The sequence below is a fragment of the Zalophus californianus genome, chromosome 8 (assembly GCF_009762305.2).
Source record: "Zalophus californianus isolate mZalCal1 chromosome 8, mZalCal1.pri.v2, whole genome shotgun sequence".
Lineage (NCBI taxonomy): Eukaryota > Metazoa > Chordata > Mammalia > Carnivora > Otariidae > Zalophus > Zalophus californianus.
This window is the reverse complement of record NC_045602.1, coordinates 9,265,320-9,404,509: the sequence shown is the minus strand read 5'-3', so window position 1 is coordinate 9,404,509 and position 139,190 is coordinate 9,265,320. Positions and strand designations below refer to the sequence as shown.

At 44.0% G+C, this 139,190-nt stretch overlaps 1 long non-coding RNA gene across 1 annotated transcript; it reads right to left on the bottom strand.

The window, feature by feature from the left end:
* Window positions 1-73,378: 73,378 nt before the first annotated feature.
* On the bottom strand, window positions 73,379-127,750 carry LOC113938108. Its single transcript, XR_003524827.1, has 4 exons — window positions 127,681-127,750; window positions 126,904-127,040; window positions 75,494-75,572; window positions 73,379-73,452 (listed from the first exon to the last, which is right to left on the bottom strand). It is a non-coding gene; the product is annotated as an uncharacterized LOC113938108 (long non-coding RNA).
* Window positions 127,751-139,190: the final 11,440 nt, after the last annotated feature.

Here is a 139,190-nt window from a genome sequence, read left to right as displayed (position 1 = left end):
CATCTCTCTGAGACCACTTCTGTTGACAGTCATGAGGATTGGGGGAGATACTGAACATGTCTAAAGCAAAGGAAACATCTAACAGGTATCAGCTGACTCTTCACCATGACGTAAGTCTTAGATTGTACCCTGAAAGACATGTAATCTAGACGGAGCAGAAATCCCCTATTGAAACCAAATCCAGAGACACTGAGTCTGGACGCTAAAGGAGAACTCCTGCATGAGGAAAGATGACTGCCCCAGCAGCCTGGACTCTGAACCCCGAGTGACATCACACTCAGGGGTCTTTGGCCCTTACATTCCAATGGCCCCATGCAGGCTCCTGGAAATCCCAAACAGGCAGGGTCACTTGGCCCTATAACAAGGAGGAAAAAGGGTCAGAACAAACAGTTCTCATCTTTCAGAATCCTCCTTCACCAGAGAGTTGTCCAGTGTTCCTGTGATGACAGCAAGAATCACAATAAAAATAAATCTAATGTGGAGGAAGCTGGCAGGTTTCAGAGGCCTTCAATTGGACATAGAGACACCCAAACACTCTGAATGACCTAAAACTGCACTTTCTCTGACAATCACTTGGATCAGCTTGGAAGGACCTTTAGGCTGAAGTTAATGAGTCATGGAGAAGAGTTTTAATAAAGAACAGACAGAAACTTCTGTTTCAAACCCACACATACACGTTTGCAAGTGGGTACCTCTGAAATTTGGAGAAAGTAGAAATCAGGACAGGTAGTGTCTAGATGTGGAAAGTGCCCAACTGAGCAAAAGTAGAAGACTATGCAAAACACACTTGTTCTCTTGCACATATGGGATGGTTGCAAAAATTTACCATCTCCTAAGCCGTAAACTACAATTCAACATATTCCAAATGAATTTATTTTGAACATTGGGTGGAAGAGTTCCCACAGAGCAGTTTTCCATCTGCTTCTGATGTGCACCCCCCAAAAGTTTTAAAGGACAGACCCAGTTCTGTGTTATTTTTTTTTTTTTTTTCTAGCTTGGGATTCCCGTAACAGGCAGGTGCTAAGCATTTGGCTGCCACATATGAGCATGCCATGGGGTTCCTCCAAATAAAACTCCTCTATCCCCAACTCAGAACCCTCCTGGAAGAGACGAGCCTCCTAGCATCTCCCCTGGAGCACAATTTATCTTATTCAACACCCTCTCATTCTGCTCCTTCTCTCAGTTTAGCCACATTGATGGGAAATCACATAATTTTCTAAATTCACCTTCTTTCTCTTTAACATGAAGGCATGGGTCAGAGCTATACCTAGATGTGCCAAAAATTTTCTGTCTCCTTCCTTAGACCTGCCTGTCACAGTACATGACCTCACATTTGACAACTTTCCAGGCTTGATTACTTTGCTGCTGGTGAATCCTTCTTGGCTTTTATTAATTTGTTCTTTCATTGGTCATTGAGAGAAAGGGAATATTGCAATCCATCTGCATCCACCACCATGGCCTGAAAGTCCCTGTACCAGAAAAAAATTATTAAGAGGCTTCTCTATCCCCCAGCCTCTGCCAGGCTTGCCGGAGATCAAGAATAATTAAATGAGACCCATCCTCAGGAGTTTTTCAATCTAGTGATTAGTTATAAAAACATGGTCAGGAGCTACGTATAGCTAGTAGATATTTATAGATAACAATAGAAATGAAGAACGGTGTCTTTGGGAAAACAATAAACTCTACCCATCCAGATAGTGTCATACTTACAACCTGCACAGCACCTCATGGATTTCAAAATGCTTTCATGTTCATGATCTTGCCTGAGCTCCACCTAGCCCGGCGCCCTATGGAGGGTAAGAAAAACCGAGAGATTGGCCTGAGGTCAGAGCCAAGGGTCTGGGGGACCTGGAGGTGTGGCAGGGGAGATCTGCAAGGAAATGAGGTTATCACACACATAAAAATCTACTGCTTGAGACATAGTAGATGCTCAGTTTTTAAAAGTATGTACTATTTAAATAAAGGAAAAGATTCGTTTGTGAGGGCTTCCACAAGAAAGGATCACAGATCGAGTGGCTTGAACAACAAAAATTGATTCCTTCCCAGCACCCAGGCCAAAGATCCTCAACCAAAGTACCAGCAGGGCTGGTTTCTGAGGCCTCTCTCCTTGGTTTCCCGATGGCTAAAAACAACACGAAATTTCTCAGAATGAGTGAGTCAACATGAATGAGGAAACAAAAACTGATATAACAGCTTCCTATTACAAACTGAATTGTGCCCCCCCCCCAAAAGAAATTCACATGCTGAAGCCCTAACCTCCAGTGTGACTCTATTTGGGAATAGGGTCTTTACAGAGGTAAGTGAGGTTTAATGAGGTTTTAAGGATGTGACCCTAATCCAATAAAACTGGTGTCCTTTGAAAAAGAGGAGGAGACACTAGGGTTACTCACCAGTGAGAAAAGATGGTGTGAGGACACAGAAGAAGGCAGCTGCCTGCAAACCAAGAAGAGACACCTCAGGGAAAACCAGCTGCTGACACCTTCATCTTGGACTTCCAGCCTCTAGAACTGAGGAAATAAATTTCTGTTGTCTAAGACTCCAAGTCTATGTTTTTTTTTTGTTGTTGTTTTTTTTTATTGCAGTGCAGCCTGAGCTGGCTTCTACACTTCTTTTCTGAGGTAATTTACCAACAAAGGAAACTGAGATTTTTCACCTGTTTCGGGATTTCAAGTTGGGTTCTCTAAGATGTATCAAAAAGTTAAAAATGACAGTAGTCCAACATGTTCGTATTTGGATGTGAGTGGGAATATGTGCTTAAAGCCAGAGGGGTTACTTTTTTTTCCACGGACACCTATTGAGAGAATTAGTCATGTGCCGGACACCATGCTTTTCACGCATCGTGGAATGTAATCTTGCCCTTTCCTCATAAGGCCACTAATGTTAGGAATTGACATTCGCATGTTTACATTTGAGGAAGAAAAGAGACTCTGAGACTTCGTGTGACTTGCCCGAGGTTGGGGAAGTGGCATATGGCAGAACTGGCCTTCTGACGCAGGTCACGTGGATTCCCAAGGATTCACATATACACAGGACCATGGTCTTGTCTTCATAATAGAAGAATCACAAACCCTTAGCTCCTACACTGTGCCTGGGTCTGTTCTGAGAGATTTGTGCATTTAATTTAAATTTATGTATCTAATTAATATTTAAAACTCATTTAATCTGCACACAACTCATTGAGGTAGATACTCTTATCATCCCATTCTACAGATGAAAACAATGTGAGATACAGAGGGGCTGAATAACCCAGCATAGGTCCCATCCTGCATTTCATTATATGAATGAACAACAGGTGACAGAGTTGATATCTATCCCCAGCTTTGGGGCAACATGGCCACAATCTGCACATGTTTTGGCTCCAACAGAAGAGAATGAACCCAATGGTCCCTAATCCTTTCCCTTCCTTGGCTCTTATTGCTCCAATTTCAACTCATCAACAAAACAGACAAGACTCAGTGTTAGGATGTTTTTATCCACATAGAGATTTTTCTCTAATGCAAAGAAAGCTGAATCCTAATTCACTCCTCTTTTAATACAAAATTTGACCTCCATTAACCAAAACCTTTCTTATTTTGCCTTTTTTTTTTTTTTTTACAGAGATCATATTTGTAGTTGAGAAACCCACCAATGGCCAAGTATTTCCAGCCTCAGAAATCCCACTGTGATCTGTGGCTTCTGAGAGTCACGGATCATCACTCTGTTGACTTTTCTCTTGCTGAGAGGTCATGGGACCCAAAAAGAAAGGCTCCGTGCCTCCAAACTTCTGTTACATCATCCTGATGGAATGTGGACACCAGGTTTGTAGGGACTTTCTGCTTAAGCCTTGTTTTATTTAAGTTTATATCATTCTTAGAGACTTAAATCTCATCCACAGTTGCTTGGAATCCAGGCTTCAGTTGGATTATGGAAAAGATGCAACAAACTTATCCTTCTCAAAGCTGAACTCGGCGAATGGTTAAAGCCATCCTGCCCCAAAGCTCAAAACGAATCCTTGAGCTCATTCCATTTTAAAGATTGCCAGCAGTCAGCAGGCTTTAGATTTATGTAACCTAAGTTATATACAGTAAAAGCATGTGCGGTTATACAACAAATGCTCATGCGAATTGGCTAAAATAGGACAGGTAAATCAGATGTTGAAACCCGGAACACAAAGGCTCCCAACAGCTTTAAATATATGTTGTGTTCATTCATAACAAGGGGATCATTTTTTTCCTGTCCTCTTCAATAATAACAGATATGATTGAGGGTCCAGAAAATGCCAGGCACTTCACCATGGCTTAGCGGCAAGAGCAAAGGCTTCAGAGTGAGGTCAGACTACTTGGTATGTGACATTCAGCACATTTCCCCACCAGGGTTCACCCATCCATCAAACCAAGCTGGTCCCGCCTACCTGACCAAGTCAATGGGAGAATTGAAAGGAAAACAGTGCCAAGTGTCTGACACACACAGGGGTTGCTCAACAAAGGCGAGCTTCCTAGCCCTTATCTGATTTTATTTACTCCTCTGGGCAAGCGGGGTTGGGGGGGAGGTGGTACAATCCCCAATTAACAGGAGAGGAGGCTGGAGCCCCTTGCCAGCCTGACAATGTTCTGAAGTGGTGGAGGGACTTTAATGCATCGCTCCTTAGAGGCGTGTCTCTGTTTTACAACACGCAGGTTATCCCATTTGTGGTTTATGCAGGTCTTTTGACTTCTCTGCTTTTCCTTCTGGCTGCCTGCCATTTGGCACTTTCCCTGCTAATTAGCACCTCGACCACAGTACAGCAGGGGAAATCCAAAAGGGTGAGCCTCGGTTAGTAGCTGAATTGTGTGGTTTAAGAGCTTTGAAGGAAAGATTTAAAAAAAAAAAAAAAAAAGTTTGGTAAAGGAAAGGGTGTCACGTCTGGGCAGCGACAGAGTATTTGAAATTTTACTTAGAGTTCAGTTGTCTAATAGCTGGGCCTCCCACTAATAGGTAATTGGGAGTGGATCGTTATATTTAAGAAGTTTTCTGATCCTCGGGGATATTAAAGTTCCTTTGTATACTGAGGCGTTGAGAACGTTGCTCAAAATCATATCAGAATTGCTACTCATCTTAGCCATGACCACCGATTGCACTACTCTATATTTACGACGGCTTTCATTGGCAGAGTTTTATAGGCAATAGTGTTTACTCACTGCTGAGCTGGAAAAACCTACATCTTGTACCCAGCAAAGCAGAGGCTGCAGATGAAGAGATTCGATCAGTCACTGGGAATTCTAGGTTGGACTCCCTGGGTCTCACTCGAGCAAATTCATGTGAGCCCAGACCAGGAATCCACTGGGGACTGAGGTAGCTTCTATTTTTGAAACTGGTTTGCAATGGCGATGAGAGAAATCATTCAGGAGAATCACTTTTCAAAATCCAACTGAGTATCTACATTTACTCCCAACTCAATGCAGTCCACTCTTGCTCTTTGCAGTTAAGTTCACAGATCATCTTGACTAACACAGCTAACTGAATTTGTGGGTGCTGCCGAGCTTGTGAAACCAAATCCTGCAAAGATATGGGGAAGTAGCACTATCCCGTTGGCATTCTAGAATGGGTTTGCCAAACATAACAAAAAGTCTTTAAAGTGCTCATAACCTTTGATGTAATAGTTACACTTCTTGAAGATGATTCTTATGAAACGATGTAAAAAATGCAAGTAAGTATGTTACTTGCCAATATTGACATAGATAATGGACAAAACTGGAAACGGTGAAATGTTGCTGTTATGGAACCTGGACTGGATTGCCAGACAGAAGAACCAAGCGGCACCCAGAGATCTTGGAGGATAGGAGGTTTATTTAACGCCGGTGGGCTCAGAGGAGAGTGGTCTCCAAAAGTCTGAACCCCGAGCACAAAAAAGGGGGCAATTTATACACTTCTACTTCCACATACTGGGCACTTTTGGCACATGTGTGAAGCGGGGCAGGGAGAAGAACCCGGATTGGTGCACACGGAAAGCAGAGCAGAGAGAAGAACCCGGAAGAGCCCCGGGGCAAGGACTGGAACTCTCTGGCTGGCTCAGTCGGCCATCTTAGGACACAGATTTTCCTTATCATTGCAAACACGGACATTGGTTAAATTCATTTATTCGATAAATATTTATTGTGCACCTACTCAGGGCAAACATTATTCTAGACAGTTCTTCCCTGGTAACAGGAGAGAGGGGAGAGAGCGTGGGTACAGATGTCCCAGGGTGGACAAGACTAGGGGACGGAGGAGCTTGGGCAGTGGTTTTCTTCCGGTTGCTGAGGCCATCTGTGATACAGTTCACCTGTAAAATATTCCACTAAAAACCATGCTCACAACAAATTCCAGTGAAAGGGAAAACGGCTTAGACTATAATACCACATGAAAAGGCATCACGTGCATGTGTGATCTCAAGTGTTTGGGGATGAAATGTCTGCTATCTGCACTTTACCAAGATATGCATAAGAAATAAGATAAATTGATAAAGAGATAGGTAGAGGGATGGGTAGATGTGTGCTAAAGCACACAGCGAAATGGTAATTATAGACTCTAGGTGGTGAGTGTACTGTGGTCTTTGTATAATTCTCTCAACTTTGCTGTATGGTTGAAAATTTTTTATGATACAAAATCAAGAGAAGACACATTTTATGCACATGTCCACACAAACAGGTATATCTACCAAAATGCTCACGGTCATTACCTTTCAGTGGTGACAATATGGGTGATTTTTAATTCTGTTTTGTACACTTATACATGCTACCCACACCATGGGGCCCTGGTCCCATTTCATAAGTGAGACTTTCGTATCCCTGAAGCAGTCACCGCTGGCTTCTGGTTGCTGCCCTGACCATGCTGTGGGACAAGTCCCTCTGTTTCTTCTCCCCCACCCTCGTTGGGCGGCCTCTGAGTCAGCGGACCCTGCTCTTCCACCCCCCCCGGACCACCCGCACTGCTTCTGCCACCTCCCTCTGCCCCAGGAGAAGCGTGACACCCAGCCCTCCCAGTTCTGCCACACACTGCCCGAGGCGCAGGCTCAGCCTCTGCTCCCCACAGAGCCTCTGCAATCCCAGGGCTCCTATCTCCACTCCAACACCTCCCAGCCCTGGGACCCTTCCTGGGGCTCGCACGTGCCTCACTTCCCTCATCTGCAAAATTGGGAAAACCCTAGTACCTCATTCATAATGTTGTTGTGGGGACAAAATGAGTTCACATCAAGTATTCAGAATAGTGCCTGGAATGTAACAAGGGCTACAGAAGAGTTTTATTGTTGTCACTATCATTACACCCTATCTACAACTAGCACCCCTAATCCCGTATTGCCGCATGCAATAAGATACGGAGCCTTAGGGACAATGGAGGAGAAATGGTGTGGACAGAATTGTTTGTAACTTCTGTCCCAGGTCCACACCCACCTGAGCATCACTTCCCAGGCCAGATCCCAGGGGCCTGGCTTCCAACCTGACCCTACAGAACAATGGCAGGTCACCCACCCCAAAACCATGCCATGCCTCTCCATGCCTCAGAGACGGGGCTAGACTGACCTCTGACCCCCAGAGTTTAAGAATTAATTTGTAAACCATGAGCAAAGCCTGTCTCCTGGTCCTTTCCTGCTCCAAGATTTACATCATCCCAGGATAATTAAGGATGGGAACATTCACTCAGTGGCAAACCCCTCCCCTGCCCACCAGGGAGGGTATGGCTTGGTCTCAAAGCCCTCAAAAGACAAGCATAAAGTAGTCTGATGTGGCTGTTTTTTTCAAAGTCTCTGCTATGCAGTCTTATCATGGTCATCACGTTAAATATAATTTTCCAAACTTGACGCAATTAATAGGCACCACTTTCACAAGGAAACATAGATGATGGTTGAACGTACTTGGTGTTGCAAGCAAGATGCTGTCGATTGCTACGGGGTGCCCCAGAAATCAGACCGACTTGTGTTCCAAAGTCCGTGAATGGACATTGGTTAACCTGACGGTGTTTGTCTAACTATTTGCAAGGCTGCACTGGGACGTTCCAACTCCTTCTAGGAAATAGTTGTCAGAAGTCATAGATGTTGTTCTTTCTGAGATGTAAAAACAACAGCAATCTGCTATTTTTATCAATTCCATCTTTTCTGGGCCTATCAGAGTCAATAATTTGAACTGAGGCAAAAATAAGAGATGACTTTTGTATTCAGAGTTTACATGCTCAAAATCCCAACCTTTGCCAAAAATAAATTTAAAAAATAGAAAAGAACTCGCTGGTTTACAGTGCAGGAATGTCATTCAAACCCTTAAATCCAAAATAACTTATGCTTTTCCAAGTTCCACTTATTTTTCCAAATAAATAAAGATCTCTTTTTCGACATTGTTTCCACCCAATTTTGAAACACGCCTGCGAAATTTCTCAAATAACATATTTTATGTGTTTCCTGGTGTTGGGAAATGCCAGGAAAACAATACAGGGAGAAAAAAATTCAAAAATTCTTAGATCCGGCTAGTGAGAGAGAATAAATAATGACCTTTCTACCTTCCAGCAGATGTAAAAGTCTCCATAATTCTTCAGGTAACAGCTTAATAGCCATCAAAACTGTCTCACTCATTTATTTCCAGAGTGCAATTCACATGTGTGAGCAAGGGATTGCATTTATCTTAGTGAATATACAAACAGGTGCATGATTTTACTCAAATCAGTGGCTTACCTGTCAGTAGAAAAGACATTTTGGAATAAAACAAAAAGCTCGAACTGTGAAAGCTGGAAGGGCCCCTGAGGGCTGTTTCGTCAAAGCCCAGAGAGGTGACAACTCGCTTTAGTTCACACAGCAAGATGGTCCCTGTAGCCAAGCATGCCCTGTTTCGGATGCTTTGTCCACATACAAAGCTGCACATCCATTAGGTCAACATCTACCAGAGAAGTAGAAACAAGCAAGGTGTCCCCATGACTCTGTCTCAAACAGGCCACTGAACTCTTTCTTGGATCTTAGTGGGGCGGCCCCTAGAAACGTTTCTCAATACATAGATCTGGCTAGTGAGAGAGAATAAATAATGACCTTTCTACCTTCCAGCAGATGTAAAACTGTCCATAATTACATTTTGCCTTTAGACTTTATTTTTAGCAAGAAAAAAAAAAAGGTAGGAGCTTGGGACCAAATGTCGACTCTGTGAAACCACTCTTCCAGGAAAATCGACGACTCTCTGGGACCAGAGGAGACCCCAGAGTTTGGCTGTCCATCTTCTTTCCTAGCAGACATCCCCTCTGGTCAGGTGGGCCTCACGGGCATCAGCCCCACACACAGTCACTCTGGCACACTATGACATTTCCCAAGGCAAACCATTCCATCCATCCCTGGGGCTGCTCTTATTATTAGGAATCTCCCTCCCTCAAAATCCCACCAATGTTTGTTTTTTTTTTGTTTTTCATATTTTACATTTCTTTATTATGTTATCAAATCCCACCAATTTTTATCTTCTGGAATTTCGCAGCCTGAGTATGCTCCCGAATCCAGCTCTTTAAATATTGGGAACACTGCCAAACTCTTCCTAAGACCTTTGTATCCTACAGTTAAACATCTCCAGTTCCTCCAGCCACTCTTCATAGGACGGATCTCAGCTAGAACGAGGACGTCTTGACACGGGATCTGTGTGTCTAATTTGGCGCAGTCACATAAGGAACCTAGGAGAAGCTCAATAAATACTGTCAAACAAATAGATGAATCATTAAATGCTTATGAAACTCTTCTCATTAATCTGTTTATTTGAGAAACAGGTAGAGAGCTCTAATGATATTTCTGTATAGGCAACAGGGATGCAAGGTTAATGAGAAATTGAAAACCACACTCTAGTTAGAGCCCAGACCGCACAAATCACGTAAGAAATGCCATCTCGCTTAAAAAAAAAAAAAAAAAAAAAAAAAAGTCACAATTCCTCTAATAATGCATTTTACTCTTGAGTTTACTTTTCTGGTAGCCACGGCACATGGTTGGTTTACAGAGAATGCCTAGTCGCCTCAAAGCACTGAGACGTTGATTTAAATAGCTACTCTTCGCTAAGCCCCATGTCTGCCCCACTGCACTGGTACAATGGACTAATTTTTCATTCTACTTAAATATAGACGCTGGCCTCTCCCACTGCCACATTCATTTCACCCCCGACTTGTGTTCCAGTCACCACCATTGAGTGTATCCTGGCTTCCCCTCATGAAGAAGGAAGGCAGGAAGGCATGATGACTCTGCACTGCACGATCAGGAAATGTGGGAGGGAATAAAAGGTAGAATTTTGGTGAGACCAGATTTCCAGAAGACACTGTCCTTTCTGACCATTCTGTGCTACCTTGGAATCGAGTTAAAATAATCATTATTTCTGCTGTGGGGAAGAAAGCCACCGAGGTGTGACGGCTGCATCTGCACATTCCTGGAGCAGCCTCAGTTTCTAATATTCTGTCTGCTCCATGGTCTGCAAGAGTCACCAAAATGTCACAGAAGTCACAGTACTCATTGTCTACGTTTACCACGTCTCTCAGGCTGTCTTCACACTACCCACGTCCGCAGGGTCTTCTGTCAGATCATTCAACCCCGTGTCTCCTGCGAAGACTCCAAGGATGTTCCATGAAGAATCACGTGGAATGTCAGTGAGTCCAGAGCCGGAAGTGAGCCAGAAGGCTGGGCGAGCCCCATGCTCTCCAAGAGCACGCAAGGGAGAATGGGCCAGTCCTTTAGCAGCCTTCCTTCCAAAATATGCCGGCAGCTTCTTATTCCATTTCCACATGTGGGTTTTCTTTGACTTTTAGGAGATAATGGGAGGAGGAGAAGGGAAACAATATTTATCTTTTTTCTATATCACAGTATTTTCGATGCGTAAGGATTTTATATACATTTAATGCTTATATTTTTGAAGCAAGCATGATCATCCCTATTTTACAGACAAGAATACTGAGGCTTAATGAATTTTGTCAAAGTCTTAGGGGGCTCAGGTCGGCCGGGCTCTGAAGCCCATATTCTTTAACATCCTATATACTTGATACCTATGGAAAATCTAAATTTGAAAAAAATCTTGGAGGATAGCTCCTCCAAAAGGTTAATTTCCCAGATTAATAAACAGAGGCCCAGAGCAGGCTAGCGATGTTGGCAACAGGCTGGAGCTAATCAGAGGCAGAAACACAAGCAGAACCCAGGTCCCCTGAAGCCCAGCCCCATCCCTTTCTCTTCACCACGTGAGCTCCTCTTCAAGCAGACAACCACCCCTGCAGGAAGGATTGCTTCATGAAGGTTCACCCAGACCACATGGCCAAGAGAAAAAAGGTGCTGCTAATTTGTAGGATAATATTTTGAGAGGGCAGCAAAAATGATGTGACGGTAAAGATTCGAACATCATTGACTGGTGTATATAAGAAGTGAAGAGAGAGACATTGCCAACGTGACAGATAAAAGTGTCAGAATTAGACGATGCACAGAAAGCAAAGATCCGCTAGGTGGGCAAGCCGGAGGGGTCTGTCAGGCAGTCCCTTTCTCTGCATTCGATCAAAATACTCCCTGGACCAGGAAACCAGTATAGAGATTGCCTGGTAAAAAGATTGAATGGACAATTTCGAGTGGAAAAAACGAGGGAATCTTGAAGAATTGCATCTGATGTGCAATATGTGAACCAGAGGTTAATTTCTTGTTTCTGTTTTAATGATTAATCTCTTCCATATGGCAATTAAACAATAAAAAATATAGTCCCTTATATAAAACTATAATGGGGAAACATACTTAATGAAAGAACTATCAAAAAATTTGTTCGAGTAGATGCCTGGGTGGCTTAGTCGGTTAAGCATCTGCCTTCGGCTCAGGTCATGATCCCAGGGTCCTGGGATCGAGTCCCACATCAGGGTCCCTGCTCAGTGGGGAGTCTGCTTCTCCCTCTCCCTCTGCCCCTCCTCCCCACTCGTGCTCTCTCTTTCTCTCTCTCTCTCAAATAAATAAAAATCTTTTAAAAAAATTTTGTTTGAGCAATGATGTGTAAGTGACAAAAGCAAGTTCCTAAAAAACGGTGGAAATATTTGAACATGGAAAAGTTCCAACAAGCATTTTCTTTCTCTAACTGAGCAAAGTGAGAGAATCTGGAAGTGATGCTCTATAGACAAGTATGATTTTTACTTAAATGGATTTTCAAAATTTAGTATGCTGATGGAAATGCTTCTGGTAATTAATTAGCAAATAAGAATCGTCCTTGGAGTCAGTCTACTTTTGCAGCAGGGCGTTTGCCTTGAATGTGATCGTTGGTAGTTCAAGTCACTGAATTAGTTTTGTTCCAGATGAGCCAAGCTGCATTTATAATTCTCTTCTTTCCAAAAGTAAACCACGATCAAAACTAGGTCACAGATGCTGTTTGAAAATAATGACTAACATCTGCATAGCCCAGTTATGGTTTAAAGAGTAAATTCACGTCCATTATCTCATTTGATGCACATGAAAATTTGTGAGGCAGATATTATTGTTCCCCCATCAAGGCTCAGAGTTTGAATGACTTGGCTAAGGATGCACAATGAGTATGTGACAGAATCAGGCTCCTTCCATTCCCCTGCATTCTGCCCATCAAATGTACATCAACTAGAACTATAATGACCCACAAAAGACCTACAAGTTCAAAATCTCCTTGAACCAGGATCTACAATGGTCTGGTTTTGTTTATTTATGTTTTTGGGGGAGGAAGGGGGGGTTTGGGGGAACGCTTTACTTTCAAGATAGAAAAAATAACATTCTAGACATATGGAAATTTCTCTATTTTGTGTACAGGCATTCTGATCTCGTACACTCTTCTAGACAAACTTTGATTGTTCTAATAGGAATCTAAAGTCAGAGTTCTATTAGTGTGTGAATTTTTAAAGATTTATAATTTTTTCCAAAGGTGAAGAAAGATTTTCTGGTTAACCAGAAAAGTAATTTAACAAGAAATGTTGTTCATGAACTACAGTGTCATCACTACACAGAAATGATGTTTGAGTCTATCGACAAATATTGGCACAATTCTCTTTCACCTTTTCACTGCTATTTTTCTTCTTCGAGGCTGATACCTACAGCCAGAAAATGAGATGTCAATTAGGAATTGTCAGTTATTTTTTTCATACGTATGTGTGCTGAAATATTGGAATCTTGGCATATAAAACTCGGAATTGGAAAAAAAAATCCCTCTGTCAAGTGGGATTCTTTAGAGGTTTCTAGGGAGAAGTAGGAAGGGGGGAGAATTTCTTCAAAGGGGACATTCCTTGGTCCCACAATTCTTTTTGGTGGAAGACACTGGTTTTGGATAATTTGGTTCCAGGTAATGTCAGAGTCCTGAAGTCTACAATAAAGATGAAATGTATTAAGAGGAAACTTTCTTGGAATCCAAAGCAGACTTTTCCTTCCAAGAGTTTCTGCACTTAAAATCACAGTGCAATTTTGTTTACGAGGAAAGAAGAATATTCTGACCAAAATGAAACATATTTGATACATGATCCTCAGAAGCAAATATTTCCTCCAGGCTATTAAGGCAATAGACTTGAGAGAAAGAAATTGGGTCTATACAATACCAACTTTGAAATAACAAAATCAGTCAAATAACCAAGAGTTATCTTCTTAATGCCAACAACATGGTGTGGCTAACCCCCCCCACCTCTGCAAATCACCGAACTGATACCAGTAACCATTTTACTGGAAGTCCAAGACCAAGATGTTGGCGGGTTTGGTTTCTCCTGAGGCCGCTCTCCTTGGCTTGCAGATGGCTACCTCCTCTCTGTGTCCTCATGTGGCCCCCGCCTCCGTCTATGTGTCTGTGCTCTGATCTCTTCTTCTTATGAGGATGCTAGTCCTATTGGATTAGGCCAGCCACACAACCTCATTTGACCTTTACTGTCATTTTACCTCATCACCTTTGTAAAGGCCTCACCTCCAAAGGTAGTCACATTCTGAGGTAACTGGGGGTTAGGACTTCAACATCTGAATTTGGGAGGACACAATGCAGCCCATAACATGTCACCCTCTGCTCCCACAGAATGCACACCCTTTTCACAGGCAAAATACACTCTCCCCAACCCCACAGGCCCAAAGTCTTAACCCACTCCAGCATCAAATCTAAGCTCACAGTCTCATCAAAATACCATCTGCATCAGATGTGGGTGAGACTCGAGGTATGATGTGTCCTGAGGCAAAATCCTTCTCCTACTGTGAATCTGTGAAACCAGACAAGTTATCTACCTCCAAAATACAGTGGTGGGGCAGGCACAGAACAGACATTACTATTCAAAAGGGAAAAGTCAAGAAGCAGAAAGGAGTGACAGATACCAAGCAAGTCTGAAACCTAGCAGGGCAAACTGCATGAGGTCTTAAGACTAGAGAATAACCCTCTTTGCCTCCAGTCTCTTGTCCTCTGGTCCACCAGAGAGGCAGCCCTGTCCTGGGGCCCTGGGCAGTCATTCTACCTTATAGAATCAAAAAAGCAGCAGCCCCACCCCCCCACACACACACCCATCCACAAGCCTGTGCCCTCTAGGTCTGTGGTGGCGGTGGCAACACTGTTGACCTCTGAACTGCCGTTAGGGCCATTCTTCCGTTTTCTTGAAGGATAACACATGTTCACAGCCAGATAGCCCTACTGACTCATCCTGCAAAATCTCAGAAGCCCAACAGCACGCCTTCATTCGGTCCCGTCTGTGTCTCCTTCAGTCCAAGTTGGCAGCATTTGTGCTGAGACAGCTAATTGGATCCATGAGTCACACCTGTAATCACTTTAGAGTCAAATGATCATCCAGCCACATGCTTGGTGTTCTCTCCAGACCAAGCAGTCTCATTTTTGGCAATATGGGCAGGCTGAACATTTCCAAATTTTCAACTTCTGACTCCCTTTGACCTAACAATTCCTTCTTCAATGTGTGCCTCCCCTGTCACCTTTTGCTATAAGCAGCAAGGAAAAACCAGGCAGCACCTGCCACACTTTGCTTAGGAATCTCCTCGGCTAAATATCCAAGTTAATCACCTACAAGTTCTACCTTCCACAGAACACTGGACCCGGTTCAGCTAAGTTCTCAGTCCCTTTATAACAAGGACCACCTTTCCTCCAATTTCCAATAATATGTTCCTCATATGAGACCTTATCAGCAGCACCTTTGATATTTTTATGTCCATCAACAGTCTCTTCAAGGTAATCTTGGCTTTTCCTGTCAGTCACCTCAAGAATTCTTCCAGCTCTACCCATTATTCAGTCCTAAAAAGCCACTTGCATAGTTTTAGGTATTTGTTAACAGCCCCCGACTCCGTAGTAGCAAAATCTATATTAGTCAGAGTTCTCCAGAGAAATGGAACCAACAGGATGTGCATAAATATAGAGATTAAGTTTAAGGAATTGGCTCATACGCAGGCTTGGCAAAATCTTGCCAAGCACGGTAGGCTGACCGGCCAGTGACCCCAAAAAAGAGTTGCAGCTTGAGTCTAGAATGTGGTCTGCTGACAGGGCTCCCTCTTCTGAGAAGGAGGTCAGGATTTTTCTATTAAGAACTTCAACTGATTGGATGAGGCCCACCATTTTAGGAAGAGTAATCTGCTTTACTCAAAGTCTATTGATTTATGTGTTAGTCTCATCTAGAAAACAGCTTCACAGGAACCTCCAGAATAATATTTCACCTAATCTAAGTACTGTGGCCTAGCTAAGTTGACACATACAGTTAACCTTCACAGTAGCATATGGTTATTTAATTCCTAATCATGATACTTAACTCATTCTAAGGGCCAGAGGTGAACTCAAGCATACAAACTAGGAAGAAGCATGGAATCCTGCTAATATTCCTGAATTTGAAGTCAACAGAGACATGCACTGTGCCAAATGATTGGCTAAATGATTTATCTGCTGTCAGTTTTTTAATTTATGAAATAGGATTAAAATTAATAACCCCCTCATCAAGGGTCAAATGTGATGATCAAATATAAAACACTTTGAAATGTTAGTTATTAATCAGTAAATCATTGTCTCCCTCTTTAAAGAGACAAATACAGTCTAGAATGCACAGAAAACTTGGGTGTCTATCTTGGCCAATACCAAGATGCCTTGTCTGGGTGACTGGAGCAAGACATCTGTCTTGCTCTTACCCCACACTGAAGCCAAACAAGTTATTACCATGGAGATTGAAGTATGACAGCCATAAAGTCTTTCTTAAAACTACTGTGTGTGCAGAAGGAAATACCAAATTCTCCTTCCTGAGTGATGTTGCTTTTCTGTTCTGATGACATGGTGGCCAACTTTGCTGACAGGTAGTAGGTTTGAGAAAGGTGGTTTCCAGCTCAAAGATTCTATAAAATGTAATAAAAGTCACATATGTGGAAAGATAGACCATCATTATTAGGAAAAATCTTTTTTTTAAGTTTTTAAAGAAAAATTTGCCCCTGCTCCACAGTTTGGGATGAGTGAAAAGTAGAAATAATGATTCAACATTGTCTTCTGAGGTCAGTGAGAGAGATGGAGATTTGGGTATCTGCTTTTGCTCAGTTTTAACCCTCTTGCAAAAAAAAAAAAAAAAAAAAAAAGGAATGGAATTAATGAACCAGCTGCCTCGTGCTGGACTCTTTTCCCATACGTTGTCTAATTTAGCCTTCCCCAAATCCTGCAGCATCGATATTATCTCTGCAAGGGAACAGCTATGGGGGGTTGCCAACAACTTGGAAATTAGAAAAATCAAGTTAATAACAGAGAGTTAATAATAGCACCACAGACACCAGATCTGAGCTGGGATATTAAAATGTAACTGGAAGGAAAAAAAAAAAACCAGAATGGTTTGTAAGCCAAACTATTTTAACTGGAGCCACTGACAAAGTTAAGCAGGGGTTACGTGGTCATTCTAAGAAGTGGAGGAAAGGACAGTCACAGAGCAGTGCCCATACCAGCAATAACCAGGGGGAAAGGGATCCGGGCCTAAGGATTCAACCTGTCAGTCACTGTGGCAAATTTAGCTCTATTATGAAAATGGACGGAAGAAGCTTCCAGAGCCCAAGGCCACAAGACACTTAATTGCGTAACTATTTAATCATACCCTGAATGCATTTTCACCAAGGAACTATCCAATTATAATTTATTTTCCCATGTAACTTACCCACAAAAAGAGAAGGGGCCACTTGGGCCATTGCAACTATTTTGGCCAATGTGGTAACTCTGCCTCCCCTTCTAATTTAATACATTGGCAGTGTATGTGGTTTTTATATCAGCCTTATGAATTCAGTTACTGTGAGTCTGTCCCAAGGGATAGAACACAATCTTGGTGAATTGAAATAAGACTAAAGGTCATACCTTAAACAATAGAAAGTGAGCCTCAATATTCAGCATCTCATGAAACATCTTAGCAGACTGACAATGAGTTTTGCTTTTTCTCTCCATGTACAATCCTACTTGGAAGTTCAATCCTATTACCTACTTACCTTCCTTGAACATAAGTTTCCTTTTCCGTAAAATAAGAACATGCTTGTCAGAAATTAAGCAAGATCATGTAAGTAAAGTAGGTAGCAAAGGCCACCAACATAGGAACTCAACTGTAGGAACTCAGTTAATGTTAATGCCCTGTTCTTCTGGCCCCCAGGAAGACATTTTCCTGGAAGCCAAAATTAGGGAACACACCACACCAGGGCTTTCATTTTTCCTCTGAGTCAGAAGTTCTCCACTTCCTAAGAAGTGCTCATTCATTCAACTACATTTCCTGTTGTCAGGACCTCTCCCTTATCTGGAGTTCCTCAGAACAAACACACAGGACACAGAACCAGGATAACAACCAGTGGTACTTAGCAGTTTAACAAGCGTACAAGAGTCAGAAGTAGCACGGGCCCTGGGACTAACGAGGTTAGCTTAACTACAGGGACACCAAGGCAATTGCCAATGAGCTTGTTGGGTCTAGCAGAAATCCCCTGGTTACTGACAGAAATGCACCAGCTCCGGGAAGGGGACATCACACAGTGACCACACGGAAAGCATGTTCTCTGGGGACCTTGCTAACTGGGAACACCATTGGATCAAAGGATCACCCAGCTCCCAGAGCCACAGAAGGTATTCCTCTCCTCTTGGTCATGGACACAATAATAAAAGGGGTTATTGCTGCTCTGGATAAATTTGGAGGTGGGGACAGGGACAGAGTGAAAAGCAAGGAAAGTTTCCAAGGCCATTTCCTCCCCTAGCATATTCTTTGACATCCAAGTTGGCCAGGTTGACAAAATAGCAAGCCTTGAAGCATGCTGTCTATGACACGAATGAACTCCTTCTTCACTTCTTTGAATGTTTCAAGATGTATCTTTATAGCAACAAACTAAAATGAAGATTAATGGGAGGCGTGAGACGCAGAGCCAAGTCTTCCCCCACCAGGAATCATGGAGCACGAAGCAGCCCAGAGAGTTTGGCTGGGAGGGCTGCCAAGATGGCTGTTAGAGCAACGGTGGAAAGAATCCGTCTCCCCTGGCAAGGACCACTTCCCTCTCACCTCCTGAAGAAAGAGATGTATTTCCTAGAATAGATTCAAATCTCTTTCGGTCCAAGGTCAGAGACACCTCTGTCCAACTAGCTTCTGTTTCCACACAAGGAAATAAGGACACCAATGCAGTCTAACTAAAGTTGAAATGGATATAGTCCATGTATAAGTTTGGGCCAAAAAAGTTCTTTCAAAATCTGGTCTCGGAGTTTTGGGTTTCTCCACTGATTTAGTTTCCGTTCTCAGTGAATAAAAGGCCTGAAGGTAGGAAGGGTGGAGAATTAAGAACGCAGTGTCCAGAGTGCGAGACCACATTCAAGAGAGCCAGCTCTGGGGCCAGACAACACTGGCTTTGGATCCTGATCGCACCATGAAGGACTGTGTGATCTTGGTCAAGGCACTTAACCTCTCCGAGCCTCAGACTCCCATTCTGCAAAAGTAAGCCCGATATCATCTTTGTCACCCAGTTGTGCAGATTAAATGAGATAACATATGCAAGGTGCATAACAGCCCGGATACTTAGTAGATGCCAGCCAAATGTTAGTTTCCTTCCTTTTCAAATTACCTTTTTAGAATTTCTGAATGCATTCACACCGAAAAGGACTGTTGAGAAGAGTGTCTTCAGTTATACTTTGTAGAGAATATGAAACATATGGGAGGAAGATATTGATCCCAAGCTGCCAAAATTATTTTTGTGGAAGGAAAATTCGAATCACTCCAGATCCATACTGCACTCTTTGCTGCAGGTGTGCCTACAAAGTCTTGGGTGCTATTAAGTTGAATATATTCATTATGACATAAATAGAATTCAGGGAGCTACTTCATTCAGGTTAGAGCTTTGAGTGGCACCATCTTCTGTCGAATCACTCCCTTGGGTATGTATCAACACATTTGAAAATGTCAGACTGGGAAGAAGAAGTTTTCTCCCTGGGATCTGAACACCTGGTGTGAGAAAATCTAACAGAAAGGTGATGACAGAGAAAGAAGAGAATAATTCTTATTCTTTCTATATAATCTAGTCAAGCAACACTGAGCAAAGCAATAGCTTTCTCTTCACATTTTTATTTGATACAGATTTCATGGTCTTTTGCAATAACCCGTGGGGCATGTTTGCATTGAAATAGTAAGTTGCTTAGATATGAACAGGTCAAGAGCATTATAAACTTGATATCATGCAGCGCCATCTGCATAGAAGTGAGTGGTTAGTGGGGACAGTCGGGATCTGGGTGTACCGCGGGAAGCAAGGGGTTGGAGGAAAGACATGAGCAAATTATTCATTCTACACTATGAGCCGGGCACAGTGTTTGGCACTCAGAGACATTGTATCACTTGAACTTCACAACATCTTCATGAGGTCAGAATTACCTTTTCCCGTTTTAGAGATGAGGAAATTGAGTCCCGTGAAATCTAATGAGTAAATGACAAGGGTTAGCTTTGAACCCAAATGTGTCTAAATCCAAAGCCTCGCCTTGCCCAGTGTCCCATACTGCCCACCCAAGGACCTCAGATGGGCTCTACTCCACCTTCTCCCTCCTTTTATGGTGGAACCATCCCCAGCCCAGGGAGGTGAAGTGCATCGCTTCAGGTCAAATAGTGAACTCATCTTGAAGTTTGAAGCAGAAGCCAGCTTCTCTGATGACGGCACAGTTCATTTTCCTCCATTTGTCTCTAGTCAGAAAGGCCCGTGGATGTGGGCATTGCAAACCTGCTGCTTGCTCAGTGATCTCCAGCTCAGGAAACAGAACTTGAATTTACCCACATGCTACGGGCAACTGGCGTTCTCCGCAACACCTCCCTGTCTGTTTGTTGCCCCTCCAACTGATACGTCAGCATAACCTATCATCTCTACTTCCAGAAAGCCACCCACACCCTCAGCAATGCCACTGTTACCTCCTGACTCTGGACTTTGATTATGGTAGCCTCTTACCTGCTACTCATCACTCCCGATGCGCTGTCTTCTGTATAGCAGCTTCAGGAGCATTTCCCTTCCCTCACTCATTCATTCATTCATTCATTCATTCAGTCAACAAATATTTCTAAGCACTTATTGCGTGCCGGGCACTGTTTTAAGTGGGAATTCACTGGTGATAAAAATAAGCTAGAAGCCTGACCTTGTGAAGCGCACATTTTAACCAAGGGAAAGTAACCAGGCTAGTAGAAAGATAAATATATACAACATACAAGAAGTTGCATTGCAATCAGATCCAGGAAAAAAAAAGTGGGGAAGGGGGTGACATGTTAGAGAGGGCAGACAATGAGGCCTGAGAAGGTGACATGGCCGTGAGCACCTGCAGGCAGTGAGGAGTTAGCCGTGCACATACCTGGGAGAGGGATGCTCCAGGCTGAGGGAGCACAAGTACAATGTCCTGAGAGAGGACAGCGCACAGGACCAGCACAGTCCAGGAATGGCACTGTGGCCAGAGGGCTAGAACTGAGAGAATGGGGGTGGGGGTGGGGGGGGGTAATGGGAGAAGCCTTTAGAAGGAGCCCTTGGGCCAGAGTTCCCACTGGCAGAGCCCCTCACAGAAACCAAACATTCTCCGGGCAGTTTGCATTTATTGATTCTTCATTTTCACAAACGGACAACCCTCCAAATACCATTTTTTTAAATGCAGAAATTGAGATTTGGAGAAGTTCAATGACATGCTCAAGGTCACACAGAGCTGAACTTGTCTAATTTCATTGTGCTCCAGCTGCTTCTCTATGGATCTGGGTCTGTGCTGTGCTATGAAGTCAGGACACGGCTTCAGTAAAATATTCTTAGCCATAATGTCAATCATGGGTTGAATTATGACCTCAGTTCTCAATTGTAAAGAGCTGCTCAGAGCAAGCTGTGAGCTCAGACTGAAATTTCACCCTGGACCACAGCCAAGGTTGGGTTCTATGCTTCGATTAAGCTGAAAGATCTGCAGCTCAATTTCCAGGGACCTCAGTTTCCCCAGTGGAAAATGAGATTGGACTTCACCAACTGGTCTCTGGGTTAGAGGGACCCTTAGAGGCTATGCAATTCAACACCTGCATTTGGAGTGGGTGAGACTGTCTCAGGGAGGAGGCATGACCTGAACAAGGTCACCTAGTGGGTCAAAAGCAGGGCTGGCACTCCCAGCCTGGTGCCTTCTCCCGGAGCGCATGCCTCCCTCTATGGAATGTATGAATTACTCTGCCTTGGCTTCAAGCCATTAACCTAATGGGAAGACAATGAAAGCTTGGGCAGGGCTTCCAGCTGACTCCTAGAAGGAACCTTCCCTAGCCTGGCATGATGCTGGCCCCTCCTCATACCAGGCAGCGAGCTGAACGGTGAGTCCCAAAATGATGTGCCCACATCCTCACTCCAGGACTGTTGCATCACACATCATATGGGAGAAGTGTGAGTGTTACTTGATATGGCAGAAGATACGATTAAGTTTACCATCTTGAGCAGAGGTGCTCATCCTGTATTATCATGGTGGGTCCTAATTGCAATCACATCTCCTTGGGCGCCTGGGTGGCTCAGTTGGTTGGGCATCTGCCTTTGGCTCAGGTCATGATCCTAAGATCCTGGGATAGAGTCCTGCATCAGGTTCCCTGCTCGGTGGGGAGTCTGCTTCTCTGCCCCTCCCCTAGCTTGTGCTTTCTCTCTCTCTCTCTCTCTCGTTCACTCTCTCTCATAAATAAATACAATCTTAAAAAGAAATTTTTTTTTAATTAAAAAAAAACCATCTCCTTATAAGAGAGAAGCAGAGGGAGTTTTGAGACAGAATTGAGGAGGCCAACAATGGAGGCAGAGATCAGAGTGCCGGGGCCCTAAGCCAAGGAATGCTGGAACCACCAGAAGCTGGAAGTCCTAAGGAGTGGGTCCTGCCCCCCAGAAACCCCAGGGGGAACCTGGCCCTGCATACATACATCTTGACTTCAGTGCTGGCTCAGTGAGACCAATCTCAGACTCCTGGGCTCCGGAACCATGAGAGAACACATTTCTGTCTTACTAAGCCATCAAGTTTGCGGAATTTATCACAGAGCCCCGGGAAACCAATAACCCCTTAACAGCTAACTTTCTTCCATCTTCGCAGCCCCTTGCCCTGCCCCCTGTGCCTTGGCCTGGTGGCCTCAGGGCCCCCGTGTGCAGCCTGCTCCCCTGCCTCAGCCTCAGACCTCCCGGCTGCGTCCACCTCCCGCTCTCGTGCTCGCCACCCCTCCGGTCCCCAGAAACTCCCTTCCCATAAGCCGCTCCCGAGGGCTTCGTCCCATCTGCTGGAGACAACAATGGACCCGGAGCCTCCTCCGGCAGCACCACAAATCTTCATTAGCATCGTAACCATCATCGGCGTGCTGGAACCGCCGTGGTCTGTTAGCACGCCTTGGTGGCAGCGTGATGGATGACAGCCCTGCTGCTGTCCCAGCTGCCGCCGGAGGTGCTGAGTGTCGTGAGTGAAAGCGCGCGTAAGGGAGCTGCTTGCAACGGGGAGGAGGGCGGGGGTTGGCCAGGGTGGGGGTCCGCTGCCCTCTTTTGTGCGGTCAGCCGTGCTATCCCCGGGTCCTGGGATGAGCGGCCCCGGGTTAGCAAAATCCCCTTTGTCCACACAAACCAGGCGGGGGCCGGGGGGGGGGGGGGGGGGGGGCGGGCAGGCTTACCAGGAAAACTTAGGGCACCCAGTGAAACTTGAAACTCAGATAAATGGCAAATAATTACGTCCTGTGCCCTCTCTGGCACATATTTATACTAAAAAGTCTTCATTTTGTATCTGAAATTCAAATGTAACTGGGTGCCCTGTATTTTTATTTGCTAAATCTGATCACCCTCAAACTGGCCTGGGTCCCCAATAGGTAGCACTGGACAGTCCCTCTGTGCGCCACATCACAGCCTGCCTGTGAAAGGGGCATCTGTCCAGGCTGCTGGGAGCTGCCCTTGGACAGAAGCCAAGGAGTCTGTGGCATTTGGAGTCCTTACCGGAATTCCAGGAGCCTCAGGCTGGCACACCCAGCTCCCAAAGCTCAGGCAGAGGGGAAGAGCTAACCTGCTCCAGGAGCGGCCGGGGAAATTGAGAGACCACCAGAGACCACGGAGGTGGCTGGGAGAAGCTGCATGACATGTGTGCAGTTCACTGACTTCCACCAGCATGTGCTGGGCAGGGCGCTGCCCATGCAGAGCTGAGAGGAGCACAGCCTCTGTCCGGAGGGAGGCAGAGGAGGCTACGGAATTTTCCACCCTCATTACCCTGGACTCACGCTCCGCCACTGGCGTGTCTTCTCTGCGCCTCCTCCCAGCCCAGAAATCAGCTGCTAAGTCCTGACCATCCCTCACCTGTGACATCCCCCCACGCCCACAGCACGGCTGCAACTCTACGGTTCTTTGCTTTATGTCCTCACTCGCCCCACCTTGGACCAGTGCCCTCTATAAATTTGCTTGGTTTCAAGTCACATGTCACCACACCACCACCTTTCTGGCTCTGAGACAGCGCAGACTAGCTGCACACTAAAGCTCAAACCCACTGGCGCAGCATTTAGAGACCCCCGAGGTGAGTGTGCCCACCAGCCCACACTGAGACTCCGATGCTGCAGGCACATGGGATGACAAGCTGTTTCTGGAAAGTGACCTGTTTGGATTCCTTCCTTCTGCTCCTCTTTGGAATCTGGGACTCAGAAAACTAAGAAGGGAAAAGCTTTGTCTAAACCTTCATCAACCAACTTGGCATGGCATGGCCAAGGAGGGTTCTCTATGAACCACCAGGGATGTTTCTTGACCCCCTCCCCGATGACTAAGTTTCTATGGCTTTGGTCCTTCCTGGGGAAGCTGGTGTTGGTCAAGGTAGAGCCCCCGGGACACCTGCCCTGTTCAGGGAGCCCTCTCCCCTCAGCCGGAGACACAGATCATTCCGACACTGGCCCAAGATGACATGGTTAGGAAGAGATGGGGCTGAGTTTCAGAGCTAAGCAGTCCAACCTCAGAGCTTCCTCCTTCCTCCTTCATCTTCTCCGCTATACAGAGCCTCTGCTGGTTCTCACCAGGGGACATCTGTGGACAAAGGAGGACCGGGGAGAGGAATTCCCACTTTTCCTTGTGGCTACTGTTATACATCTCCCTCCCTCCCCCACAGTCTCTGTAATTACACCGCAGCTCTGCACACCCCACTTCTTCCCAGCGTTCCTTCAACACCTTCATCTTCCTGCCTCTATTAAGGTAAGCTAACTGCTGTCAGTCACAAGTCCCAAATCTCTGTGGCTTAACACAGCAGAACGTCCCCATCTGCTGGCCCTGCTTTTGTCCTTCCCTTCAGTTGCTCTTTTTTTTTTTTTTTTTTTTCAGTTGCTCTTCATCTCAAGAGGACTCATGGATAAACTTCCCCCACGTTGATCTCTGCATCAGACTCTACTTCCCAGGTCCCCAAACTCCATGCACATATCACTTCTGCTCACACTGCCTAGGCATACACACACAGCCTGGTGACAAAGAGCCTGGAGACTAGGGTCTTGCAGGGTGTACCAGGAGCCAGACAGCACTGTGCTCGTTAGCACTAGGAGTGTCCACAATGGGCATGTTCCCCCTGACCCAACGCTTCGGCCCAAAGTGGAGCACTGGGAGAGTACAAGCCTCTGACAGTGAAGGGGGGATGTGTTTGGGGCACCTGGGTGGCTCAGTGGGTTAAGCTTCTGACTCTTCATTTCAGTTCAGGTCATGATCTCAGGATCATGGGATTGAGCCTGGCATGAGCTGCTTGGGATTCTCTCTCCCTCTCCCTCTACCCTCCCCTGCTCATGCTCTCTCTCTCTCTCTCTCTCTCTCTCTCTCAAAAATAAATAAATAAATTATTAATTAATTAAAGCGGGGAGATTTTTGACCCTGAGACATGGTTCCAAAGTGCTGGACTTGGAATCAGGACATGCAGTGGGAGCCCCAGGCCTTCTACTTTCTATCATCAGTAAAATGTTACTTTTCTTCCTCCTGCAAACTCTATTTCCCAAATCTATAACATGTGTCCCCAAATGTTGCAATATAGAGAGCAGTTTTGAGGATTAACAAGAGAAACGATGCGAGATCGATGACCCCGAGACCTGGAATGGAAAAATCCGTCTCTCGATACTTAGCGGGTCCAAGTCTGCCTGCTGGCCTCGGCTTGATCCATGTAAACACACTCACCACTTTTACGATAAACCTGTGGGAGGGGGCGCTCAGACATCACATCCTATCAAGAGCTGACCAAATAGAAATGAATGAGCAAGCTGGAGAATTCAATATTATCACTGTTTGATTTTCTCTTTAACAAAACTCTGGAGATGTTTTCCTTTGGTATTAAACCACTTGATCTCAACTCGGTCTTCAGTGGCCTCAACCACCCTGGAGTTCTGAGGTTTGCATGAGTTGGACCAGGAACTGTTGCCGGGGTCTGGCATTTAGTCGAGATGGGCCTTTGAAGGCAGGAAAGAGCCTTGGCTGGCTGGAGCTTCAGGCGTGCCCCAGAGCACCACGCTTGTGGAAAGAGGCTCGCTGGGCAGAACAGCTTGGCAGGAGTTAGGGACTGTTTCCTTCTTGCCTCATGACCTGAAACCAAACCAGCATAAACCAACAATGTAATCAGAGCATTGAGAGGCTCTCAGAACTGAATCCAATCTATACAATACTCAGGGAGGAATGCTGGGGTATCAGAGGGGTCAATGTAAACTCTATTAGACACTCAGCAGAGGCCCCTGAGCCCAGACCCAGGACCCAGGACAGGACCCTGGGGGGATGATGCAGCTGTGTACACAGCAGTGAGGATCTCAGGTTCTGGAGAGCACCAGCATTTGCCTTCTGGGGTGCTACTTGTTAGCTGTGTGGATGGGAACACGTGGGCTACCTAACCCCTCTGTGAGTGAGTACTCCCATCTCTAAAGTAGAGAGCAAAATAATACGTGCACCATCATGTTAACATGAAGATTTGATGAAAGAAATCTAGGAAGCTTTTTAAAGGGGCACCTGGGTGGCTCAGTCAGTTAAGCGTCTGCCTTCGGCTCAGGTCATGATCCCAGGGTCCTGAGATTGAGTCCCACATCAGGGTCCTTGCTCAGCAGGGAGCCTGATTCTCCCTCTCCCTCTGCCCCTCTCCCCTGCTCAGGCTCTCTCTCTCAAATAAATGAAATCTTAAAAAAAAAAAAAAAAAATAGTAGCTGGCATTCAGCAACTACCCAATGAAGTTAGTTGTCATTATTATTATTGTTTTTATTACCATTATTATCACAAAAGGTGTCTTTGTTTGCTTACTGATGCTCTCCCTGAAGACTGACCTGCCCCAGGTCTGTGCTAGATCCCAAAGGTGGAGACACATTCCTGCCATGGAGTTGCGCACAGTCTGCTCCGGGAATAGCAGAAGTAGAGAAGATTCTGTTTTGATCCAAGTAGCTCAAGACCATGATGGCACAGATGTGAACCCCTACCCTAACCTGTGGGCATGTGGCTGCAAAGACCCATGGCTGCTGATGGAGGAAACACACAAGCCCCAGAGTACCCGTGTACAAGGGAAGGGACAGGTAGCACGTGAATGGGCTGCTTAGGGGAGGCTCAGTGATGACTGTGAACATGGACATGGATCACGGGTGTCTACTGCCACCCACCCTCTGAAGGTAGACCAAGAATACAACACTCTCAAAACTGGAAGACACTTCCAGGGAGGAAGTGGGCTCCTTGGAGGGCTCCAAAGAAATATCCGTTGTTTTTGAGACCAAGATTTCCCATGCACAAGCTGTACAACTATAGAAAGCCACCTAACCTCTCTGAAAGTCATTGTTTTATACATAAAATGAAAGTAATAATACTTACAGCACAGCCTCTGTGACAATTACATTAGGTGATGTTTGGTTATTTGTTCCACACCACAAAGGGTGTTAAGCATTTATCAACAGACATGGTCCAGCAGGAAAACTAAATCAACAATAAAGGGGGGAAACCAGGGATAAGAAGAGGAAACCAGTCCATATAACTGTGTTCCATCTGATCCTGAACCAGAGGTGAGCGATTTTTGTTCAGTGCTTTCTAGTGGCCAAGGCAAAGAGAGAAACCTGGTCAGTTCCAGGATTAGTGGTGTCCCTAAAGTGAAAACAGGCCTGTCGTTCACAACTGATGCATTTGTTTTAAAACTCTTAGCTTCTACAAAAATGTCCCCAGCTGCTATTCACTACTACTACTACAGGACCATTCCCATCGTCATCATCATCATCGCCCATCACCAACTAACATGGGGGTTTTCAAAGTAAATGTGAACTCAATTTCATGGCCATGGTCAGAAAATTTTTAACAAAACAGTGTAAGATAAAGCATAACTGAACAAAACATAAGTTTAATTTGTGAAACATTTGCTTCAATTGTCACGTAAATCAAGAGAGAGAACTGGATTTGTTGCTACAGACCAAAGGGTGTCCCACCGCACCCCTACCCAGAATTCACACGTGGGAGTCCTAATCCCCAGTGTGGGCTTTATTTGGAGATGTGACCTTTAGGAGATAGTTAAGGTTAAATGAGGTCGTAAGGGCGGTGCCCTGATCTGATGGTATTAGTGTCTGATGAGAAAAGACACCAGAGAGCTTGCTTGGTTTCTCCCGACAGGACACAGCGGGAAGGCAGCTGTCTGCAAGCCAAGAAGAGAGCTCACGCCAGAACCCAACCCTCCTGTCACCTTGATGCTGGACTTCCCAGCCCCCAAAACTGTGAGATCATAAATTTCTGTTATGTAAGTCCCCCCCAGATGTGGCATTTTGTTGTGACGGGCTGAGCAGGCGAAGACGGCTGTGATCTAAAGACACTACTTAGTGGGCTCCATGTTCAAAGAAACGTGGACGCTACAAAGCAGATCAGCCCGTCGCCTGACCATCTTGACTGTTCCAGTCTGTCTAGCAGTCATCCACGTGGACGTCCTCCTTTACGCCAACATCGGAACACTGAAGTTCACTCCTTTCTTGGCATTGAGTCTCTCGTGGTGTGAAAAAATTCTTCCTTTGAGCTGAGATCTCTCACCCTGGGATTTCCATTCACCAAAACAATACCACGCATTGTGAAGCAAGGTTTTTTTTTTTCCATTCATTTATTTTGATGTTTTATTTGAATTCTCTGAAGGCCCTTCTCTGAGCAGACCTCTGGCCTAACCCCTGGAGGTGGAGAAACAGAGCTGCACAGAGCACAAATGTGGGGTCTCAAGAAAGAGCCAGGGATCTGATCTGGGGGCTCCCCAGGTGTGGACTGAGAGAACAAAGCAGAATTACATTTCCAGATAGAAGCACAGCCGCTGGATGTGCAAGGTGGGCGAACATCAGGATGGTCTGCTCGAATGCAGGTCAGAACTCAGCATTGACAGAGGGGCAACTTTATGGTCATGGTAGAAAGTATCCCTGTATCTGGAGAAAAGTGAGAAGCCTTCCAGCAGATATTCTTCGCAATTACTTAGAAGAGGAAAACTCTTAAAAAGCACACAACTAACAACCCACAATTTAGGTTATTTGTTTCTGGGTCTCCTGAATTGAATTCACGTAAGTCGGATTACCACGGATGGTCCATAAGGCCCTGGCAATATAGGGGAGGAAATCACAACTCACTGCCCAACTTGGACCAGGAACCCACATGAACCAATCAGCTGTGACCAGGGGCAGGGTCATGTACAAATATGGCAGCTCCTGTGGGAGCCACGTAGCCAGAGGGGGAATGCAGGACAGACAGACAACAGGTGTCCACAGGAGGGTTAGCTGAGAAGTGAAAACTTTGGATGGAAGTGGGAGTCAGAAGATGCTGGCAGGCATTCCAGCATCTAACAGACTAAACTAAGGAAGAGAGGGGGCAATCTGAAGAGATTCAAAAACCATGAGCTTTGAAACTTGGACCTGAGTTTGAAACCTGCCATCTACTTGCTGTGTGAGCTTGGGTAACTTATGAACCTCTCTGATGCACAATTGTCTTAAAGATTGAAAGGGGAAAATAGTACCTAACTTTAACCTTTTCTGATTCTCAATTTTTTTATCCATAAATAGGCAAAAAATAGTACCTAATTTGAAGGATGCTAATAAGAATTAAAAGGGAAAATACGTAAAGTGCCTGGCACATGGCTGGTCTCATCTAAATAATAGCTATTACTCTTGCTTCTCCAGGTGACACCTAAGGACATAACTAGGGCCAGAGGCTGGAAGCTACAAGGAAAACTCTTTTGGTTTAATGAGCTGTCAACTGGAATGGCTCCAAACCCGAGAAAGCTGCCTTCTACGGAATGAGCTCCCACTTGGAAAAAGGCAGCGTGGCATAGGGAAAAGAACATGGGAATTGATACAAAATTCGTTCAAAGGAATTAATTAATCATTGCAATCAATTAATTGCTCCCACTTACTAGCCGTATCATCTGAAGCAAGTTACTCGACCTCTCTAATGCTGTCTCCTTGTCTACAGAATTGATGCAATGGTCCTCCTTCTGGCTCTGACAGGGGTGCTTGGTAGAGGACAGAGGGACTGAGGGAATAATGTGTTAACTGTAAAAGGTTATGCCAAGTAAGAAGGAATTGGATGTTCAAGTAAAAGCTGAATAAAAAACGACCACCTGTCAGGACTGTGACAGCAGAAAGGCCTGCCCTGTTGGAAAGGAGCTGCAAACCCCCCACAGGTCTTCCATCGCGGGAAGCCATGGACTGTTCAGTTGAGCTCACCTAGACCAGGTCAGCCCATCTCCTCATTTCTTCTGCCAGCAAGATTCCTGAACCATGGCCACTTCGATTTATACACCAATTTAAATTGTTTTTCTTGTGAGCAAGCCCTTATAATGCCCCATATTTACCAACTCAAGCTCACTTTTTAAAAATTACGCGGCCCAGAATTTTGCATTTGTCACCAATCTCAATGACAGGGTTCTCAAAAGGACACTACTAAACAATTTCATGATATAAGTTAAATTCAAATGCCATAAAAAGGTGGGCTGCTGTAGAGTCACTTTTCCAAGATTTGAAAACTCAGCTCTATTATTTATTCATTATGTGATCTTGAGTGTATTTATTATCTGAGCCTCAGTTTCTACATCCATTAAATAGGTATAAAACATACTTTGAAAGTCTGTGAAGATTATCATTGTGAATTTATTAAGTTGTGCAGATTACAGACAACTTATATCACACATCTATTATGGTGTTTAGCTCATAGTAGTGTTCAAAAACTTTCAATTAACTTTTATTAAATTATACTGGGTAGATGAGAAGTGCACACATTTTAAGCATACAGCTCACTGAGAGCAAAATGAACATCTACTCCGTATATCAAAATGAATGTATCTGTGTAACCAGCACCCAGATCAAAAAATAGAATATTACCAGCACCCAGAAGGCTTCTCCATGCCCCTCTGGATGCTACCCACCCCTCAGGGTAGCCAGCATCTTGACTTCTCTCACCATAGATCAGCTTTGCCTGTTTTTGACCTCTATGAGAACGGAATCATACGGTATGGACTCTTTTGTGCCTAGCTTCTTTCACTTGGCATTTAATTTGTGAGATGGTTTTATATGTAGGTGTAGTTTATCCTCAATACATTCTACTATTATTTTTCAGTTCAGTTTGTGGGTTGTCACCATAAAACAAAATGGCTCTCAGGGCAAACTTCCAAACGGCTAAACTATGATTCCACCAAATGACGGCTGCAGTTCAAAAAACCACTAGTTTGATATTTTGAATCACAGGATGATTCACTAAGCTTCCCTAGAGCACAATACATAATATGTGCACATCCTTTATAATAAATGAAATAAACCAAGCTGTCGCAGCCAAAAGCTTAAATAAAAGCAGGCATATATCAAAACCTCCATGGACTCCAAGAAGAAAGATGCATTTAGAATCAGGAGAGTACACATTGCCTACGCAAATAGGTAAGCAAAGAACACTGTCTCTAAAGTCACCAACAGAGTTGTAAGGAATGGGCCGGTGTGAAACACAGTCAGCGGAAGAGAGACAGAACTGGCATGGAGCCCTTAGCATGCTGCCCATTCACGGTGTGATCCTGAACAAGTTATTTCACTTCTCCGAGCCTCAATGTCTTCATCTGCAAAATTAAGATAATAGTACCTACCTCTTTTTTTTTAATTTGTTATTGTTATGTTAATCACCATATATTACATCCTTTGTTTTGGTGTCGTGTTCCATGATTCATTGTTTGTGCATAACACCCAGTGCTCCACGCAGAACGTGCCCTCCTTAATACCCATCACCAGGCTAACCCATCCCCCACCCCCCTCCCCTCTAGAATCCTCAGTTTGTTTCTCAGAGTCCATCGTCTCTCATGCTTCGTCTCCCCCTCCGACTTACTCCCCTTCATTCTTCCTCTCCTGCTATCTTCTTCTTTTTCTTTTTTCTTAACATATGTTGCGTTATTTGTTTCAGAACCTACCTCTTAAGCTTGGTTTGGAGATAAAATTCAATTATATAATTGTGTGAGATATAAAGTAGATGCTTATATAATTAAGTAATGAGGAAAATGCCACCCCCTATCCCCTGCTCCAAACCTGATTTGTAGGTTTCTAAATAAATGGTACTATGAGTCTTTGAGGGCAGAATTTGAAACTTACTTATCTCCAGATCCCAAGGGCCTAACGTCGGGGGGACTAGAAGTTCATGTTGACTTGAACCTCGCTTATCATGAGGTAGATGTGTGGTTGTACTATGTACTTGGAGGGAAGATAGTGACCCCAACTGTTTTGTTGTAATCTTATATGTCAGCCATTGTGCCGGTCACCGTGCAGATGGTAATGGACCTGCATTGTTCTGTCATTCAGTATTGATAATAATTCCATGAAACAGATTTTATAGATGAGGAACCAAAACCTTCTAAGTTAAGGTCATGTATCAGTTACCTTAGGATCAAGACTGGGATCAAATGCTGAGCTCCTTCCACTCACTGTGGTTCCTCACCGTCCCTTGCCATCTTGTCTGCCCACTCATTAGTTCAGTTCTTATTCATTCATTCACGTAATCAATCAATCAAGAAGTATTTATAGAGCATCCCCCATATGCCAGACACTCTACTCATATAAAGATAAGAAAAGACAAATGAAGTGTCTACCCTCATGAAGCCTACAACCCAGCTGAGAGAAGTTAAATAAATAAGATTCAGATGGTGGATCTCTGAAATATATAAATAGAGAAATATAATTCAGGGCAGGGCACCTGGCAGGTCGGACCTTCCTGCAGAGGTGACATCTGAGATGAGACCTGAGGAATGTCCTCTGCAGTGGGTCCAGCTGGCATTTCCTCCTGCCCTGCTTAAACATCCTCTTTCAGTTGTTGCTGAAATTGACCCATGAAATAGTCTAAGCCATCCCCAGGCCCCCTACGGGGAGCAGTTTTGAAAGCTAGATTTACTTACAGATCAGTAGGAACAGATCCCAGTCGGCCTCCCTGCCAAAGTCCCATCAGCGCTTACAGATGGTTTTCACAAATTGCTACTTCCCTATCTGTCTGGTCTGGCCCTCTCCACTCAAGGGAGCAAACAGCTATGTGGTTGGAGGTGGGTGATTGGGAAGAACTTTCCAGGTATCTTTTATGCAGCAACAGGCCCCTTCGGTTTTCACCCCTGCAGGAGCCCTTGACTTATATTTTTTTATCTTCCTGCACCTCTCTGTCTCCATAGGGAGGAGAACTGCCAGTGACAGAGGACCTTCTGTGTTCCAAGCACTGCACTTTACATACTTATCTGAAAATGACTTTAGTTGTGGGACCCTGGACATTACGTTCTTATTTTTGGTGACACAGTCTTATACGTGGTCACAAAGATGGTGATTGATCTTTATAGAAGTATTTATTTGTAAAGAGTGGGAGCATTGGTCCATCACTAAAACATTTGAAGGCAACACTCTCACCACTGAATACGTCATGCAATGCTAGGCTGTCATAAGAGAAATGCTGGGTCCAAGGAAGAAGATGAATGTTAGCTATGAGGGAGAGCCTGAAGGTTGATGTCAGAAAGACCTAAATTCTAAACCTGCTTTACCACAGCAATGTGATTTTTAAGGAATCACTCCGTGTCCCTAAGCTTCTATTTCCCCATCTGAAAAGTGAGGTTGATACCTAGAGAGATTTAAAATAGGAAGGAAGAGTGTTGGTCCTAGCTAGAGCATTTAGTGTAACAAATGTGTTCAAAAGAGAGAGTGACAGACAGGAGGCAATATTGACATTGGAAATTTACTATGATCCAAGGTCTGGCCATCCGTTTTATGACAATAACATGATTTTACAGCCCACACTAAAAGCCCACCTGTTTCTCAGGATGGAATCACACTAACCAAGCTCACTGAAGTGACTGGAATGTCAACTTTAAAAATGATAAGGAGGACTCTAATTGTAGTAGAAACCTCAAGATCACATCAGCATGATCACTGCTTACCCCACACACACACACTGGAAAGCACAGAAGAAGCCAAATTATAATCAAGAGGTCAATGGATGGGCATGGAATCAGAACAAGAATGAGATGAAACACCTGTTTCGGGGCACCTGGGTGGCTCAGATGGTTAAGCATCTGCCTTCAGCTCAGGTTCATGCTCCCCGGGTCCTGGGATCCATCCCTGCATCGGGCTCCCTGTTCAGTGGAAAGTCTGTTTCTCCCTCTCCTTCTACTGCTCCCCCTGCCTGTGCTCTCACTCTCTCTGTCAAATAAATAAATAAAATCTTAAAAAAAAAAAGAAAGAAAGAAAGAAAGAAAGAAAGAAAGAAAGAAAGAAAGAAAGAAAGAAAGAAAGAAAGAAAGACCTGTTTCAAGGCATCAGGGACAATGTGGCCATTGGTACAGAAATACTCATAACTCCTCTCCCTAGACACCACCTCTGTAGGCACTGTGAGGTTTGCCTCTATAGCTCTTCAGCTTCCCAAGTTCCCTTCCAAAGGCTTCATTCTCTTTCTTGGAAATGCTAACATGTTCAACTGAGTTTCTTCAAATCTTTTAGACTAACAAACATTTTTCTGTTGGAGAAGATTTTGCATTGCTTTGTTCTGAGCTCCTGGTGTTGATTTTATAATTTTGCTTGCAGGAGGCAATCTTCGTTCCACCCACACATATTCACAGGGTTGCTAGGAATAGTAAATGACATAGATCTCATGTAGTACCTGGAAAATAGGTGTTTAAGAAGCTCTCTTGACGATGGTAGTGATGATGGTGGTGGTGATTTTGTTCATTGGTCAGAACACACTTGCACTTGTGTTACAGCAGAATATTTCACAAAGGGAACAGCAGCAAATGTAAAGGGCAGGGGAGAGCTAAGTCAGAAATCGTGGTCATTTCTTGATTCTTTCTTCAAATAGCAAATCCTCTCTCTTAACCCTGAAACTGACATGTGACCTAAGCCGTAGCCTTCAAACCCCAGCCCTATAGCAACAGACTGAAAGACAAATGAGGCATGTGACCAAAACCAGCCAAAGGGTATCTTTGCAAGTCCTTGTAGGGATGTTGGGCTCTTGTGTGCTAATGTTTTGGATCTTTTCAGAGTATGGGGAGAGGCCACACCCCTGTGGGTAAGACGGTATCCACTGAAGGAAGAGAAAAATCCCATTTTTCTCTTTCTAGATCACTGAGTAAGAAATAGAGTATGGGAAGATGGAGCTTCTTCTTGTCCTTGAGGCTTGTCCTTGGGTCTATATTAGATGGACCAAACATTCAGTATGAAACAAAGAGTAAAGAATAGACAGCAGCCATGATGCAGCCTTGATTGGTGGTCTTAGCAGCCATAATCAGTGAGGGGTTCCAAGGGAAATGGACATCTTCCCTCCAGTGGTGTAAACTTAAGGGCCCATCTCAGCCTCCAACCCTGAGCCCCCTCTAACCCTCACACATGCAGGCAGAATTACCCTCCACTGTCAACCCCAAAGGATTTGGTTTGATGTTATAAAGCATGTGGCTAATTCTCTTCTCCAGTTGTCTCACATATAATGACATTCAGTACATTTATGCAGATTGATTTATGGCTATGGTTTTGTCTTTCTATAGAGAATTTGGAGGCTGCAGACATGGATATTTCAGCCTAAAAGCGAATAAAACCTATGAGCCTAGAGATGAATCTTAGTATAATCTAACTATACTGTGAAAAGCAAAGTGCCTATTTAGTAAAGAAGGATGTAATAAGGAGTGAAAATACTTTCTTAAAGTGTCCAAAGGGCCCATCATGTGGACAAAAGATCCGTTGTATTATATGGAACCTAAAGGAGGAGAATTAGAACTGACAGATAAAAATTACACCAAGTTGGATTTCTATCTCATCTTAAGGTAAAAATGTGCAGGTCCTTATTCTTGATAATAAAGGACAAAGAATGACTCCCATGTCTTCCCACCTCACCTTTAATTTCTGCAAAAATTCTCTGATGAGCACAGATACAAATCTCAAGAGGTAGACAAGCTGAAAACCGTGTAAGGAGCAGCAAATGCACCAGCATCCCTAAGGGAGGCTCCTATCTCTTGTGCTGTTATCATGGGCAGGTACCCGACAAGAACCTTATAGACCTCTTCTCATTTAATCAGCACAAGGACTCAAGGAGATAGGTACCCTCCTTAGCGCCACTTAAAGATGAGGAAACAGGCTTAGAAAGGGCAACTAACATGACAAATTAACTAATTGAGTAACTAGACAAAACAAGAATTGATATTAGGCCTGTCTTGAGTCCTTAACCAGTAAGTTAGACCTACATACATGTGCTAGGGTTGCATGTAGTTCTGGAAACAAACCTACTGTTTTGTCTTTCTACTTCTGTATTTAATGTCCTCCTGCCCTTTTCTTTAGTTAACTCCTACTTGTTCTTCAAGATGTAGGTCAGTCATATGTGGGCCTCCCTGGATCTTTGCCTATGTGGTCTAGTGTTCCCCTCTGCTCTACCTACTCATAAATATCTTGTTTGTATCTGCATGGGAGCACATAACTCACACTGCCTATTGTCCCCATCACCACCTCCACCACTGCTTCTACCACCATCAGAGTGAGTAGAGGGAAAAACTATCTCTTCACTGACTTTGCAGGCACAGGATTTTAGCATTGAAAATGATTTTAAAATTAATTACTTTAATTTTTAGTTCAGTTCCTAATAAGTTTTTCTGTTCCAGTTCTGAGTCAGGTAGAACAAGCACACAATACTGAAGACAGCCATAAAAAGTAGATAGAACTCATGGAACATCTATGTGAGAGGGAAAAGTAAAGAGTAAGGAGTAACATCCCCTGGACGGGTTATGTGTCAGTAACCCAGAAGTGGGGAACAGGGCACAGACAACAAAAGGTCCAAAAGAACTCCTCTAGTTCTGGCTTGAGGAACACAAAAGGGAGCTCCTAACATTTGAAGAGAGTATTGAAATCCCTGGGTTTCCTGCCCCAGCCTCCAAGCAATCCCATGGCTGCAGGGATAGTAGCAATAACAGTCTCCATGGGTAAAGATATGATTCCAAACAGGTAAGGGAGACCCATTGCTTTTTTTCTTTCCTCTCTGGTTCTCTCATCACTTGATCCTGAATGTGGGCAGAGTTACAGAGTGGTATGGCAGAACAGGATAACTAAAACATAAGCTTTCTACCCAGAAGACAAAACCAGGAGACCCAAAGAAACAGAAAATACCAGAGAGACAAGAGAGAGAAGAACTCAAGAAAGGAACCCCCTTATGTTGTTTCTAAACTCTGTGCCTCACCCCTGAGCTGCATGTGTATAGATCTTATCCTAAACAGCATACCAAGAAATTTGAAAACTGAACTAAAAGAGAGACTACCACCCAGACCCCAGAAAGACCACTGGGTGGGGCACATGCACAGCATAGATCCAAATTCTACTACAAAGGATCTGAAAATTAAGTAGATTGTAACCACAGTCTACAGAAAGTGGTTTGGAACTTGCAGACTAAATCTAACCAGGTTGACAGCCTGCTAAAACAAAAATACAAATATTCTCCACAAGATTTAAACAAGATCCAGTATCTAATAACATGATACTCAAAATGTCTAGGATACAGTTCAAAAATTACTCCGCAAATGAAAAACCAGGAAAATCTCAACTCCCATGAGAAAAGACAATCAACAAAGGCCAAGGTCAATACAGTTGTTGGGATTATCTGTAAAGACTTTAAAGTGGCTTTGGGTGGGGCGGCGGGAATCAAAGGGGGAGATGAACCATGAGAGACTAAGGACTCCGGGAAACAAATTGAGGGTTTTAGAGGGGAGGGGGTTGAGGGGATGGGTTAGCCCGGTGATGGGTATTAAGGAGGGCACATATTACATGGAGCACTGGGTGTTACACACAAACAACGAATCATGGAACACTACATCAAAAACTAATGATGTACTGTATGGTGACTAACATAACATAATAAAAAAAAATGTACCAACAAGCAATCATAATGTTCTTGAAATCAATGGAAAAATAGAAAGTCTCAGCAAAGATATAGAAGTATAAAGAAGAACCGAAAAGTATAGAAAAATAAAATAAGAAAATAGAAACACTCCCTGGATCAGCTGAATAGCAAAATAGAGATAACATAGTAAGGAGTTAATAAACTAGATGAATAAAATTCATCCAATCTGAACAACAGAGAGAAAAAAAGATTTTAAAAATGACTTCATGAATCTTTGAGGTAATAAAACATGTGTTGTTAGAGTCCCAGAAGGAAAGAGTGCATTGCCGAAAAATATTTAAAGCAATATAGCTGAAAAAAAAATCCTAAATCTGACATGCACCTACATGTTTGAGAAGCTAATTGAATCCTAAAGAGGATAAACACAAAGAAATCCAAATCCAGACACATCATAATCAAATTATTGAAAACTAAACCCAAAGAAAGATCTTAAAAGGAGCTGGAAAAAAACAATGTGTTACCTACAGAGAACAAAACTCAAATGATTGTGAATTTTTCATCAGGAACCATGGAAACCAGAAGTAAGTGAAACAACATTTTTAAAGTGCTGAATGAAAAGAATTGTCAATTCAAATCCTATGTCCAGCAAAAGTATCCCTCAGAAATGAAGATTAAATGCAAACATCCTCAGATGATAGAAGACTAAGAGCATTCATTGACAGCAGACCTACTCTAAAAGAATTGTTAACAAAGTTCTTTAGACAGAAGAGAAATGAAAGCCAAAGGAAACATAACATCAGGAATGAAGGAAGAACAACAGAGAAAGTACTATCTGAGTAAGTGTAAGAGATCATTCTTCTCCTCTAGAGTTCTTTAAAAAAAGTTTGGCAGTTGAAAGCAGAAATTATAAGGTTGATAGGTTTGTAAAGTATATTGATATAATATTTAATACTATTAAACATAAAGGGCAAAGTGTTACATATAGTGACAAAATTTCTACATTCTATTTAAATTGATAAAATACTGATTAAGAGTATACTATGAAAAATTAAGTGTGAATCTTATAATACCGAGAGCAAGAGTTGGAAAACTATGGTAAGTGGATGTGGACCTTACATACTGTCTGAGGCAGCTTTCACATTATAATGGCATAGTTGAGTAGTTTACAAAAAAGGCCATACAATATGCAAAGCCTACAATAGTTACTGTCTGGTCCTTTATGAAAAATTTGGCTAACCCCTGCCCTCGAACAAACACTTTAAAAAATTATATAAAGAGATATATTAAAGGTAACTATAGATAAATTAAAATTAAAGAGTAAAAATTGTACAAATAACCCAAAAGAAGGCAGGAAAGGGGGAAATGAGGAACAAAAAATAGGACACACAAAACAAATAGTAAAAGGAAAGTCATACATCCTAATATATGGATAATTACATTAAATATAGAGGGTCTAAGCATACCAATTAAAAGACAGATATTTTCGAGGGGGTGGAAAACAATTTACCATGCTAATGGACACCAAAAGAAAGCTGGGGTGGCAATCCTTATATCAGACAAATTAGATTTTAAAACAAAGACTGTAAGAAGAGATGAGGAAGGACATTATACCCTACTTAAAGGGTCTATCCACCAAGAAGATCTAACAATTGTAAATATCTACGCACCTAACATGGGAGCTGCCAGTTATATAAGGCAATTAATAACAAAAGCAAAGAAACACATTGACAACAAAACAATAATAGTGGGGGACTTTGACACCCCACTCACTGAAATGGACAGATCATCTAAGCAAAAGATCAACAAGGAAATAAAGACTTTAAATGACACACTGGACCAAATGGACTTCACAGACTTATTCAGAACATTCCATCCCAAAGCAACGGAATACACATTCTTCTCTAGTGCCCATGGAACATTCTCCAGAATAGATCACATCCTAGGTCACAAATCAGGTCTCAACCAGTACCAAAAGATTGGGATCATTCCCTGCATATTTTCAGACCACAATGCTTTGAAACTAGAACTCAATCACAAGAGGAAAGTCGGAAAGAACTCAAATACAGGGAGGCTAAAGAGCATCCTAGCATCCTACTAAAGAATGAATGTGGGTCAACCAGGAAATTAAAGAAGAATTAAAAAAATTCATGGAAACCAATGAAAATGAAAACAACTGTTCAAAATCTTTGGGATGCAGCAAAGGCAGTCCTAAGAGGAAAGTATAGAGCAATACAAGCCTTTCTCAAGAAACAAGAAAGGTCTCATATACACAACCTAACCCTACACCTAAAGGAGCTGGAGAAAAAACAGCAAATAAAGCCTAAACCCAGCAGGAGAAGAGAAATACTAAAGATCAGAGTAGAAATCAATGAACTGGAAACCAAAAGAACAGTAGAACAGATCGACGAAACTAGGAGCTGGTTCTTTGAAAGAATTAACAAGACTGATAAACCCCTGGCCAGACTTATCAAAAAAAAAAAAGAGAGAAATGACCCAAATCAACAAAATCATGAATGAAAGAGGAGAGATCACAATCAAGACCAAAGAAATACAAACAACTATAAGAACATATTATGAGCAACTCTATGCCAGCAAATTAGATAACCTGGAAGAAATGGGTGCATTCCTAGAGATGTATCAACTACCAAAATTGAACCAGGAAGAAAGAGAAAACCTGAACAGACCTATAGCCACTAAGGAAATTGAAGCAGTCATCAAAAATCTCCCAACAAACAAAAGCCCAGGGCCAGATGGCTTCCCAGGGGAATTCTACCAAACATTTAAAGAAGAATTAATACCTATTCTCCTGAAACTTTCCAAAAACTAGAAATGGAAGGAAAACTTCCAAACTCGTTTTATGAGGCCACCATTACCTTGATCCCAAAACCAGACAAAGACCCCATCAAAAAGGAGAATTACAGGCCAATATCCTTGATGAACATGGATGCAAAAATTCTCACCAAAATACTAGCCAATAGGATCCAACAGTACATTAAAAGGATTATTCACCACGACGAAGTGGGATGTATCCCTGGGCTGCAAGGTTGGTCCAACATCCGCAGATCAATCAACATGATACAATACATTAACAAAAGAAAGAACAAGAATCATAGGATCCTCTCAATAGATGCAGAAAAAGCATTTGACAAAGTACAGCATCCTTTCTTGATCAAAACTCTTCAGAGTATAGGGATAGAGGGTACATACCTCAATATCATAAAAGCCATCTATGAAAACCCTACAGCGAATATCATTCTCAATGGGGAAAAACTGAGAGCTTTCCCCCTAAGGTCCGGAATGTGGCAGGGATGTCCACTATCACCACTGCTATTCAACATAGTATTAGAAGTCCTAGCCACAGCAATCAGACAACAAAAAGAAATCAAAGGCATCCAAATCAGCAAAGAAGAAGTCAAACTCTCACTCTTTGCAGATGATATGATACTGTATGTGGAAAACCCAAAAGACTCCACCCCAAAACTGCTAGAACTCATACAGGAATTCAGAAAAGTGGCAGGATATAAAATCAATGCACAGAAATCAGTGGCATTCCTATACACCAACAACAAGACAGAAGAGAGAAAAATTAAGGAGTCGATCCCATTTACAATTGCACCCCAAACCATAAGATACCTAGGAATCAATCTAACCAAAGAGGCAAAGGATCTGCACTCAGAAAACTATAAAATACTCATGAAAGAAATTGAGGAAGACACAAAGAAATGGAAAAACGTTCCATGCTCATGGATTGGAAGAACAAATATTGTGAAGATGTCAATGCTACCTAGAGCAATCTACACATTCAAAGCAATCCCCACCAAATACCATCCACTTTTTTCAAAGAAATGGAACAAATAATCCTAAAATTTGTATGGAACCAGAAGAGACCCCGAATAGCCAGAGGAATGTTGAAAAAGAAAAAGCAAAGCTGGCGGCATCACAATTCCGGACTTCCAGCTCTATTACAAAGCTGTCATCTTCAAGACAGTATGGTACTGGCACAAAAACAGACACACAGATCAATGGAACAGAATCGAGAGCCCAGAAATGGACCCTCAACTCTATGGTCAACTCATCTTTGACAAAGCAGGAAAGAATGTCCAATGGAAAAAAGACAGTCTCTTCAACAAATGGTGTTGGGAAAATTGGACAGCCACATGCGAAGAATGAAACTGGACCATTTCTTTACATCACACACAAAAATAGACTCCGTTGAAAGATCTAAATGTGAGACAGGAGTCCATCAAAATCCTAAAGGAGAACACAGGCAGCAACCTCTTCGACCTCAGCCACAGCAACTTCTTCCTAGAAACATCGCCAAAGGCACGGGAAGCAAGGCCAAAAATGAACTATTGGGACTTCATCAAGATAAAAAGCTTTTGCACAGCAAAAGAAACAGTCCACAAAACCAAAAGACAACCGACAGAATGGGAGAAGATATTTGCAAATGACATATCAGATAAAGGGCTAGTATCCAAAATCTATAAAGAACTTATCAAACTCAACACCCAAAGAACAAATAATCCAATCAAGAAATGGGCAGAAGACATGAACAGACGTTTTTCCAAAGAAGACATCCAAATGGCCAACCGACACATGAAAAAGAACTCAACATCACTCGGCATCAAGGAAAGCCAAATCAAAACCTCAATGAGATACCAGCTCACACCAGTCAGAATGGCTAAAATTAACAAGTCAGGAAACGACAGATGTTGGCAGGGATGCGGAGAAAGGGGAACCTTCCTACACTGTTGGTGGGAATGCAAGCTGGTGCAACCCCTCTGGAAAACAGTATGGAGGTTCCTCAAACATTTGAAAATAGAGCTACCATACGATCCAGCAATTGCACTACTGGGTATTTACCACAAAGATACAAATGTAGGGATCCGAAGGGGTACGTGCACCCCAATGTTTATAGCAGCAATGTCCACAATAGCCAAACTGTGGAAAGAGCCAAGATGTCCATCAATGGATGAATGGATAAAGAAGATGTGGTATATATACACAATGGAATATTATGCAGCCATCGAAAGGAATGAGATCTTGCCATTTGCAACGACGTGGCTGGAACTGGAGGGTGTTATGCTGAGTGAAATAAGTCAATCAGAGAAAGACCTGTATCATATGACCTCACTGATATGAGGAATTCTTAATCTCAGGAAACAAACTGGGGGTTGCTGGAGTGGTGGGGGTGTGGGAGGGATGGGGTGGCTGGATGATAGACATTGGGGAGGGTATGTGCTATGGTGAGCACTGTGAATTGTGCAAGACTGTTGAATCACAGATCCGTACCTCTGAAACAAATACATTATATGTTAAAAAAAAAAAAAAAGAAGAAGAAGAAGAAGATAGCAGGAGGGGAAGAATGAAGGGGAGTAAATTGGAGGGGGAGACGAACCATGAGAGACGATGGACTCTGAAAAACAAACTGAGGGTTCTAGAGGGGAGGGGGACGGGGGCATGGGTTGGCCTGGTGATGGATATTAAAGAGGGCACGTTCTGCGTGGAGCACTGGGTGTTATGCACAAACAATGAATCATGGAACACTACCTCAAAACCTAATGATGTAATGTATGGTGATTAACATAACAACAAAAAAAATTTTTTTAAAGTTGAAAATAGAGCTACCATACGATCCAGCAATTGCACTATTGGGTATTTGCCCCAAAGATACAAATGCAGGGATCCGAAGGGGTATGTGCACCCTGATGTTTATAGCAGCAATGTCCACAACAGCCAAATGTGGAAAGAGCCAAGATGTCCATCGACAGATGAATGGATAAAGAAGATGTGGTATATATATACATATATATATATATATATATATATATATATATATATATATATACACAATGGAATATTATGCAGCCATCAAAAGGAATGAGATCTTGCCATTTGCAACGACATGGATGGAACTGGAGGGTGTTATGCTGAGTGAAATAAGTCAATCAGAGAAAGACATGTATCATATGACCTCACTGATATGAGGAATTCTTAATCTCAGGAAACAAACTGAGGGTTGCTGGAGTGGTGAGGGGTGGGAGGGATGGGGTGGCTGGGTGATAGACATTGGGGAGGGTATGTGCTATGGTGAGCGCTGTGAATTGTGCAACACTGTTGAATCACAGATCTGTACCTCTGAAACAAATAATGCAATATATGTTAAGAAATAAAAAAGGAGATAGCAAGAGGGAAAGAATGAAGGGGGTGGAAATCGGAGGGGACATGAACCATGAGAGACGATGGACTCTGAAAAACAAACAGGGTTCTAGAGGGGAGGGGGGTGGAGGATGGGTTAGCCTGGTGATGGGTATTAAAGAGGGCACGTTCTGCGTGGAGCACTGGGTGTTATGCACAAACAACGAATCATGGAACACTACATCAAAAACTAATGATGTAATGTATGGTGATTAAGATAACAATAAAAAATTTTTTAAAAAAGACAGATATTTTCTGAATATATTGAAAAGAAATGATCCAACTGGCAAAAACTGACAGAACTCAGTATAAAAATACACAAATCCATAATTAATCCGTAATTATCATTGACAATTTCAACACTCTTCATTCAATAATAAATGTAACAAGTTGGCAGAAAAATAACAAGGATACAGGAGAACTGAATAACACCTTCAACAAACTGAATCCAACTAAAATTTATAAAGCACTCTACCACACAGTAGTGGAATACACAGTGCTTTCAAATATTCATGGAACATTCACCATGATAGACCCTACCAAGTGTCATCAAACAAACCTCAATAAATTTAACAGCATTGAAATCATATAAAGTATGTTCTCTAACCATAATGAAATTAAGCCAGAAATCAATAACAAAAAGATAACAGAAAAATCTCCAAACATTTGAAAACTAAAAATGCACTTAGAAATATGGGTTAAAGAGGAAGTTCAGAGAAATTAGAAAATATTTTTAACTGCACAAACGTGAAAATACAACATATTATAATGTGTGGGGTGCCGTTAAAACAATGCTTAGAAGGAAAGTTATAGAATTAAATATTTAAATTTAAAAAAGAAGGTCTCAAATCAGTAACTTAAGTTTACGCCTCAAGAAACTAAAATAAAAAGAACAAAATAAACTTAAGCAGAAGGAAGGAAATAAAAAAGACAACATCAGAAATCAGTGAAACTAAAGGCAGAAAATAGGGAAAATCAATAAACCTGGTTCTTTAAACGATTGATAAAAATTATAAACCTGTAGCAACTCTCTCTCACACACACACACAAAAGACACAAATTACTGATACCAGGAATAAAACAGTGAATTTTAATACATAACCCTCCAATCTTTTAAAAGGATAATGACACTATGAAGAGTAATATGAACATAAATTCAACAATTTCTGTGAAATGGACCGATTACTTGGAAACCACAAATTACCCAAAACTTACAAGACAAAATAAAGAAATTAAATAGTCATATAACTATTAAATTAATCAAATTTGTAGTTTAAAACCTTGCATGAAGGAAAAGTCCAGGCCCAGAAGATGTCTCTTATAAATTTCAGAAAACATTTAAAGAAGAAACAACGTCCATTCTACACAATCTCTTACAGAAAATAAAAGAGGGAATACTTCACAACTCATTTTTTGAGACAAGCATTACCCTGATTCCAAAACCGGATAAAGACAGTATTTAAAAAGAAAATTAGTGACCAACAATCCTCTTAAACATAGACTTAAAAATCCTTAACAAAATATTATCAAACCAAACCTTGGAATATATAAAACGAAGACTATACTATGATCAAGTGGAATTTATCTTAGGAATGCAAAGTTTGTTCCATATTCAAAAGTAAATCAATGTGAACAACAACATTAACAGTCTTAAGAAGAAAAATCACATGATTATATCTCAAAAAGGCAAAAATCAGAAAACCATGTAAAGGAGAAATGTTTACCTAGGGAAACGATAAACAAGCAATTACATTGTTACAATGAAATTTTACAGTAGTATTTCCTCCTGGAAATCTTCTTTGAAACTCCTCATGTTAAATATCAATTTAAAACACCCCTGCAGCATTTCTCAACAGGGTATTTCCTTTGAATAGACTTTTGAAAACCTTGGCGGATGGGCTGTCTCTCCTTCAGGCTGAACATATATGTAATGATGATACTTGATCTCTTTCTTACTAAGAGGAAGCAGACTCTTTTACACTAAAGTGGGGGAAAGATGTACGCTTCGGTGTATCATCTTCAAGGTGGCAAGAGAAACCTTAAAGGGCGATGCACACATCATAGGTGATTCTTCCTTCATTGCTGAGCTCAGCTTATATTTACTATGTCAAGCACATTAAATTTCAAAGCTTTAATATAGTCCTTAAGTATTCAGTTTACACATTTCAGAGCTTCTCAACTATCATGTGATCTGGAGCCAAAGGCACAGCTGCCTCTGCTTTGGGCTCCGCTGGACGTAAGTGGCCTCCTCTCAGCTGTTCTTCCTTCCAACCTGATTAGGAAGAAGGAAGGGATAAAGAGGGAGGAGGAGGGGTCTAGTGGAGGAACAAATGATGGTTAAGAAAAGGAGGGAATTGTTAACCCATGTGTATTTTAATTGAACAGTTCTGGAAGGTTTATCCCTATAAAGCTATAAAGAAGGGACATCTGCTCTAGAGGAGTTTTGCGGCAACGGTCATGCGGAGATAAACAAGGACCCACGGTGTTGCCTTCTAATGAACTTTGTATGATTTTCCTCTGGTTGCTAGGTACGTGTGAAGCATGCTTTCCTTGGGTCAGGGATTTTATTACCTCCCCAATGGCCAGCATTTCACTGTAATAACTGATGGAAAACATTTGTGCAATATTCAAAGGGCTGTCTGAATAACCAGCTCATAACAGCAAGCCACATTTCTGGGGAGAAATCAGAGCAGCTGCTCCCTTCCAAATAGCCCAGACGAGAGCACCAGAGCAGCAGGGTAAAGATGCCTGTCCTGGAGGGGCGCCTGGGTGGCTCAGTTGGTTAAGCGACTGCCTTCGGCTCAGGTCATGATCCTGGAGTCCCGGGATGGAGCCCCGCATCGGGGGGGGGGGGGGGGTCCCTGCTCAGCAGGGAGTCTGCTTCTCCCTCGGACCCTACCCCCTCCCATGCTCTCTCTCTCTCTCTCTATCTCATTCTCTCTCTCAAATAAGTAAATAAAATCTTTAAAAAAAAAAAAAAAGATGCCTGAACTAGAGGGGCCAACACAGGACCACCAGCCTCCAAAGCCAAAATGCCCAAGGGACAGAGTTTATCCCAAGATGTGCTTTGCCCATCTATTCACCAGGATCTCCAGCACAAGTGGAGACAGAAGTCTTCTGGATCCTGGGAGAGCCAAAAAATTCTATTTGGCCAAACTTAGGGTGTTGTGGTTAATCTTATTTGTCTTTGCCCAGAGCCAGTAACTGCAGCTCGATAGTGGAATTTATTGGATTTTAAGTTGAGGCCAAGAGATCTAGATGAGCTTTGTCATACTAGCAAAGGGAGGCTTGAAAGAAACAGGAGGGAAAAAGTAAAATGTGTCAGGAAGAAAAAGAGAGGAAAGAAACAAGCTACTGATTGTTTAACGCTTAGTAAATGTTCGCCCGTGTCCTAAGGGCTTTCCTTACGACAGCTCATGGTTGGGGTCAAGATAAGACTGAGTGAATCTTGCTCTCTTGTGACTTCTCTTAGAAGAATAAATCACTCAAACCAGACCTTAGCAACTGGATGCCTTTAACCTTATTTTTCATTAGCAGAAAACTTCGTTCAAGTGAAATCATCAAGAAACTCACTACAAAGGCAGACAAAAGTATGATGGTGATCCAAGAGGACATGGGCTCCCTAAACAAAAGGGAGAGTTGATAATAGACCCAGGCAAGAGCTCGGGTTTCTCTCTGGGTCCACCTTCTTCCTACCCATCACACCATCTCTGTGGAGTTTTAATACACCTTCCCGAATTTATGTCACCTCTCTCCAATAAGGTCATACGCCTTGAAGGCAAGTTTCAAATCATACTACTTTTTGTCACCCACTACATATAGACAGGGACTGACACACACACACCAAGAATCAAAATATATCTGTAGACAAACTCTGGGGATTTTTAGTAGTGCATATAGGTATGGAGCAAATTTAAAGTGTATAAAGTTGTGTGGGGGAGGGGGCGTTTCATGCCTCCATCTGGGTGGGCTTCCTCCTTTGAAGTAGGTGGCTATGTTCTTTCCCTATGGGAGCAGTGTATCCTGAACGGTCCACGGACGTGGCCATGCAAGGAGGAGGGCCTGTGGGGATAACACAGGCAGGGAGATTCTGCCATCCTGTAGAACCCGCTCGTTCCGAGTGATGCGTCCATGGAGGTACGGCCCCCGCATGGATAGAGAAGTTTCAAGATAAAAGAAAATACCTCGTGAGTGTGTGTGAATCTGGGCAAACACAAAGTGGAGGTTGGGCAAAGATTAGCAAGCCAAGAGGTCCAAATAGGTCATGATGCTAATTCGGCTAAAATGGAGGAATTAAACTTTAATATAAAAATTAAAGTATTCTAACGTTATTGTTAATTGTATAAGCATGTCTTGGAAGAGAACGATCAGTTGGCTTCTTAACTCCTCTTCCTCTTCCTTCACTGCTGGGTAACATATTTAGACCAGGCATAGGCTCAGGAGACATGCAAGCCTCAGCTCAGTTCCATAAACACATACTCTACGTCAGACACTCGGCTAAGAGAGAGGATACCAATTTCCCTGACTTCGAGAAACAAATAGATACTCGTTTCCTTCAAGAACAGGAAAAACAAATCCCTGCCTTCAAAAAGCAAATAGTCTCTCCAAAAAAATGCATGGGTAGTTTTAATACAGGGGGCAGCGCTGGTACCTATCAGATGCTCAATGCATATTTGTTGAAGGAATCAGTGCATGATCGAGGTACAGCTTGTGGGGTGTGGGAGTATACAGGAGAAGAAAGGAGCACAACATAAAGTGGGAAATGATGGTCAGAAAAAAAATCATCCGGTACAAATTTAATAAATGCAAAAGGAATCAACATGTTAGAGCACTTTGCATTTTACAAAATTCTTTTGCATGAAACATCATTTATACTCACCACCAAATAAGGAAAGTGTAACTCTCCCTCAATTTCCAGATAAGACGATAGAGAAGAAAGAAGCTGGCCCAGGTCAAGGTCACCCAGCGGGTAAGAGTCAGAGCCAGGACTCAAACCCACTTTTTTCAAACTGTTAAGTTCTTGTGCTTCCCAGAAGCCCAGGCTGCAAGACTCGCCGAGTCTGGTCCTCTTCTAGGAACCTCACATGGAAGATAGACTTGTACTACAGTTTCCAATCAGCTCCTAAGGGGACATTTGAACCTCTAACACAGGAGGGTGGGGATCTTACTTTCAAAATTTGGGGAGCCATCCTCCTGGGTACAGTGGTTTCTTTTTCTTTCCCTGGCCCCATCACATAGAAAAATAAATGGTAAAAAAAGAAAACAGTGTTAGCAGTAAATGATAACTTTAAGAAAACAGCAGACCATGCTCCTTAACAACGACACATGTAATGAACGCAAAATGATTATCGGTCATAAACACAGAAAGGTATTTTTAGCAAAATGATGTCACCATACACACACACAATTTTCAGCTATAGCTTCACCAATTTACCTTCGTGAGACATTAGACTACTTTTTGCAGTTTTCTGTGAGCACTGAGTTGCTGTACTTCCTTGCATGTAAATGAGAAATAGCTCAGGCTGTTAATGAGAACTCTGAACACAAAAGGAGCACCAAAGCATGGTGCTGCATTTATGAAACGGTATTTACATTTGCTTAATTTAATTACCCGGTTAAGTACGGGGTCATAAAATCAGAATGAGCTGGGGAGCTAAAGGAATGGCGGAGAAAATGAAATTGATAATTTTCCATTCCTTATCGAATCAAGATTCACCTATACATAATCACTCCTGGAAGTCTGCTCCCCATCGCGTCTCTTGTCAAATCTAAATGAATCTGCCCAGCCTTCTAAAACCCTCCAAGACTCACTCCTCCTGTGGGGCTGGTAGAGAGAGCGGCAGACAAGAAGCATACAGCCAGCGTCTGACATCACCTCGGAAAAGTCCCAGCCCTTCCTTGCTCTCTTCCCTCCCTTGTCCTACGTGAGTCCTCCCCAGGCACCCCACCCACAGTCTTGCAGCCAGAGACAGAGCAGTCAGCCTAACACACCTCCCTCTCCTGCGCCAGAATGTTCCATCCACGGCCTCATCCAGCCGGCTCCACTTCCTTCCCACCTTCCCATAGCCAACCCATCCCCCTCCTCTCCAGCTCCTAGTCAGGGCTTACTTCTGTCCTGAGCTGTGGACCTCACCTAACCAGCCTCCCTGTCTCCAGCTCCCAACCCCAGGCCTTCCCTGTGCTGCCCCAATAATCCTCGAAGAAATCACAAAGCAGAGCATGGCACTCACGCCGGAAACTCTCTACTGTCTCCCACTGCTCTTGGGTGGCTGTGTAGACAAGGATTCAGGTCCTTCACCCCACAGTGGTACATGTGCAGTATTGACCGTACCTCCTCAATGTGAAAGTACACGGTAAATAACCAAACGACAAGCATAATATTAATAGCAATTTAATATTTTTGAAGTTGGGCTGTCTTATATTCAGTAAGAACAGACAATGGAGTAGAAGGGCTTATTTTTATTTTACCCTGAAAAAAGTCATTATTAAATTGATGACGACTTTCCAACCAAGCAAATGAGGTATGAAGGAAAAATAATAGGAAAATTTTTGCTTCAACTATTGAGGAACAGGGAGGACATTTTCAAAACAGAAACCTCCCCACAATGTTTTTATTATAGTTTTTTTGCAAGAGCATGAATTTGAAGATAGGTTTGAGTTCAGTACCAATTCTGATATTTTGTGGATCTTTGACCCTGGGAAAGTTATTTTCCTTCCCAAACTTGATCTTCTTTCCTGGTGAACCGGATATACTATCTACCTGAGGGTGTCCTTAGAAGGATGGAATTATATAAGGTGAGTTACGTACCTAGCACATTTGCAAAGGGAAGATCTCATAAATATGACTTATTATATAGGGGATTAATATTACCATTGTCATTTCTCCTTCCCACCTAAAAGTGTTGCCTAAATATCACATCACTGTTTTCCTCAGATGGTATTATTTGTGGCCATTGTAGAAAAAAAAAATATGTAATTGAATGAAACATCGTCAGAACTCTGGCTGTTTACCACCCAAAAATACATATTTTATATAGCGATTTTAAAAGAAAATCCCACTAGCCTGTCACCCCCATTTCAAGTAGTTATAGAAATTCCAAATCTGCTCTTGCAAGAAAATTATTTTGATGGTCCAGTAGGGATGAACATGATGGGACTGGATCTGTAGTTGGTATTGCTCAGAATCAGCATGAAGGACATAATTGGGTTGCAAATTAAATTTAATAAGAGTCACCATGGACTTCTACGCTTAAGTCCTTTATTTCCAATCTTGTTGGACACAAGGAGCAGTTGAAACTCTTCCCATGTTTGCCCTATTCCACTTCAATTAATTCAGCAAGACAGAATCGGCTGCTTAAATATCAGTCCATGGCAGAATGGGATACTAGGAGCACACCCCACACCCCCGGGGCCAAATGTGAGCAGGGGCAGCAAAAGGAATGTATGTCCAGTTGATTGGACATTGCATGAACGTGGACTTGGTGATCGAGGTCTGGGCAGTGCCAGGCCACCCATCCTTGGGCCAGCAGGCAGGAGGGTGCAATGAGGAAACTTGATTACAACATGTTCCTGCAGCTCATGGAGACCTAACCGGTATCAACCCAATTACGGGTCTCTACACTCATCTGAAGACAACACACCGTGGCACACACAATGGCCATGTTGTCACCTCATCTCCACAGTGATTTGACATCCTGGATCTCAGCACAGAACTGAATTAGAGGAAGAGAACACATGGAAATTTCCCAGCCTGGTTTTCTAATCCCTCTGTCAGCCACAGAACAAGTCCCAGAGTCATTCTGGCAGACCAGGAACCACACACCACAGCCCAGCCCTGACTCCTCCGTCAACAACCAACAACACCAGGATGGGTTCACATCAGCTCCCTGGCGGCCAACACCCAAGATTCTTAGAAGAAATGCAGACACTGGGAACGGTGGAGTGCTCATCCTAAACACACCATAAGAGCTAGGCTCCCGGGACTCCTTTGCTCTGCCCTCTCACCCCATCTGGTTCTCTGAACCCCTTGACAACAGCCTCTCCTAGCTGGGTGGTGTTGGGGAACTCCCTCGCCCCTCCTGAATCACAACCTCCTCCTCTCACCCAGGGTTAGGAGAAGCAGCTAGGCTAGATAAGAACCACCTAGAACAATTCTTTAACAATCTAGATTCACTTCCAATTACTGAATTGATATCCTCCAGGGATGAAACCCAGGCATGTGTGTTTTTAACAAGTTCCCCAGCTCCTGAGGCCAACAGCTCGGTACCAATCACTAGATTAGAAAGCCAGAAAGGACTAGGTGACCGATAAGGGGTCATTCTCCTTCTGCAGGGCATCAAGCTGTTCTTCTGAGCGTGGGAATACACGTGGGTCACTTAGCATGTACCAGCTGACGCAAGGTATTTATGCGTATTCAATCTCATTGCATCCTCGCCAAAGTCCCTCTGAGGACGGGGTTTTGTAGCATCTCCTTTTGTAGCAGCTCTCACCCCTGCCTTGGGTCTCATCAGAAACACCACTTTGTGCAGGAGGCCCGCTGACCCCAGACCAGAATTCATGCCCCTCTCTCGTGTTCCCCCCACCCCCCTAATCATGGAACCGTCCCACTGTCTGCTCGTCCTCTCGCTGCCCCAGCCCCAGGGCTGACACGTGGTATAGGTGCTTAATAAATCCTGGCTGAACAAACCTATTACAGATGGTGCAACTGATGCCCAGGAAGGTTAAGTAACTAACTCAAGGTCACAGGAATTTGAAACCAGGGCCGTCTAAGTCATGAGCTGGTGCTTTTTATGTTGTTTTCAATATTCTTATCCCAATGGCTGCCCACCCCCCTTTGTAAGAGAATGCAGCAGGCATTTGCTCAAAAATCCACCCCTAGATTTCTTTAAAAGTTAAACTAAAAACAACAACCATCCTAAGAAGGCTAGCACACTCAGACCTTGGGGACAAGTTGACCAACAGGACCAAAGAAATCAAGACCTCAGTCAATCAATCAGACCTCCCAGTCAGGGAGATTGGCCTTTTTTTTTTTTTTTTTTTTAAGAGAGAGAGACAGTGCAAGAGTGCACAAAGTTGGGGGGGGTTGGGGGAGGCAGAGAATCTTAAGCAGGCTCCATGCCCAGTGTGGAGCCCCGCAAGAGGATCCATCTCATGACCCTGAGATCATGATCTGAGCCAAAAACGAGAGTCAGACACTTAACCGACTGAGCCCCCCAGGTGCCCCAAGAGATTGGCTGTCTAACCCAGCCCTAAATAGAGCTCCCTCCCCAACATTTACCAAAAGCCCCCCTTTGCTCTGCCTAATAGCGCACGTGCAGGTGTGTTGTCCGCTTCCTCCCTAGCAATCACAATACTCCCGGGAGATAAAGATGAAAATCCCCATTTTACAGATGAAGATAATGTGGCTTGGAGGCATTCAGTTGCCGACTAGGGTCCCACCACTGGTGGGCAGGGGAGCAAGACCTGGGCTCTCCTCCCCAGGCAAGGAAATAAACAGCCTGCGGTCAAGAGGTGTTTCTTTATTGGCCTGATTTTTAGCTTGCGATTAGGAATTCCGTGTCATTCTTGGGCCCCCTCACCTTAAGCTTCTCCATCAGTATTAACTTCGCTATTGATTTGCTCTGCTTACAAGACCGTTTTCATCTCTTTTCCCCCTTGTGGCTTTGACTAGGCCATTATGGCAAGTTTATTAGAAAATTCTGTCAATGGTATGGTTCCAGCTATGTGTACACACGGGCCAAGATGAGCAACAGCGGCAGAAGGCCTGCTGGTTCTGACAGCGGTACCGTGGAGATCCCTTTCCGCTTTCCAGGCCCTTTGCGTAAATGCTGGCTCTTTCGGCGATCGAGATACTGATGAGAAAATCCTCCGGGGCCTTAGAAATGAGAAGCCCTAAGTAAATCATACTTGCATTTGTTTCTCCCCAGGTGTTAAACATAGACTAAGACCTTCAGTTTTAGCAAAAGATAAGAATGATGCTAGACGTCGGTGCCAAGCAGAGGGGAGGGATCAACAGCAGGGTCACCCAGTGCCCAGGCCTGAGAGTCAGGCGGCTAGACCGCTGGGAAGCTGTGTTACTTGGAGAAGTTGTTCACCCCGTCTGTGAAGGATGACACTGACACCCACCCGGAAGAAGTTAGTGGGTAAGGATTCAATGAAGCCCTATAGGGAAAGCCACCCAGCAAGAGCCAGACTAGGGTAAGCACTCAATAAACAGAGGCCTTTGGTTTTTTCTTTATTTTTGTCACCAGACCTTGTCTCCAGCCTTTTTGCCCAAGATCCCTTTCCTTCTACACCCTGCTCCCACCCCCTGCCTGAGCACCCTCCCTCCCATGGGACCCCACCCTACGGCCTCCCGCCTTCATTCCCTGGAATGAGACTCACTCAAGGCAATGAAGATCTAACCTCCCGGAATGTAAGACGACATCCTCAAGAAACAACTTGTTCACCTTCAGGACTTCAAAGTGACCCCAGCCACCAGATCAAAAGAAGAGAAAGCCCAACATCCTCCCATCAAAGGCTCCGGCCATCCCAAGGATAAGCAGCCTCCCGGCAACACTTTTGGTGTGTTGTCATCATTTCTATTCATGATGCGAAAGCTCACATAATTCGTCTTTCAAAAAAGATACTTTGAAATCTGGTCTGAAATCTTTCTTCCCTTTAATTTTTGATTTTTGTTGTGACTGTCAAAACTGCAGGAATTATGCTGGAGCCATTGACAAGGTTCGTCACTGAAGCTTGCGCAAAGGACCCTGAACCCCGAGCGGCCGGCCTGGGACCAGAAGCTACACCGAGTGTGGGGAGCCTCCCTGTAAGGAAACCGCGCGGGGCCACAGCACACCCCCACTGTGGCAGTAGCCCTACACCTTGCTGGGGAGAGCGGAAGCTCTAGGACACAGGAAGATGCAGGTGCCCTGGGTCTATCTGATTATGCACTTTTCTTGAAATCAATCACCAGATATTTAATTTTTAATAAGTAATACATGTTTTTGTAGACCCTGTGGGAAAGTCAGAACGTACAAGATCAAAAATAATCTATAATCTCACCACTCACAAATGACATCAGTGACCATTTTACTAGATCTAGTGGGACGTTCATAACAATAGCTATACTATCAGAAAGTAGATACGGGCGGGAGCAAGATGGCGGAGGAGTAGGAGACCTGCATTTCCTCTGGTCCCAGGAATTCAGCTGAATGGGGATCAAACCATTCTGAACACCTACGAACTCAACAGGAGACCAAAGAGGAGAGTAGCAAGAACTCTCTGAACAGAGAAGCGACCACTTACTGGAAGGTAGGACGTGCGGAGAAGTAAATCTGAGGCGATATTCGGGAGGATAGACGGCGGGGGAGGGGGCCTCCGTCGGCCGCTTCTGGCAAGTGCTAGAGCCGCGGAGCACAAAATCGGAACCTTGAGAAGTCGGCTCCGCTGAGGGACGTCGCTCCAGTGGCTAAGCGGGGGGTGGAACCCTCGCGGGACAGTGTGGTCTCAGGACCCTCGGGGTCACAGAAAGACCAGGGGGTGCCTGAGTGCTGCAGAGCTCCCAGGTATCGGAGCGGGGAAGCCGGCTGCAGAGACGGAGCCGAGGCGCGGGCTCTCAGCTCGGGGTGGCCATAAACTGTGATCCGCGGCCCAGTCGGGCCAATGCTCCTCCAGCAGGGACCCAACAAGCGGCAGATCCGGGGAGACTCCCCTTCCTTCCTGGGGAGGAGCGGCACGGGAGCGCACCGCAGGGATCTGCTCGGTTTGCAGACTCCACGCGGGGTCGGGTGCCAGAGATAGAAACGCTCGGTCACAGGCCGGGTGAGCACGGAGTGCGGCCGGAGACCGGGGAGACGGGAGTGACTGCTTTTCTCTGGGGGCGCACTGAGGAGCGGGGCCCCGAGTTCTTAGCTCCTCCGAGTAGAGATTGGGAGGCCACCATGTTCACCCTGGTCCTCCAAAGCTGTACGGAGAGCTTGCAGGGAACAAAAGCTCCTGAGAGCAAACCCGAGCAGCTTGCTTAGTCCGGACCGACAAGGGCGGGGCAATTCCGCCTCCGGCAAAGACATTTGGGAACCACGGCAACAGGCCCCTCCCCCAGAAGATCGGCACGAACAGCCCGCAAGCCAAGACCAAGTTTACCCATCAAGGAGAACGGGAGAACTCCAGCGCTAGGGGAATACTGCAATAGAATTTATGGCTTTTTTTTTTTACCATGATTCATTAGTTTTTCAAAGTTAATTTTTTAACTGTTTTTTTTTAATTTTTCTTTTTGCCTTTTTCAACCAACACCTTATCAATCCCTTTTTAAAAAAACATTTTTTATTTTTCATTTTTAGAGTCATATTTTATCCGTTCATAGTAGTTACACTTATTTTTGGCATATATATGTAAGTTGTTCTCTCTTTAAAATTTTGAGATACAGTTTCTTCTAACAGATCAAACTCTACCCTAAATCACTAGTGTATGGCTTTGTTCTAGTCTCCTGCCTGATCACAGTCTCTCCTTTTTTTTTTTTTAAAATTCTTCTTTCTTTTTTCAAACAACTTCTTTTCGTATCAATTCCTTTTATAAAATCTTTTATAATTTTCATCTTGAGTCATCTTCCATCCCTTCATTGTATCAACCCTTATTTTGTACATATATAAGTCTTTCTTTCTTTAAAATTTTAGGAGGCACTTTTTTCTAACAGACCAAAATACGCCCAAAATCTAGTGTGTGGCACTGATCTATGCACTAGCCTGATCATATTTGATCATATTCATTTTTTTTATTGTTCTGTTTTTGTTTTTATCTTTTTCTTTTTGTTTTTTTTTCTTTCTTTATTTTCTCTTTCTTTTTTCTTTCTTTCCCTTTCTTTTCCCCTGGTTTCAGGTCTTTTCTGATGTGTATAGAGTATATTTGCTGGGGACGTTGTTAACCTGTTAGCATTTTGTTCTCTCATTCATCTGTTCTCTGGACAAAATGACAAGACGAAAAAAATCACCTCAGCAAAAAAAACAAGAGATAGTACCGTCGGCCAGGGACATACTCAATACGGACATTAGTACGATATCGGACCTAGAGCTCAGAATCATGACTTTAAAGATACTAACTGGGCTTGAAAAAAGCATGGAAGTTATTAGAGAAACCCTGTCTGGAGAAATAAAAGAACTAAAATCTAACCAAGTCGAAATCAAAAAGGCTATTCATGAGGTGCAATCAAAAATGGGGGCACTAACTGCTAGGATAAATGAGGCAGAAGAGAGAATCAGCGATACAGAAGACCAAATGATGGAAAATAAAGAGGCTGAGAAAAAGAGAGAGAAAAAACTACAGGATCACAAGGGCAGAATTCGAGAGATAAGCGATATGATAAGACGAAACAACATTGGAATAATTGGGATCCCAGAAGAAGAAGAAAGAGAGAGGGGGGCAGAAGGTATATTGGAGCAAATAAGAGCAGAGAACTTCCCTAATGTGAGGAAGGAAACAGGCATCAAAATCCAGGAGGCACAGAGAACCCCTCTCAAAATCAATAAAAATAGCTCAACACCCTGACATCTAATAGTAAAACTTACGAGTCTCAGAGACAAAGAGAAAATCCTGAAAGCAGCTCGGGAGAAGAGATATGTAACCTACAATGGTAGAAATATTAGATTGGCAACAGACCTATCCACAGAGACCTGGCAGGCCAGAAAGGACTGCCATGATATCTTCAGATCACGAAACGAGAAAAATATGCAGCCAAGAATACTATATCCAGCTAAGCTCTCATTGAAAATTGAAGGAGAGGTAAAAGGCTTCCAGGACAAACAAAACCTAAAGGAATTTGCAAACACGAAACCAGCCCTCCAAGAAATATTGAAAGGGGTCTTCTAAGCAAAGAGAGAGCCTAAAAGCAGCACAGATCAGAAAGGGACAGAGACAATATACAGTAACAGTCACCTTACAGGCAATACAATGGCACTAAATTCATACCTTTCAGTAGTTACCCTGAATGTAAATGGGCTAAATGCCCCAATCAAAAGACACAGGCTATCAGATTGGATTAAAAAACAAGACCCATCAATATGTTGTCTGCAGGAGACTCATTTTAGACCCAAAGACACGCCCAGATTGAAAGTGAGGGGGTGGAAAACCATTTACCATGCTAATGGACACCAAAAGAAAGCTGGGGTGGCAATCCTTATATCAGACAAATTAGATTTTAAAACAAAGACTGTAAGAAGAGATGAGGAAGGACACTATATCCTACTTAAAGGGTCTATCCACCAAGAAGATCTAACAATTGTAAATATCTATGCCCCTAACATGGGAGCAGCCAATTATATAAGGCAATTAATAACAAAAGCGAAGAAACACAATGACAGCAATACAATAATAGTGGGGGACTTTAACACCCCCCTGACTGAAATGGACAGATCATCTAAGCAAAAGATCAACAAGGAAATAAAGACTTTAAATGACACACTGGACCAAATGGACTTCACAGACTTATTCAGAACATTCCATCCCAAAGCAACGGAATACACATTCTTCTCTAGTGCCCATGGAACATTCTCCAGAATAGATCACATCCTAGGTCACAAATCAGGTCTCAACCGGTACCAAAAGATTGGGATCATTCCCTGCATATTTTCAGACCACAATGCTTTGAAACTAGAACTCAATCACAAGAGGAAAGTCGGAAAGAACTCAAATACATGGAGGCTCAAGAGCATCCTACTAAAGAATGAATGTGGGTCAACCAGGAAATTAAAGAAGAATTAAAAAAATTCATGGAAACCAATGAAAATGAAAACACAACTGTTCAAAATCTTTGGGATACAGCAAAGGAAGTCCTAAGAGGAAAGTATAGAGCAATACAAGCCTTTCTCAAGAAACAAGAAAGGTCTCAAATACACAACCTAACCCTACACCTAAAGGAGCTGGAGAAAGAACAGCAAATGAAGCCTAAAACCAGCAGGAGAAGAGAAATACTAAAGATCAGAGCAGAAATCAATGAACTAGAAACCAAAAGAACAGGAGAACAGATCAACGAAACTAGGAGCTGGTTCTTTGAAAGAATTAACAAGATGGATAAACCCCTGACCAAACTGATCAAAAAAAAAAGAGAAATGACCCAAATCAACAAAATCATGAATGAAAGAGGAGAGATCACAACCAAGACCAAAGAAATACAAACAATTATAAGAACATATTATGAGCAACTCTATGCCAGCAAATTAGATAACCTGGAAGAAATGGGTGCATTCCTAGAGATGTATCAACTACCAAAATTGAACCAGGAAGAAAGAGAAAACCTGAACAGACCTATAGCCACTAAGGAAATTGAAGCAGTCATCAAAAATCTCCCAACAAACAAAAGCCCAGGGCCAGATGGCTTCCCAGGGGAATTCTATCAGACATTTAAAGAAGAATTAATACCTATTCTCCTGAAACTGTTCCAAAAAATAGAAATGGAAGGAAAACTTCCAAACTCGTTTTATGAGGCCACCATTACCTTGATCCCAAAACCAGACAAGGACCCCATCAAAAAGGAGAATTACAGACCAATATCCTTGATGGACATGGATGCAAAAATTCTCACCAAAATACTAGCCAATAGGATCCAACAGTACATTAAAAGGATTATTCACCACGACGATGTGGGATTTATCCCTGGGCTGCAAGGCTGGTTCAATATCCGCAAATCAATCAACGTGATACAATACATTAACAAAAGAAAGAACAAGAATCATAGGATCCTCTCAATAGATGCAGAAAAAGCATTTGACAAAGTACAGCATCCTTTCTTGACCAAAACTCTTCAGAGTATAGGGATAGAGGGTACATACCTCAAAATCATAAAAGCCATCTATAAAAAAACCTACAGCGAGGGCACCTGGGTGGCTCAGATGGTTGGGCGTCTGCCTTCGGCTCAGGTCATGATCCCAGGGTCCTGGGATCGAGTCCCGCATCGGGCTCCTTGCTGGGCGGGGAGCCTGCTTCTCCCTCTGCCTCTGCCTCTCTCTCTCTCTGACTCTAATGAAAAATAAATAAATAAAAAAAACATTAAAAAAACCTACAGCGAATATCATTCTCAATGGGGAAAAGCTGAGAGCTTTTCCCCTAAGGTCAGGAACGCGGCAGGGATGTCCACTATCACCACTGCTATTCAACATAGTATTAGAAGTCCTAGCCACAGCATTCAGACAACAAAAAGAAATCAAAGGCATCGAAATCGGCAAAGAGGAAGTCAAACTCTCACTCTTTGCAGATGATATGATACTGTATGTGGAAAACCCAAAAGACTCCACCCCAAAACTGCTAGAACTCATACAGGAATTCAGAAAAGTGGCAGGATATAAAATCAATGCACAGAAATCAGTGGCATTCCTATACACCAACAACAAGACAGAAGAGAGACAAATCAAGGAGTCGATCCCATTTACAATGGCACCCAAAACCATAAGATACCTAGGAATAAATGTAACCGAAGAGGCAAAGGATCTGTACTCAGAAAACTATAAAATACTCATGAAAGAAATTGAGGAAGACACAAAGAAATGGAAAAACGTTCCATGCTCATGGATTGGAAGAACAAACATTGTGAAGATGTCAATGCTACCTAGAGCAATCTACACATTCAAAGCAATCCCCATCAAAATACCATCCACTTTTTTCAAAGAAACGGAACAAATAATCCTAAAATTTGTATGGAACCAGAAGAGACCTCGAATAGCCAGAGGAATATTGAAAAAGAAAAGCAAAGCTGGCGGCATCACAATTCCGGACTTCCAGCTCTATTACAAAGCTGTCATCTTCAAGACAGTATGGTACTGGCACAAAAACAGACACATAGATCAATGGAACAGAATAGAGAGCCCAGAAATGGACCCTCAACTCTATGGTCAACTAATCCTCGATGAAGCAGGAAAGAATGTCCAATGGAAAAAAGACAGTCTCTTCAACAAATGGTGTTGGGAAAATTGGACAGCCACATGCAGAAGAATGAAACTGGACCATTTCCTTACACCACACACAAAAATAGACTCCAAATGGTTGAAAGACCTAAACGTGAGACAGGAATCCATCAAAATCCTAAAGGAGAGCACAGGTAGCAACTTCTTCGACCTCAGCCGCAGCAACTTCTTCCTAGAAACATCGCCAAAGGCAAGGGAAGCAAGGCCAAAAATGAACTATTGGGACTTCATCAAGATAAAAAGCTTTTGCACAGCAAAAGAAACAGTCCACAAAACCAAAAGACAACCAACAGAATGGGAGAAAATATTTGCAAATGACATATAAGACAAAGGGCTAGTATCCAATATCTATAAAGAACTTATCAAACTCAACACCCAAAGAACAAATAATCCAATCAAGAAATGGGCAGAAGACATGAACAGACGTTTTTCCAAAGAAGACATCCAAATGGCCGACACCTGAAAAAGTGCTCAACATCGCTCGGCATCAGGGAAATCCAAATCAAAACCTCAATGAGATACCAGCTCACCCCAGTCAGAATGGCTAAAATTAACAAGTCAGGAAATGACAGATGTTGGCGGGGATGCGAAGAAAGGGGGACCCTCCTACACTGTTGGTGGGAACGCAAGCTGGTGCAACCCCTCTGGAAAACAGTATGGAGGTTCCTCAAACATTTGAAAATAGAGCTACCATACGATCCAGCAATTGCTCTACTGGGTATTTACCACAAAGATACAAATGTAGGGATCCGAAGGGGTACGTGCACCCCGATGTTTATAGCAGCAATGTCCACAATAGCCAAACTGTGGAAAGAGTCAAGATGTCCATCGACAGATGAATGGATTATGAAGATGTGGTATATATACACAATGGAATATTATGCAGCCATCGAAAGGAATGAGATCTTGCCATTTGCAACGACGTGGCTGGAACTGGAGGGTGTTATGCTGAGTGAAATAAGTCAATCAGAGAAAGACATGTATCATATGACCTCACTGATATGAGGAATTCTTAATCTCAGGAAACAAACTGAGTGTTGCTGGAGTGGTGGGGGGTGGGAGGGATGGGGTGGCTGGGTGATAGACATTGGGCAGGGTATGTGCTATGGTGAGTGCTGTGAATTGTACAAGACTGTTGAATCACAGATCTGTACTTCTGAAACAAATAATGCAACATATGTTAAGAAAAAAGAAAAAGAAGAAGATAGCAGGAGGGGAAGAATGAAGGGGAGTAAGTCGGAGGGGGAGACGAACCATGAGAGACAATGGACTCTGAGAAACAAACTGAGGGTTCTAGAGGGGAGGAGGGTGGGGAGATGGGTTAGCCTGGTGATGGGTGTTAAAGAGGGCACATTCTGCATGGACACTGGGTGTTATGCACAAATAATGAATCATGGAACACTACATCAAGAACTAATGATGTAATGTACGGTGATTAACATAACAATAAAAAATTTTTTAAAGTAGATAAACATTTAAATATTTAAATACATATTTGTCTATCTTTAGTATTATAGTCATATATATATTATCAATAATGATATAGTTATATCATTATTGTATATGAATTTATATTGTGTCAGTATACATTTATATTTGCATACTATATATTTGTATTTGCATATTACATACATGATGTTTATTTACATAATGTATACATGATATATGAGATAGATCATATAAGTATGTATATATTAAATAGACTTACAGATTTAGATATAAATATCCCCACTTTTGATATCATAAATCATGAATGTCCTGTTATGAAATCATTGTACTGCTGATGACTCACCTCTTCGGGGTTGGGTATGGACTAAGAATCCAATAACCATTTGAGGTACAAGAAATACCACATCGTCTGAAGTCTCATTTCAGCCCCTCCTTTGCCAAAGCCAGCAAGAAACCCATTTACAGTGACTTCCCTGTGGTCATTCTTCCTGTAGCGTGTTGTGTGTGAACCAGGAAAACAAAGGCAAGTCCTGAGTCTTGGTCTGAATTGCTCACCAGTGTTGTTGCTCTGTGCAAGGCCTGGGGAACCCTTCCCAGACCCTAACACTCCGCTTCCCTGGTGCTGCTCAGGCCCAGCACTCACCGCCCACATCCCCCAGCACCTCCTGGCATTCCAGGCCCTGCAAATGAAGGGCTCCCCATCTCCTGCTGAATGATCCAGCTCATTTCTCTTCTTTCAACACAGGCAAGTGCTCCATTTAACTTATGATGTGTTTGCACTGCCGCACTGAGGTTGCTAGGTCAAGTGCTAGAGATATTTTTAAGACTGTTTAAAAAGGCTTTGAATTGGTTTGTCATGAAAAGATCATATATCCAAAAAAATATATAGGAAATAAATAGACCAAGTATACAGAATTACAACACAAGCACCATCATACCCACCATCCAAGTGAAGATTCTCATGATTCATTTCAGGTTCCCCTCCCCCTTCCCTTCATCCCATAGAAAAACATGATTCTGAATTTTGAGCTTATTAGTGCCTTGTTTTCACATAACTAAACAGTATCTATCTCTAAACAGCTGTAAAGTTTTGTAGTCTTGAGGACTCTGTACAAATAGCATCTCACTCTTTATATTGTTTAGAAACTTGTTTTTATCCTTCAACTTAATGTATTTATTTTTTTAGGTTTCACTGTTGTCGATGCACAAAGCTACTATGGTTAATTCACTCTGCCAGAGTATAGTATTCCATCAGAGAAATAACCACAGTTTATTTATGCATTCTCCTCTTGATGAACATTAGGGTTGTTTCCAACTTGTTGCTGTTCCAATGCAAGGCCACTAAGAACATAGCTCTGCAGTTCTGTGCACACAAACAAAGGTGTATCTGTCTGCTGTGTGTGGCTACGAGGGCTCGCTGAGTCAGATGTCCTCCACAGATCCACCTGCAGAGATAATGGCAATTCTTCCAACCATTCATACACATTTCACACTCCCCCAGTGTGCTATGAAGTTCTGTTTCCTCTACTCTTCTTCAATACTTACATTTTGCCAATCTCGTAGGGGTGAAATGGTGTCTAGTTGTCATTTAATCTGCATTTCCCTGATTTCTAAAGAGATAGAGCATCTTTGCATATGTTTCTGGGCCATTTCACATGTCCTTTTCTCTGAAATGCTCGTTTCTGTCTCTTGCCCAATATTTTCCCTACTAGATTTGTCTTCTTTTTCATCTTTGTAGGTCTTTAGATAGTAAACCATTATACGTGTTGACAGTATAGATTTATAGTTTGTCTTGACACTCTGCTTATGGTTCTTTGATAAATTGTTTCCATTGTTAACATTTTTATTAAAGTATAATTTATATACATAAATTTCACATATTTTACATGTAGAGTTTGAAGAGCTTTGATAAATTTCACATGTAAACAACCACTCAAAGTGCATAGCTTATGTTAGGATTCACTCTTGGTGTTGTACATCCTACGGGTTCGGACAAATGTGCAATTACTACATGTATCCACTATCATAGTATCATAGAGTGTTTTCACTGCCCTAAAAATCCTTTGTGCTCCAGCTATTCATCCCTCCCTCCCCCCCACCAATAACCACTCACCTTTTTACTGTCTCCGTAGCTTTGCCTTTTCCAGAAAGTCACATAATGGAAATCATAAAGTATGTATACTTTTCAGATTGGCTTCTTTCACTTAGTAGTATGCACTTAAGTCCCCTCCATGTCATTTCGTGGTTTGATAGTTCCTTTCTTTTTAGCACCAAATATACTCCAGTATCTGAGTGTATCATGGTTTATTCATCCATTCACAATGAAGGAAATCTTGGTTGCTTCCAAGCTTGGGCAATTATGAATAACACTGTTACAAATATCAATGTGCTGGATTTCATGTTGACACCAAAGTTTTCAACTACTTTGTGTGAATATCAAGGAGTGCAATTGCTGGATTGTATGGGAGGAGTATGCTCAGTTTTGTAAGAAAGCACCAAATTGTCTTCCAAAGTGGCTACACCATTCTGCATTCCCACCAGCAATGAATAGGAGTTCCTGTTTCTCCACAGCCTCACCAACATTTGGTAGTATCAGTGTTCTGGGCTTTGGTCATTCTAGATAGGTGTGTGGTGGTATTTCATGGTTATTTTTTTTTAAAGATTTTATTTATTTATTTGACAGACAGAGACACAGAGAGAGAGGGAACACAAGCAGAGGGAGTGGGAGAGGGAGAAGCAGACTTCCTGCAGAGCAGGGAGCCCGATGTGGTGCTCGATCCCAGGACCCTGGGATCATGACCTGCGCCAAAGGCAGACGCTTAACCGACTGAGCCACCCAGGTGCCCCTTTCATGGTTGTTTTAATTTGCATTTCCTTGGTGACATATGATGTGGAGCATCTTTTCATAGGCTTATCATCTGTATATCTTCTTTGCTAAGGTGTCTATTATGGTCTTTGGCCCATTTTTCAATCAAGTTGTTTGTTTTCTTATTGCTGAGTTTTAAGTGTTCTTTGCATATTTTGGATAATAGTACTTCATTGATATGTCTCTTGCAAATTTTTTTTTTCTCAGTCTGTGGCTTTTGTCTTTATTCTGTTGACAGTGTCTTCCTCAGAGCAGACAGGTGTTAAGTTTGGCAAAGTCCAACTTCTTATTTCTTTCCTTTCATGGACTGTGCCTCTGTGTTATATATCAGAAGTCATCACCAAACCCTGTGTCCTATAAATTTTCTCCTATGTTGTCTTCTAGGAGTTTTGCATTTTACATTTAAGTCTGTGATACATTTTGAGTTAATTTTTGTGAAAGGTATAATGTCTGTGTCTAGATTCACTTTTTTGCATGTGGATGAAAAGTTGTTCCAGCACCATTTGCTGAAGACTATCTTTGCTTTATTGTGTTGCCTTTTCTCCTCAGCAAAGATGAGTTGACTATACTTATGTGGGTCTTGTGGTGTATAATTCTTTTTTATACATTATTGGTTTCAATTTGCTGATATTTTGTTGAAGATTCCTGCATCTATATTCATGAGAGTTATTGGTGTGTAGTTTTCTTGTGATGTCTTTGTCTGATTTTTGTATTTATGGGAGGGTTTTTAACTATGAGATAGATAGATATGACCATTCGAATATTTTATTTCTTCTTATGTCTTTTTGGTAAGTTGTGTTTTCCATGGAATCTGTACATTTCCTCAAAGATATTAAACTTATTGCCATAAAATTGTTCATAATATTCTCTTATTATTCTTTTTAAATGTCCTTAGGATCTGTTGTGATTTCTTCTCTTTCATTCCTGATATTGAAGTGTGTGGTTTCTATTTTCTTTCTTGACTAGTTTTATTAAAGATTTATCAATTTTATTCATTTTTTTCAAATAACAAAATTTTGGCTTTGTTAATTTTTTCCAGTGATTCCCTGATACCTATTTCATTGACTTCTCCTTTGATCTTTATTACTTCTTTCCTCCAACTTCTATTTTAATGTGTACCTTTAGCTTCTTAAGATATAAACTTATACCATTAATTTTAAACTTTTCTGATATAAGCAAAGCCATAAATTCTCTAAGCACTGCTTTAACTGCATCCCACAGATTTTGATATGCTGTTTTCATTATCAATTGACTCCAAATCTCTTCTAATTTCTATTATGATTTCTTCTCTTTGACATATGGTTTATTTCAAAGTACATTATTTAATTTTCAAATAAGCAAATGAGAAGAACAGTGAGCCCAGAGGCAAATACACACTTACTGATTTATAACAAAAGTGGCAGTGTAGATCAGTAATGAATGGACAGTCCTTTTAATAAATGGCACTATGATAATTAAGTATTTATGTGGGAAAAGTGAAATTGGGATTTTGACCTCACACATAACTATATTAAATCAGTTCCAGGTCAACTAAAGACTGAAATGTAGGTAGGGGTGCCTGGGTGGCTCAGCTGATTAAGCATCTGACTTCAGTTCAGGTCATGATCTCAGGGTTCTGGGATCAAGCTCCACGTCAGGTCAGGCTCTATGCTCAGTGGGGAGTCTTCTTCTCCCTCTGTCTCTACTCCTCCCCCTGCTCATGCTCTCACTCTCTCTCTCTCTTTGCCAAATTAATAAAAAAATCTTTTAGAAAAAAAAAGACTGAAATGTAAAAGACTAAATAATGAAACCATTAGAAAACAATGTAAGAGGACAGAGCTACTCAAAGTGCACTCACAGACTAGTATCAGACCACAGACTTTTCTTGAACTGATCTGTGATCTATTTGGAACAAACATTTAGAGTATATACTAGAAATATTTCTAGCAATTTGACAAAAATAATTTTGTTTTTGTTGAGTCTGATAATAAAAATTGGGGTTTCTATGTTTTTGTGTCTTTTTAAAAATTTCATCTTTCTGGTAATTTATTTTTATTATATATCACAAAAGTAGTAGCCCATAGCAGACTGGGAGAAAAAAGCTGATCCTTCATCGCAGTGTGAGAAGTATGTAATATACTTTGTACCTCAGAGTTGCAAAGGATTTTTTTTTTTAAGATTTCATCCATTTATTTCAGAGAAAGAGTGAGAGAGAGAGAGAGCATGAGCTGGGGGAGGAGCAGAGGGAGAGAGAGAAGCAGACTCCCCGCTGAGCAGGGAGCCTGAAGCGGGACTCGATCCCAGGACCCAGGGATCATGATCTGAGCCAAAGGCAGACGCTTAACCAACTGAGCCACCCAGGCACCCCAGCAAAGGATTTTTTAAACTGGACACAAAAAGTATAATCCATAGAGGAAAAAAAATGAAATTTTCACCACATTAAAATTTTATTTACTAAAACATGCCACACATAAAATGATACATTTGAGATCATTTTACTGTTCTAACATAAAAGGGTACTTGGGTGGCTCAGTTGGTTAAGCATCTGCCTTCAGCTCAGGTGAGGATCTCAGGGTCCAGGGAGCCCTGCCTCAGGCGCCCTGCTCAGCGGGAGTCTGCCTCTTCCCACTTCTTCTGTCCCTCCTCACCCCTGCTCATGCTCTCTCTCGTGCTCTCTCTGTCTCAAATAAATACTTAAAAAATCTAAAAGTATATATATGTATATATATCCTAACATAAAAATATGGTAGTTAAGAACTATAAAAATCAATAATGGCAGAAAATTGATAGTTTGGGAAGATGGTTGAGCAGTAAAAGGAGTTCCTTGAACTAACCTTTCTATATTTGGAATATGTTTGAAAACTTTTATCATTAATATTTAACGGTTTAAATTAAATTAGAAGATACTATAAGGAGAGAAAAAAATGACAGCCTATGGATTTGGAGATAGTATTTGCAATACATATAACCAACAAACAGTTAGTATTTAGAATACATAAAGAACACTTAGAAATTAATTTTTTAAAGACATATAAGCCAATAGAGAAAAATGAGTGAAAGACATTTCAAAAAATTTGTAATGGGAAAAAGACATATATCACAGAGGAAGGAACACTAATGACCAATAATATATCAAAAGATTCTCCATCTCTAGTAATTAGGGAAATAGACGTTTAAATCATAGTAAGATGCCATTTCACAACTCCAAGATTGGTAAACAAGTAAAAGTCAGAGAAGGTAGGAAATGGGATCCTCACACACCACTGATGGAAGGAGGAATTGGTGCTCCAACTTTAGAACGGAGTTTGGGATTACCTAAAACAGTCAAACATACATGTAAGCTACAACTCAGTACTTCCCTTCCTAGTTACCTCCTCCAGAGAAACCCTAGCCCACTTGTTTCTCTAAGTATCTTTATAGTGCCATTGTTCAGTATGTCACAAAACTGGAAATAACTCAAATACTGTACTAGAATAGTATCAAGCAGTACTAGAACATGAGAACAGATCCATAAATAGAATGAAATGGGTTATTATAGAGCAGGGAAAACAAATGAACCATAGCTACATTCGCCAATACGAATTAAGCTATATATTCAAGTTATCTACCTAAATAATAATGTTTAGGGTAGGGTCCTAATGCAATGAGAATTAAATCATTTGAAGTTCAAAAACAGACCAAGCAAAACAATGGTTTCTTCTTCAGGGTGATTTACAATGGTGAGCTATTACTACAAAGAAAAAGGAGAGGATGATTATTGCAAGAATCAGGATGGTGACTTCCTTGAGGGGGTGGCCGAGCTGAAAGTGAACGAAAGACACAGAGTATACAGAAAGAGCAGACAGAGGATTTCTAAGATGCCAGTCATGTCCTTTCTCTTAACCTGGGTGGTTGGCACGTGGTCTGCAATTTATTATCACTAATCTTCACAGATACTTTTTATACCCCTTAGCTGATATTATATATTTCACAAAAAAATAAAATTCCCCTCCCAAAAAAATAATAAATTGAAAAAGTTTTAACCCCCATGAAAAATCTGATGCAGAGCTACGGCGAGGTTAGGCCTACCGGTGATCCACTTAACAAGGATTTTCTGAACAGCAGCTCTGCACCAGGCACTGTGCTGTGCAGGAGGGACACGGAGATGAGCAAGATGGAGTGCGTGTCCTCAGAGCTCCCAGCCATCGGAAGAGGCTGACACCTACACGTGTGTATCCTCAGGAGGGAGAATAAGCTAGAGGGTTTATGAAGATGAGCCATGGAAAATGGCTTAGAAAAAAGCTTAGCCGCCAACTGTCATGTCCTTTGACCAATGAGCAAGGAGGAGACTGAGAGTTTTGCAAAAGGAGAGCCAGGATCAGAGCCTTTCCTCGGGTCATCTAATCTGGCCAAATAGCCTGAGTGTTTGGAGGCAGGTGACCAGAGACAGGAGGCAGAAGTCCATGGGCGCTAGAGGAAGAGCTCACAGAAGAGCTACTGGGGCCTGAACCAGGACGGTGACGCCAGGACGGAGAAGCAGAGAGTGCAGAGGTGTGTATGGCAGCAGGTGTGGGAGGGGTGTGCTGTGAGGCAGGGATGAGCATCTGCAGAGATGGCAAAGGCAAAGATAACTCTCAGAGAGGTTCAGCCTAGAGGATGGGAGTGGGGAGATCCAAGAGAAGGAGCGACTGCAGGGGGAGGGAAAGGCGGGGAAGAGAGCCTCAAGGGTTCCATGCAAGGGACACACAGAGGCTAAGGTCAGGGTGGACATCGAGGGGAGATGTCCTGTAGGAAATCAGGAAAGGCGCATGACTTTCCTGAGCCCTTGCACCCCGGATGATTTTTTCCTCTTTGGGTGAGAGGATTCTCTGCAGCTTTATGACCTTTCCAGTTGCTGACCAGCCTTCTAGACTCTGAGAAAGAAATTCCAACCACTATACACCAGTTCACATCTGCCACTCTCCCAGAGTTAAATAGGGTCTGTGGTGAAATGTACACTTGCAAGCAAAGCTCACCCTAGACCATAGGCTGCAACTACACGGTATGAAAGCCTTGATTTAGGAAAAAATAAAGCTCAAAACCTGGGACTTGACAGACCTGGGTTTGAACCTTCATTTCTTTCCAGCTCTGGGACTCGAGGCAGTCGGCTCAACCTCTCTGACACCCGGGTTCTCTCATTTATGTAATGTCAACAATAATACGTGCCCTGGTTTTCTCACAGAATCACTGAGTAGATAACACACAAATGTGAGCTATTACGATTGTCGTAACAAGACAATCTGGTGAGAGCAGGAAATGCTAGGGGGTCAGAAGAACCAATCATTGCGATGAGGAAATAAAAACAGAAAACCAACCAACCAACCACACGAACTGTTCTCTATTTCACCTGCCGTTCTGGCCTTTTCAGTAATTCCAGTAACCGAGTTGCTAAAACTCATCTGTTTCTTGATGGAAGTGATACTATAAGAGATCCACAGAACAATTTCAGATCAAATTACTACCAACTAAAGGGAAAATACCAACCAGACCACACGCTCCTCCTTAAAAGTGATTCCAGAAATGCAGCATTTTCTTTTTTTTTTTAATATTTTGTTTATTTGAGAGAGAGAGAGAGCACGAGCAGAGGGAGGGGGAGAGGGAGAGAGAGAATCTCCAGCAGACTCCCCACTGAACGCAGAGCCGTGACGTCGGGCTCCATCCCAAGACCCTGGGATCATGACCTGAACAGAAGTCAGATGCTTAACCAACTGAGCCACCCAGATGTCCCGAAACAGCATTTTCTAAACACAAGCCCTCCTCTATCCAAAAAGAAAGGTGGGGGAGCGAAGGCTGGAGGAGGAACACGTGCTACTTGTAATGAGTGTCTTCTGTGTGCCCGGGACTGTGCTGAAGGTTTTATGTACACTTTTCCTCATTTGTCCATTTGTCCACACGACTGCTCTGCATGCAAGACAGGTAGAATTTCCTAATTTAATAGATGAGAAACCTGAGGCCCTTTAAATCTCAGAAAGCTGCCTAAGAGTCCCTGGTTAGATAGAGTCAACACTGAGCTCCAAACCCTGGTCTGGGTCAAAGCCAGTGTGCTCTCATCCTACACGGTTTCCCAGGTGGAACCCGAACAAGCCACGACCAGAAGAATCCATGCCCTGCACTAATCATTGACAATTTCATCCTCAGTTCTTCCATTTGTAGGAGGAAAGGCTGGCGTGTAATTAACTTAAGGATGAGTTCTCCATAAATTATACTTCAATCTGGTTCTATATTTAAATAATTAAGTTTAAAACAGAAAGACTAATGAAACTAATGGTTACCAAATTACTAGATTTTGAAAATTATTGATTTTCTCATTTGCCTGCTAAAATTAATTGATCTCATTTACATATACAGATTGTAGTTGCTTTAGCTTTGAGAATATTTATCCAAGTTTTTCCACTAAAGTTTCAAAATCCATTTGCAAAAATGCAATTCTACTTCAATTATGCTCATTTGCATGGAAACCAAAGCCTTATTGCTCTTCTAATTAATACTCTTATGGTTGTTCCTTTTATTTGAATACAATGCCCTTGTAACTTAAAGAAAAAAATTTTAACCCAGCCAAGCAACTTTAAAAGTACATATGGAAATGATCAGTGTAATACAATTTCTTCTGGTAAGTAGGAGAAATAAAAGCAAATTCTCCTGTTACAAAACACACACACACACACACACACACACACACACACAAAAACTTTACAAAATACATTTTTAACAATTTCTACAACACTATACCCTAAGATATTATAACCATGCAATGCTAAATGTTTCTATCTCACAGTGAGAAGGTATTTCCTGGAATGATTAATGGGCAGGATAAACTCCACAGGACTTCCAAGAAGTAAAGACACATGAGGATCCCATGACCTGAAAAGGAGCTAAAAATCTAATTTACTCACAAAGTGAAGGTCACTACCCACAAATTCGGCGGGTTACAAATCAGCATTTTTCACAATGAAATATAAATTTAATAGAAAACACAGGTAGAGCAATTATTATTTTGCAAAACTTCTGTGTTTTACATTTTTAGATGTGGACATGTAAATATTTGTGTGAGCACATCTGTGTGTCTGTGTGTGTGTGTGTGTGTGTGCATGTGTATGAGTCTGTGTGGGAAGGGTGTGTGTGAGTCATAGTCACAACATAAAATGTATTTCTTACTGTGGATCAAGGTCAAAGTGTTTGAAAAACACTTCTAATGGACCCTCTTTTTCCAAGAGAGTTTTGAAGAACTAATATTGCAAAGCTAATAAATAATAGATTTTGGCATCAGACAGCTTGGGTTCAAATCCTGGCAGTCTCCTCCTCTGTAAAACGGAGATCTTACGGGTTTGTCTTAAAGATTAAAAGAGATAGATAATGTGTGTCAAACGCTTAGCACAGTGTCTGCTATAGAATAAGCAGTAAACGTTGGCGGCTACCATTATTTTCCAGAGCTGCTGAAGAGCTTGTCTCTATTAAATGTATCTGCTTCCGGTTATATCCATTTCTTACTCAGTCCACACCCACAATGATCTCCACTCAGCTCCAGGCTAGGAGAGACAGAAGACTAAAAAGAAGAGGTGTGCATTCTCGGACCCTCATCTCATGCTTTTTTGAAAGAAAAATGCTACCGTGAAGCCCAGCAATTGCACTGCTAGGTATTTACCCCAAAGACACAGATGTAGTGAAAAGAAGGGCCACATGCACCCCAATGTTCACAGCAGCAATGTCCGCAATAGCCAAACTGTGGAAAGAGCCGAGATGCCCTCCAACAGATGAATGGATAAAGAAGATGTGGTCCATATATACAGTGGAATATTACTCAGCCATCAGAAAGGATGAATACCCAACTTTCGCATCAACATGGATGGGACTGGAGGAGATGATGCTAAGTGAAATAAGTCAGCAGAGAAAGTCAATTATCATATGGTTTCACTTATTTGTGGAACGTCAGGAACAGCATGGAGGACATTAGGAGAAGGGAGGGAAAAATGAAGGGGGGGAATCGGAGGGGGAGACGAACCATGAGAGACTATGGACTCTGAGAAACAAACTGAGGGTTCTAGAGGGGAGGGGGTGGGGGGATGGGTTAGCCTGGTGATGGGTATTAAAGAGGGCATGTTCTGCACGGAGCACTGGGTGTTATGCACAATCAGTGAATCATGGAACAGTACATCACAAACTAATGATGTAATGTATGGTGACTAACATAACATAATAAAATAAAATTTTTTAAAAATACTACCACGACTGGAAGATTTTTAGTCACCTTAGAATTCTTCATGGCTCCGGGTCCTTTTTTAACACTCTTGCTTCTTTCAATATGGTTTAACCAGGCATGGAATCGGGAGGAGGACAGCCTTTAAAAACAACAACAAACAACAACAACAACAAAATCAAGCAGACCCTGAGTCCAAATACTGATGAATCCTGGCATAATGAGGTTTAGAGTGGTAAAACACGGAAAATTTAAAGAATATGCAAGAAATTGGATTGAAAATATCATAGAGTTAAAGGACTTTGAACTTTATAGTATAGTAACCAACACAGGCAGCATTTGCTGGGTCCTTACACTGCATGATGCAGAGAGCCTTATACACATTATGTCCATGAACCTTCACAAGCCCATGAAGTCAGTGTCCCAGCCACCCTCAGTCTTCATGTCAGAAAGCCAAAGATTCAAGAGGCTGAGAAACTTGTATTAAATGGTGGAGTCGAGATTCCCAACTTGGCTAGCTGTGGAGCTAATACTCTTTAGGTTCTAGCACCTTCCATGAGTCAAAGTGGGGGGCATCAGAAGTTTTTTAAACAGGACATTGACATGAAGGGACCAGCTGAGGAGAACAGGTGGAGGCCAGGAGAGCTGGAGCCAGAGAGCCCACTGGCAGGCTGGTAACTCCCACGACAGTCCAGGCAGGAAGGGAAGAAGGAATGAATGAGCCATTGGCGCTGGGGGTGGAGAACCCAGGTTAAGATTTTAGACAGACCTGAGGGATCCCATTGCTGCAGATTGGTGATTGTCTAAACGTGAGGCATGAAGTGACCAGCAGAGGCCAAGGACAACTCTTGGGTTTCCCCGTGGTTTGGAAGGGGCAGAGCCTGAAACCCTCAGTGCAGCAGGGACAGGTCTGGGAGATGAGAGGAAGGGTTCAGTTTGGGGCAAGTTCACAAGGGGAACCACCAGCAAAGACAAAGCAAATTTGTATACAAAGAGGCAACAGAGCACAAGAGCAGGGGCTGGAGCCAGACTGCCTGGCTATGAATCTGAATTCTGACACTTAAAAGCTGTGTGACGGAGGGCAAGTAAGTTAATATATGTAATACACTGCCTGACACAGAGAAAGAACTTGGGACATGGTAGTTATTAGTATGATTATAGAACCAAATGAAATAAAAGTCACGAAGGGCAGGAAGTTTCTCCCAGATCCCCAGTCCCTCCCTTATAGTGCATCCCTGTGCCATAGTTTAAAAGCTGTTTTGAGATGGGTTAGGAAGAACAGAGGTACAGAAAGGGATCAGAGAAGACCCTGCAATGAGTCCCTTCCCATTTGCTCCTAAGGTCAGTGCTATTTCCATTCAGATCGCAGATGGAGAATGGTCTCTGGTGTTGTCCTCGGTTCTTCACTTATTGGGTTGGGTGATTGCCCCACCCTTGAATTTGAAACTGACTCCTTTGAGAGGCCCCTTAGCTGTAAGTCTGTCTGTCCTGTGTTGATCAGGGGGAAAACAGCACACTCCTGAACTCCAACCAGATTGGCTGGATTTACGTTCCCCACGGAAAAGGGGCAAAGATGGGGAATTCATGTTTATTAAGAACAGACACTGAGGAAGCACTTTATACATATTGTCTCAACACTTCCTCACGGTGGACCTGTAAGGGTGACAGTATGGTAAGGAAACTGAGGCACAGGGAGATTAAGGAAGCTTCCAAGTCTCGCGGCTGGTGAGTGGCTGAGCGGGATTGTTACCCGGCTCACCTGACTCCCAAGCTTTTCTCTTCCCATCACTCCCTTCGGCTGCTCATCACCCAGGATGCTGTCCATGGCAAGGCCAGTACCAGAGAGCTGATTACCCTATCCTAAAATACCATGTCTACACTTCCAGCACTTTCCACTGAAAGACAATGCTTACTAGAGGTAAGAGACCCAATAGGTTCTAGTTGGCTCCTGCTTAAATCACTGAGCTGGGAGGTGGTAATGCAACTGCTATCATGCTCAGGGTTCCTTCCACTGGCACCCCTGAGGTTTTCTAGGTGCCAGGCCCTGTAGCAGAATAACCGAAAATTATCCACAAACTTAAATACAGATCAGCATGCAAAGAAATAAAACCACCAAGGTACCACTACCTATCTGTTTAAAATTTTTCTTAATTAAATACTGATTAAATTCAATCTGGACTTACCTTAGCAGAGAGTCCCGTGTGTTAATCCCAGCATCCGAGGGCTCCTGGCTATGGTGGTATTCCATCAGTTTCTCCACGCCTTGATGCAGTAGTGGCAAGAGGAGTAGCCCCGTGTCCTTCCGGGAACACCACCACTTCCCCCCATTTCCCTCCTCATTTCAATCAAGCATCCACCACCCTGTGAACCTAAGGCTTTCAGTCTTCATCTGTTCTTAATAAGCATGATACTTCTTCACTTCCTGAGCTAGGTGCTCCTAGTGTGGATTGTGAGAGCTGTGTGTGTGTGTGTGTGTGTGTGTGTGTGTGTGTGTGTGTGTGATGTATGTTTCTCCCTTGCTTCATCTTGTTTGGCATGCTTGTTTAGGTCTGCCAGTTTCTTAAAGAGACCAATTTATTTTCCTGCCTGAGTGTCTCCAGATTCCCACTTGCAGCAATGGCTGATGAACTTGCTTCAAGACAATCCTCCCTCCAAGACAACTACAAAGGCTAGACGAATTATTTTTTTGAAAAATCTATTTGAACATACCAGAAGGCCACTAAGGGAGCAAGGACTTCAGAGGCTAAAAGCCTGAAGGGAAAATAAGCCAAGAGAGGTGATTCCAGCCATTGGCACCTTTATGTTAATGATCAGAAAGCTGAGAAGCCATCCGGATATTTCAACCATCTCAAAGACAAAGGCCCTCAGAGCCCCTGGCTTCCCGACAGAATCCCAGAACTCCAGGAAGGCCACATCCTAGGGACAAGAATAAATAAAACCCAACCATACACTAGTTACAAAAAACACGCCTTAAGAATAAGGATACAGAACGGTGGAGAGTAGACAAAAGAAAACAAATTCATGCAAACACTAAGCAAAAGAAAGACGGCTCATTAATATGACCATAAAACAAAGTAACTTTGGCTTTAAAGCAAACAAGCACCCCCAGGAAGAAGGAGAGCCATTTCATCATGATGACAAGAGTCAGTCCACCAGGAAAATACTAATGTTCCAAGTTTGCAATGTCACAGTCAGGGTTCATACAGGAGTGAGACACCACACCAGAAAATGGAGCCGGGAAATTTTAATATAAAGAATTGCTGGTTGAGGGGCGTCTGGGTGGCTCAGTCAGTTAAGCGTCCAACTCATGATCTCAGCTCAGGTCATGATCTCAGGGTTGTGAGATCAAGCCCCACATCAGGCTCCACACTCAGCATGGAGTCTACTTGAGATTCTCTCCCTCTGCCTCTCCCCCTGCTTGTGTGTTCTCTCTCTAAAATAAATTTTAAAATCTTAAAAAAAAAAAAAGAATTGCTGATTGAGGAAAAGGTGATGAGCTACTAAAAGGGACAAGCAGGTTAAACCACAGGAAGCTGAGGGATGAACAGACAAGGTAGAACATAGCAGCTCAGAGGAAGGCCCTGCCCCGCTGTGGAGGAGCCTGTTTAGCAGCCCCAGGAACAGCCCACCACCGCTGTGGTGACAAATAGACTGTACCCACTCTCATTTCTGAGATCCACCAAGATGCAGGGTCTCCATCATGGGCCCATCCCCCCCCAAAAAAACCAATGGTGATAAGAATGATATTTGCTGGAAATTATTCAAGAATCCATCACAGAAGACAGACCACCTTTCCCTTGTAATGTTGGCACACTTCCCTCAGAACCTTCCTGAGATCCTTACAAAAACAAAAGCATTTTGAGAATCATTCCTCCACAAATTCACTTCCTTTTTCTTTTTGTTACTCTTGGCCACCACCAACTTCCCCGGGCCTCCCTCATCTAACATAGGACCACAGGGATGGTCCACATAGTTCTCAGAAATCCAGTGGCCAAATGAAATATGTGTGTAATTTAGTGAGAGAGAACAGCCAGCTCGCAGCATCTTGGGCATGGCCAGCAGCTGGGGAGCCAGCGGGGAGGAAGCAGGCCTTAGCCAGGCAGCCTCTGCCTGAGCTCCCATGCCTGGCTCCTCTGCAGTCAGCCAGAGCTCTGGATGCAGAACAGCAGGCTGGATTTGGGCCTCATATGCTAATGACACTGTTTCTTTTCCCTTTGGGTTTCAATTCTGTGCTTGGCGTTTTCAGTGCAATTCTTCTCAGGTTCCATGCAACCTTTGATGATGTCCTGCCAACTTGGATGCCCCTGGGTAGCATGGACAGCTTCAGGATGGACAAGGCTTGCAAAACCCTCAGGGGGCTTTCACTCCTCATGACCAGGGGCTTGAGCTGCTAGTTGGGGGGTGCCTTCCTTGACACCCACTCAGCACCCACCCCGCTGTGATGCACCACTACCAAAGGAAGAATAGACCAAATGGGCTATGACATTATCTTCCCTCTACCAGGGTCTCCTCACCAAGGCTGACAAAGAAAGAGGGGAGTAGGGGGGCGGAGCAAGATGGCGGAGGAGTAGGAGACCTAGATTTTGTCTGGTCTCAGGAATACAGCTGAATAGGGATCAAACCATTCTGAACACCTACGAACTCAACAGGAGATCGAACAGGAGAGTAGCAACAACTCTCTGAACAGAGAAGCGACCACTTACTGGAAGGTAGGACGTGCGGAGAAGTGAATCCGAGGCGATATTCGGGAGGATAGACGGCGGGGGAGGGGCCTCCGTCGGCCGCTTCTGGCAAGTGCTAGAGCCGCGGAGCACAAAATCGGACCTTTTAAAAGTTGGCTCGGCGGAGGGACGTCGCTGCAGTGACTAAGCGGGGGGTGGAATCCTCCCGGGACAGTGTGGTCTCAGGACCCTTGGGGTCACAGAGAGACCAGGGGTGCCTGAGTGCGGCAGAGCTCCCAGGTATCAGAGCAGGGAAGCCGGCTGCAGAGACGGAGCAGAGTCGCGGGCTCTCAGCTCGGGGTTGCCACAAACTGTGATCTGCGGCCCAGTCGGGGCACGGCTCCCCCAGCAGGGACCCAACAAGCAGCAGATCCGGGGAGACTCCCCTTCCTTCCCGGGGAGGAGCGGTGCGGGAACACACTGCAGGGATCTGCTGGGTTTGGAGACTCCGAGCGGGGTCGGGTGCCAGAGATAGAAACGCTCGGTCACAGGCCGGGTGAGCACGGAGTGCGGCCAGAGACCGGGGACACGGGAGTGACTGCTTTTCTCTGGGTGCGCACTGAGGAGTGGGGCCCCGAGTTCTCGGCTCCTCCGGGCAGAGACTGGGAGGCCGCCATTTTCGCCCTGGTCCTCCAAAGCTGTACCGAGAGCTTGCAGGGAACAAAAGCTCCTGAGAGCAAACTGGAGCAGCTTCCTTAGCCCGGACCGACAAGGGCGGGGCAATTCCGCCTCCGGCAAAGGCATTTGGAAACCACAGCAACAGGCCCCTCCCCCAGAAGATCAGCACAAACAGCCAGCAAGCCAAGACCAAGTTGATCGATCAAGGAGAATAGGAGAACTCCAGCGCTAGGGGAATACTGCACATAGATTCATGCCTTCTTTTTTTTTTTTTTTTTTTTTTTTTACCATGATTCATTATTTCATCAAAGTTAATTTTTGTTGACTTTTTTTATTTTTCTTTTTCCCTTTTTCAACCAACATCTTATAAATCCCTTTTTTTAAAAAAAAAAACATTTTTTATTTTTTTTTCATTTTTAGAGTCATATTTTATCCCTTCATAGTAGTTATCCTTGTTTTTGGCATATATATATAAGTTGTTCTCTCTTTAAAATTTTGAGGTACAGTTTCTTCTAACAGATCAAAATATACCCTAAACCACTAGTGTATGGCTTTGTTCTAGTCTCCTGCCTGATCACATTCTCTCCCTTTTTCCTTTTTTTTTTTTTCCTTAAATCTTCTTTCTTTTTTCAAACAACTTATCTTACCAAGTCCTTTTATAAAATCTTTTATAATTTTCATCTTTACAGTCATCTTCCATCCCTTCATTGTATCAACCCTTATTTTGTACATATATGTCTTTCTTCCTTTAAAATTTTAGGAGGCACTTTTTCTAACAGACCAAAATACGCCCAAAATCTAGTGTGTGGCACTGATCTATGCACTAGCCTGATCATATTTGATCATATTCTGCCTTTTTTGAATTGTTTTGTTTTTGTTTTTCTTTTTTTTTCTTTTTTTTTTTCTTTTTCTCTTTCTTTTTTCTTTCTTTCCCTTTCTTTTCCCCTGGTTTCAGGTCTTTTCTGATTTGCATACAGTATATTTGCTGGGGACGTTGTAAACCTGTTAGCCTTTTGTTCTCTCATTCATCTATTCTCCTCTGGACAAAATGACAAGACGAAAGAAATCACCTCAGCAAAAAGAACAAGAGGTAGTACCGTCAGCCAGGGACCTACTCAATACGGACATTAGTACGATGTCGGACCTAGAGTTCAGAATCATGACTTTAAAGATACTAGCTGGGCTTGAAAAAAGCGTGGAAGTTATTAGAGAAACCCTTTCTGGAGAAATAAAAGAACTAAAATCTAACCAAATCGAAATCAAAAAGGCTATTGATGAGGTGCAATCAAAAATGGGGGCACTAAATGCTAGGATAAATGAGGCAGAAGAGAGAATCAGCGATATAGAAGACCAAATGATGGAAAATAAAGAGGCTGAGAAAAAGAGAGAGAAACAACTACAGGATCACGAGGGCAGAATTCGAGAGATAAGTGATACGATAAGACGAAACAACATTAGAATAATTGGGATCCCAGAAGAAGAAGAGAGAGAGAGAGGGGCAGAAGGTATATTGGAGCAAATTATAGCAGAGAACTTCCCTAATGTGAGGAAGGAAACAGGCATTAAAATCCAGGAGGCACAGAGAACCCCTCTCAAAATCAATAAAAATAGGTCAACACCCCGACATCTAATAGTAAAACTTACGAGTCTCAGAGACAAAGAGAAAATCCTGAAAGCAGCTCGGGAGAAGAGATATGTAACCTACAATGGTAGAAACATTAGATTGGCAACAGACCTATCCACAGAGACCTGGCAGGCCAGAAAGGACTGGCAAGATATCTTCAGAGCACTAAACGAGAAAAATATGCAGCCAAGAATACTATATCCAGCTAGGCTATCATTGAAAATAGAAGGAGAGATAAAAAGCTTCCAGAACAAACAAAAACTAAAGGAATTTGCAAACACGAAACCAGCCCTCCAAGAAATATTGAGAGGGGTCCTCTAAGCAAAGAGAGAACCTAAAAGCAGCAAAGAGCAGAAACGAACACAGACAACAGACAGTTAACAGTCACCTTACAGGTAATACAATGGCACTAAATTCATACCTTTCAATAGTTACCCTGAATGTAAATGGGCTAAATGCCCCAATCAAAAGACACAGGCTATCAGATTGGATTAAAAAACAAGACCCATCAATATGCTGTCTACAAGAGACTCATTTTACACCCAAAGACACCCCCAGATTGAAAGTGAGGGGGTGGAAGACCATTTACCATGCTAATGGACACCAAAAGAAAGCTGGGGTGGCAATCCTTATATCAGACAAACTAGATTTTAAAACAAAGACTGTAATAAGAGATGAGGAAGGACACTATATCCTACTTAAAGGGTCTATCCAACAAGAAGATCTAACAATTGTAAATATCTATGCCCCGAACATGGGAGCGGCCAATTATATAAGGCAATTAATAACAAAAGCAAAGAAACACATTGACAACAATACAATAATAGTGGGGGACTTTAACACCCCCCTGACTGAAATGGACAGATCATCTAAGCAAAAGATCAACAAGGAAATAAAGACTTTAAATGACACACTGGACCAAATGGACTTCACAGACATATTCAGATCATTCCATCCCAAAGCAAAGGAATACACATTCTTCTCTAGTGCCCATGGAACATTCTCCAGAATTGATCACATCCTAGGTCACAAATCAGGTCTCAATCAGTACCAAAAGATTGGGATCATTCCCTGCATATTTTCAGACCACAATGCTTTGAAACTAGAACTCAACCACAAGAGGAAAGTCGGAAAGAACTCAAATACATGGAGGCTAAAGAGCATCCTACTAAAGAATGAATGGGTCAACCAAGAAATTAAAGAAGAATTAAAAAAATTCATGGAAACCAATGAAAATGAAAACACAACTGTTCAAAATCTTTGGGATACAGCAAAAGCAGTCCTGAGAGGAAAGTATATAGCAATACAAGCCTTTCTCAAGAAACAAGAAAGGTCTCAAATACACAACCTAACCCTACACCTAAAGGAGCTGGAGAAAGAACAGCAAAGAAAGCCTAAACCCAGCAGGAGAAGAGAAATCATAAAGATCAGAGCAGAAATCAATGAACTAGAAAGCAAAAGAACAGTAGAACAGATCAACGAAACTAGGAGCTGGTTCTTTGAAAGAATTAACAAGATTGATAAACCCCTGGCCAGACTGATCAAAAAGAAAAGAGAAATGACCCAAATCAACAAAATCATGAATGAAAGAGGAGAGATCACAAGCAACACCAAAGAAATACAAACAATTATAAGAACATATTATGAGCAACTCTATGCCAGCAAATTAGATAACCTGGAAGAAATGGGTGCATTCCTAGAGATGTATCAACTACCAAAATTGAACCAGGAAGAAATAGAAAACCTGAACAGACCTATAACCACTAAGGAAATTGAAACAGTCATCAAAAATCTCCCAAGAAACAAAAGCCCAGGGCCAGATGGCTTCCCAGGGGAATTCTATCAGACATTTAAAGAAGAATTAATACCTATTCTTCTGAAATTGTTCCAAAAAATAGAAATGGAAGGGAAACTTCCAAACTCATTTTATGAGGCCAGCATTACCTTGATCCCAAAACCAGACAAAGACCCCATCAAAAAAGAGAATTACAGACCAATATCCTTGATGAACATGGATGCAAAAATTCTCACCAAAATACTAGCCAATAGGATCCAACAGTACATTAAAAGGATTATTCACCACGACCAAGTGGGATTTATTCCTGGGCTGCAAGGCTGGTTTAACATCCGCAAATCAATCAACGTGATACAATACATTAACAAAAGAAAGAACAAGAATCATATGATCCTCTCAATAGATGCAGAAAAAGCATTTGACAAAGTACAACATCCTTTCTTGATCAAAACTCTTCAGAGTATAGGGATAGAGGGTACATACCTCAATATCATAAAAGCCATCTATGAAAAACCTACAGCGAATATCATTCTCAATGGGGAAAGGCTGAGAGCTTTTCCCCTAAGGTCAGGAACGCGGCAGGGATGTCCACTATCACCACTGCTATTCAACATAGTATTAGAAGTCCTAGCCACAGCAATCAGACAACAAAAAGAAATCAAAGGCATCCAAATCGGCAAAGAGGAAGTCAAACTCTCACTCTTTGCAGATGATATGATACTGTATGTGGAAAACCCAAAAGACTCCACCCCAAAACTGCTAGAACTCATACAGGAATTCAGTAAAGTAGCAGGATATAAAATCAATGCACAGAAATCAGTGGCATTCCTATACACCAACAACAAGACAGAAGAGAGACAAATCAAGGAGTCGATCCCATTTACAATTGCACCCAAAACCATTAGATACCTAGGAATAAATCTAACCAAAGAGGCAAAGGATCTGTACACAGAAAACTATAAAATACTCAGGAAAGAAATTGAAGAAGACACAAAGAAATGGAAAAACGTTCCATGCTCATGGATTGGGAGAATCAACATTGTGAAGATGTCAATGCTACCTAGAGCAATCTACACATTCAATGCAATCCCCATCAAAATACCATCCACTTTTTTCAAAGAAATGGAACAAATAATCCTAAAATTTGTATGGAACCAGAAGAGACCCAGAATAGCCAGAGGAATACTGAAAAAGAAAAGCAAAGCTGGCGGCATCACAATTCCGGACTTCCAGCTCTATTACAAAGCTGTCATCATCAAGACAGTATGGTACTGGCACAAAAACAGACACATAGATCAATGGAACAGAATCGAGAGCCCAGAAATGGACCCTCAACTCTATGGTCAACTTATTTTTGACAAAGCAGGAAAGGATGTCCAATGGCAAAAAGACAGTCTCTTCAACAAATGGTGTTGGGAAAATTGGACAGCCACATGCAGAAGAATGAAACTGGACCATTTCCTTACACCACACACAAAAATAGACTCCAAATGGTTGAAAGACCTAAACGTGAGACAGGAGTCCATCCAAATCCTAAAGGAGAACACAGGTAGCAACCTTTTCGACCTTAGCCGCAGCAACTTCTTCCTAGAAACATCGCCAAAGGCACGGGAAGCCAAGGCAAAAATGAACTATTGGGATTTCATCAAGATAAAAAGCTTCTGCACAGCAAAAGAAACAGTCCACAAAACCAAAAGACAACCGACAGAATGGGAGAAAATATTTGCAAATGACATATCAGATAAAGGGCTAGTATCCAAAATTTATAAAGAACTTATCAAACTCAACACCCAAAGAACAAATAATCCAATCAAGAAATGGGCAGAAGACATGAACAGACATTTCTCCAAAGAAGACATCCAAATGGCCAACAGGCACATGAAAAAGTGCTCAACATCGCTTGGCATCAGGGAAATCCAAATCAAAACCTCAATGAGATACCACCTCACACCCGTCAGAATGGCTAAAATTAACAAGTCAGGGAACGACAGATGTTGGCGGGGATGTGGAGAAAGGGGAACCCTCCTACACTGTTGGTGGGAATGCAAGCTGGTGCAACCCCTCTGGAAAACAGTATGGAGGTTCCTCAAACAGTTGAAATTAGAGCTACCGTTCGATCCAGCAATTGCACTACTGGGTATTTACCACAAAGATACAAATGTAGGGACCCGAAGGGGTACGTGTACCCCAATGTTTATAGCAGCAATGTCCACCATAGCCAAACTGTGGAAAGAGCCAAGATGCCCATCGACAGATGAATGGATAAAGAAGATGTGGTATATATACACAATGGAATATTATGCAGCCATCAAAAGGAATGAGATCTTGCCATTTGCAACGACGTGGATGGAACTGGAGGGTGTTATGCTGAGTGAAATAAGTCAATCAGAGAAAGACATGTATCACATGACCTCACTGATATGAGGAATTCTTAATCTCAGGAAAGAAACTGAGTGTTACTGGAGTGGTTGGGGGTGGGAGGGATGGGGTGGCTGGGTGATAGACATTGGGGAGGGTATGTGCTACGGTGAGCGCTGTGAATTGTGCAAGACTGTTGAATCACAGATCTGTACTTCTGAAACAAATAACGCAACATATTTTAAGAAAAAAGAAAAAGAAGATAACAGGAGAGGAAGAAAAGGGGAGTATGTCAGAGGGGGAAACGAACCATGAGAGATGATGGACTCTGAAAAACAAACTGAGGGTTCTAGAGGGGAGGGGGGTGGGGGGATGGGTTAGCCTGGTGATGGGTATTGAGGAGGGCACGTTCTGCATGGAGCACTGGGTGTTATGAACAAACAATGAATCATGGAACACTGCACCAAAAAATAATTATGTAATATATGGTTATTAAAATAAAAATAAAAAATTAAAAAAAAAAAAAAAAAAAAAAAAAAAGAAAGAGGGGAGTAGGTTCTCAGATCTGTTCTCCCCAGTAGGTAGCTGCTTCCCTGCTTTCTCCTTAAAGTAACCCCCTACCAGTCGGAGCTGATGCCGGAATGTCCACCGTTAGAAACTCTTACCTTTGGCCTTAGAAACTATTTGTTTCCAGATTCTCTGTTAAAACCCAAATATCCCAACATTTTGAGACAGCATTTCCCAAAGTGTGTTCCCCAAAATGCTCTTCACAATGTTCTTAGTAAAATAGCCCCAGGGTTTAAACAGGAAAAAAGGGGTGGGTGTGGGAATCAGTGACATATCACTTGTGTCTCCTGAGGGATCATGAGGCAAAGTAACATGGAAAGGCTCTAAAGAGCTCACAATAAAGGAAATCATTTCATTATGTGTAACAATGTTTCCCAAAAAGATCTGATCGTGAAACCTTGTTTTGTTTTTCCATCAATAATATAATATAATAAGCTTGGTTTAGCCTCCATTCTGGAAAGAGTGGAGCTAGACTGGCTCCCACCCTGCCCCCCTCAACATCCCAACAAGGTAGGCATCTCCATCCAGATGGCTTCTAATCTGCTCCTGAACAAGCTCTGGAAAGTCCATTCTTGACCTGGGATGTAACTGCATTAAGAAGGTCCACTAAGCGCTCCTTCTGAAACTCAGCTGTAGGTCATGCTGGATACCTCATGCACCATCCCAAGAAGCCCTTTTTTATTAGCTGTAAAAACAGGTTTAAACTCGCCCGAGTTAATGGAGCCAGTCATTGGTGGACAGGAGTCCGTCCACTTCTCTTGGTTAAATTTACTAAATAGTTCATTTCAGCATAACTGCAGACAACCCGTCTAGCACTGAATACAGAGAAGGTGTCATGTATCACCTCCAGCCACCCCTCAATAGTGCACATCCGGGCCTCACAGACCACAGCCCATCTTCCACCCGTCTTCTTCACCTGGGACCCATGTGTCACCCCTAGTTCTCTGCCCAGCGCAGTCACTCCCAACCTGGTCTCCACCCTGGTGGCCCTGCCTTCTGACAAGATCAGTACAGACACCGATTAACCGAGACACAACCAGCCACGTGTCTGTGCTCTGGCGGCTTAGGCTCCCAACTGCTTTGACCCAACCAACTCTGTCCAGTGCTAGAACCAAAGGCACCTTGTCTTCCTCACTGCATAGATGCCTCTTGCTGGGTTTTCACAACTGTCCGATGTGATAAATAAAGTATTTTTGTTTTTGTGTTGTAAGTAATGCATTGAATTGGGATTCAGAGAAGGGCCATGACAGAGTACAAGCTGTGGAATCATAAAGACAGGATTTGATTCCAGCCCCGCTCCCGCCTGAGTGACCTCGGACAACTTATTCAGTTGCCTTGAATCTCGGGTTCATCATCTGTAAAATAGGAATAATCCAGCAGGTAATTGAGAAAACGGAGTGAAACAGGATGGAAGATATAAATCTCCGTCAAGAAATAGGAGACCGAAGAAGTGCTCATAAGCAGGGCAGCAGGGCAACGTTGGTGAAGGGAAAATGAACCCCCAGGTCCAGCCAACTCAGCTTAATCCTTGCAGGCAGCTGGGTCCAGAACTTCATTCCAAGTTCAAAGAGATCAGGAAATGGAAATAAGATTGTTAATATAAATTATTTTAAGGGAAGAAAGTGTTAATGCCTTCTTTTAAGACTAATTAACCCAGTTAGTGCTTGTGTCCTGGGCTCTCACTGACAATGTCCACCTCATCAGGAGCAGAAGCAAAACACAGTCCCTGCTCTCAGGTGCATCTGTGTTTACTACAAAGCTAAACTCACATGGATGAAACCCTAGAGGCCAAAGGTACAAGCTGCATGATGGGAAAGCAGGCTGGATGGGGAGCCAGAAGGGAGGAAGGTAAGTTTGGATTTGGAGGTGAAGCTAGGGTATGGGGCTAGGTTGGGAGTTTCTACTCAAGGTGGCCAAAATTGAAAACTGTCAGGTGAGTATGACCTCAATCCCTTAAACAATAATAACAGTAAAACTTCCTTTCATGGAATGCCTAGTATATGCTGAGGGCTCATTTGGTTTTCTCATAATCACGAAACTATTTTACAGATCATAAAACCAAGACCCCAAGAGATAAATCCCTTGACAAGGGCCAACCAACTAATAAATGACAAAACCAGGATTCAAACCCAGATCTGTTGGATTCTCTCTGTTGAGATAGAGAACAATGAGGCTTACATACAGAAAATCTCAGAGACCAAGAGGAGAGAAAACTAAGAGGCAAAGTCAAGGGTCAAGTTTGAGGAAAAATCTAATGGGCTGTGAGCAAGGGTGGAAGAGAAACTAGAGGGTGGTGCTAATTCTATAGCACTCAAGTGTCTGGGGTGTGTCTTTCTTGACCTTTGAGCATGTTACTTGCATGGGGCAGACTGTTTTAAAACCATGATAGCTGATTGGGAAAGATACTGAAGTATCAATGAAGTATTCAGTGAGTACTGAAGAAATCCGGGGGCGGGGGCGGGGGGCTTCCTGCAGGGGGCGGGGTGGGTCCCGGCTCACACACTTCAATATTACAAGACCTCCACCTTCCTCCAAGCATTCAAGAGGGCACTGGGGCTGTTTTATCTTCTCGGCCGTTCCCCATACAGCACTTCCTTTTTGCAAACAAGAACAGTCACAAGATAACATTTTTCACCAGCTAGGGTAAGTTGCCTTTTTTTGTTGACTTTATTGATCTTACTCAATGTCCTGTAGGTTTTGGTGAAAATGCAGGTGGCATTGAAAATTGGTGCACCTCTTTTAGGCACAACTGAGACATTCTTTTTATTAATAACTATTTCATGAGCATTTCCCATAAGCCCAGCACTGCACTGGGTACTAAGAATAAGGAGCAAAATACAGGTCACGGACTTAAGGGAACTCAGGAGCCAGTGGGGAAGAGAGCAACTTAGAGTGCTAAGCTTTCTGCTTCGGGAAACACGAGGCACCACTCATCAGGAGCCAAAGAATATCGTGGCAGTTTACCCACAATGTCTATTTCCAGAACATGATACTTAATACATAAATATGCTCACTGAAGCACAACTTTTATTAGTTGAAAGCAATACATATGCCCAGTAATTTGAACTATTAAGTAATTTATAATACACTGACTAAGTAAAGACTTTTGCTTGTATTTAAAAAATGGTGCTATGTGTTCTTTTTTTATATACCAGGAGGAAATGCTTGCATTGTTATGTTACATTAAAAATTAGTTATGCTATGCTTAAAGCATAAGAAAAAAAGGCTGGAAGGCAATAACCAGGTGAGGACCCATAAGTGTGTAACAAGCAAAAACAAAAACAAACAAAAAAAATTCAGTTTATAGCATGTGCCAATTACTGTGATGAAAATCCCCCCACCATGACTGATTTCAACTGCCTGTGTGACGTCACTATGTCTTGAAAGGGGGAATCAATGCATTTGTTTGGCTTCCACACACCGGTACCAGCTAGCTTCAGCACCACTGGCAATAACCCCAGGACGCTGACATAGTTTAGATGATGTAATTATGGGCCATGTTATTTTTTATCTGTACTTTCCAAATTTTCTGAATGCAATGAAGGAAAAGAACATCATGTTTAGAATGTTCACGTCCCCAGGGGAATAGCCTTTTAGCAAGGGGTGGCCATTAGCTGAGGATCCTACCTGAAAAACACTATTAGGCTTTCTCTTTGCACAGTGAACTAAATTATTCTTGTTATTTGGTTTCACGTTTTGTTCACTGAATAATGTGAGGAGCTAGAGTGAGCCAGAGAACACGGTCCTTTCTTTGTCCTGACACAACCCACCCAGGCAGGAAGTGCTCCGAGAGCTGAGCCGGAAGAAAGAGGTCATCACGAGACTGTGTTACAGCCGACCAAGAGTCCACCGTGGTCCACTGAGTCAAACTCTTTTTATTGAGTTGTGCAGATTTTTTCCTAATGAAAATTAGGTTGATGCAACATTAACCTCCAAGAAGCATGACGTCAAATAGGTGAGTCCTGAGGCTAGCCATTTATCCTCAGTTTTCACAGCTATAAAATGGGGACACTAGTACACATTGGTAATCATGTCACAATGGTGAGGATCAAATGGGATAGCAAATGTGAAGTGCCGGATCGCGCTGATAGATACTGGCTCTTATTTGACCCTTTTGCTTACTCTACCACCTCAGGAAGGAAAGGAAAGGTCCAAAGAAATGTCAGCCCACAGAAAAGGACTGATGATCGATGAGAAGCTCGTGGTCTCACAAATAGCCCCAGAGGCTTCAGAACGGCAGTAGCACACATGTTTCCCATCTGCCATGGCATGAAACCATGCATTTATGTTTTCATAAAAACCTCAATTCTGTCCTAAATACAAGCTATCATACAGCAAGGGACCAAAAAAATGAAGTTTTTTAGAAAGTCAGGTTTCTTTCATATCCAGACCTGGAACTCAGACAACACGACCCAATTTCAGAAAAGAAGTGACACAGAGCTTGTGCCCACAATCCTAGGAGCAGCTTCCAACCATCCCCTTCCCGCCAAGAGACAGAGTCTAATGGGGAGAGGTGGCAAATTGCTAGGTGTGATTCTGTGCAGTTCACACACAGAAATATGTACCTTGATTGAATTCACAGAAATTGCACTCCGCTTTCAGAAAAGACAAGTGCTAATCTCTCAAAGCACTAAGAAGTAGATACGAGGGCCAACAGCTTCAGGTCCTCGAAACAACCAGCAGACCCACCTTTCCCTGCCTCACCTAGGAGGGCTGTACTCATCAGCACGTCTGGCACGGAAGGGCAAAACCCTGCTTGCTCTGGAGCAGAATGAGCACACAGAGACTCTCCAGCTCTCTTGCAGAGCCAGACAGCAGCAAGAATGTGATCCTTCTGGAGCCATGGCAACCGGCCTTCAAGTGGCTCTTTCCTTCTACTCCGACCAGAGTTAAACTCTTTCCTATATATTAGCCTTTTTGTTGTTCTATTCAGGGATTGGAAGGCACTGGGGACAAAAAATGATGAAAAGCAACCCAGCAATGATGATTAATTTTATGTGTCAACTTGACTAGATTATTGTGTCCAGTTGTTTGGTCAAACATGAATCTAGATGTTGCCGTAGAAAGTGCATTTTGGATGAGATTAACATGTTAGTAAATTTTGAGTAAAGGAGATCACCCTCCATAATGGTGGTGGGCCTTGCCCAATCAGTTAAAGACCTTTAGAGCAAACACCAGTTTCTCAAGGAAGGAATTCAGCCTCTAAACTGCAACACAGAAGTTCGGCCTGGTTTCCAGCCTTCAGACTCAAGACTGCAACATCACCTTGGACCTGAATCTCCAATCTGCTGGTTGCCATCCAGATTTGGGACTTGCCAGCCCCCACAATCAATATATGAATGATTCTTTTAAAATCTTGACAGATTGGGACACCTGGGTGACTCAGTCAGTTACGTGTCTGACTTTGGCTCAGGTCATGATCCCAGGGTCCTGGGATTGAGCCTCGCATTGGGCTCCCTGCTCAGTGGGGAGTCTGCTTCTCCTTCTCCCTCTGCCCCTCCCCACTGCTCACGTGCTCTCTGGCTCTCTCTCTAATAAATAAATAAAATATTTTTAAAAATCTTGACAGATAAATAGATAGATGATAGATGATAGATAGATGATAGATAGATGATAGAATCTGTATATATTTGTATCTGTGGACATATAGATTCTGTCGGTTGTTTCCCTGGAGAAACCTAACTAATACACTAGCAAACACCTCTCTATTATCCAAAAACCAAGCAGTCCAGAGGGACAGAGGGCTTGCCAGCAGACCTAGAGGGTTCTCCATGCAGGTGTGAGCTGCCGGGGAACACAGACATAGCCCCTGCTGGTGGGCTGCTCGTGACTCTCCATGAGCTCCATGTCCATGATCACCTCGTGTAACTACCTCATGAGAAGGCACCAGGTAGGTCTGACGCCTGGCGCTCATGGAGCTAAAAAGCCCCCAGACTCCTCACCCCCACCTCCGCAAACAGTCAGTAAATGATGGCTGGAACCTTTACTCCCACAGTGAGGTTGGGTAGAAGAGACAAGGAACCCATCCTGGGAGGAGAGAAGGTAAGGAATCCAGACTGTTTGGAGAGAAGATCTGACTTTGCAGGCTGTGCCCCGTGGTGTCGCAAAACCGCTCAGAGAACCTGCAGCAGTATGAGTGAGGAGTGAGAAGAAGATTCAGTGACAAGGTGTGCTCCAGGGCAACGCTTCTCAAACTTGAAGTATGCAAAGGCATCGCTACCATAGCTTGTTTAAAAAAAAAAAAAAAAAAATGCAGACTCCAAAGCTCCCATGGAATGTTTTGCTCAGAAAGTACAGGGTAGGGCCCAGAAAAGGACTTTCAACAACACACCCCAGGTGATTCTAATACAGACACTGCATGGCTCACAGATGGGGGCCATTTTGTTGGCAAGGCCAACGACTAGTTAATACAATGGGGAGAAGGGACTGCCCACCCCCCTCCATCCCATCCCATCCCATCTGACGCTTCAGTCCAGGCAGCGGGAGGAGATGGAAGCCCAGGCAGAGGATGGTCATGGGCCATCCAGTCTCTGGTCCTCCAGCTTCCCATCTCTTTCTGTCTCATGCAAGTGGAAGGAGCAGTCTACTGGGACAGGGACAGAAGACCTCATCCCTGTTGCTCCTCTGGGGTGGCGGGGGGGGGGGTGGCTTAACTTGAAATTCTGGGAAAGGAAACTCTAATTCATCTGAGATAGAATCACATTGAGCTGACATTCATTTCCCCTTCTCAATTAGCAGAACTGTGATAAAGAAAATGGCATTAGTCAACATGAGGGGCTGGAAAAGAGCGACTCTCAGATTCAAGTTCCACCCTGATATTCAAGCACAGGGTTGCAAATTCCTCCCTCAATGCTGGCGCCTTCTCAGTGGTAGCACTCATCCAGCTGCCTCCTTCCGCTCAAATTCGGGGCCTCACCCCTTCCTTCAAGTCCATATTAACGAGCGCCTCCCAAGCACATCACTCCCTTTCCTGACTCTCCCGACCCGCACCCCTGCAGACTTGCTTCCAGCCTGCAGAGACTTCCTCTGCAAGAAGCATTACCCAGCCAGCTTAATTACTCCTTCTTTTCTCCTCAGTGATCTGACCGGAGGCAGAGACACCACCCCATATTTCTCCATCCGTCATTTTAACTACCCCGCGGTGGCTCATAAGTGTCCTCTGTTCTGTTCATCACCGGAGTACCCAGGGCTTCCTGAATAGCACATCAACCCAACCACACTTGGGAATGAAGGATGTTTAAGCATTCCACTTTGTAACCTTTCTCTATAATAAGAATGCTAAAAATTACAAAGGGCAGAGCTGGAGGTTAGAACCAAAGAGGGAGAGAGAGCGTTGGGTGATTTGGGGATGGTTTTATGCACTGGAGCTTTAGAAAAGCTAATGAGAGTGCAGGCCCCAGTGACAGGCATCTGGGAAGAAGGGAGAGGAAGTCAGGTCAGGGAGGCCCCGAAACTCCACCCTGGGTGGCAAGGAGTCACCCCCAGGCCAGTGCTAAAGCTGAGGGTGTGGTGTTTGGAAGAGGAGGTGGAGTTGGGTCGAGAGGAAATTAGCATCTTGGGGTTTCCTCCCGTAGCTAAGCCAAGCTCAGTGAGTTAGTAAGTTATACAACATTCTTCTTGCCCTCGGTAGCCAATGACGGGGCGTCTGCATAGGCACGAGGCCCATGAGAGGCAGCCATTGCAGGGCTGTGGGGAAGTGGGTCTGATGAAGGAGCTACCGGACCCCAATATGTAGAGACACACGGGGCTCTGCTACAGTCTATGGCTAGACACAGCATGGGCTATAGTGTTGTCTCGACGCCCCTGATGGGCCACACCGCCCCTTGGGATGCCCCCTCTGATTTAGCCCCTTCCCACATTGGCTCGGGTGCTGGTCATGTGACTTGCTTTGGCCAGTAGGGTGACAGCAAATGTGCACAAGCAGAGAGACTTGGGCTCCTCGGGGGCCCTCCTCCCGGAGAGGCCTGTGGGAGAACAACGGAGACGGCTTGGCTGTCAGCCCCAGCCGACCGCCAGATACGGGAGTGAGGTCACCTTGAATCACCTCTTACCCGTAAAGCAGCCAAATGACACGAGTGGCCCCAGACTAGACTAGTTAGCCAAGGCCAAATTGCACATATGAGAAAATAAATGATTGTTATGCAAAGCTACTGGATTTGAAAGGGTTTGTTATGCAGCAATAGATAACTGTTACCTTATACTTCTCACTGGGAGGGCCTGCAACAATTCAGAGAAATCATGCTTTATAAAATTCATCAGTTATGCCTGATATAAAACTTATCATGAATCAGCCATAAAGAACCTTCACAACCTGACAGGCTATCTTCCAAACACTCACAGCAAATGTAAAAATAATGGTGAGATATTAGAGGCGTTGCCATTAAAGTAGGAACAAATGTCTACTATCACTGCTCCCGCTCAACATGGTAGTAGAAGTCCTTGATAGTCCAACAGACAAGAAAAAGCAAAGGTATAAGAGTTAAAAATAAAAAGAGAAGAAAACCATACCTACCTACAGACAATGTGATTGCCTGGGGTTGGCTGAAAAATGCCCCCCCCCCACAAGATGTCCATGTTCTAATCCCCAGAACCCGTGAATACAACCTTCTATAGCCAAAGGGACTCTGTCAGTGTCATTAATTAAAGGATTTTGAGATGTGACGTTATCCTGATTTATTGAGGTGGACCCAGTGTATTCACAGGGCTCCTTATAAGAGGGAAGCATGTACAAAAGTAACAATTCTATAAAAGAGCTGAGAAAAATCCAGCAAAAGATATACAAGACCTTTATTAAGAAAATTATAAAACATTTTTAACAATATGAAAGGAGACCTTTGTAAGCAGAGAAATATACCATGCTTATTATGAAGATTTCATCTAAAAGAGGCATTTTTCCCCAAATTGATCTAGGCAATGAATGCATGAATCCCAACAAGGTTTTTTATAGAACTCGATAAACTGATCCTAAAATCCAAAAGAGAGTAGGCAGGAAAAGGGTTACCTCAGCAGGCCTGGGTTGCTCAAATCCTTCCCATTCCAAAGAAAGGCTTGTCTTCAGGTTAGCCAGCTCCTGGGAATTATGCTCTAGGTCCTTGGAATAGACTGTATTTGTCTGCTTGAGGCCTTGGACCATGCTCTTTTACTTTGGCCAGAGAAGTTGGTCCTGACAGTGTGATGTATGATAAATGCCTGTTTTTGCTCAGAGCAGGATGGGGGTGCTCAAAGAAGGGGGTGAAATCTCAGGTGCTGAGGTGGGTCCTGCAGGTTGCTGCATTGTCTATGTAACTAACCTTCCCCAAGGTTCAGGTTCATTTCCCTGGGTGTGACAGTTCACATGCATGGTCACACATTGATGCTGGGAGAACTACGCGTCCCCTTGTAACTCCACTGGGAGGGACACTTAGAAGCTTGTACCTGGTTTCTCCTTGACTTTGCCCCAAGTAGCTTTCCCTTTGCTGGTCTTTCTATTCAATAGAAGGATCTGTAGCCTCTTGCTGCAATAAATTGTGAGTCTAACATACCGAGGAAGGCAAATTGGCAAATCATCAAGCCTGAGGTCTTGGAGACCCCCAACAGGAAGAGCAAAGCACTAGGAATAGTTGAACCCATTGTGAAGAAAATCAAGGTGTGGGTAGTGCAAATTACCTTTACCAGCTTACAGCCAGTTATAAAACTCTAACAATTAAGTGAGGTGGCACTGGAATAGAGGGACAGAGGGAATGGACAGATCTGTCTAGGAGCTTGACAGACAGAACACAAATGGCAGGAAAGGTATGGACTATTCAATAAACAGTACTGATGATAATATAAAAGTAGGTCTGTAGCTCACACCACATGTGCAAAATAAGGAGCAGACATTCTAACTGGGGAGGGGAAGGTGGTAACCCGTGAACGTGACAAACAAACACAGAGTATGTTCAAAGGTGACCAAGTGTGTTATGAGGAATATAGAAAAAAAGGCAGAGCAGAATTACAGGTGTCAGAAATGATTGCTATGGGCAGGTTGCAATTTTAATAGGGAGTCAGGACAGCCCTCCCTGAGAAAGTAATTGTCTTAGTCTGCTGGGCTGCCATCACAGAACACAATTGACTGGGGGGCTTCAGCAACAGAATTCCGTTTTTCACAGTTCTGGAGGCCAGAAGTCCAAGATGAAGGCGCCAACATGGTCACATTCTCATAAGGGCCCACCTCCTTGTTCCTAGCTGGCACCTTGTGTACTCCTATGATGGAAGAGACTAGATCTCTCTGGAGCCTCTTATATTAATTTCATTCATGAGGGCTCCACCCCCATGACCTAAGCACATCCCAAAGGGCCCATTTCCTTGTAGGATCATCTTTGGGATGACTTTAACATATGAATTGGGGGGGTGGGGTACACACATTCAGGTGATAGCAGTAATATTTCAAGAGATGTAGGCATTGACCATGCAGATCCATGGGAAAAGAGCATTCTCAATAGAAGGATCAGCCGCAGTTAACTCACAAGAACGTCGAGGCTTGCAGAGGTAAGGTCACTAGCATAATTGTGTATAATCTAACAGCTCAGTACAGATTTAACCCAGGTCTCTCTTACTCTAAAGTCTGCAGTCCTTTGGTTACACCATTTAAATAACGTATCTTTAAAATTAATGTCAGGGCTGGGGTGCCTGGGTGGCTCAGTCAGTTAAGCATCTACCTTGGGCTCAGGTTGTGATCCCGAGGTCCTGGGATCCAGCCCTGCATTGGGCTCCCTGCTCAGCGGAGAGCCTGCTTCTCCCTCTCCCTCTCTCTCTCCCTCCGCTCCTCCCCCCATTGTGTTCTCCCTCTCTCTCTCAAATGAATAAATAAAATCTTAAAAAAATGTTTTTTTTAATTGTCATGGCTTTCTTACCCAAAAGTTAAAATATTTTTCAAGACATAATAGTAATCCTCCGACTTGACTCACCAACCCTTTCCCCCTTGTTTCCCACCAACCGTTCCTAGTGCTCTTGCACCTATTCATCAGGCTCACCGGGGCCCCTTAGTCTTGTCCCACACACCATACGTTGCCCAACCTCCACATGACTTCCATGCCAGCCCTTCACTTACCAACTGGTGAACTTCTACTCGGCCAAGGCCTCCTCAAGTGGCGTTTCCTTTATGACACTTTTCCAGCTTCCCAAGGAGAAGGAATTGCTCCCTCCTCAATGCTCCCTTAGAAATTCAGTCACATGGAAGCCACACCGTGCGGCCTGTGTTCATCTCTGTCTACCCCTCCAGACTGTACCCTCTGAAGGACCCAGTCAGTATCTGGTTCATCTTTCTTCCTAGCACTCACCACAGAAGAAAGGATCTCAGGAGATGTTAAATCAAGGTAGTTCAAGTGGAAAATGAATGAAATATTAATGACAGTGAAAACCAAAGCATTGTGAAGTAAGTCAATTGTGATGGTCAATAGAAACTATGGTATAAAATAATAAAACCTAAGATTTACATTTGGGCATAAAACGATGTGCCACCCAATGAGTATATTCAAGATTTACTAAATATTACACAAATAAAGGAAGGCATTAAGAAGACCAGGCTAAAAATGACAGCCAAGCTGCATGTAACACTTGCTAATTGGTTGTGTTTGTTGGAAGAGTGTCTCCATGTAAATACATTTTTTTTTTTTTTCAGAAAGATGCTTCACGGAACTGGTGAGCCACAAACATGCCTTAAAAGCTAAACTCTGGATATTGGATGATTTCACTGAGTACAGACTTATATAAGACTCCTATTCATGATGGAATTCATTCTTCTGCCTCTAGGAATGTGTATTTACTTAATAATTTTAAAGACTCTTGCTTCAAACCCAAACATTCTAAAACGACCTTAATTGATGCAGAGGAATTATGTACTTCATTACAAAAAAGAGAGGGAGAGAAATTAAAAGATAGTCCCCTCATTACAGGGTTTGTAAATAAAATATTTGTCAATCAAATGAACAGGGGTAATGCTATTATAGGAAGAATCTGAGACCTTTACAGAATCTCCCATTTTCTTACTCAGCCCTTAGTGTACCCCTACTTGTGTTACACATTATGGTAGCCATTAGCAATATGTGGCTAATGATCACTTGTGCAGCCAGGGAATCAAATTTTCAAATTTACTGAGTTTCAATTCATTAAAAATCAAATTTAAATAGGCACGTTTAAATTCAGCTAGATACTACGATATTGGACAGCATAAATACAGAATATTTCCATCAGAAAGTTCTACCGGATAGCATTATTTGAACCTTGCTGTAGCTGGCCCAAATACAATAAATATGAATCAGATTAACAGTGACCAGTTACACCAGCCAAGATATGGAAGCAGCTTAAATGTCCATTGATTGATGAATGGATAAAGATGTGCTATACACACACACACACACACACACACACACACACAGAAATATTATTCAGCCATAAAAAAGAATGAAATCTTGCCGTTTGCGATGACATGGATGGAGCTAGAGAGTATAATACTAGGTAAAATAAGTCAGTCAGAGGAAGACAAATACCATATGATTTCACTTCTCTGGAATTTAAGAAACAAAACAAATGAGCAAAGGGGAAAAAGAGAGAGAGGCAAACCAAGAAATAGACTCTTAACTACAGAGAACAAACTGATAGTCACCAGAGGGAAGGGGGTTGGGGGGACGGGTTAAATAGATGATGGGCATTAAGAAACATACTTTTCATGATGAGCACTGAGTAATGTGTGGAAGCCTTGAATCACTATATTGTACACCTGAAACTAATATAACACTGTATGTTAACTAACTGGAATTAAAATAAAAACTTAAAAAAAAAAAAAACAAAGACCAGTTCATCAAAAATAAACTCTGACACTGGGGCACATAAAGAGGTCCCTGCCTTCAAGGAGACAGATGTGTGAAAAATAAAACAGATAGGAGTCCCTAATGAAGGTATGCGCAAGAATTATGTAAAGGAGCAATTCACTATATATAATAGATTAAAAAAAAAAAACACTTCAGCAGAAGACATGATATCTGCACCAATTCATATAGAAAAGACAAATTTGAACAAGGGATGGAACAAGAGCAGAGAACCATCGAGCCGAAGGAACAGCCATGATTTCAGGCACAGAAAAGAGTCCCCAAAGGTCACAATGTTGGGTGGACAGCTCACAGCCTGGTGAGGCTAGAACGTACCAGCTTTGTGGAGAAGGGGCAAATGACAGCTCAGTGGGGAAGTATGAGCCCCTGGAGACCACGTGAGGGAGCTCAGAACTGTCTTTGGGGGCAAGGGGGACGTGTGTCCTGCTTCAAGTAGAAAGGTGATGTGGCCGGATCTGTGTTCTGAAAAGGTCATTCTGGCCGTGGCGAGGAAAATGGGCAGGATGGAGCTGGGTTAGAAATGTGGAGACCTAGGAGGTGGCCGTGGACATAAAGCAGAAGAAAGAGGACCAGGCTGAGCTGGGGCAGAGGAGGTGAGGCTGGAACGGAAGCAAGGGATGTAAGGGTTGTTTATTCAAAATGGATGAATATTTATTTTAAAAAGACTCTCTTTTTTTGAAAATATAGCAAGTGTGAGACGTGTGATCATGCTGACATCCCGATAACATATGTTACAAGAGAAGGTGTTGCTGCAATTTTTATGATGGGCTCTCATGAAAGCTCGCAAAACCACTCCAAAATGCTGAGCATGCAGCCAACCTGAGAAAGCCCACCCCCATGGCTGAGATCAGGCCCCCCGCATGCCAGCTGCAGTTTGCGTTCCTCAGGATGGGAGCAGGTACCAGCCACGGCCAGGGGAACAGGGCACAGACGGGGAAGAGGGAGGACCAGCCCTCGTCCACCCTCAGAGACGGTGCACAAAGCCCTGACAAGGCCCCAGGATGTGGAGTCACACAGACCACACTCTCGGGCCCCGCTCAGCAACTAACCAGCCCTGGGCTTTGAGCAAGCTCCAGAACTATCTGAACCCTAATTTCCTCACTTATATAGTGGGAACAAGACCACGCCCCTTGTAAGTCTTCAGGAGTATGACGAGGGCCTAGTGAGGGCCTTGAATATGCTCATTCCCTTGCCTCCTCCCAAACACACCCTCTCTAGGTAGCCAATCCCCCAAAGCGCTAGTGGGAAGAGCTCAGATCCAGTATACAGCCTAAAGTCTTTTCTACTCCTGTTACATTTTTCTCATTTTTAAAAGATTTATTTATTTATTTTAGAGAGAGAGCGCGCGAGCAGGGGGTGAGGCAGAGGGAGAGGGAGAAAAAGAATCTCAAGCAGGCTCCCCGCGGAGTGCAGAGCTGGCTGAGGCTGCAGGGCTTGATCCCTGGACCCTGAGATCATGACCTGAGCCAATATTAAGAGTCGGACGCTCAACCAACTGAGCCACCCAGGCCCACCAACCTCTGTCACATTTTCCTTTGCTTCCCCCCCTCTCCTTGATAAAATCTAAGTACCCTTGTAGGCTTGGGAGGGGCTGCTGTGGGGCCTGTAGGGCCTGGGCAAAGAAGGCAAATGGACCTGAGCTGTCCAGAGTTGCGGGTGCCCCTGGGGATGGTGCAGCCCCCACGTAGTGCCTCCGCACAGGAGGTCCCGCGGAAGGGGCAGGGTGTGCGGCTGAGCTAGAATGGGTGACCCCAGGCATCTTGGGCTGAGGAACAGAGCTGGTGTCCCAGTCTACCTTCCTCCTCAAGGCAGGGCAAAGGGACAGGGAAGGAAACTGAGGCTGACGCTGATCCATCTCATAATGCAGAGAAAATAGGCTGGAACGCTGACCTTGTGCTTGGCCAAAGCTGAGAGGCCACAGAAGAGAATAAACAGAAAATTGCATGAATTTTCTAGATCTACTGGTTTACATTATGGCTTTCTCATCTTGAGGAGGCAGCCCCTACCAGGGTCCCTCTCTTATTACTACCCAGAGAGTGACCATATGGAGAACAGTATCTCTAACAGCTTGTTGCCAAGAGCAAATTCTTAGATTTCTTCATTCCTCAAAGTACAAACCAAGTCCTTAGGCCTGCATTTGCATTTCTGGTTTCCTATCTGAAGACCCATCGCTTCCTCAAGAAACCGACACTCTTTAGATGCCATCTGTCCCCTCCCCATGGTGGAATAACCTTCCTTAACGGGTCTCTTTGGAACAGCCATGCCAGGATCTACTGTGACAACTCCAAGGGCAGTCAATACATATGTAACTAGAGTAACTGAGAGGAGTCTACTTGTTCTGGAAAACCTTGAAGAGCACAACTAAACAAAAGGGCATGTTGTAAACTTCCCATACTTGTCATCTAAACCATTTAAGCTGAACTTTTCCGAACTCTGTTCACATCTTACGTAACTTAATAGGGTCCTGTGGGATTTTCGTTAAGAAGATTAAAAATGCCTGTTGCTTTTCTTTTAAGAAATTTCTACATGGTTCCAACACGGTTACAACAATCCCGTGTGGTAGGTTGTTATGGAAATTGTATTTCCCCCAAAATTCCTATGTGGAGGCCCTAACCTCTAGTAATCAGAATGTGACAGCATTTGGAAGCAGGGTCTTTAAAGAGGTGATTAAGTTAAAATGAGGCCTTTAGGATGGGCCTTGTCCAATCTGACTGGTGTCTTTATAAGAAGAGATTACAACACAGAGAGAAATACCAGGGGTGAGTGTGCATGGAGGGACAACTGCGTGATGAGGCAGGAAGATGGTGGTCATCTGCAGGCCAAACGGGAGCCTCAGAGGAAACCAAACCTGCCGGCACCTTGATCCTGGCCCCTAGCCTCCAGAGTCATGAGAAAAGAAATTTCTGTTGTTTAATCCATATGACAGCCCTAACAAACTAATACATAGGTAGATTATAAAAATCACAATTTTTCAGCTGAGAAAATGGCCTGAGGTTATAGAGCTAATCCTAGCATCAGAACATGGACTTGTAGAAACTCAAGCTTTAATGCTATTATACATGGTTTCCCCTTTCGCAAAACAAGTTAGGTTTTAGGCATATTTTGTGAAATTATCATTTTTTAAGTGAGTTTGCTTGAAGACATTCTCTGGGTTCCATCTCCCATCTCCAAGCGGTTACCTAACCCCCACTCAAAATCAGTGCTTTCTTCCAAACACAATAAACACCAGCTACACCACACCTCTACTGCAGCTCTAGCTACAGTTTACTAAATTTGTTTCCTATGACCAAAATAAAGAACTCGAGAAAGGAAAGAAGGCTTAGAGCCCTCACATCTATCATTCTCAATCTACCACATGAGTAATAACTCCACTTCATCCAGACAGAATCCGGGGGTCGTGTGTGGGAAGCATGGGAAGAGAGTGGGATGTTGGTGGAAAGAACATAAAGTTGGATCAGGTCAAATCAGGATAGAGAACCTCTAAACAGAGATCCTGGGTTTAATGTTGTAGCTTGGCGGGGGGGGGGGGGGCTCAAAAGGGCTCCCACAATTTGTTCAAAACATGGACCAAAGGTGGCCCCCACTAAGTGAGGCTGAAATGCCAGAACTATCTGTATCCTACAGAAGAAGACAGGAAAAGGTGTAAGAAGGTCGGAATGAGGGAGGCCTTGTCCCGTGAGACCTACTCCTTCCCCCGGGAAAGGTCGAGGACGCACCTTCACCACAAGTGGGACGGATTTGTGAGGGGCCCCAGAAAACTTGAAAACTTGGGCGCCTGGGTGGCTCAGTCGTTAAGCGTCTGCCTTCGGCTCAGCTCACGATCCTGGGGTCCTGGGATCGAGCCCCGCATCGGGCTCCCTGCTCCGCAGGGAAGCCTGCCTCTCCCTCTCCCGCTCCCCCTGCTCGTGTTCCCTCTCTCGCTGTGTCTCTCTCTGTCAAATAAATAAATATAATTTAAAAAAAACTTAAAAAAAAAGACAAGAAAGAAAACTCCTGTGGCCACTCTTCTCTGCAGGTCACGTACTACAGTGGACAGTGCAGCCACTGAACTGGGACCATTAGACGCAATGGGGATAATTGGATTCCAGGGTGGCAGGGGCCAAGTGGCAGCACTTCACTGCCAAAGGCAAGGCAGGTGCGATTATCTCCAACACAGTCAAAGTAGTAATGGCAATAGTCTGACTTGCGGAGATCTATGGTGTTAGCCAATTGATCGTGACTTCCTAAGAAGAGAAATAGATTGACCACCTACTAAATTCTTACTTGATCTGTAGACATGGGAGATTTCTAGGGTGAATAAACAGAAGACTGACTTGAATGATGAAAAATGGATAATCCTAATCCCCCAATCTTTTCCCAGACTTGAGCCAGTTTACAGACCCCTTGACTGGAGAGGAGACCAGTTCCCTTGAGGAAGGATCCTGCTACACTGCCAAAAATGTAGGCAGTGACTCTTCCACCCAGTCTTACCAGAGGGACCCTTAGCCTTTACACTGTGCAATGCAGGCAAGAAAATAATCAGACTTTTCAGGGATTGCTGGATACTGACTGAATTGACACAAATTCCAAGAGACCCAAAAGATTGCTGTGGTCCTCCAGCCAGAGTAGGAGCTTCTGGAGGTCAGGTGATCCACCAGTGGAGCTTTTGCTCATGTCCATCTTCCCAAACCCACCTTCTGGCTATGCATCTGCAACACAGAACCCCCAGATGTCCATTTCAAATATATCCTCCAACCTGACTATAAATTAGCACAAATTTTGTTCATTACCATAAAACCATCTGAGGCTCTTTCTGTCCTTCCTTTTTTAAATTACAAAGAATCTGTGATTTCAAAAAGTTTTAAAGCCCTAGGCTAGCTAAAACCAGGTCATGCAGAGTCTTTTTATAGTGGTCATGAAACCAAAGGCTTATTGGTTCAATTTGGTAAACTCTTTTAGAGAAGGTCTCTGCTCCAAGCCAACACTGATAGAGGAAACCCATCACTCCCCAGGTCTAAGAGGTGCATTAACTCATTGGGCAACTGTGGCTCTTCTAGGCACTTCCAGGTGCATTAGGAGGCTGCAAAGTATCAGACAGAAATTATCTCCCATTTCCTTCCCTGGTAGAGTGCTCCCACGAGTGCTCCTCTCTGGACTCTGCCTCATTTGAGAAGAGCAAGACCATCCACCCATGTCTCCATCTTTTGTGCTCAAGCGTATCTGGGCTGCCCTGGTGACCACCACCATCGAGGGATCATCCACATGTCAGAGGGGCGATGTTGTTGCCATCAGTCATGACCCAACCCCCAACATCTCTTTCAGGTTTGAGGCAGGAAATGCGACATCCCCTGAGAACAGCCCATTACAACATGGTGACTTCATCTTCTCCCTTCTCCGTCCATGATTGCCCATCACTCCATAGCAATCAGGTCCTGCTTGGAAACAAACACCTAAACCCCACTGTTTGGGCCCCACACACATCAGTCCTCACAGACCAGACCAAGCCTGTAGATGGATGGATGTGGGAACAGAGGTTCCCAGAGGCTAGAAAGCTGCCAAGGGCACTCCTTCTTGAGTGAAACAGGCAGCACACAATGCCTGTCTTCAAGGGAAAGCCTTGGAGAAGGGGAGCATCTCGTGTGGGAGGACGGAACCCGTGGCGCGCCCAGACCAGGGGCCTTGGCTGGGCCTGAGCTGCTTCTCACACCGAGTTCCTTCTTAGCCCTGGTCTCAGAGGCCTCGGTCTGATCCTCTTTCCTTTCTGAAACTGGCCGAGTGTCCTTGTGGGCCACCCCCGGAGCTACACAATGGTGACATTCTTCCCAGTCTCTCTCTCCCTTGCAGCATCTGAAGATGGGCCTAGGGGCATCGGATTGAAGTGTCACATAGCCGATGCCAACAAGGACACGGGATGAGAGAGTCCCATGTGAGATTTCAGGATCTTACTGCTTTCATAGCTACAGGCAGGTGTCAAGGTCTGGACGCCCTTCTGGTATGGAAGGCCATGGGGCGTACGCTTAAATTCTGCCTCTGTGATCCTCTTCCTAGGAGGGGTGGATCAGCCCTGCTGTGCCCTGCCAGGGAGGACCCCACAGGTAACACCCAGCAGGGCCAAGTGATGGGGTGTCCTGTGGGCAGTGCCAGGGGTTCTGGTGACAGAAGTAGGGTCCAGGTTGAGATGCTGGCATACCAGACAAGTAACTTAGACAGGGATTCAAGCCCATGGGGGAAATGCAGAGACTCAGCCGCTGGACGTGACGTACAAGAGGGCCTGAGTCACAGACAATAAAGGCCAAGTTCTTTCATTCACATATCCACTCAGCAAACATTTCCTGAGCGTTTCTCTGGGCCGGGGTCGTCTGAGGACCCAGACAGCCACTGGATTGAGTCCTTGGCTTCCAGGGTCTCTCACCCCATAGGGAAGACAACTTACTGGAAAACAAAACTATAGAGTAAGAATTCCAAAAGACCCCACACTTATCCCATCCTTCAGTGTTAAAGTGTTAGCATATATTCATTGAAAAAACATTTGGTGACCCAACCAAAAAACAAAACAGAGGCTTCTAGAAGCCCACTTCACCTGTAGCGCAGCTTCGTATCTGGAATCGTGGGCAGAGCAGCATTTCCAGGGGACTAGTGCCAGGCGGGAGGAGCAGGTGAGCCCTGAGGCTGCAGCAGAGGGAGACTGCATACTGCAGGGAGGGACAGGCCCCCAGCAGGTGGGCAGGAATGCAGACACAGGGCTGGATTGCTGGGGCCAACCATGGGGTTCCCTCTGTGCTCCCCCAGGTCTGGATGGTGCCCTGCAAGAGCAGCCTCATCTGTAGTCAGGCTCCAGGCCCCACAGGAGCCAGAAGATGGGACAGGGGCTTGGAGCTCTGCAAATCCCAATTTGAGTGCTGTGTTCAGAGTCCCGGGGCCGCCGGGACAGCACAGAAGGAGGCTGCAGTTCTCAGCGCAAAGTAGTGGAGAATGCTCACAGACAGGCAGTGGAAGAGCTCAGGGCCCGTGATGTGTGAGTGGCAGGGCAGCTTCGTGCAAAGCCCTTTCCTCCAGGAACAGACAGGAGCTTACACAATGCACCAGCACGTGCCCCCCAGCTCTCTTCGTTGGCGACCTCCTAGAGAGGGGGACTGCCCGCCTGACAGCAAGCAGCCTCCACGCAGGGCCTCCGGGTCCACAGCGCATGGGCCGGCTCCGCTGTCCTTCCCCCGCAGAGGGGGTGAAAGCCAGCTGGGTCCAACGAGAGGCAGCGGCACTGACCTTGGCCCCTGGATTTGATTCCGCTTTACTCACCCTCTCTTAGCTGGCTGGTCTGGAGTACGACCCCTCGCCTCTCAATCTCCTTTCCAAGAAAATGGAGGTAATCAGACTTTTCTCCAGGGTTTTCAGAGAATGAAGCAAGAGCACATATTAAAAATGTGCCGTCCGGGGCTCATCGAATAGTAGCGCTCATGGTGACGTAGAGGAGCAGTGTGCACGGGGCGGGCTCTAAGCCTGGGTGCGTCCTGTCATTCAATCCTGGCAGCAACCCCAGGAGATAGATGCAACTGTTATCCTCGCGTTGTATGCATAGAAACTAAAGCACAGAGAGGTTAAGTACAACCTCTTGGATGCCCAAGGTCACCAGACTAAAAGGCAAGTCAGGCTGGAAGCTGCTCCCAGGCCACCGAGTCTGGTCCCTGAGGCCACAGCCACTGGTGCCCATGGCTCACTGAGCAGCGGAAGTGGGGGTGGCCTCGCCGTCTGGCCGAACTTGCACGCTTATTATGAGAATCAGAAATGAAACAGGGGACGTTCCTAGGAGAGGGCTGGGCCCACTTTGTCGGTATTCAATAAACAGGAATTAATGATTAGCATTACTGTCATTATTATTGCCAAGGCAAAGTGTGTATATATACTCCCTTACCAAGTTCCTGTGTCAGTGAGCTCTTGCCACAATAATGCTGTGTAAGCAATACCCAGGAAACTCCAGCAGCACACAGCAACGAATGTTCAGTGTGTCATCTGTGCGATGCGGGTTTTGGGCTGAGCTCACACGTCCAGGGTTAGCCAGCTCGCAGCTGATCCAGGATGGCCTCCATGGCAACTCCACTCTGCTCTGCTTGTCTTTCATCCCTGAGCTGACTCGCCCCGGCCTGTTCTCACAGTGATGACAGAGCACAAGGGCAGCAGACCCAACTGAGCAGGGGCTTTTGAAGCCTCTGTTTGCGTCCCGTTTGCTAACTTCCCGTGGGCCAAAGCAAGTCACACGGCTGAGCCAAATCCAGGTGGGAGGGTTCTCTCCAGTTGCAGGAAAAGGATGTGGGTAAGAAAGGGTAAAACCATCTCTCACAATTCTAACCCCAGTAGCTGCCTGCCACCAGTGTCATTGCCAGAACACTCCACCCTCCTTCCCTGGTAAGATTCCCCCGGTCCTTTTTATGTTGCGGTTCCTGAACTCCTGGTACGTGGTCAGCACCATTATGCTCCCTGAAGCCAGCCTGTTTTATCTCCAGATGCCAAACACACTGGTAGGCATGAGAGCACACCTGTGAACAAGACAAACAAGGTCTCTGCTCTAATGGAATTAATGTCCCAGGGGAAGAGACATGCAAAAAAAAAAAAAAAAATCATGTAATTTCAGATAATGAAAAATTCTATGAAAAACAGGAACCAGAATTACTTGACGGAGAGAGCCTGAGAGTGGTCTCAGAGGACAGTGACCTTTGAGATTCATGTTTATATCCTCAGCCCTAAGCCCAAAGCCGAATACAGAATAGGCTTCAACAAAGGTTAAAAGGAGGATGGATGGATGGATGGATGGATGATGGACAGATGGACAGACAGACGCTGAGACCTGCCTGGCACTAATTGCCATTGCCTCTTCACCACCTTTACTATCTGTAGCCTGCTAGGGCCAGGAAGGATCCCAGAGAGGAGACCCCATGCGCCCTCCACATCTGGAGAGCCAGCCCTGAGACTTCCATTAAGTGTCTTCTCCGCAGACCCAGAGGCTTGGGGCATCTCAGCTCTCCACGGTTAGCAGAGGGACTGCCTTTTGAACTCCCTGCTCAATGTTGGAAAAGAGTCCACAGAGCTAATGCTGCCCACTGACACTTTGGAGAAGTCCAGAGCCACTCCTCACCCTTCTGGGTCTGCTCTGGTGTTGGGTGACATAAGGGACACAGAGAAGCATGCACGTTGCCAGCCAACCCTGCTCCCACCCCCACCAGATTGCCCCAGGCCCCAGCAGCAGGTTCACCTGCCCCCATATCATGGCTTCTCACCCAAATTTACTGAATGACTGGGTGCCTCGTGTATATATATATATATATATATATATATATATATATATATATATATATTCTTCACAATAACTCACAGATGTTGGTTTTACTACTAACTTCACTGAGAAGTGATGGTAGAATGGAAAGAGGACAGTTCTGAGTCCAGCCGACGTGGATTTAAATCCATATCCCAACCACATCTTAGCCCCTTAACGAGGCATGCTGACGCAGAGTTGAGTGTGACAGTGACAATTCAAATCCTAGAAACCAGCAGACTCAGTGGCGTCTAAATCATTCGCAAACATGTTCCAGAAGAGTGCATCTATTGAAAGTTCAGATGTCAGTGGCTTATACTTTTCTTTTTTAAAATACTTACAGAATTGACTGACAAAGTCCATTGAAAACTGAACAAAGTAATAAAAATTACCCAATCGTGTCTGACTACAAATAAAAAATTACTTTAAATGATACTTTCTCCCTGACTAAGACACGGTGGCTTAACAAACGCAGGCTCCCGATGTGCGCTCTGCGTGGCAGGAGGGGCAGGTGTCTCATGGGGGCCCTCTTCGCCCAGGTCTCTCTCCTGGGTGGTGAAATTCAAGGCAGACATGAAGTCAGGGGGAACAGGGGGATGGAAGGGTCTTTGAGCCATTTTCTGGTACAATTTGTACTACAGAAAGTTAGTTTTAATTTATTCCATATGAATCATGAAAAACATGAAACATGCAGGGGGTTTATCGTAATTCTTGATGAGATAAATACTGTGCTCATGCAATAAAAAAAAATGGAAAATATGTATTTAGTCCAAAAACTTCATTTAAAAAAAAGTTAACATAAGGAAATGATTTCCTAAAGAGCCTTTCAGTCTGAGACGAAAGACGGACCCAGCCATCTTAAGGATACAGATCAGATTCATCACTCTGGGTATGTGCCCTGACTAGGACAGGGGTAAGCAATGAGTTTTCCAAGCAGCAAGGTTAAATTCTGCAGAACCCAAGCACATGCTTGACTATGCTGTGCAACTTAAACCTTGTGCAAACCAAGTCCTGCAGTCCCAAGTACCCTGCTTCAAAATGACTAGCCGTGCAACCATGGGCAAGTCACTGAGTGTCTCTGAACTTCAGTTTTCCTATTACCATACTAACTACTTCCCATGGCAGGTGAGAAAAGCAAAGGAAACAATAGAGGTGGTTAGGTAAACCACCTAACTTATTTACAGATGTTAGCTACTATTGCTTTTATAGACTGAAAAGCAGACACAAAATATTTCCAGGACCTATCATGAGCTCAGCAATGTGCTAGACGCTAAGAAAAGAAATGCAAGAGAAAGCAGAAGATGTGGTCTCTGCTTCCAAGGAGCTTGTAAGCAAGTTTTCAGGCACAAAGAGGAAGCAAAGAGGGACTACTGTAAGATCCAAATAAGCAAACTAGTATTTTACAGAACAAGTTACAAATGGCTAGAAGATTCTGAGAGTCAGGCGTGTGCGGGCAGCTAGAGGAAAACACAGTGCGGAGGAAGGCAGGTACCCCACGGGATAGGAGCAAGGCTGGGAAGACTCACAGCTCAGATGTCAGCTTGGCAAACACTGGGATCTCATTTAAGATCTGGTCATTCCCCCTTAGCCGCACGCTTCCCAAATGTGGCCATGGCCCAGCCAGGCCAAGAAATCAGAAGGAAGACCTGGGGAAAGCCTGGTCTCCAGGCTGGCCATGCAAGAGTACTTCTCTGGACCCAGATGCCTCATCTGCAAGAGGCCACCAACGGCCCTTGCCCATCCCCACCTCTACTGGGAGGAGCTTTGAGAGAGGTCACGCAAACCTTATAGGGACTAAGGACCACCTCCAGGGAGGCCAGCTGGCTGACGGTGGAGACACAGACAAAATGGGGTAGAAGGGAGACGAGGAAGACATGCACTGAGAGCCTGCCATGTGCCAGGCACGGTGTCATGCACCTGCCACACTATCTCATGAATTCTCTCACCTGGAGCTGAAATTAGTATTCCCATTTTACCAATAAGAAAACTGACCCTTACAGCAGTTGAGAGTATTGCCCAAGATCCTGTACCTAATAAGTGGAGGAAAGATTTGAACCTGAGTCCTTGAGGCACCAAAGCCCACACTCCACATTACAGAGCTGGAACCAGACCCTGACTGGGGCAGACACGGCAGGGAGGGCCATAAGCGGCTTCCTCTATTCTCTTCTCCCCTTGGATGGAAGGGGGAGAGGTTTCAGTTGGAGACATTTGCTGGGGCCCTTGGAAAGGTCTTGGGGGCTAGGAAAGGTAGAGCCAGAGGGTAGCACTTTAAGGGTGACTCACGGCTCCCCCACAAGACAGAGAGGGGAGCATCCCAGGGGACCCAGCTCAGGGGCCTCAGTGGGGAAGGACTGGAACTACATACTCTGTCGAGGACCAAAGATATACTCTGTCCAGGACCAAAGATGGGGCATCTGACAGGGTGCTCCCTGGAGGGCGTGCCTGGGCAGACAGAACAGGTAAGGCAAGGGGCTGGTCTCAGGGGCCACCAAGGTGAAGAAAGCCAGGAGCCTGGGTCCAAAAGTTAGGGAAGGCATTGAAGTCAGGAGCTGAAGAATGCAGGAACAGCACATACAGACTCTGCTTCTCAACCTTGGCACATCATAGGTATATATGGGTGCGGCCAACCGCAGGATAAACATGCCCCATCTCCCTGCAAGATCAAAGCTAAGTAGTTCCCAACGATATTTTTACATTAGCAAATGGAATAGAACTCAAAATCGCATGAATTTTTAGAATGAAACATGAGACTTCAAAGAAATGTTACACTTGAGGCAACCACTGGAGCTGCCCCCCAAAACCTCCCAGCCATTAGGCTTTGCAATGGGAAGTTTCTGAAAGGAAATCTAAGGAGGCAAAGAGGTAACAATGCAGAGGGAGAAGAGGAAGGCCCATGCTCAGGGGAGGGCTGAAATTAGATATCTAAAGCTCAGGACGGGGGACACAGGAGGCTCAACAGGGGAGCCCTGGACTGGTCTCTGAGGGTCCACTTACACGAATATGGAAAGGTGCCAGCCAAGATGAAAGTCATCTCCTGCCCATCCTGGGTTCTAATGCCAAAAGAAATCGGCAAATCGAGTGTGTGTGTAAACTGCAAAGGACTCCAGGACAGAAGGAATTAATCATCTTTATTACAGAGCACTAACCCGGGCAGCCCTGCCTCTCCTGATTGGTCCTCGCCTCCCTGGCCACACCTCCCTCCTCTGTAGCTCCACCCAGCTTCCCAGGAGAGGCCCTACCCCAAACACTGCCCCGGGCGCTCTCTCCCTCATCCCCTTATCCACAAGTTGCAGGTGTGAGCTTCGCCAATATTGGTTCTCTTTGGCCACTGTTGCTTGGACCCACCGTCCACACACGGGGTTCTGGCTGAAACATCTCTGCTGCTAGGCCACCCTTGGGGAAGATAGGTCCACAGCATAAGAGGATCAGCAGGGAAGGGAGCCCAGCAACACACACAGGGGTACCCATTAGGGGTTGAACTGTGTCCTCCCCCTCAAAAAAAAAGAAAAAATTCATATGTTGAAGTCCTAATCCCCATATTTTCCAAATGTGACCTTATTTGAAAGAGAGTCATAATTAGTTAAGATGAGGTCACCCTGGAGTAGGGTGGCCTCTCATGCAGCATGACTGGCGTCCTCATAGAAAGGGGAAGTGTGGAGACACACCACGCAGGCGGACATCGTGTGAATATGAAAGGCCGAGCAGGGTGCTGCTTTCACAAGCCACGGATTGCAGAGAATGCCAGAGAATCGGTAGAAGTACCAGCATGGAACAGAAGGAACGCCACTGTTGACACCCTGATCTTGGACTTCCAGCCTGCAGAAGGGTGAGGTGACAAGTTTCTGTCGTTGAAACCCCCCAGTGTGTGGCCTTTGTCAGGGCCCAGCCTCTCACCCAGGACTACAGAGGGCTTGTGGAAGCTGTGTGTGAGCCAGGGCTTAAGGAAACAGAGGGTTCCAGATCGAGAAGGCGGGGCATGAACATTGTTCTGGGCGGAGGAAAGAAGGTGAGCAGCAGGATGGAGGTTTTTCCCAATTAACTACTGCTTGCTTCCCTAAGTACCGGGCTTCTCGACAGGAAGTGAGAGCTGGTGGTCTCCCACGGACCACAGCGAGACTTAGAGCTGGAAAGGGCCTCAGAGATATAGACACATCTCTGGTCTTACAACTAGGAAAACCCAGGGCAAGGGGAACAGAAGCTTCTGGGGTCACCCAAGAATCAGAGCCCAGCCAGAACTGGAAGCCAGGCCTCCAGAAACCTGCTTGGTGCCCTGATTTCTGCTTGCAACACAACTGATGGGACATAGGCTCTGTGTAAGAGCAGGTTTCTCTTTAGAACAAGGCTTTTTAGATAAATAAATAAATAAATAAACAAACAAACAAATCAATCAATCAATCTCCCTTAGCCATGGCTTTTGTTGGTACGATACAAAGTATTTTGTGTTCCAGGGTAAAGATGGCCCCTATGAGATGGGAATAGGAGAAGCTGTCGCCCCTCATGGCTTGGGAGTGCTGTCACCTGAGGAAAAGGAGCTTCATCTGTGGGTGTTCTCACCTTCCTGAGGATCACTGAGGAGGAGACAGCACCCAGAACTTCCAACCGCTCACCTGATGACCTAGAATGCACTCCTTCTTCCGCTCAAATTCAGGCTCAGTGACCCACTCTTCCCTGAGATGGTTTGGACTCTTAACTGGATTTAAGGAGAAATTTCACTGTAGAAATCTTTGGGGAGGTTCGACAGGGAGGCTCTGAAACTTCCGTGAGTTCACCAGCCTCCCTCATCTGGAGGCAATGTTCTGGGCCAGGTGGGGTGGTGTCCGGCTAGCCGGGGCACCTCGTCCAAACTAGAGGAGCTGGCTGGAAGAATTCCAAGTCCACCCATGCTATTCTCACCCCACTGTCTCCTCTCACGGGCTGTGTGACATCGGACAAGCCCCAGCCTGTCTGGGCCTCTGCTATACTGTGGAAGGCAGCTTAGCTATCTCACCTGGAGGGAGGCAGAGGGCGGGTCAGATGAACCTGGCATTTCTCCCCACTCTAAAATGCTGAGCTAATTCATAAATGCAAACATTAACATTAAAGATTAAAATGGGCTTGAGTTTGGGAACCACTGAGAGGAGCTCCTCTGATTTCTCTCCTCTCCCCTGTGAGCTCCCCTTCCTCCCTTCCTTTGCTCCAAAATTAACCCCTCCTCCATGAAAGGGGGAGGACAGCACCAGTGTGCATGTCCCTCCTGTCTGTCCCAGTCCCCGGCTCTGGATTAACCCTTTATGCCCTGTACATCACCTCATTTAATTCTCAGAACCCTGGGAAGGACTATGGTTGAGCCCATTCCACATATTTGAAAACTGAGGCTCATAGAGGTGAAACCACTTGCGGCCAAGGTCCTGATCTCCAAATACACCCACCCTCTTGCCCTAATGTGACACTGCATCATAGCAGCAAGTTGTACCTCGGATTCTCAGATCTATCCCCTTCGGCCTCCCAAGGACCAGGCTCCAGCCCCATCCCCCCTCTCTTGCACTGTGTCAGTCTTAACCATCTCCCTAACTCTGGCCAGCCAGCCTCCCCCACTTCTGTAATGCCCCATGTCCTCCCAGAGACCCAGTTCAATGGACTTTCTTCCAGCCAATGCATTCGCACCATCAACGAGTGCCCCCTTTCTCGCGACACCAGAGACCTTTCTTTCCTGGAGATCTTTCCCTGTCCAGAGCACCCCTCCTGTGCTTCTTTTATTCTGTAGGATAAGGGGTTGGGGGCAGGGGTATGGACTTAGAGGTTCTGGGCTCATCCCCGATCAGCTACTTCCAAGTCTCACTGATTTTTTTTTTTTTCTCTTAAAGCTTTCTCTGATTCCTGTCTCTTCCCTTCCTGAACCTTCCATATTTCCTCATAAACGACTGCCTTGTTGGAAACACCACCGCACAAGCTATCCACCAGACATGGGGGAAAGGCGTAATCATTTTGTGGATTCATCACAACGTGCTTACAAGGGAAAATAAAAATCAGATCATCTTGCTTTCTTAAGAAGGCTGATCTGAATGCAAAATTCCAATGCCACAGAATCACACTGTTTATTCAGATAGATGCCAGGGGGGAAAAAAAACTTAGCCCTTCCCAATTCAGGATGCGTTCCCCTGGTTAGAAAAGTGGCCTCTCCTCAATGGTCAGGAATATTTACAATGTTTTATAGAGAAGAGACTAACATCTTTGAGTAAGAGAAGCATGGGGGGGATGGGAGAAAACTGAGCTCTAAATTTTGAATGTGGTATCACACAACAGTGTCATATCTGGAGTAGAGAACATGCTCTATTCCAAAGTGTTAAGAATGAGCTTCAGGTTCTGGTTCTGACTGCTCCAGACTATAAAAATACACTCTCTTTCTTCTCAAGTTTTCCTAAATGAAGTAAGATTAAAAACAAACAAGCAAACAACAACAACAACAAAACCTTAGCCAGGAATATTATTTAAAGGTAGAATTTGTCCTAGCTAGAGTACAAACAGTTAACGAAGAAGAGAGAGAGATGCAGCAGGAGGGTGCTAATCTTATCTTGCCAACCAAAGGACAACCCAAAGCACCATTTACAGAAAAACCAAGTCTACATTAGTAGAGGGAGCAATAGGTTCTCATGAAAACCCACGGCTGTGACTATTGCCTCGAATAATAGAGTTCTTACACAAGCAGAGGTATGAGAGTGTTGTCTCAATTCTGAAGAGTCCAAATCATCTCTTTGGTTTCTGTTTTGCGATCTCTGAGAAGTGGGTAATAATGACATCACAGGGTGGTTGAAAGAAGCAGTTCATCATTTCTTCATGCTTTTCTCAGGGGAGTTCAATAGGTCCTTTGGGACTTTTGTTCTTATTGTCCACGTGATTGAGGGAGCAGAGAGCTCTTTATTGAGGGCCCACCATACATTCATTGCTCTACAAGATACGCATGCAGTGGGGTGTGGGGTGCAGCCCACATGATGTTTGGCATGAAACGGTTCAAGAGCAACATGCCTCCTAACCTCCGACTCTTGCTGCCAGGACTTCTTTTTAATGGTGTGATCTAGAAAACGTCATGGTGTCTATGTTTCTACCTGACAGCAGAATCTGTTTTCAGCTCACGCACCAACAAGGAAGTGAGTCTTGCTCCCAAAAGGCATTCACAACACCCCTACTTTCTCCACAGAGCAGTGGAATTCAACACTGAAAGGGAAGGGTGGGAAGCTAAGAACAGAAAGGGAACCATGCCTACATTCACAAGGAGAGCAGGCAGCCAGCATTTTTGCAGAGCAAGGAAGGAAGCTACCCCACTCCGAGACACAGTGGGAACGGCTGCACTGAAGGAACATGGGAGCAGTGCATGCACGGACAAGATGCCCGCCATCTTCCTCTCCCTCCCTTCCTCTCTCTTTGCCCCCTTCCCGTGTCTTCTCTCCCTGCTCACTCTCTCCCTCTCTTCCTCTCCCTCCCTCTCTTTCTCCCCCACCCATCTTGCTTCCTTTCCCTCAAACTTCAAACATGCTCAATTCCCTCCCATGCTGTGATTGACAGAATAATGCTTCCACCCAAAGACGTCTGTGTCCTAATTCCCAGAGCCTGTGAATATGTTACCTTATACAGCGAAAGGGACTTTGCATTGATTTAATCAAGGACCTTGAGTTAGGAAGCTCTGCCTGGATTCCAGGTGGAGCCAATGTATTCATAGGGGTCCTAACAAGAGGAAGGCAGGGGGGCCGGAGTCAGGGGTATAACCGCAGAAGCAGGGAGGTCAGAGTGTGGCAAAGAGGGAACCATGAGCTAGGAAGTGCAGATGACCTCTAGAAGCCAGAAGGGCACGGAAACAGATCCCTCCCCAGAGAGCTTCCAGAAGGAACACAGCCCTTTAGGACTTCTCATTTCCATAACTTAAAGAGAATATATCTACGCTGTTTTAAGCCCCAAAAGTTGTAGTAATTTGATACAGCAGCCATAGGAAACGAACATACATCTTAAAAATAATCTCCCCCAATCTAAATCCCTCCTTAGGCCACCAGCCAAAACTTTCCTTTCCTTCTTCTCCAAACTTTTAAAATTAGTTGTCTGATCTCCTTACTTACACTTCTTCAACCCCCATTCAACCTACTGCTTCCCATCCCCTCCCTACTGACATGAATTTTATAACTTATTGGTTAGAATAACCTATTGCCAATGCCATGGGAACCATCCAGCCTGAGAATGTTCGATGAGTTTACTGGAAGGGCGGGGTTGACCCCCATACTCACATCTTGAAACTGACAGCTCCATGCCAGACCTCTCCCCATAGCTTCAAACCACGTGCCCACAGCCGGCAGCACGTTTCCACGTAGGCACCCGATAGGAGCCTCAAACCCAAGTTGTTTGAAACAAAATTCATTGCCACTGCCTGCCCACTACCCCCCCCCAACACACACACAAAAGCCTTGCACTACTCTATTTCAGGTTGCACTGAAATATAGAACACATCACCAAGGTTACAGACCCACAGTTCATCTCGATTACTTACCTCTCCTTCGGTCACCCGTACCCCACCAATCTTGCCAGTCTCGCACCCTAACTGTCTCTTGAATCCATACATTTTTCTTCATTCCCCATGGTTGCTATTTTATTTGAGGTCACCATTACTTCTCGCCTGAAATCACCTCTTCATCTATCCACCTGCTTCCACGAGGACGGATCTGTTTTTCCCACTGCAACCAGAGTAATCAATCAGCAGTAGAAAATAGACTGTTTATTCCCTGCTTACAACCTCTCGTGGCTTCCTAGATGAGACAGAGTGCACTGCGTGGCTTATGAGGCTTTCAATAATCTAATGCCTACCCAGTTTCTCCTGCCCCATTTAACTTCAGACCTTGCCTCCAGCTTTATGCCCCGTCTACACTGTGTGTACCTGGCTCTTCCTTGCTCCCGTGGCTCTTGCTTCTGGTGATTCAGATCCTTCCAATCCTCGTCTCTCAGTTACTTGTCCTTCAAGACTCCATTCAAGCACCGTCTCCTAAAGAAAAGTTTTCTAGACTCTCCCAGGCTGAGCTAGGTTCCCCTCCTCCCGGCTCCCAGAATGTGCCTGCCAGCACTGGACACAGTGCCTAATGCATCAGTGTTTGCTGAGTGACTAAATAAATACATAAACAGTCCACTGTAGTTAATAGGTGTGGCTAACAGAGGTGAGAGAGATGCTTTGGGAGCCCGGTGGAAGTGCCTCCCCCTCCTGGAGAGTCAGGGAAGGCTCTGTGAGAAGGAAGCAACAGATCTGAGCTTGGGAGTGACATAGAGAAAGGAGAGGAATTCTGTGCTAGGCAGATGAGCAAAGTCAGCTCCCTGGGCACATCACCTCTGCAGGTCACACAGGGACCCTGCTTGCTTTAAGGCTCTCTACCACCACCACCCTGAAGTTCTTCACTTTTGAACACAGGCACCTGTGTCTTTCCGCTCACACTGGGCCCACAACTTCGGTACCCAATCGTGCAGGTAAGACATGCTTGTCCAAAGGCATAGGAACATGAGAGTTTGAACCTGACTGTAGTTTCAGTGTCTGCCCCTCCCAGCCAGACACTTAACCACAGTAAGAGTACATCTTCATCAAAAACAATGATGTAATGTATGGTGATTAACATAACAATTAAAAATTTAAAAAAAAAAAGAGTGCATCTTGATCTATTTATAAATGTTTAGAGTTTAGGCGGGAAACACCAAATCCCCATTTCCAAGGCTTTTTCTGCTCAACACTTAAATACGCATATCATGGGGAAAATCAAACCCATATGATTAGGGTTCATTTACACTTTGCTCATCAAAATGGCCTCCTGCCCCACCCCATGAGGGCTATCTCATGTCCACGAAGCCATCTTCACTCCTGTGGAGTTTCTGGGTTTAAAAAGGGGGGGTTGAAAAAATCTGAATCTGACTAAAGAAAACTGGATTTAACCCTCAAAAGGTCTGATTACATTTTGCAACTCTACCTCTCCCAGATCAAGGGGGTGGGGAGCGGACTTGGCTTAACTCAGTCCCCCAGGTCACCCCAATATCCCTGTGGCAAGCACAAACCCCAAGGAGGGACACTTCCTTCCAAGGAGGCAGTGCCTTGATTGTGCATTAAGAACTAGAAACTTGGAGGAAATCATATCAATAGCTGCTTGAGGGGAAAATAAGCCTCCTGCTCACACTGCTGCATTTAGAATCACAAATCTTTAGGACTGAAAGGGATAACTGAGATCATCCACGATAATGACGACCATCTGCGCAGCACTTTACACTTGATAAATCACTTTCTTATCTAATCTCTGCAGCTATTTTATAAGAGAGGTACTATTATCATCACCCTCAATTCTAACACTAGGAAAATGAGGCTCAGAAAGGTTGTGTGGATTTCCTAAGCTCACACAACAAATACAATGGTGGGACACAGACTCATGCCCTGGACACTCCCCCAGGGCTTGTCTCCAGCCCTACTCACCACTTCTCAGGGTGAAATAAGGTCAGGATTGTCCACACCCTGGCCAGGCTGGCCAGCGCCCATCACACACAGGGAGGGGTGACAGAACAAGAACACCCACCTTCTGCCTGGCGTCCTTTCTGCTTCTCCAAGTGATGCTCTTCTCCCTTGTTTGGAAGAAGTCAGGAAGGAAAGGAGCTTATCTCTTCTCATGAGGTTCAAAGAAATGGCTTCATTGTTTCTGACATTGCAACACCCACCCCTTTGAAATAGTCACAAACAGAGTGATTCGCTTTAACATATGTTCTCTTTCCCATTCTTGTAACAACCTGGTAAAGTAGATATTCTGTAACCCATCTTCCTCCAAGAGGAAACTGAGAGTCAGCGAGAATAAATAATAGCCCCCTATGACCTAAATGGTAAAGAGCTAACAGTGCCAGGACTTAAGCCCAAGTTTTCTGGCACCAACCGAAAGATCTTTCCACTAAGCCGCACTGATGGCATTTGGCTGCAATCCCACGAGGACAACCAGTGGCAGAAGATGGAGCTGATGGAAGGAAAAGGGAGGGACGAAAGTTCTCTCCAAGGGCCTGCAAATGGGACAGATTACTATACAACCTGCCTGTTTGGCCAGGATCATTAAAAACTATGGGAAAATTGTATGCATGAGGAACAAGACAGACTGAGAAGAACACAGACTGGTTGAGAGCAAAACTGGTTGAGAGTACATATGTATAGGTATGCAGAAGATGTACTGTTTTACCTCTTCCAAATATATGCAAAGTAAGCTATAAATTAGTACTAATCAGTACCCGTGAGGTGAATTAATTAAAAAGTTATAATTCACAAGAGGCCTATGTTACTCAATAATGGATCACCAAAGCTTATGAATATGAGAATTAATTACCTGCACCAGATGTTGAAGGAATGCTTAATTTCTTGAGCTGTTGGTTGCAAGCATCCACTGATTCTATACAGCTTTGAAATGAAGCTAACATTATTGTGTTTACTAAATCATTATTTTAACAAACAGCCACCACTTACTAATGACTTAATAATCAGTGCCTTGCTGTGCTAGGGATCTTATACTCATCGTTTCACTGAACCCTCACAACAACTATGTAAAATGGACATAATTATCATCATTTTATATGTGCTAAAAAAATAAAAAATAAAAAAAAGGCTCTGTGACCTAAGAAGCCAAGGTCACACAAATTACATAAAGAACTGCACATATGAACTCATGTCTGCCAAATTCCTCCCAGGCAATGGCATTTGGTTCAAATGAACCCCTGACAATTCTGGTTTCCTTAACTCCAAATGACTGAAAATTTATCCCATTTGTAAACCATTTGGTTTTGCCTGTTTTTCACCCGAAGCTTGGAGAGACTCTTGAATCTTAAATCTGCAGGCACATGAGTCCATTCATTTCATGCTATGTGTTCATTTTTTAACTTGTTTCTCAATTCCACTCGAACCAAAACCAAAATCAAATGTTTTCTGCCTGGTGGGTTGCACACATACAGAGCCAAATTCCAGTCAACACTGCAAGGGCTGAGAAGCAGAATGAGCACAAATAAGCCACAGCCACAAAATCCCAAAACCGCACTGTGTGCGGCTGCAGGAAAAAGGAAGCAGTAGAGAAATTAGAATTTAAAAAATGGATTCCATGTGGTTTTAAGTTTTTAAGATGTTTTACATTTTAATAGTATTTTTTTTTACTTTCTACAAGAAACCATTTTTCTTGGTTAATAGAAAAACACAGGATAATTATTAAAATTACCAATGACAGTTTGGCTGGGTATAGAATTTTTGAATCACAGACTTCATAAATGTGGTTCCATTGACTGCCTTTACCCAGCATTGTAGAAAGAAGTCTGAGGGATCCTTGATTTTGTTTTCCACTGTACTTGTTTGGTGGTGGTTTTTGTCTTTTGCTTTTTGTTTTTTCCTTTCCTGTCTGAAGTTTTTTTAGGATTCTTTTGTTATCTATGGAATTCAATATATTCACAGGCCAAGTCAATATGTTTGTCAGACTTACTTAACTCTTCTTGATAAGATTCTCATGACAGGTTCACAAACGACTTGTGGAAACATTTCATTCCATACGCTTCTGAATGTTGCTTTCATCATCTTGTATCTATGTCATTTTTTTTCCTCCATCCAATGCTTCACTCATGATTTGGTGCTCTACCATTATTTCTTCATGACTTGGAATTTCTACTTATGTGTGTCCTTACATTATTTTCTGGCATCTGCTTTATCCCAATAATGGCAATGGAATGTCAGTCAAAATGCAATGAAATATCTTAGGAGATTTAATGTCCTAAAGTTTATAAGAACAAATCCATAAAATGAAATGGGACACTATGGGGGAGGAAGTGGGAAACAAAAGAAATTAAAAGAGGAGAGAGAGCCAGCCAATAAAAGATATTAAAATGAATTTTAAAGCTCAAATAATAAGAACAGTGGTAGCCCATTGCCAATCTAAGCAGGCAAATCAAGGGAACAGTATAATTTTGTTTATTCTTCAGAAGGTATTTCAACTAGGAAGGGAAAGGACTCTAACTGGCAATGGCAGTGAAGCTCCTAGCTAAGCACTGAGGGGAAAAAAATACCATGCTAGAACCTGGACATACATTTTATAACTTCAGTTCTGAATGAATTTAAAATGTCAATTAAAAAAAAATAAAAATATTTGACAAAATTAATAAACATTTATATAATCTTCATCTATAAGAAGGCTTTTTGAAGTATTTCCCCAAATGCATTCAAGACCGTAAGGTAAAAATCAGACAAATTTAAGTCTATGAAAATCAATTAGAAAAATAAACATGGAAAGCAGTAGAGAAAGATACCAATGGGAAATTCACCAAAAAAGAGAGAGAAAGAAATACATATGGCCAAAAACAAGAAAAACATTTAACCTCACTATAATCAAAGCATTACAAATTGAAGGAAACTCTTCACATGTTCTCAGCTTCCATCTCTTGCTTCATAGTCTCCATTTTTATGCATTTGTGAAACATAAAGGGAAGATTTGATTCAGAGAACCTGATGAGAACTCAAGGTGGCAGAACTTGATGGAAATTGGTCAGAGAGAAGACAAACATGAGCTGGAATAACACAACTGTGCCCTGTAATAAAAAAGACAACAGGTAGGACTAGAAAATTCACCATGGACAGGGGCAGTCAAAGAAGACATTTTAGGAAAATTGGGCCCTTGAACTTGAGAAAAGACAACCAGTACAGTGGACTCGGGTATACTCCAAACTTGGCAGCCTGCCTCAGGTGATCAAAATGGCTATGAATTCACAGACGATAACCAGACAGTAGGAAATTAATTCAGTCTAGATGGCAAGAAGCTGTGCTTGTGAGTCATGCTTTATAGTTCAAAAAAGTCCTTTGATGCATTATTTTCACATAATCAGCTCACCAGGTTTGGTATTAGGCAATGCAGAGACCATGCCCTCATTTTAAGAAGAGGAAACCAAGGCTTAGGGAGATGTGCTCATGTATGTGCAGCTGTACCACTAGATGTTACCAGAGGAGGTACTTTAGCCCCAGCACAGAGGGCAATGCTGCCTTCTTCTTCACCACCTCTGTTGCCACGTAGAATAACAGTAACCAGCTCCGTACTTCTACGTCAAAGCTGCATGGAGTTCAAAGAGTGAATTCTCATCCAAAGCTCAAGTTCTTGTACTAAGGAACACCAACTGGTGTTGGATATAAAACGTTAGTAGACAAGAGTGTTCTTAAAGAATCCAGATGCTCTTACCACCAAGAAACCCTTGTTGCTATATAACTGAATCTCCTTCTAGAAAGAGTAGGGAAACATGATAATGGAAGTATAAAAGTTGCTTGCCCAAGGGCATCATAGCTATAAACACATAAATTAGAATACAAACTAAATGCCAGATATGCTCTAAATTCTCTTTCACCTCTGACCCTTATAGGAAACACGGATTGAGTAGGAGGTAAACACACACTCAGAAAAGAACAAACAAGGCAAGAGGACTGGAAACCACTTGATGATAAGGGGTGGCCAAGGAAACAAGGGACTAGAAATAAGAAGATACTGGTAGACAAGAGTGATGTGTGTGGTGCTGTCTTAGGAAAGACTAACTCAGTTCAAATTGCGTGGCCACAAAGAGGGAAATTGAGACTGAAGTTAAAAGGCCTGGGAGTCAGGGTTTGCTAAAGGGTAGAGCCATCCAAAGATGAAATAAGCAGCTTCCAGGAAAGGGAAAGGGAAGGAGAGGAGGAAAACAGCTGTTGAGCTCCTGTCTTGATCTTTGACATGCATGACTTCTAACCCCTACAACAATTTTCATACCTGGGCATTATCAACCCCCTCTTCCAGGCTGGAAAATTGTTACTCAGAAAGAAGCCATCTGATCAACATCAGGGGCACCGAGTTACTGAATGCCCCATCAGGAGGATGTTAAAACAGAGGATGGAACACCAATTTAAATAGATTTAGGCATCACATGTGACAGGTTGTGGAAAAAAATCTTTATGATCCCTTCCAGCCAGGGAATCCCATGATTCTGTTGTGTTTGGGTGTTACTTCCTAATCACAATGAAGTACCGTGTCCTTCAAAATACTGAATGGAAAGATAAAGCCCCACTGATACTCAACTGCTGCCACCACCACCATAATCACCACCATGATGACCACCACTACCGTGACCACCACCATGATCACCACCACCATGATCACCACCACCATGATCACCACCACTGTCATGACCACCACCATGATCACCACTACCATTATGATCATTATCAGTAGCAGCATCTGTTGTATGTGGGGGACTAGTATAAACTATAATTACAGATACCGATTGCCATTAAACACAACGGCTGCCGAGGTAAGGATTGTTGTCATTATTTCATGGATGATAAAACTGAGCCAAATTATTTACAAAAGGTCATCAAGCAAGTAAATGGCAGAACTCAGACTCAAGCCCATTGTTGTCTGATTCCAAGCCTGATACCATCTTCAGAATGCCCCATTCTCTCCCTAAATCCTCCTGCATGCCGCCATGCCAATCCTGCACCTGAGCGCAGAACATACTGCATTAGGAAGGAGAGGAGCAGTGGTTGGAGCAGTCCCTGCTCCCATGGATTTTTTAAAAAAATGTGTTCTCCTGCGCAGAGCTACCACAACAAGCATTACTTCCACGCTACTGTACTCCTCGAGAACATAAAGAACTTGATGGCATGATAAGAAGCTGACAGGCTTCTAAGCTCACTGTGGCTCCAAAAGGTGGCTCCAGGACACAGTGGCATGCCCTACCCACAGAACCTCAGGAGGCAAGATGCTACCTTGCAGAGTGTAGCTCATTTGAAAGATTCATCCCTGCAATGCCACATTCCCCTCTCTGGGGATGCTGACTTGGCTTGCCTTCCTTGCAAGGTGCGAAGGCCATCCATAACTTTCCCCACACTCAGCAATTTTTCTGACTTTCTGGCTCTTTCAGCTGAGGCTGCAATGTTAAACATGTAGTTTTGTAAATTAATTCTTTGAAGATTCACTCTTGTCAGCTAACTCTCCTCACTGCAATAAGCCAAGGAAGTCGCTTACTAGCAACTGAATTTTCCACTTTCATGTACTCCCAAGTCCTTTTAATTTAAGACAGTGTTCCAAAACCCCTATTCAGCAAAACTCACCAGTTATACACAGGAATCTCTAAAATGCTCACTTAAAATTAATGGAGAAAGTTATCATCTCATCGTGGCCTTAGATATTTTTAAAAACTGTCTCAGTATATCATCAAGAGGAGAAAGGAGACAGAAGACGAATAAGTCTTCAGTGATCATTCAACTCAAAACAACCCCAATCTTTCAGTTTTATTCTCTTCTCCTCAGCTATCATCTGCACCATAAATAGCCTGTGCCAAGTTCTAGAAAAGTGCACTAGAGGTGAGAACGCAGAAGAATTCACAGGTGAATAAGGAAGGGACATACAATCCGCCATAGGGCAGAGCAGGCAGCCCTCAGAGGAGCAGGGGTGTCCTGGGGCAGCTCTGGGCTGGGAGGCCTGAGCCCTGGGTTTTGGTTCTTCAGCATCCCTAATTTACCCCATACATTTGCACAAGTTATTTCCCCTCTAAACTTGCTCATCTATTACAACAAAATTAAAAAGTGGAACCAGATCATGCTAAGATTCCTTCTACCTCTAGCTTTCTAAGAGTTAAGAATAGCAAAATGTTCCAGGAGAAAAACAAATGTTCTAGCAGAAATGAGGAGAGTGGTTCTCCCTGGCTCGATCTGAGAAAGTGCTGGAAAGGCTGCCGTCATGTGCTGGTCTGTGCGGAATGCCCAGGATGTGGGTGGATCTGGAGGTGAAGAATGTCTGAGAGACATTCTTGTCAAAGGAAACAGATGATACCCCTACTGCTGCTGAAGATGAATGGAGGGGGAAGTAAGGAAGGGGGAAGAACAGAAGGAAAAAGAGGGGCAGGAAAATAATAATAATAATAATAACAATAATATCTGCATAGCCCTCGGTGGTTTATAGACCAGTTCCATACACACTGGCTCCCTTAGCGCTCAGAACTAAGCTGGGAGGCAGGGATCGGCATTTTAGTCCATCTTTATGGACTCAGGGTTGACCCTACATCGAGTAAGTGATGGAGCCAGGATTCAAACCGAGGTCTGGCTGACAGCCAGCCTCACATCATACAACCGTGATCACAAGCTCAGGATGCTGCCACCACATGACGTAGTGTCCAAAGGAGCTCGACACGCATGTATTCAGCAGTGTTCATGACAAACACGGTCTCCAGAGGCAATGAAAGAGAGCCCCGCTGTGTTCTGTCTTGATCACCTCAGGACCACAGCTTGCAGTTCTGGGTCCCACACTTCATAAGGAAAATTGCCCAACTGGAACATTTCAGAGGATGGTGAGAATCTTTATATCCAAGTAATATTAGGGACAATTGAGGCATGTTGGGTGGCTCTCCTGGAAAAGGGAAGATATAGCCTGTACCTAGCATTGTTTCAGAGTTATCTTAAGGTCTATTGTATCAGCCAGAATCCCAACTGGGAACAGATGGCTGTATCAAATTAGGTTAATCAGAGGAATATTTGTTTACAGGGGAACTATTTGCAATGGGACAAATGTAGAGGAACCGAAAGGATAAGGTTGGTATCAGAAGAGCTAGCTTGCCTAGACACAGAGGATGTTGAGAGGAAGTCATCATTGAAACATGAAGAAAGTCACGTAGAGAGAAGATGTCCCTGAAAGAAATGGTGACCATCAGTCGGACAGGAAGGACAAAGCCAGTCAAAGGTGACCTCACAAGTAGGAGCCTAGGGAATACAGACAATGAAACTTATTCTCTCTCCTGTCAATTTCCTGCGAAGATACCGTTGTGGCGAAATCCAACCAGAAGTCAGAGCATACAGGACCCCATGGATGAAGTTCCAAGTTAGCCCCCCAGGACAGACAGCAGAGTGGAGAAGGTGAAGGCAATGTCTGGAGGGACAAATGGAAGACATCAGACAGACACAGCTATCCCATAGAAGAATTAGACATGGTGTGAGACCACGAGAGAATAAGTGGGGGACCGGCAAAAAGAATTAGGAACAAAGGGATGTTACAAGGAAATGAATTTTAGCTAAATTTTAACATAAGAAAGGAACAAATTGACAGCCAAAGAGAGGTGAACTAGGAAGGAATACTTCCATAAAGACTACTGAGCTCCCCAGCCTTGAACTTCAAGTCAAGGTGAGAAGACCAGTGAGTCAGGAACGCTCTAGAGGAAATCCAATGTTAGGCTGGATTCAATGACTTATAAAATTTCTTCTAACTGTGATATTCCAACATTTTATGAAAAAAGGAAATAAAAAGTAAAATAGTAGAAGGGATTTTTTTAATTAATCTAGTAATATTCTCCCCCTTTTCCTCCTCAATCTCCTCCCAAATTAAGTATTTGCGTTCATCTTAACCTGGCAGCTAATAGAAGATGCCTCCTGATTAAGGATGGCACCAGAGATAAAGTTCTGATTAGGCAAAATTCTGGAGACACTTGAGTTGTTTTTGACAACCTTCTGCCTTGTTTATTGTGGTCCTGGGATGACCTTGACCAGGAGAGGGAATGTACTCTCTAGTCCAGACCACCTCAAACCACTTTCTTCATCTTCTTGAGGAGTATCACATTTGCTCACAAGATTCTGCTCCATAATTCCCCACAGTGTCTCTAAAGGGGGAGCAGATTATAATGAGAGAGTAGCTGGCAGATAATTTGACAACTTTATTAACGTTTTAAGTTTCTTCTCTCTTGTTTTCCAAATAATAGTTTTCCCCGTCTTAATTACCAAAGGAGTTTCACTGTGATCACTATCGAGCTTAGTTAAAATCTAGATTTGCTGATGCTTCCATTTCCTGAATTTCCAAACCAATGCTTCAGAGAAGTTTAGCAATTGCATAATTACCCATAATGTACTTTATATACTAGAGGCATCTTGTGGGCTTTGTATTAAGTGAATAATAGCAATGTTGTTTTGAGTGAATAATAGTTTCGTTAACTCCATTGTTACTAATTTACACTTAGAAAACCAAGGTCGTTTGGAAATGTATGCACTGGAATCTGCCATATCTTGGTTACACAATATGCTTTTCATTATTGCACAATGTCTTGAAGAATGGAACTAATAAAGCTGATATTTCATGGTGTCGGGTGCAGACTAGCAGTTTGATGTAATGTTTCAGCTCATGACTCCTTGTATGCAAAGAACAGATTAATCTATTCAACTGGAGAGAAAGACCACCCAAGGTTTAACTGTGCAGGTGAGGCACAAAAGGCTGGCTCATAACTATTTCCTCCCAGAATGAATGTAACCAATTGGCACAACTCCAAAGCAAGCATGATAGAGCCATAGGTCGATAGATTCAATTCCTATTCTAGAAGAATAATGAATTAATTCAGTCATGTTCAGTAAGCCAAAATACTGCAGCCATTAGGGGAATCTTTTAGGAGCAATGGTTTTGATTTCTTTGCTCCTACATAGAAATAGCAAGTGGAGGACTTGATCTTGTGACTGGTCCATGTTATAGCATGTTAGCGAGGAGCTGTTCATGCACAGGCATGCCCCATAAGGGAGGCAAAATGAACCCCGCATTCCTGGCAAAATCATCAAAATGCGATTCTCGGTGCCAGAACTTCACCCAATCACCAAAAAATCCTTGTCACATGCATAATCTCTCCTACCCTCACTCCAGTATGAGCTTGTTAAGTCCTAAACTGAATGGGCAATGTCTACCTCTTCTCTACATTTCTTCAGCAAAATCTGCCTTCACTCACACATTTATTCAAACATCATTTATAGATACTCACAGGCACTCTGCCTGCACTGTGCAGGAGGCTTTCACAGACCAGATCTCATCTCAACCGCATACTGATGCATGCCACTATGTCATTCCTGGTTTGATCATATCTTCACTCTCTTCCAGCAACGTTGATCCACACGCTTGCTAATGCAGATGGGGAAAACAAACTTAGAGTGGATAGTGTGCTTGCCCAAATCACCTGCTCTCTTCGCCTGTTCAGGCTGCTATAACAAAAATACCAGAGGCTGGATACCTTATCATCCACAAAAAATTATTTCTCACATTCCTGGAGGCTGGAAGTCCAAGATCAAGATGCCAGCAGATTCAAAGTCTGACAAGAATTCTCTTCTTGATGCTTAGACAATAGTTTTGTTTTGTTTTTGTTTTTGTTTTTTGCTGTGTCCTCACACAGAAAGGAAGAGGGGGTTTTCTGGAGGTAGGGCGCTAATCCCATTCATGAGGACTCCACCCTCATAACTTAATCACCTCCTAAGACCCCCCACCTCCCAATACCATCCCCCTGGGGATTAAATTTCACCATATAAATTCAGAGGTGGAGAGGGAGGACACAAACTCAGTCTATCACCCCTGGTAGGAAGTCATAGAGCTGAGGTAGGATTCCAGGTCCATCATAATGCAAATTTCATGATTCTTCTACTATATCAAAGTATGTCAGACACTGTCGTCTCCCCTAGACTGTAACATAGTCCTTTTTCTCACGGGCTCCAACAACATTACAGGGCACTGTCCCTCACACCCACACATTCAAATGGCTAGTACTTACTAAGAACTTACGGCATGCCAGGCACTGCTCTAAGTGCTTTACAGGTTGTTTACACATCCTTCGGTCTTCATGACAATAATGAGGAAAGTTACTAATATTATCCTCATTCAACAGATGAGCAAATGAGGCACCAAGATGTTCAGTAACTTTCCCAAGGTCACCCAGCTACAAAGTAGCAAAGTTGAAATTCAAATCCCAGTGTGTGGCTTGAGGCTGTGCTTTTTTAGTCCCTACACCACCCTGCTTTGAGATTTCCTCCAACAACATAGAGGCGTTTTATTTATGGACAAAGCAACCATTTACTAAATGCCTCCTGCGTGCCAGCAGTGAGCAGGTCCTGGGCACCCAAGAGCTAATGAGACAGTGTGGTCCTTTCCACGCTAGAATTTTAGCATAATGGGAGAGACAGATATTAAACAAGAGCTATGAAGGAAAACACTTACTACTGGCAATGCAGAGGTGGGAGACAAGATCCTTTTTAGACTGAGTTGTGAGAAAATGCTTCCTGAATCTAATGGGAGGAGATTCAGCACTTTGGAGAAATGTAAGTGATGCATGGGAATGAGACCCACTCTGTCTCTACAGTTCACTTTCTCAGTCTGAGTTTCATCTCAGTTTGGACCCTTACTAGCTTGGTGCTTTGACTAGGTTACTTCTTTGAGATACCATTTTCTCATCTATAAAAGGGAATAATAAGCACTTCATAGGTTGCCAGGATCATTAGAAAGAATATAGAGAAAGCACCTAGTCGAGTCCTCACCTCTGTAGATACTGAACAAAGCTTTGTCCTTGGCCTTTCCCTCTCTGAGCTGGGGACCATTGTGCCATGGGGGCAGGTGTCCATACGAATGTTATAGCTCAGCCACTCTCACACCTGAATCTTCGTGGCCAGACGTGTGAACTGCTCTCAGTAAGTGTTTGAAATGAAGCAAATCTGAGTGTCGGCTGTGAATACATGGGCAAAATGATGCCATCTACTTTTCAGTATCTGCCCTCAAGTGGTAGATCATCAGAATAAGCTCGGTTCTGCTTCAATAACAGGAAAAAACAATCCCAAATGCCCAGAGACTTCAAACAACAAAGGCTTATGCGACTTGTCACCATAACCGACTAGAAAGTCCACTGTACATCATCCTCATTCAGGGACCCAGGCCGACAGCAGCTCCATCCCTGTTTCCAGGGTGGCTGAGACTGGTCAAAGCAAAATGGCAAAGTGAATGCTGGCCCTTGAGGCTTCTGCTCAGACACGACACACATCACCTCTGCCCACACTGTATCATCCACGACAAGTCACATGGCCACACCTAATTTCCAGAGTCCGTGGAAGAGTGATCCTATGGAGTGCCCAGAAGAACAAGAGACAGTCGATGGACCGCTCCAGTGACCCCCACAAAGAGTCTGTAAAGACACTGCGCATGCCAGGCGAGAAGCGATGGCAGGGGGCGGCTGCGGGGGTGGGGGGTCTTCCAGGAGAACCATCAGCATGGCAGCCCAGCAGGCTCCCCTCCCCTCTGGGAAGCTTCTCAACATTACCCAGAGCTTTCCAAGCACTTCCACTCAAGTAGCCCTACTGTCTGGGAAGACGGAGCTCACCCCTCTTCATATTTGAGACCACAGACACCTCCCACTGACGTGCAGTTTCTCTCACGCCTGTGGTTTCATCTTATTAGTTCAGTGGGTTTTGCATCCTGCTCCATCACATAGCACGGTGTGTTTTAACAGCAGAGTTGATGCTTAGTGACAGTGCACGGTGCTTACCCCGTGTTTCTGCATTACCACTGACCTATCACCTCATGCTCCTGGAAAAGCTCAGTACGAGATTCCTCACAACTACTCTTGGAATTTTCACAAATTGCCCAAATCTCTAAACCATCATTTTCTTACTTAGATCATCTTTCTTTTCCTGAATAAAAATATTGCCATTTACTGAGAACCCATTATGTGCCAGCCATTCTCTTATTATCTGATTCCATACATTATCTACTTTACGTCATTCCCAAGTCAGAACTGTTTTCTGAGGAAGGCACAGAATGACTGTGGTTTCCACTGATGACAGGACATGGAGGCTCGGGAAGGTCGATGGTTTGTCAGAGCCACACAGTAAGTGGCAGAGAAGGAATGTGAACCCCGTTCCAATGCCTCCGAATACCCCCATCTTTTTCCACTATGACCACTTAGCTTCACTAAGAAATCCACCTCAGGTTTCCATCAACACAAAAGAGAACCCACAACACCAGCTGCATTTCCTTCCATCCTGAGTGTGTGATCTTGGCTTGATCTCTTTCAGGGACAAACTGAATATAGTGTCGTTCATCAAGAAACACTACATTACCTCACAAGTAGCACCGTGAAGCTCCAGTAAATTACAGGAGCTGAACAGGATAGCCCCGTTCATCAACCCGCCAAACAACTCATATGTCACGCATCAGCCTCACAGCCCCTGGGATGACAATTCACACATGGGGAAGACAAACTCCTATGCAGCACAAGCCCTTGGAGTCCCCAGTGATGAGTCCCACTAGGATTATTTATAAAAGACCCTGCTTCCTGGTCAGGGGGGCGGGGGGTTGGGGCCAAGGGAAAGAAGCAAAGCAGTGGGCTTAAGTGCAGTGCAGTTTTCCTGATGGGCTTACTGGGCTTTTGCTGATCATCCGTGTGTCAGTTAAACGGGGACCCTGGGGGCAGTTCACAGGGGCTCAGCTGGAGGGAAAATCAGCACACAGATCAGCTCCACCTGTCAGGTCCAGTTCCAAAGACAGACAGCCTTTCTGAGCACAGTACTGCTAAGTGACAAAGCCACTCCATCTTACATTTTATACGAGATGGATCAGAAATGACATTGTAAACATAAAAGCAAAGGCTGATGTAAAAAAAGAAAGAAAAATAGATTGAACAATGAAAAATTGTAAATCCCTACATGTCAAAAAAAATTCCCCAAACAAAATTGAAAGGCAAAAGACAACCTAAAGGGGAACATGTTTGTAACTTCAATGATACTGTGTCAATCACATTAATACAGGGTGATTCATACTAATTGAGTTAAAATGTACATTTTTTTTTTTAAGGAAAAGGACATTCACAGAAGAACTCTAAAGGGTCAGTCAGCATGTCTAAAACATTTATCCGTAATGGTAATTAGGAATACAAATTAAAATAAGGTAACATTTTTTACCTAATTGATCTTTTTTCTCTTTTTAAGATAATTCTGAGTGCTCTTCGGAAGGCCATAATGCAGGCCCTTTCCCTGTGGAGAGTGCTATGTAAATTCTAGGAAAGCAATTTAACAAACTGTATCAAAAGCCCTATGAACGTTGTCGTCTTTGATCTAGTAATTCCCTTCTGGGAATCTGTCTTGGGAAAATCATCAGAAATGTGGGTAGAGATTTATAGTCCAGAATTTTCAATGTTATTTATAATAACCAACATCAAAAACAAACAAACAGAAAAGAATGGGAGCAACCCAAAGAGCAAAAATAAATAAAATTAAAGGCAGGGTAAGGTGAGATAAAACAGGGCAGGGAGCTACAATAGAGTATTAAAAGAATTATATGATGACATGGGGAAATATTCATAATATAGTGTCAGTTAAAGACAAGCTTTGTTACAACTCTCCTAAAGGAAAATACACAAACATATATGTAAACAGTCATACCTCATAGCTCACTAATATGTTCATAAGACAGGAGCAAACACACTAAAATACTGGCAGTGATTATCTCTGAAAGGTACATTATGGATGATTTTTTTTTCCTTCTTTAGATTTTTCTGTATTTCCCCAATTTTCCAAATTAACATTATATATATTATTATATACTATGTATTTATTAAATATAGATTTATTAAATACGTTATAAATTTATTATATGTAATAAATTTCTATATTTATTAATATAGTATATATTTGTTTTATATAATGCATATTATACACATATGCATTTTTATAATAAAAATGGTTTTTGAAAACAGAATATGATAGATTGAAAATCTTGCCCCAAATTATTCCCTCCCTGTATCCGCGCCCTTGGGTGGTATCTTACCACTGATTCTGAGCTTCGCCACATAACTTGACCAGAGGGATGTGAGCCACTGTGTTGCAAACAGAGCTTACAAGGTGCTTACACCCTGAAGCTTGTCTTAACTTGCTGGACTTGGAATCTGAAAACAACCATAGCATGAAAGAGCCCGAATTAGTCTATTGGGTGCTGAGAAACACATGGCCCAGGTATACCCCTCATCACCCCAGCCATAAGCCAGCTAGCCTCCAGAAACAGAACGTACCAGCCAACCAGCAGCTGACCACAGATGCATATGGCAAGCCCAGAAAGCATCCTCAGAAAAACCACTGAGCTGAGCCAAGCCCAAATTGCCAACCTGGAGAATTATCAAATAAATTGTCATCATTTTAATCCACTAAGATTTGGGGGTTTTTATTATGCAACAGAAACTAAATGATACAGGGAAAAATGTACTCCAGTAGTAAAGTTGAAAAATCTTGGGTTTCCCCATTGGGGACATTATTTGACCTCTCCGGAACCCCATTTTTTAATCTACAACTTGGGAATAATACCACAGGCTTCCCTGGGTAGTTGCAAGCATCAGATGAATTCATGTACATGACATATAGTAAGGCTAAATAAATATGCAATGAATTTGAATTACCATTAATTGTTAGGAACTGTTGAGGGGAAAGAAGCATTTAAGAACATGAAGAACAGATGATCAGGATACGTCCATCTCCACAGCCTAGGAGTGGGTTAAAAATATTACTTTACTAGTCAAAGGATTTCATTATTATGAGCAATGGATAAAGCCTCAGGCTGGTCTATATCCTACCTTTTCTGCTGACTTAGAATATGACATTGGATGCCTTTTATATTGATTAAGGCAATTAATACCTAAATGGTGGTCCCTTACGTCTGAGCCCATTGCAGTGGAGCAAGGGAAGAGCTGTGAGCAGGGTTATTTCAGATGTAAAGCTTAGACTCTCACAAACTGGTGTCCACTTAGTTCACCTGCCACTCACAGCCCACCCCAGCCCATATGCTTAGCACTCCAGCCAAAGAAAATAGCTTAATATTCTCAAGACAGAATACACAACTCTTGTACATTGCTTGTGCTGTTCTTCTGCTTAGAATATCTTTTCCTATAATCAACTCCTAGTCATCCCTTCAAGACCTACCCCCAGGAAGACTCCTCTGAGCTCCCAGACAAAAGTATCTCCTTCCCTTGTGTTCCTACAGCTGTTTATCTTAGGCCAGGTTCGCTAGAAGTAAGAACTAAGACAGGGATGCTTGTGCCCATGATTTATTAAGGAGCTCTCAGGAGGACACTTAAGGAGGAGAGGGAAGCAGGATCTGGCAATGGGAAAAGCTAAGCAAAGATGTGGACTCAGCTGAAGTCTACGTGGAACGTAAAACCACAGAGCTGTCCCACCGTGAGGCGAGGGGCCCATCTGGTCTTCTGTATCCCTGTACCCCCATAGGAGTCAACCATTGGCTAGAAGCCATCGTCAGGCAGAGGGCCTAACCTTCCAAACATTTCCAGGGCTGCACCCATGATCCAAGACAATTCTCAAGAGGAGGGGGAGCCACGGCCAAAGGGATCTAGATGGGCACCAGCAACATCTGCCTCGGTCCACTCAGCACCCCTCAAATGCCTTTGCTACTCACATTAAATCCACTCCATTTAGGTACAGCGTCGTCAGGATTCTGATGGGTCATCTTTCCTGGAGAAACTTACAAGAGAGGCTGTTGCGCTGGTGCCAAGCTCATATCTGAAACTCATCACTTCCCTCCTCCACCACCCACACTGACTTTCTCTGTCGGCTAGCACCTCTGCTCCTCTGTGTGCATTTTCCTGAGGGAGAGGGAAGATCCAGATCTTTGCCTGAGGGTGTCTGATGTCTGAGACCCCAATTACCATGCCCTAATCGGGCCATAGCCGTGGAACTTGCCCATTTACTGTTAAAATTGAGTGTGGGAGTGCCTCGAAATGCCCAGAGGATCACCTCAATGCCAAACATATTTCTTCCCATCCTGATTACGAAGCAGCCGCCCCACTTCTTCATGACGACTAGAACCAATTACGGCTACCAATATGGCAACTCCTTTCTTTGCCCGATGATTATGGGCACAAAGAGCCCAAAATGACCAGCAGTGGCTGTAGCTTCAAGTTTAGTGGGCCCTTACTGTACTCCCTGGTGGTAACATTTCCACCGTGGGACCCACGATCTCTAGATCCTCAGAGCCCAAAGTTGCAGAGCTGGCAGGAAGCACAAATTCCTTAAGTGGGTCCCCAGGGGTGACGGCGAGCAGAGTTACTCCTTCTAACTCGTAGCTCCTGGACCCGTGTGTCCTATGTACTCCACAGCTCGACTCACTGCAGAAGCTACACTTCCCACGCCTCCTTGCCCACCGGCTCCCTGAGGGCAAGGTCTCTGTTTATTGATCTCTGTACGTATAACAACTCACATTCTACTCATGGTGAGTAGAAGAGAAAAAGTGCTTTCTCATACCCACGGACACCATGTGTCCGGATGGTCTGACTCACGTTCCTCCATCAAAGCATCAGGAGTATGGTCCTAACTCCTAATACAGGGACAATGGGTCAGAACATAATTTAATGGGACCGTCCCAGGGTACCCGAAAAACAGTTGGCTACCCAATTTGGGGGCAGTTCTTTTAAGAGCTAGCAAAGTTAAAAATACAGTTAGCAGTGTATGTATGGTCTGGAAGAGGGAGGGAGATGCCAAAGGCCAGGGTTTCCAAGGGCCCCGACCCTGGAGAAAATCTGACTTGGAAGATGAGCTCCGTTTCCCTGCCAGGCTCCCTTATGTGGGAATCAGGGCCGAAAGGGGTCACGGCAATGTCAGGTCTCTGAATCCGGGCCACATCTGTTCTGGGAGTGAGGGCAGGATGGGCGGACGGGTGACCATGGAAATCTCCCTGGCCACAGCCAACCCTGAATATCCTGCCTTGGCCAAAAGGGGCCTGGAGAGGAAGCAGACTCAGAACAATTGGGAAAGGTCTAAAAACCACAAGAGTCTGATGAATACAGCCAAGAGGCTGCCCGGTGATGCAATTCAAGGGAGACAAAAAAAGAAAGAAAGGGGGGGAGAAGGAAAATAAGAAAAAAGAACGCCCCAATCCTGCCCAGGAGCATTCATCAGTCAGCGTGACCTTCCAGGAATCTGCTGACAGACACAAAGTGTTCTGTGTGACTTTCTGCCTGGGACCTGGAATGACTGCGACTCGCAGAGAAGGAGGGAAGACAGGAAAGGGGGCTGGAGCGCGGGGAGGCTGGCGGGGGTGGCCTCCGTTACAGGCACGGCGTTGTCGGGCGCCATCTGCTGGTGGTGTGAGGAACCACACCCACCTCCCGGACCCAACGAAATAAAACCGTGTTTCTGAAAGAAGGTATCTGAACCAGAGAGGAAAAAAGAACATATATATATCCACCTATGATGAGCCAGATGCTTCCACATACCTTTCATCTCCTTTGAATGTTATGTTCCTTTTAGGTGAGAATCCCTATGCTCGTTTTGCAGATGGCAAACTGAGGTTCAGGGAGAGGACTGATTTCACCGAGAGCTAGAATTGACCAGTCTGTGGTCCTTGAAAGATCATTCCTCCTTCTGAGTCTATGAGGGCTGAACAGTTCCTGGAGTGTAAATGCTCGCTGAGTGAATGACCGAGTAAGGCCTGAGTAACTCTTCTTTTTTTTTTATTGGTCTGTTATGAACCCAACAGAATAGGAAAAAGGAAATGCAAAGCAGAGGATGGCGGCTGGGTCTGTAGATGGTGCTCGAGAAGGCACCCAGGATATTTCCTGCCTCCCTCGCCGTCCCCCAAGGTCACAAACTACTTCAAAGCCTGGGATGGGTTGTGTTGCTTCCTGACCTTTTCCTCAAACTGAGCTGTCCTGGAGAGGCCACAGAAGGGAGAGTTGGAGAGATAGGGCTGTCCAGGCAGGTGCCAGATTTCAGGGAGTTGAACTGGTCCGAGGTGACAGGTGGCAGGCTACCACGGAGGGTTCTGAAAACCCATTTGCTATTGTGACGCCTTTGCTCCAACCACCCCCTTGTTTCCTGTCCAGACCCTCCTTCCTCTCAAATGTCTAGTGATATTCAGGTACATCAAGTCTCTTCATGCTACCTACCCCTACCTACCCCTCCCTTCCTCCATCCCCTTCCAATCACCCTTCCCCACATATACACAATGCCCCCAAATACAAAAACACACCTACGCATCCATACTCCCACACACAGACAAAAACTACACCAGCCATGGACTCCAGCACAGTAAACCTCGGCATCCGCAAACACACTGGGGTCTGTCACATCTTTGAATTTTTGCAATACTTTTATTCCTCTTATTCTCTCTGGCTGGGATGACTGGCTTCCTCAGGCAAACTCCTATTCAACCTTCAAGACCCATCTCCAATATTACCGCCTGATGAAACCTCGCTCCAGCCCCCTTCACTATGTAGTGATTCTCTCCTCTGAATACCCAGAGGTCTTTTTTTCCTAGTTTACTACAACACATAAAGCACGGTCTCCATCTGTGCATGCCCTAGATATAAGCAGTGTTCGTTGAATGAATAAATGAATGAATGACCACAGGCTTCTTATAAACCCTCTAAGAAAGAGAAGAGGAGTCAAAGCTGACTTGAAAAGGAGGCTGAATGCCATCAGTACAATCCCCCAGATTTGGGTACAAGCACCTCTCAACCTTTTGGTCTGGTCCAGAGCCTCTCAACAGGTATGACTGCATTTTTGGGGGGGAGGGAAGCGGGAGACCCCTAGCTTTTGGAGGAACAATGCGCAGCTAGTCCAAGAGAACAATGATCCTCACATGCAGCAGCAGGTCTGGAGGAATGAGACTCGGGAGCCCCGCCTCCAGCACAGCTCCTGTACGAATCTGGTCTAGCGCTGGACACTCCTTTCTTGCGCTCAGGCTCTGATCTCTGCTGATATTTTCCTGGAAAAGGTGCCTTCCAGAGTGCCTAGGCTAGGGAAACAGCATCTAAACTGTTTGCTAAATGAATGGTTTAAAAATGAGAGGATAAAAATGATCAAAACCCACGGTAAATCCACTGATCTGAGATTTTCATCCCTATCCCGAGACCCGAAGTCTTCGATTGCAGTGGTCCCTCCAGGAAAGAAGGACATCAACATTTAGGAGCATGTACTGGGCACTGGCCACTTGACCTGCACAAAAGTGGCTTCAAGGTAGATGTTGCCGTGATTTTCTGGGGGACAGAGGCCCAGAGAAGCAAACTCCTCCAAAGGTGCCCAGCTTGTCGGTGGGGCAGCAGGTCTCAGTCCCGGGGGGGTTGACTTCGGCAACCGCGCCCACCCCACTGCACCAGGCGGCCTCCCGCTGCACACTGGGGGCTGGAGACCAGGTCATAGAGACTGCTGCTTTCTTTAGGGGCTTGTCCACTAAATGACCCCTTTGCAAGTCTTCGTCCCACTTGGGAATGATACCGACTCTACAGAGGGTTTAAGAGAAACCTCCGTCTACCGGGATGGAAACCGCAGACAGGAAGGCAGCCCTTGAGCCCCTGATTTTCACTGGGCGAGCACGTATATTGCCTACCCACCACAGACTAGGGGTGGGCTGGCCGATGGACGTGAGGCTTGAAGAACAGGGGCTCTGGCCGTCCCACCCACGGCACACCCCTGGGACACCTGAGCTGACTGTGCCTTGTCTGGGAAGGCAGTTCCTCAGGCTTTAGGAATATAACACTAATTCTGGGTTGCCAATCAGCATGCCACCACTTTTTGCTAAAGCTTGGCAAAGGCAGAGAATCGAAATCATGTTCTGCAGGATGTGAAACGAAGTTTCCAGCTAGCAAACTCTTGTTCGGCCTTCCCGCATTGTCACGGGGCACGACAGAAACACTCATCGTATAAGCCAAAAACTGCCTCGGTTTTGGAACACGGAGGCAAGGAAAAACACTGAGGTCTGATTCTTCCAGCGAGAACGAAAGCGTGCATGAAAATGGCAGGACCTTCCCTCTGGGAGAGCAAAATTCCCAGCAGGGGCAGAGATAATCACACCATTATTTCTCATGTATTCATTTCTTAACAAAAATGCACTGTGTGAGGACTAGGTCCCAGGCACTGTCCCAGGCCCCGGAGACGCAGTGGGGACAGAACAGACAAGATCGCCCATCCGCGTGCGGCTTAGGTGCCCGGGGAGGAAGATGGATATAAAGCCAGTGAGTGACTCCCAGGTGACAGAAGATGAGGTGCACCGTGGAAAAGAGACAAGGGGAGCAAAAGGGAATGAGAAGCCCAGGCAGTGTTGTGTGAGGCCCTGAGAGCCACAGGACGAGTAGTGTCCTCTCTGTCTCCTGAGGACAGAGGCAGGCTTCCCGAGGGGGTGACCCGGGAGCCACAGAGCACGTGGCTCCTTCCGCTTCAGCCAACAGTCAAAGGCCCAGGGGCACCAGGCAGACAGCCGTCCTTGGGGTTGTCGACTAGCCACATGTCTTAGTCTGCTCGGGCTGCTGTGACAAAATACCACAGACGGGGAGGTGCTGAAGTGACATTTATTTTCTCACAGTTCTGGAGGCTGAAGTTCAACAGCAAGATGGCAGCAGGTTTGGGTTGTTGGCAGCTTCTCTCCTTGGCTTGGGGATGGCCACCCTCTCTCCCTGTGCCTTTTCTCTGTGCACGGGCAGCCCCCGTGTCTCTGCATGTTCAAATTTCCTCTTCTTATAAGGACACCAGTCATACTGGATCAGGGTCCCCTCCAAAGACCCCCTCTCACCTAAAGTACCTCTTTAAAGGCCCCACCTTCTGGGCCATGTGCCTGACAAGGACCGCACCCCCTGTGAACTGTCCACGTCCATGTCCCCGAACTGCCCGCCCCTTCCTCACTCCCAGACCTGCTGCTCTAGCATTCCCAATGGGGCATGTTTCTTGCCACAGTGAGGCTGCCAGTCCTGTGACCCCCATTCCCACGGTCATCTCCTCTTTCCTGTCCTTCTGCCCTCTTGTCACCCAGCTTCGGTCCCCATTGTAGTCAGCCTGTTGCTCACCCACCCCGCACCGTTCTGTCCTGGATACCTCCCAATCCTTGGTAAATACCATCAATCACCTCCTCGAGGCCTACATCCAAGTTCCTGAACATTACTGAAGAAAATCCGTGTGACAACCCCTGGTGTTCATTCCGAGTTCATGACCACAAATCTCCAAACACATTCCCACCACTGCCCAGCAGTCCTGCGCCTCTTTCCCCTCGCTAAGACACTGCGTAACACCTTCTCTCCTCCCTCCCACTTCCTGCAGGGGAAACCACCAGAAAGACACCCTTCGACGGGTCCACTCCTCCCCCCGGTTCCGTGGAGAAGGGCCCTGCTCGTACCCAGGGTGGATCTCTCATTTATACACTGAAAAATGGTGCATCTCTCAAGGACTTGGCTTCTCCGCAAGCTCCTCTCTCCTCCCCATCATGCCGTGCCTTTCTCCAGGATCACAGTAATCACACGAGTCTGCACAT